This window comes from Camelus bactrianus, chromosome 21 (genome assembly GCF_048773025.1).
Source record: "Camelus bactrianus isolate YW-2024 breed Bactrian camel chromosome 21, ASM4877302v1, whole genome shotgun sequence".
Lineage (NCBI taxonomy): Eukaryota > Metazoa > Chordata > Mammalia > Artiodactyla > Camelidae > Camelus > Camelus bactrianus.
This window is the reverse complement of record NC_133559.1, coordinates 30,260,433-30,404,611: the sequence shown is the minus strand read 5'-3', so window position 1 is coordinate 30,404,611 and position 144,179 is coordinate 30,260,433. Positions and strand designations below refer to the sequence as shown.

General features: G+C 41.4%; 2 protein-coding genes and 1 long non-coding RNA gene across 11 annotated transcripts; all 3 read right to left on the bottom strand.

Annotated features, from left to right (window-relative positions):
* Positions 1-64,762: 64,762 nt before the first annotated feature.
* LOC141574401 (KH homology domain-containing protein 1-like) lies at positions 64,763-86,902 on the bottom strand. 9 transcript variants are annotated; one of them, XR_012501479.1, is made up of 7 exons: positions 86,783-86,901; positions 86,380-86,506; positions 79,772-83,683; positions 79,378-79,551; positions 74,439-74,493; positions 73,028-73,262; positions 68,656-68,693 (listed from the first exon to the last, which is right to left on the bottom strand). XR_012501479.1 is itself a non-coding variant. In XM_074349958.1 (6 exons), the coding sequence occupies exons 3-6, from the start codon at positions 79,479-79,481 to the stop codon at positions 68,660-68,662; spliced, it is 291 nt and encodes a 96-aa protein (XP_074206059.1). In that variant the 5' UTR covers positions 79,482-83,683; positions 86,380-86,506; positions 86,783-86,899; the 3' UTR covers positions 68,633-68,659. The 9 variants fall into 9 exon arrangements, 5 of the variants coding, with proteins under 5 accessions (XP_074206058.1, XP_074206059.1, XP_074206060.1 ...); XR_012501480.1 differs by having other exon boundaries at positions 68,657-68,693; positions 73,028-73,223; XM_074349958.1 differs by having other exon boundaries at positions 68,633-68,693; positions 73,028-73,125; positions 79,378-83,683; positions 86,783-86,899.
* Positions 86,903-90,309: 3,407 nt separating this feature from the next.
* Positions 90,310-101,695, bottom strand: LOC141574400 (uncharacterized). The gene is made up of 13 exons (XM_074349954.1): positions 101,608-101,695; positions 100,863-100,923; positions 100,717-100,752; positions 100,507-100,643; positions 100,295-100,389; positions 99,038-99,108; positions 98,524-98,677; positions 97,524-97,582; positions 96,521-96,653; positions 96,185-96,258; positions 94,369-94,522; positions 92,049-92,223; positions 90,310-90,464 (listed from the first exon to the last, which is right to left on the bottom strand). The coding sequence occupies exons 2-13, from the start codon at positions 100,893-100,895 to the stop codon at positions 90,425-90,427; spliced, it is 1,161 nt and encodes a 386-aa protein (XP_074206055.1). The 5' UTR covers positions 100,896-100,923; positions 101,608-101,695; the 3' UTR covers positions 90,310-90,424.
* Positions 101,696-103,101: 1,406 nt separating this feature from the next.
* On the bottom strand, positions 103,102-107,159 carry LOC141574323 (uncharacterized). Its single transcript, XR_012501223.1, has 4 exons — positions 107,046-107,159; positions 105,825-106,003; positions 105,307-105,379; positions 103,102-103,225 (listed from the first exon to the last, which is right to left on the bottom strand). It is a non-coding gene; the product is annotated as an uncharacterized LOC141574323 (long non-coding RNA).
* Between the last annotated feature and the right edge of the window lie 37,020 nt (positions 107,160-144,179).

Here is a 144,179-nt window from a genome sequence, read left to right as displayed (position 1 = left end):
ATTATTGATTGTGACGCACCAATTTTTACTTTATTACCAGTTTTTGCACGAAGACCACTCTGGTTATGCTTGTGGCCACTGGGCCATTGTCTTTGTCCCGTTTAAATATGTCACAGAATTTGAAGCTCCAGATTTATGTATCACTGTGGTTGATGGATAGAACTCCAAGTTTTCCTTTGTTTAAGGGAAACACATTCAAGCTGATATTCAAGTTCATATCCAAGCTCCCCAGGCGGTTTGGTTGCCAAGACTGTTCTAGAAATCTTGCAATCTCCATTCTGTGGCATTCAGCACTGCTGCTTTCAATCCTGGCTGGAAACCATAAAAATAATATTTCATTCATTATGCTGTAGAAGAGGTCCTTAGAGCTTCATACTTGAATGAAGGGGTGTTATGAAGATAGCACCATATTCCCAGACACAGCAAGGCACCAGACTGACAAACAGATAAATTATGACTTAGGGCATATTCAAGAAATGACAGCATTACTTTATAACCAAGGAATTAGGAGGTCTTGGTTACATCTTCTAAGTTACTGATTGAGAGGGAAATTATTCAAACTAGAAAGACTGGGAAGACAATTTAGTTCTTTCCTGAGCACTCTGAAAAAAAAAATGAGTTGATGTCTCTCATTAGAAGTCTACAAATCACAATGAACCAAAGGAATATTATCCCACTGGTTTACATTTCAGAAAACAGAGTTAGAATTGGAGAACTTGAAAGCAACACTGGTGAATATCCCCCAAATCACAAATGAATTCAAAGTACCCAACTGTTCAAATTCAGAGATGAATATAAACAAGATACGTTGACTTACACATTGCACACATGCATTGACATCATGTCACCCCTCTGCTGCACACATACCTGATTTGATTCCATTGAATGTATTAAATGACAGAGCTATGGGTAAAAGGACAATGGATAGAAGTAAAATGAGAATGCTCTGGTGCTTAATGAAATAAAAGAGACTTGCTAGGATAGGCTGTCTCCCAAGAGGGAGTCTCGGCCTTGGAGTTCTCTGTTGTCATCTTTGGCACTTCCAGTCTCTTGTTCCATTTTGAGGAATATTGGCTGCTAGACTGCTGGACTTCATCTCACTAAAGGAAGAAAGCTATTTCAAGGCAGGACAGAGACCTTATCCTATAACCAATGGTCACATTTTTTTTTTCACTTTTGTCTAAGCCAACCAACCAAACAAGAGTCTATTCAGAAGTTTTCTGGTCCTAAGTGAACTTTTGTTTCTGTCTTCATATCTAATGTAAACCACAAATTCTGGCCAATCAGTGATTCATAATCAGAGTGTTTTAGTCAGCTCAGATTGTCATAACAAAATATCACAGACTGCATTCCTTAAACAACAGAAATTTGTTTTCTCACACTTGTGGAGGCTGGAAAGTTCAATATCAAGGTGCTGGCCAGTTCAGTTCCTGGTGAGGGGCCTCCTCCCAGTTTGCATTTGGCCACCTTCTCACTGTCCTCACACGGCAGAAAGAATGAAAGAGGCAAAGAGAAGGAAAGGAAGAGAGAAATAAATATTCCTCTTCTCCTCAGGTCACTAATCTTACTGGATTCACCTTAATTACCTCCTAAAATCCTATTTCTAAATACACCTACATTGGAGGTAAAGGCTTCACCATATACATTTTTGAGGGGAAGGGGAGTGTATTCAGTCCATAGCATACAGGAAATCAGGAAATTACTTAACTCTAAGCCTTAATGCCTTTGCTTTGAACATCAGGATAACAATATCTTCTTCAAATGGTTGTTGTCCAGAATGAATGAGTTAAGATACTTTAACAATATGATAGTTGCACGATAAATCTAAGCTTTCCCCTACAACAAACCACCTGGTTAGAAGTTCACACTGTTCCTAGACCTGTGCTTTGCCACCATCCCTGCCTCTGCCCTCCTGCTGGGCTTGATCTTTGACTGGTGCCGAATCAGACCTCCGAATGTCCACACAAGTCCCCTGCTTGTGCCTAGAATTTTTTATCTGTTAACTAGTGTTCAGACATGCCCTTAAAACTCCTCAAATAGGCAAAATATATAGATATAGTGATGAGATGTGTAGATATTATATCGATGAAATCCCTTATCTCACCTATACAGAGATTCTATCTTTTGCCACCTATCCAGGGGCTGCTTCAAAAGGATCCCGCAGTCAGACTCGAGAAAGGCTAACTGATAATATTTTAAAAGAAAAAATAGGACTATATTTAATACTGGCAGTCTTTCTATTTATCTGGCCTTATCTTGCTTTTTATTTTCATCCTATTAACCTGCTGCTTCCTCCAAACCCGTAGGTAACAGTTCTCTATGACAAAGTAAAGAGAAATCCATTAATTGTTCTAAAGATGGCTTTTGGGAATTTTACAACTAATACTTTATTTGTGAAGAAACTCAGCTCAGCATATGAGCATTAAGCTACTTTATTTTTCCAAGAATTGCTGGACACCATTATTGTTGGTTCTTTCACCTTTTCTACCGAGATGATTGTGATTCCTGATTCAGCGATTGCTTTCCAGTCACTAAAGCATGAATGGTCACATCTAATCCTCACAAAAACCTACGGGAGTAACAACACACAGTGGGACAGTTGACCTGCCTAAGGTCACCTGGCTGGACAGTGGCAGAGCCAGAGTTTGGACCCAGGCAATCTGTGTTCTGAGGCCACACTTAATCACCATGCAGTATGACCTTGAGATGAAGCACAAAGTGGAGTCATGTAGCCAGTATGCGTGCAATTGTCCATAACCTTGGCTGTCTGTCCCTGGCATGGCAGGCCACTTGTCACATGTCATGTCAGCTCCTGAAGAATGGGCAGTTAATGCACCTATTTTATAGTCTTGCCGGAAAAAAGACTGCATCTGCTAGAAAAGGATTCTGAGAACACAGTCACCATCAGTCAGGCTTCTGCACCATGGATTAATCTGACCAAAAGCAGTAGATTACAAAATCCTCTCCCCAAATTCTTCACCTTCATGTTATTTCAAGATATAACTTTTTTCAAAGAAAAAAAGTCCTATAAAAGTGCCTCTAAGTCAAAAATATTCAAATAAGGATGTAATGTCTACATTGGGACTTTAAACTTACATGATATAAACAAAATGCAGAATTAGCCTATTTGCATTCATACAAGAAAATAAGAAATTTCCTTTCTTTTAGATCTTGCACAGATCGGCCACTAGAAAGATCTTAGATCCACCAGTGATTTCACTGATCTGCTAGAGAATTAAACCCTCTCAGGCTCAGAATGAGAGAAATGCTGCTTTGTATAAATGCAGGCAGATCTGGAAAAGGGGAAATGAGAGACAAGACACAAATGGTATCTTGATTCAGCTTTTTCAGAGTCTGTCTTACTCACACAGTGTTCCTCAGAGATCTGACATTTGCCTTCTTACTGAAAGAAATGCACACAATTGTAAAAGGAAAAAAACTGCCTTTAAATGTTCTTTTTAGGGAAAATATAGCAAGGAGATCTGAAGTCAGTTTTAAGTGTCTAGGTGGCATTTGAATTCATTAATATAATGTAAATTCCCGCTACTGTATGAAAGGTAGAGAAAAGCTTTATAATATAATGGAAAACATTTGAGTGCTGAAATCCTATGGTCTTCGTCAAATTTTAAGCTCCCTGAATCTAAGTTTTCCTATTTCTGAAATAGTTATTCCTCTCACAGGTTTCCTGTGAAAAGCAATGAAATATCATAAAATCATCACGTTCTGGGAGAGGTAGCAGGACACAGATTGACAGCAGGGACTTGGGAGATGGACGGTACTCAGACCTTACCTCACTCTCTTATTAGCTGTGTGAGTTAAGGGAAGTTACTTCACCACCATGGACCTATAAAGTAGAGTTGATAATAGTAGTGTCTACCACATAGAATTATTATGAGGATTTGATGAGTAACTAATTGTAAAGTGATTGGAACAGTGCCCCGATCACAGTAAGTAGCATGTAAAAATTGAAAAATAAATAGTGCGTTCATTATTAACATTCTGACATTCATTTCCTCTAATTCCAGACACAGTATCCGATTTTTGCTTTCAGTAATGTCACCACCTGTTTGAATACAGTCTTAACAATGCAGCCAGGTGAAGTGTTTCAACCGATTCTGCCTTAGAAGTGGGAATGTGACCCGAATTAGGCTAATCATGTACTCTGCCTGGAATTTGACTCATTAGCAGGTGCTACGCAAATTACATCTGCATTTATTCGCCACTCTGAGACAGACTTCTTTACCTTCTCGATAAATTTTATGAGCCAAATTCTAGCCTTTGAATAAATCAGCCCCATGTCCTTTATTTTCTTAAATCTGTTTCTGTGACTTCTAAACTCAAATTCCCCCAGCTGTGTACAGTGGGCACACAATTAAATTGGATTCATTGTTAAAATCAGAGTAATCATTCTAAACTGTTCTTCTAGGAGCATTTGTTGTGCTCATTTAAAGTAATGAGATTATTTAGTTCTAGGTCACCTCCATCATATCCATGGCAAGCAAAATGCTTACATACCTAATTATAATCTGGCAAGGCTGGAAGTGTTTATGACTGAAAAGGCACATCTCCTTGGTGACTAGCCATGGGACCTAAGAGACAAGGCTGGCCAATCTACGACCCAAGTTTGGCTCATCATTCCCTGTGAGTCTCAGAGGTGCATAGAACTAAAATAAGAAAAAAAAAATGTGAAGTTTGGAAAGCAGTAAAGCCATTGATACTTCATGTGCTCTTGGTTTTGCTAAGATGTCATTCTTCTTGCTAAAAAAGGAAACTCATCAGAGAATAAAATGCATTGGGTCTGTATAATTTGAGAATGGCTACTTGGACTTTGAAAATACACATATACAATGAAATAAATTTCTAATTGCTAACATTTCGAACCCTAAAACAAAGTAAATAACTTCATACTGAGAAGTTAGAGATCATGTGGTGAGCAATTTGGAGAGAAAAAATTGAGTCCTTTCTAGACTGGTTAAATCATTTATCAAAAATTATAAGCAAATCTATAGAGACAGAAAGTACATTAGTGATTGCCTAGGGCTGGGAGATGGTGGTATGGGAAGAGATTGCTGATCGGTACAAGGCTGCTCTGGGGGTGATGAAAATGTTCTAAAATTAGATTTTGATGATGGTTGCACAACTCTGTAAATATACTAACAATCATTGAATTCTGCACTTTAAACAGGTCAACCTTATGGGGCAAAAATTATTCCTCAATAAGATATTTTTAAAAATAATTTTCTGAATTCCCATATTTGGAGTGATTAGAAGTCTCTAGCTAGCCTGAATGAAAGTTAGCAGGTGTGGGTGAGGGATGTCTAGAACAAGGTGGAAAACATAAAGATTAGTAAAATGCATACAAATCAAGATCTGTGTTCAGATCCCCTGGGTCAGTACCAGGCAGCCTGATGGAAACCAGGGGCTGGATTACAAATGAGAAACCGGTCTGAGTTTGGAAGGAGACTGACATTGGGTGAAGCAGGAGCAAGTTCATCTCAACTTGTCCCCCTTAACGACTGGGTGTCGTGGTCTAGTGAACGTTTCTCAATGAGATATAGTCTGCCTCTCCTGTCTACCTGTCTGGTATAGAATCCAATAGCACCTTTAAGCCAAAGATTACCCAGAATTCTTAAGAACACCCTTCATAATGTTCTTATTTCCCCTATCACAGTCTTAGTAAATTTCCAGCAACTAACACATTCTGAGTGTGGCTACCAGGTGTGTATTTGGCTATCCAATGGATACATGAGTTTAACTGATAGAGTCTTTTCTTTCCTTCAAATTACTAAGTGTGCATGGTTAGCAGCTTTCATGATGAAGGACAAAGCCCCGCTGATTATTTACAAATCAAGTATTTGTTGCATACTGAAAGGAACCTAAGATGAAAAAAAGTGTGAGGATTTTTAAAAAATGATGTTCAAGAAGAGAACAGCTGGAATTAGAATGTTTAATTTTCTGTCACAGTTTTGTAAGTGATGCTTCTAGTCACCAGATTTTTTTTTTCAGAGCTGAAGGAGGATTCAAACATAGTCAACTCCAAAAGTTCTCAGCTGTCTTTTTTTTTTTTTTTCTGCTAGCATACTTGTGATTAATGGCACTTAACGCAACTCATGCTTGATGAAACATGTGCAGATAAGTTGCTGGGTACAGGCAATTCCTACCTTTTTGACTTGCAAGGAAGCATGACAAGTAGCAAGCAAAATGAGACTAATATAGAAATGTTCTAAATAAACATAGTGAAATGGGAACCACCAACAAAAGTTAACACCTATCGGTAAAAATTAATTTGAAATATCTCTCACAATTGATTGTTACACCTACAAATCACACACAAATATTACAAAAACACTTCAGAGAACCACCAAAATAGTGTCTTCTCACAGATTTAAAGATGAGGAGAAAGAAGAGTCAAGGGTTTTAGGCATTTTGCTCAAGTACTGTCAATCTAAATTAAAGTTGACTGTCCCCAAGATTAAGGGTATCTCTCACTGCACAATCCTCACCCTCTGTAGATCAGTGCAACCCTTAGACACATGCAAATTGAATATGCATATGAAATACCAATCAACTTGGGAATCGTGTCAAAATCCAGAATTTTACTTTGCATTGCAAGGTTTTACCTATATTTGAAAGCACCTCTATAATTTGCAAAGCACTTTACATAGGGTGATATCATTTCGTTACCATGACATCTATGAAAACAATGATGAATGCAGTTTTATAAAACAGGAACCATTATGCTTTATGTTGTACACTAAGTGATAGATCAGGAATTCAAATTAGGGATCTGTGGCCTTAAATCCTAGGTCCTTTACCCCTAAACACATTCTTCTTGGCAGAAACACATGTTCTATGAATGTTTCCTTCTGAAAACTAAGAGGGGGCTATAACAAGAACTTTTCCAAATGTCCTTTTGTTTCCTTTTTTTTTCATTCTATCAGAGATTTTTTTGACATATTTTCTATTTTTAAATATGAGACTGTTGTGCCTTTTGCCATCAGTCTACACCATGGACCCTTCCAAGGTAAAGTTGTATTTTCTCCTCTAGGTTATGTACATATTTCTCCACTGGTTTCAAATCTCTTCTATCATCAGCCCTTTAGTCATGGTACATTGAACACAGTATATTCCCATATTTTATCTCTAACTATTAATTTGCCTTTTAATCATATTTACTGTTTCCCTAGAACCTGTGTGAACTTCTTAGCCTCATCTTTGTACAAGAGTTATTAAAGAACTACTGGTACTCACAGTCCCAAATTTCCTACATTTGAATTTACACAGCAAAACATTTCTTTGCCCTTTTCAAGGACTTTTTAAAAAATAATAGATATTAAAAGTCTCCAAACTAAATTTTTGTGGGTTTTTTTTTTAATTTTGATATAAAGAAGTAACCTGGGGAAAAAAGAGAGGGAATACATTTTGAAGGATGGCTTGCTGAAATTACAATATACAATATTTAGTTACATGTTATTTTATTGGGATCCTGGAAAAATATAAAAGATTCACTACAACTGATTTCTCTGTGTGGTATTCTTAAAAATTCATAGCATCTATATTAGTTCAAAGACTTTCCTATTATTTTAGTAAAAAAAAATTTAGCCATCGTATTAACGATAAAACATGACTCTCTATCATGAATAATAATTTCTTTTTCTATTGTAAGAGTAAAAGACCACTGAGTGGAATAATAATCATTCAGGAAAACCCAAGGAGGTATAAAACATTTCTAGATTTGAGAACCATGTTTTCTTTCTGCTTAAATTTTTGGAAATAAAGTGAAACAAAATCTGCACCAGCCATTGTAATTGTGCCTGGTTGGCTGATCCAGACCTGTGTCTTTGAGTTATTTCTCTATGAACAGAGAGAAGGAGGGACACCTGAAAGAGGAGAAATGTAAGTGCCCCAGAGTGAGTGTCCACCGTGTAAGTATCCACTGGGTCATCCCACCATGTTACTGCTTTAAAATATGTGCCATGTCGGACGCTGGGTCAAGCTGTACCACCATATATAGCACTAACATAATCAAGGCAAACTGGCCTCCGATTTTGAGAAAGTCACTGCCAAATACTGAAGAAAGATCAGATAAATGCACTGCTGTTTTAGAGCAGGTGTGTCCTCCTTTCTTAGAACTAGCATATGAGGCTAAGATCACGTATTACTGACGAGGACTTCTCTGGCGATCTGGGCGTGTGTCCATTAGAGAATTCACACTGAGTCCAGTCTTGAGTAATCCCTGCGCTTACCTGGAGATGGAAGAAGGACCCACAAATTTGCAACACAAGAACAACTCCCTCCAAGAAGGGAGAATTCAGGTTCTAGGACAGTGATTCTCAACCTAGGCTGCACATTAGAATAACAAAGAAATTTTTTAAAACTGCAAAAGCTTAGGTCGCAATCCTGGACAAGCTAAATAGGATCGTCTGGGGAAGGAATCCAAAGCTTTAAAGCTTCTCAAATGATTTTAAAATCTACCAATTTTGGAGGCTGCTTTGGAGATGATCTAGGTGTCTATACAGTTAAAACATAAAAATAAATCCAAAGTAAACTAGCGACAGTGTTAAGATGCCTCCTTTCTAATCAAGGACTCTTTTTCTCCAGTGAGAATTATTGCAGTTTTAGAGGATGCACTTTAAATTACTATTTAGCAAATGACAACTGAAGGCGACAGGACTATATGTTTCAGTAAAGGAGGGGAAGTGAAGTCAAATTTAAAACCCCAAGGGGAGGAAGTCACCAGGATCAGTGAAAGTTTGTAGCCAGGGGAGGTGATGTCACATATTTACGTTATTATTTAATTGTATGTTAAACAGGATTTGTAAAATGAACTACAAATCCAAACACCCCCTCAGAGGCAGAGTGCTAAAAACTTTCATCTCAGGTTGACGTGGATTAGAGATTTGAAAGCCCACTTCTCCTCTTACCATGTCAAATTATAAAAGGAAAAATAAAATGCTGATTTGAGTCTCTAATGAAAGGTAACTGCGCTGTTAGTGGAAACATACTTTCGCTGCAAACGTGGATCCAATTACGGCGCAGCCGAGGGCCTGCGTCTTTCTACCTTGAGGTTTTGATGGCGAGATTGCTGTTTACGTTCATCTGGTTTTCATTTGAAAAATCCCATCTGTGCTGAGCCTGAAAGAATTGTAAAAATACTTAAGTTACAAGCATTTAAGTAAGGTGAACAGAATTTCCTGGGTTTACTTTGCTAAAATGATGTTTAAAGAAGATTTTGGGGATGTAGGCTGTGAGACCACTATAATATACCTGCTAAAACTAATTATGTATCTGAGATGAGACGCAAAACAGAACTTCAGCCCCGGAGGGGAGGGGGAAAAATATGCCAGCAGCGCGATGCACTTCTACTAAGTATGGACATTTTCAAAACTTAAACTAATTATGCAAAACTTTTTTATAATAGCATCTCTATCTGCCTTTTTCTATTATAATCCAGACACTTATTGCTACACACATAAAAGATGGAAATAATGGAGTGAAGAAGAGAATGTTTCCATATTTCAAAAGAACTAAATCTCAAATCAAATAAACCAGAAGGTTCTCCTTTTGTATATTCCTCATAAAGGATCAGGTTTGCTATGAGAAATCTTAGTTACTCTGGCATCAGCAAACGAAGTGTGTCTCAGAGAAAAGAGATCTGAGAGAAGTGGACACGTCAATGGTAAATGTGAATGAGTTAAGAGACATCTTGGGGCTAGACATTAAAGAGGTAAAAGAGAGTGTTTAGGTCAAGCTTGACATCTGAGCAAGTGCAACACAGTATGTTCCCCACTCCCATCCCACGTACATCATTCATATTAACAGAAGTAACTCAAGTTACTTATTTGAAATGATTACTTAGATACGTCTAAGGTGCCCATTCCAGAGTTCAAAGGAAGCACTAAGCAACCATCTGGACTTTCCCCCACTTTGGGTGATCATTCGTTGAGTGTTTAGATGAAGTTCAGAACAGACTTTGGTCCAAGAATCAGGATCTCTGTTTAGGTAACCGTATGCAGCTTTTCTAAATGCTTTACAAGCTCTGGGTCTATGAATGGCTACCTGCATATGCCTTTATAAACGTGTGAGTCCCAGCAAACCTCCTAAGACAGATCAAACTCATGCAATCTCTAATTCTTGCCTGGTTGTGCAGTGGAGAATGTACAAAAGATCCTCTCCTCATTTCTTATTTCTTCCTTTGTCACTGCTTCTGTGAAGGATTATTCTGGAAATTAAAACACACACATGTTACACACTAAAACTGCACTAAAAATACAGAGCCCAATCAAGGGCCTCTGCCAGCTGAGAGCCCCTCCATCAGAAGTAAGATTATCACTGATGTTTTTCTTCAGTGGCTGCTGCTCATGACCAGTCACAGCTAACTTGTATCACAGCCACCAGGTAAACTTCCCTAACCTCTTGATTCTGATAGATTCTCATGTGTGAATTTCTCCCTTATGTTTTTATAAAGATATGTGCATTTAAAATAAATCCGATTGCATGTTGGTCTGTTTCTCCTCCAGTACCTTAAGGTAGAACACAATCTCTTGATTCACCATAAGCAGGCATCGATAAATATTTTGTGAATAAATCAGGATGTGAATGAATATTTAAATTGCATTGATTACATTGATATATAATGTTTTATATCCATTTGCAAGAGCTTTGAGATCCTCAAATATCTAGTGGAATGTTCAAAATTTTTGTTCTTTCTTCTATAAGTTATTTTAGATCCAGCTTTAATGATTTTTTTAAATAGACTATTTTTAGAACAGTTCTAGGTTCACAGAGAAAATTCATTCATTTATCCATTCACTTACTGAAGGACAGCTTGGCTGCTTCCAAGTTTGGGCAGTTATGAATAAAACTGACATAAACATTTATTTATAGCAGATTTCTGTGTGAACATACGTTTTCAGCTTATTTGGGTAAATACCAAGGAGTACGATTGCTGGATCATATGGTAAGATTATGTTCAGTTTTGTTAAGAAATCACCAAAGTGTCTGCCAAAGTGGCCATACCATTTTGCACTGCCACTAATTCAATGCTGGCAATGCTAATGATGAATGAAAATTCCTGGTGCTCTAGATCCCCATTGGCACTTGGCGTTGGCAGTGTTCTAGATTTCAGCCATTCTTTTCTTTTTTCAGTTTATTTTTATTTTTATAATGTATCACCAGCATATTATCTGCAGTGACTCTAGGCGAACTAGTTAGAATTAGGACAAGATCGCTTGTTTAACTAGCAAGTCAAAATCAGAATACATATATACACATATATTCACTTTCTTATTCTTCTTCATTAAAGGTTACTACAAGATAATGAATATAGTTCCCTGTGCTGTAGAGAAGAAATCTGTTTATATGCACTACTGGGGCACTGCACTGCACACCAGAAATTGGCACACTGCAACTGAATGCACTTCAATGAAAGAAGGAAAGAAAGAAAGAAAGAAAGAAAGAAAGAAAGAAAGAAAGAAAGAAAGAAAGAAAGAAAGAAAGAAAGAAAGAAAGAAAGAAAGAAAGAAAGAAAGAAAGAAAGAAAGAAAGAAAGAAAGAAAGAAAGAAAAGAAAGAAGAAAGAAAGAAAGAAAGAAAGAAAGAAAGAAAGAGAAAGAAAGAAAGAGAGAAAGAAAAAGAAAGAAAGAGAGAAAGAAAAAGAAAGAAAGAAAGAGAGAAAGGAAGGAAGGAAGGAAGGAAGGAAGGAAGGAAGGAAGGAAGGAAGAAAAGCTAAAAAAAAAATAAAATCAGAATATGATGAATGTGGCCAAAGTAAAGCATTGCACAACTACCTGGTGAAACAGGAGGATAAGAGTCATTAATCTAGAGACATAGTTCAGCCATTCTGATTGTGGAATGGTATCTCATTGTTTCTTTAAATTCCTAACTCCTTGATGACATACAATGTTGTTCATACTTGCATATGCTTATTTGACAATCCATATATCTTCTTTGGTGATATTTCTGTTCAAGACTTTTGTCCATTTTTTGATCAAGTTGCTCATTTTCTTATCTTTGAATTATCTTTTTTTTAATTTGTAAGATTTATCAAGAAATTTGTTGCTTCAAACTTTCTACCATATTTTTAATCAATAAACTGTTCAAACCCAGTTCTCAGAGATGCTGATCGGTGGCACTTAAGTTTAACTTTCAGTTTAAATGTTTACATTCTATACCAGTTATCTTTTTCTAAACTCACATTTTATGGCCAAACATTGTTTAAATAACAGTCAAACTGAATTCTAATGATGGGCATCTTGCATTCTCATATGCTGGAGAAAGCAAGGCCTTGAGAAAAATGAATAAATACTTCAATAAAAGGCACTATAAAATGTTGTTTAATTTGCTTTTCAAAAAACTAAATAAATAGTAGTAAGGGTTTAATTCTAAGAGTGAGATTCTCAAAATGTGTAATAAAATTGAGTACCACAGAAACCCATGTTTTCCAGCTTGATTCCCAGAATTATAATTTCCCAAGAAATATCCAGAAAGTGAAAAACTGTGACAATGTTTGATACCTGTTTAGTCACAGTCTAAGATTTATATATGCTATTTCAGGTAATTTTAATAATGTAAACAAATATAGACAAGACAACTTACTTCACATTTGGCCACTTCGTATCCTTAGGTCCAACCCTTTCAGATTTCAAATCAAGCCCCTCCACTGTAAGCAAGGCCTTCTTGCCATGACTTGCTTTCTGGTACCACAGCTTCTTAGAGAAGGAAAATGTAATCCCCAGTTAGAAATGGACACACAATGTTCCAGTTATGTCCAGTTCCCCAATGGAAAAGACAGAAAATAGCAAATGTATTCCATTTATACAAAACAGATTTTCCATGTTGCTGCAAATGGCATTAAAAAAATGGGAAACCTGGATGGACCTAGAGATTCTCACATAAAGTGAAGTAAGTCCTATATAGAAAAAAAAAGAGAGAGAGAGAGAGACAGATATGAATTTTATTTACAAACCAGCAATGGATTCACAGACATAGAAGACAAACTGTGGTTGCCAGGGAGGAAAGGGGCAGGGAAGAGATAGATTGGGATTGACAGGTGCACCTTACTGTTTCTAGGGTGAATGGATGCTGGAGATCTACAGTGTGGCACAGGGAACTGTGTTCAGTTTCTTGTGGTGAGCTATAATGGAAAAGAATCTGAAAAAATATATATATATATATACATAAATGTATGTATATGTATGGCTGAATCACTTTGCTGCACACCTGAAACTAACATTGTCAATTGATTACACTTCAATAAACAATAAGAATTAAAAAAATAATGATCACTTTTTGATTTAAACAACCTAATCAAGGCTGATTGTTTCATAAGAATTAATACCTTGTATCTTTGCTACAGTGATTAAAAAGCTTTGGAATAAAAAACAAACAGAAACCTCCAGATTTTCCTCTATAGGAAGCATCTATTAAAACAAGACTCTGCTCAACCAGTTTGAGCACCCTGTAAATCTCAATAAGCCATGTGTCAAGGATTTCTAGAACCAAGTCCTGTCTTCCACCATGCAAAATCTAATTTTTTAAGAGAAGAAAAATATATATATATATATGGTACCTCCTGGTGCTTAGGAAATTCTTCAAATATTAAAGCAAACTTTATTAGTTAACACTGGGCGTACTGATATATTCAAGGAAGAGTTTTCAAGATACTGCTCAACTGTCACAATTTGTGTATTGCTTAAATTGACAGCCATCTTTTTTTTTTTTTTTTTTGGCTTCCTTTCTAGAGGAGATAGAATGAATTATGAAACATTGATCATGATGAAGACAAATGACTCCATCCTCTGGATAAGACTGAAGCCCAGAACCTCCAGTTCCTCAATGATGATACTGCTCGAGCAAGCTCTGTGTTTCATGAACTGTCTATGCATCCAGTTGATTTATCCCATAATCTTTTTGGAAGCAGATGTTTGCCTCACCTGCCAATCAATGATTATTTTACTGCGTGCTCAGTATGCTTGATGGAGTACATGGTACTTGTCCTCAAGGGCCTTATAACCTGTGATTGGTTGTCTTGATTAGCTTAACAGCTATCTAAACCAAGAACTCTCCTTGACTACGTGCCAGTCCCTACACTAAGCAGTTCTTAATCCCCTCAATATTCCTATGTGGTGGATGTGTTCATCGTCACTTTACAGGTGGGGAAATAAAAGCACAGAGTCCAAGTTCTCATTGTTCGTAATGCTGGAATGCAAGCCCCAGATGCCATGCTCCAAAAGCCAGTGCGACTCACTCCACGTACTTTCCTACGCTGGCTTCCTTTAAATTTCCAAAAGAGGCTTCCTCTTCACCTCTCCTTTTTTAGATGACATAGAATAGCTCTATTTTCATTTAAAATCCTTTATATTGATGACAGTGATCTTAGTGTATTTTTAGTCCATAATACCTTTAGAGGAAGCTAGGGGGAAAAAAAGAAAAAAGAAAATTATCAGGTAGTTAAAAATGCTCAATAAGTGGACAGGAGAAAATTCTGCTTGGTGGCAACGTCAGGAACCATAAATTTTTACAATGGAAATACACTCAAGAGTGAATAATGCCCATAACAAAAACTACAGCAGTAACAGAAGCCGTTTACTCTGTAAATGGTGTTCCCAACCAAGAAATGCATTTGGATAATGTTTTGGTCTCAGAGAATTAAAAATAATGCCTTTATGAAAATAGCCATATTGCACCTTGGTATCTTAGTTTTCATCAGATCACTGAAGGCATGAAGGCCAAGAAGCTGAGTAGAAATGCATGGGAGAAATAAAGATGCTAAGGAAGCCGTGTGTGGTAGTGATCATCCTAGGCTCTTTAGAGGAAGTCCTCTGGTCAAACACAATGCAGAAGGGCCGGTGCTCTTATGGTGGCTCAGTGAGGTGTATCGCATCAGAGAAAGTGACACTTTATCAAAACATATTGACTGACAATTCTGTAATTCATTTCCTCTTTTTAAAAGGGTAGTTATGTTTAAAAGTAAACAATTTAGCTATTGAATGAATATTTACTAAACACATTGTTCAATGGTTTGACAAGTGCTTTCATGGCTCTTACTATGTGCCAAGCGTTGTTCTAAATTCTTGGCAAGTATTATTTTATGCTCTCTATAGACTTTTAGTCCTAGTTACTTCTCCTACTTTCTTTCATCCTCAGAATAGGTACAATTATTATCCTATCCTTACAACAAAGCTAAAAAATCTTAGCCATGGCCAATGGGCAAGTAACAGAAATCCGGTCCTAAAACACACACTACTAACAATTATATAATGTGCCTCTCACTTTCTAAGTAAATTGTCTACATTGTCCAGCTCTGAAGAAGCAGTGTGGTAAAGAACATTCTTTTGTTATGGTAAAATAAAGGGAAAACAAAATATTTTCTAGCAATATTTTTTTTTAATTCAGATGAAAAATAATGTATTGGGTTATATATAAAATGTGTGTATCCCTAAAAATGTAACAACCTAAGATTCAGACCTAGTTGGCCAGACAAACGAATGTGAGAAAATCTGCACTGCCTTTAGCCATGGAAATGCTAATATCCAGGCACGTTTGAGATAATAAGAATAAGAATAATAATAATTAGAAAGCTAAATGGTATTTTACTTTGAACTTAAAATGTGTGCATTTTACAAAGCTCAGTATCTACACGTCTCCCACCCCTGTGGCATATTTATCACTGCAGATTTCAGAAGAAAGAAGCCTTGGTTGGTTAAACTATCTGCAGAACTGTGTCTGTTCTCCATTTTTCTAGCAATGTGGGTTGGGAACTGCAGTGAAGACTTGCAGAAGACAATCTAGCCAACACTGTGTGCCACTTGCTCCCTGCCCTGTCATTAAGTGTAGAGGGGCAGTTAGTGGCAGTTGCTTTACAAACCAGGGGAAGGAGGCATGGCAGAGGGGAACAGAGCATCATTTCCATATTATAAGAGATCACTACAGCAACTTTACAACTTAGCTGAGCCTTGTGACGGGTTTAGTTGTGCTTGACTAAAACCCTGTGTTTATGTTGAGACTCTCGAATAGGAAAACACATACTTATTTGTGTTATCAAATTAGCCAAAATTCTTGATTTTCACAGTATCTTTCCAGTTGAATCTGTCTACACAGATCACATAATTTGCTCACACATCAGATGGGTTATGATTAGCCCACCCTTCTCTTTGGAACTCCCAAATCTGTGGCTAATTTCCTCAGCCACAAAGAGGAGTTCATTTCTGAGAACAGCATCTTGTTTTATTTACACAAATAGGCACGTTCCTCACAAGAAGTTCCGTAACATTTGAAATGGGAAATGACCATTTTCTCACCCAATACTACTGTCAAAAATTATATTCAGAGGGCTGGGTTCCTAGGACAAGTGTTTTAAATAATGTATCGCACATGTGCATGCCATAAACAAAATATATATTTAAAGTACACAAATAACATGTTAGTTTTTTGTTTTCTTTCTTTTTGAAGCAGGAACAAGAAAAAGAAGCCACGTTTCAATCTGAGAGAACTCAGTGTCTCTTATTTGGAGAAAACAAGCCATTTGGCTGATCGTGTTTAATCAGATGATTCACGGATGAGGGCTGGTGTGTTTTCTACGTGGGGGCAGCAAGCTGTGTGGAAATGGGCCATCATCAAAAAGACTCTGGATGCAGTCTCTGTGTGGTCATTGTCGGGTCCTCTTGCTTGCTCTGTGGGGTAGACAATCAGACGTCTTTAAAGCACTCATCACCTCCTGTTTTCAGAATGTCCCTTGCCATCCTCCTCATTTGATAGTTGAGAGAGGACAGACCAGATTCTTGACATAAATGTGAAGCAAAAGTGTGCTCTTAAATATACCCTTTAAAGACATTCCAGCAGTAAATGCAATCACATTGTGGTAAAAATCTCCCTTCTCAACAGTTTCTAATTTATTTAATAGCAATTGGTATGCTCATCTTCTCCTTCCTTCCACCTCTCCACCTTGCCTCTGGAGTCCTGATTCTTTTCAAACCGCCTTGCCACAGAGAGGGAGACAGAAATTTTGGACTCATATAACAACTGAGGAAGATGGTGGGAAGGGCTCAGCTGTGAAATCTCTGAACGTTGTAATAGGAATCAGATGAGCAAGTGACATCACTATGGCTCAGTCACTGCCTTGGCAAAAATCTGTTCTCAATTTTTGAGTTGCCTAGAAGTAAAAATAATATTTAAGTAAAATGGGTTATAAAATCGGTATGTTAGTTTGTGCCATGTAAGTCAGTCATTTTATCATTTTAAATATCTAAAAACACTCATGTACATTAATGAGACACTGAGATTTAGAGCAGGGAACAGGACATTGGGACATCAAAATAAACAGAGAAGAGTTAATGCCCTCATCACTCATGTGCTTTTCAGGGTCATGGCCATGGCCAGCCCCTCATATAACCGTTTATTATGTGCCTTAAACATGGCATGTCTGCGGGGTGGGGCAGGATGCTTGGAACACGTTTTTTTTTTTTTTTTTTAATTTTTCTGTACCACTATCTTCAGTGAGTTACAAGGGATCTTCCATTCTTCATTAAAAAAAATTCTAATTGATTTCTTGGGTCAATCTCATAGTTTCTCTACATTGTTGAGCTACTAAGAGTGTACGCTAGTTGAATTCAATACTCACATCTCCAGCCTGGCTGTTAATGCCAGGTCTCCCTTAGCACCTAAGAATGTTTTGAAGCAGGCTCCTGGGTGAGGCTCCATATTGCAGACTTTCTCTAACCCCACCTGGCCCTAGGTTCCTATTTTCCAGTGTGATCGTTTACAGCCTCTTGGTGATGTGGTCGGCCTGCTCACTGGGTAGCCAGCCTTGTGGGTGAGTTAGCAGCCAGAGTGGTCACTGAGCCGCCTTCTGCAATGTGCACTGGGTGTCAGGGTACTCAGCAATTTTCTCCAAAACCAAATGTGGAAGCATTGTCAGCTTCACCGCTGGCCTCTCTCTGTGCTCAGGTATCTCCTTCCGGACCTATTTTGCCCAGATCAGGTAACTGCAGGAAAAATTAAACAAGTTTGCCATCTAAACTGATATCCAATATGAGATGGAGATAATACTCTTCTTATAGAAACCCTCCATGTTTGTAAGCAATTTCCTCGGCACTGCCTTCACTGGTTTGAGCTGCAATTAGCGTCCTCTTCCCTGGAGAGGTCAGAGGGAAAGCCTTAACACTCCTCAGCTCAGTACCTCACGTCTGCAGATTCCCTTTGTTTTTAGCCTTATAAAGTCTGAGAAGGAAGAGGATGGAGTGAGGGTTATGGCACGGAGCTTGTTCTTACCAACTTTGCAGGAGGCACCTGCCCTCATTTGGGTCTCCTTCTTTAGGCTATGAACTAGTTCATGTCCAATTGTCCTGGGCTGTCAGCCTTAGTCATCAATTTCAGGATATGTAGAAAGATATTCCTACAAGCTTAGCATCACTTGCCATGACTGCTCCTACAAGAGGAATCCCTTTCAATAAAAGAACCAGCTGAAAGTACTGCTGAACCTTGTAAGCAAAATACAGGTAGTACTGTTTTCATTTTGAGTTCTTTTATAAATAGAAAGTGAACACATGTGAGATTCTTCCTCACTCCATCATTCCTATCACCCCTTTCCCAGCTACTCTAAGTTAAAGAAAAGAATAATCCATTTATTAACTGTTTGAAATAGTTCCCATTCACCTTGAGTACCTAGAACAGTTCAAACATGAAGAAAGTTCACTTTATCCACGTGACACCTGGTATTCTGGAAACTCAATGAGTGTTTATCAAACCCCCTGCTGTGTAAATAATCAGAAGACTGAAAAATCTGGGCTTATCAATTTATTTACTTGAATACAATTAAGATAACAATAGTGAGAAGTAATACATAAGAATGAAAATAGAGCTATCCTTTCCTCCAAAGAGTTAAAAGCTTTGTCAAAGTTATGATGCTTATTATGGGATTTTTTTGAGATAAGTACTATTCATTTTCATATTTCATGGATTTGAAATTTGACAAATTGACGCACACAGTGGCTGATTCTGATGCTTATAAACTCAGCGGTTACAGGAGCCAAATCTAAGACTTGGGCTTTTGGAATTTCAGGGGAGGGAGGATAAGCTACATGCTGAAAGGAGGGTATCTTGATATCCTGTGGTGTCCGCTCTTGCTTAGGATCAGATTCCTGTATCCCAGAGAGACCTGGCACATTTGAGAACCACAAATTGCATGGAAATAATTGAGGATGGCTTACTGTGATCACTCACATCATATGCAAACCTTATGAGGCTGCTGAGCTATGTGAAATAGCACTGCTGCGTCCTAGCCACTGAAATTGTCTGTATGAATGGTTAGTTGGCTGTGTCACTCCAAACCTCAAATATGTGTAATGTTACATTCATTCAAGTCATATGTGATCAGAGCCCTTCAACGTAGCATAAAGTCACTGGGAAAGCGGAAGCTATGCGTAAATTCCACACTCCTCCCACCACAAACCATACTCAGGAACCCTTCACCTGTTAATGCAGAGTCATCTGACGAGAACACCTTGGCTTCCCCTGTCTTGCTGGAGAGGAGCGATACTGAGATGAGCCACGTCTCAAAACACAGAAGTAAGTTCTGACAAGACACATACTCATCTTCTGCCAGGATTATTTAGAGGACTTTTAAGACTTGGCTTCTCAAAAAAAAGCAGCTGAATGTACAACCTGTAAGAGAGCTGAAATGACTTCTGAACAAGGGAACAAGCTGCCTTTAAAGGTACAGGACTGTGTTCACATACACAAGGGTATTTATACAGACACATTCATGCACATACTGATACGTGTGATTTTTCTTCCTTTCTTTTTACTGCTGAAATACAATTTGGCCAATACTTTAAAAAATATTCTTTTCTTTGCTTTCAATTTTTTTCACTTCAGAACATAATGCTATCGAAAAGGAGCAAAATACACCACCTGAAATCTGCCTCTTTGCCATATTGATGACTTTAAGTTGATTCTTTTAAAAAAAAAAAAGCAGACATGAGAGAAACTCTGAAAACAGTAGAAATTATCCTATGGTAAGAAACATCTACACCTATAAGGATAAATTGAAATACTGCTTTTCCCTGCATTTCATGTTTCTAAAGTCCCCACATCCCATCTCCATTTTAGTAAAAATAAATGTCTTACATTTTTGCAGTGACGTCAGATGTCACACTGTGACAGGCAGCTTGCTGCCGCCTGACACAGAGAACTGTGTCCTTTTTTTGCTATTAGTTTTGGTTCTCCTGGTAAACTGAAATCCTGGGGAAGGACTTGCTCTGCACCGATGAAGCCGGTGTTCTATCCAGACTTGAACAAACTGTCTTCCTGGCTGGCACTGATGTCTTCAACTATCTCTGGAACTTGTCAAGGATGAGAAGGGTCAAGAATAGCTTTCCCATTTTAAGCGATGTGACTAAACAGCATAAAGTGTCCTGTTTCAGCAAGTCTGCATGAAGTTTATTCCTGTCATTGGTGCAATCAAATCAAATCTGTTCACCAGAAGTCAAATGTTTTAGCATCATTCTCCTTTATAAATTCAGGAATTAGAGAGGCATCTACTGGTCTCACCTTCCCAAGTGACTTTCCAAACAGGGCGCTCTCATGAATTGAATCATAGGTCAAAATTTTAACAAAAATTATTTACCTTCCCCATCACATTTGGGGAGAAGAGTTATTTTTTTTTTTATCTTCTGATTCTGAAGAGTGAAATAGAAGTAGAACTTCTGTTGGGCAAATTAGATAAATGGAGACTGTATGATATAAGTAAAACGAACTGATAATTTATTGTAATTCAACAGTTAATCAGCAAGTAGTTGTGGAAAATGTGCTACATGTTTAGGTTTTTTTTTTTTTTTAGAATAATAATGACAGATGATAACTTCTGCCAGAGAACTTTCAATTTGAAATAAAAGAAAATAAAAATGGACATTGAATGGATGACACAGCATTTTGGCATCAAAGTAAATGTACAGGACTTGAAGTTAGGACACAAGAGTCTCGATGTTGAATACTTCATTTATTAGCCTGATATTTTGGGGCAGCTCTCTTAGCCTTAGTTTTTCTGTCTGATAATTGAGGAAAATAATATCTATCTCACCCACTGATCATAATAATAACCTCTAAATTATATAAAGCTATGTACATGCAGGGTATAAACTTCTGAAATTATGGAGTCCAATAAAATTCCTGAACTGCTGAAATATAAACATGGCAGAAGAAGCAGTGAAGGCAGAGTCCTTCTGGGGGTCTTATAATGAGGACCTGAATCATGGGAAATGTGTACGAAGGTGACAGTGAGTTGAGGGGTATTTTACAAAGTGCTTCAATAATCTAAACACAGGGCACATCAATCCAAAGGAGGAAATGTGTTACCACGCACGGTTTCCCCAAGGCTAAGAGCAGTTTAGCACATACTGAAATGCTTGAAGGATGGGAGAGAGGATGGACTATGCTGAAATGCAATCTCTGGCTAGGCTGAATATAGGTTTAAAAAATCAGCAAGTGAGAGAATAAAAAATCAAGTGTTGAATAAAATGAAAATGAGGAAGATGATAGAGGTGAAGGGTCCAGAGAGCATTATGCTGAAAAGGGAGATGTCATAAAATATGGGGGAAAACTTTGAAAGCCTCAAATTAGCTTGGAGAGCAGAAAATAAAAATAATGATGACTAAAATCTTTGGGATTTCTAGAGGTTGTGTACGTGCATTAGATCTTTAAAGTGAGGGTGCTCATCACAGACATATGGTGGTCTTCTGTAACTGCTGAGTAATGAAACAGACTCCTGGGAAATCACTGCTCCCTTCATTCAAATGCTCATTTTTGTACATAGGAGATTTACAATCCATCTAGACAAAAGGTCCGAGATTCCTGGGAAGCCTCTTTGCAAAGGGAATTCTAAAGCCCGCCTTTTCTTCAAACAGTAAACAAAGGTATGAATGAGTTTTCTTTACATGTCTTCATTCAGGAAAACTCATCATGTTTCTTTGGAATGTAATAATAATTAAAAAAGAAAAAACCTTGCATCATCATTTTCTTTTTAAGGATTGAATGATGAGAGTGAGAAATATGGCTATTGTTAATTTTTAGACAATGAAGGTAAATTAATACTGAGCAATCTTGTAGATTTTCCAACATCTTCTGGTATGTTTAGTAGCAATTAAAGATCATATTTCCCCCTTCAGTACTTCTAATTTGTATTTGTGGTACAGAATTTAAATATAAATTCCATTCTTTCCTACATATACCACCTTTCAAGGCTGAAATCACATGATCCTTCCTTAAGTAAGTCAATTCCCAGTTCTGTAAAAGTCTGAAGGTGAAATTCACTACAAGTTCTGAAAGCACACTCTGCTTATTTAAAGGGTCATTGCCTCCCACGATGAACTAAACTCATGAGAATGGAGCTCTTATTTTTGCTTCCATTCCTTTCTCAATTGCATTGCAAAATATCTCCTTTGCACATAGACATTTATTTCATCTTTCAAGCGAAAATTAGTTCTTCTTTCTGAAGCCCCAGAGGTTTTAATGGATTCCTCACTTACAGTATTTGTGTTCCCTTGCATTTTAATTATTGTTGTCATTCTTAATAGATCCTAGTATAAACATTGCTCAAAATAGGAGTTATCCTCTGGGAGGAGTCAGTGGATTGACAGATAACCTATCCCCCAACACAAAACACCCACATACACTCACATCTCTCAGACTATAGCAGGGACACAAATGTGATGGTAACAAGAACTGGGCAGTCACCCACTAGGAGCCCTGATATGTGGATTAGGCCATTTATGCTAGGAACGGAGTCCTTGAACTTGATGAAAAGGTCTATGCAATGATTGCCAAAACTAGTTAGATATCAACATTACCAAGGAGCTTAAAAAACAGATGAATGGGTGGACTTACCTAGGCTCTGTCTTAGAAATCCTCTGCCTTATACTTCCCCAGGATTTAGTGCTTTAATTTGTGTCTTTAAGAATCCTTTAGTGATTCTTATGTAATCATCCTGAAATTAGCATCTGGAACAACTGGCTAGTCCAAAAACACCTGTCAAATTAATTAAGCCCTGAGATTTATGTAAGTTGAATTCAGGTATTTATACTTCTGCTATCAAACCTAGCCAACTAAAATTTTTTATAAGGGTTTAAGGCTCAAGTCCAATTTAATTTTTTTTTTTTTTTTGGCCTTCCTTTGCCTTGTTGCGTATGTCTCTACTTCAAAGACCATTTGGGGTGGGATAAATTCTTTGCAAGCAGAATTCTGGATACTGTATTAGAATTCAGGACATCCTGGCATAATGTAAATCCCTCAGTTGCACCCCCATATCCACAATACTTTTAATATTTACTACTTTGCAATGGTTTAACAAATAGAGTTAAAAATCAGTTTAGAATTTGAGGGCTAGCCATCAAAGTACTAAGGCCCACTTTTTATCAGGGATAAGTTGATTATGAGCTCATAATTCAGGCCATATTTAATGGCCTTGGAAGTCTTCAGACGGCTGTGGCTAAGTCTGTGAGTTTTTCATATCAAACCACTGGAGTTCGAAGAGCATCTTTCACTTGCTTGCAGTCATGCTGAAGCTGTGTTATCTCGCCAAGACTCTGTTCCTTCATCTGATAACTGGTGACAGCTACACTCTCTTCATCCTGTGGTTGTCATGAGGATCCCATGGCAGAATCCATGGAGTGTACTTAGCAGCGTCCGGAAAATGAGTACAAACTACCCACTAGTTAAGACTATTTTTACTATGATTATTATAATCCTCCTATTGCAAATTTAGTAATAGGTACCTTTAGCTGTTGGAGTCAAGCTGGTTTCTGTAGTTTTGTCCATCTCTCCCTGGTACCCTTGGCAAGCTATTCCTCAGTACTGTTGAACCCACCAAAGCGGATGCACTTACTAATTAGACCATTGCCTCCTACGGTGAAATAAGCTCTTGGGCACATATTTCTCACATGTCTCTCTTTCAATTCTATCTCTTTTTCAGCTGCACTGTAAAATGTCTCTTACCCATGAAATTCACAGGTACAAAATTACTATGAGAAGCCTGGAAGTTCTGACTGCAGTATCAGAGACTTGCCTTGGGAACATGGGGAAGTTATTTCATTTCCCTTATTCTTATTCCACTTAAAACTGAAAAAGAAATCTGTCCCAAACTTCAGCATTCTAATAGGGAAAAACAGCTGCACAGAATCAGTTAATTACAAATACCGAATGAGATGCCACTTTGAGATAAATTGATCAAAACCTTCAAGAAAAAAAAAAAAGGACTAAGGATAAGCATAATGACCCCAGACTTTTACCTCTCTCATTTGGCTAGTTTTAATCTCTGACTTCTTCATTGTAGTTGACTGAATAAATTGATCTCCTAGCTATGAGCACCGCATTCTGTACATCTCCAGCAGTACCTGTTTTCTGTGTGCCCCATAGCTGCTGCACTGTGCGTGGGGTTTTATCTGCACATATTTATGCCTTTGAAAAGGATCTCAGTATAAGCTGTTAAATGTTATTGAATTTGGTCAATATTCCATGATAGGTGGTAAGCGCAGCTTGGCTGAGTCACCTGGCAAGTCCCTGCAGTTAAGGATGTAATTTATAACACCTCCCAGAACAAAGGAGTAAAAATAAAGCAACACTTACATCTCCATTATATAATGTGTCTATGCATCTCAGTTGCTCTGGAGACTGAAGCTGCTGGGCCAGCTGGACAATTAAGAGAGTCTTAACATTTTCATAAATGGAATATCCTAAAAATTCCCTTCCTCCCACAGTGGCATAAGGAGAAAGAGTCTTTCTCCTGTTTAACCCAAGCATTACTTTAAACAGATATTTTATGCATTTGCCACTGTAATGTAATGTTAATCGTACATGCATCTTTTAGTCTTAAGTATAAAAGCTTTTTTTTTTTCAAACATGAAGCAAACCTCTCAAGATTGAAGCATAAACATTTTTATAGATCGGACATTTTATACAGGTGGGTGTTAGTGGTCTGCTCAGGACAATTGGCAGAATATAAGAGAACAAAAAGCAGGGAGTCTGAAAGTTGGTATTTTAGTAATCGGTGGCTTTTGGATGTGTGTGATGTGTCTGAAGGAGATTCTGTTGAAAGCATAAACTGCAGGACGAGGCTTCCAGAGTGGGGAATACCCAGAGTGAGTCCCAGAGTCCACTAGGTCCCTCCGGGTCACTCAGGTAAGTTGATGGTCTTCTCTTTAATATGAAAGGCATCGGAGAAAGATCAACTGAGAAAATAATATAGTGATATGATGATAATATCAATGACTAGCACTTACCAATTGATAATGATATGCAAGCACGGTTCCACTACTCCATTTTCTTCATGATATTTTAAATAAGCAAATATGATCTTTAAAACAATAAAAAAACACACTGAAGTCTTCAGAAGTAAGGCCGTACAAAGAGGCTTTAATAGTGGCAGGTCAAAGCGTCTGAAACGAACGGAGTCAATGACTTCTCTCTATTACATCTCGCCAAATAGACTCCGATACCCAGCATGACGCAGAAGACCCTTGGCATGATCTAGCCTGTGTCTCTCCCTCCAGTGTCTTTTCAAGTTTCTAATTGCCATCATCCAGTTTACAGTTCTTTGTTTTGATGATGACAGTTTTCTTACTGTGTGCAGTTCATCTTAGCACCGCCTGCTCCACTCGTCTACTTGCCAAAACCCACTTTGTCCTTTCTTCAAATATGGTGACAAATATTTGCTTTCTCTGTAAAAACCCCTTTCTACAGGACTTGGAGGAAGGTGAGGCTAGTGAGCTTTGACACTAGACAAAGTCAGGATTGAACTATAATTTTTCCTTTCTGACATCTTTATATTATGTTTTCCTTTACATTGAGATACAACTGGCATATAACATTGTGTAAATCTGAGGTGCGTGCCGTGTTGATTTGATACGTTTATATACTGCAATATGATCGCCACTGCAGTGTTAGCTAACACCTCCTTCATGTCATGTAATTATCACTCTTTTGCAGTGAGAAGAGTTAACAACAACTTTTAAGTATATTATACAGTATGTTTAACTATAATCATAATGCTGAGCACCTATTCATCTTGCAACTGCTTTAGAACTTATTCATCTTGTAACTGCAAGTATGCACCTTTTGACAAACATCTCCCCATTTCCCGCACCCTGCATCTCCTGGTAATCATTCCACTCTGTTACTATGAGTTCAGCTTTTGTAGATTCCACATATGAGATCATCTAGTATGTGTCTTTCTCTGTCTGACTTCTCTCACTTAGTATAATGCTCCCAAGTGTCATCCATGTTGTCGCAAATAGCAGGATTTCCTTTTTTTTCTGTGGCCACATAATATTTCATTACATATATATATATATATATATATATATATATATATATATATATATATATATGCCATTATTTGTACATATACACACACACACACATATAGATAAAGTATACGTACATATATATGTGAATTCTTTATCCATTCATCCTTTGACAGACAAGTTGTTTCCATATCGTTATGAATAATGCTGTAAAAATGGGAGTACAGACATATTTTTACTATTGTGTTTTCATTTCCTTTGGATATGTATCCAAAAATGGGATTGCTGGATCTTATGGTACTACTATTTTATAGATAATAATTTGAGGAAACTCCATACTGTTTTTCATAGTGGTTGGACCAACTTAAATTCCCTCCAACAGTGCAGAAGTGTTTCCTTTCTTCCACATCTCTGCCAGCATTTGTTTTCACTTGTCTTTTTGCTGATAATCCTTCTAACAGGTGTGAGATGGTATCTCACTTTGGTTTTGATTTTCATTTCCCTCATGATTAGCAAGGTTGAACATCTTTTAATGTACCTTTTTGGCATCTGCACATCTTCTTTGAAAAAAGTCTATTCAGTTTCCTCTACCATTTTTTAATCAGATTGTTTGATTTTTTTTGGTATTGAGGTTTATGAGCTTATTATATATTTTGGATATTAACTTCTTACCAGATATAATTTACAGATATTTTCCCCTCATTTCACAGGTTACCTTTTCCTTTCATTGATTGTTTCTTTTGCTGTGAGAAGTTTTTTAGTTTGATGTCATCTTACTTCTTGATTTTTCCTTTAGTTGCTTATGCTTTTGGTGTCATATTCAAACAATACTTGCCAAGACTATTATTGAGCAACATTTTCCCTTTGTTTTCCTCTGTGAATATTTATAGTTTCAGGTTGTATATTTAAGTCTTTAATCTATTTTGAGTTAATTTTTGTAAGTGTTATAAGGGTTCAGTTTTATTTCTCTGTATGTGGTTATCCAGTTTTCCCAGCACCATTTATTAAAGAGAATACCCTTTCCCTATTGAATATTCTTAGCTCCCTTTTCAAATATTAGGTGACCATATACGTGGAGCTTATTCACAGGCTTTCTATTCTGTTCCATTAGTCTGTGTATCTATTTTATGCCAGTACCATGCTGTTTAGATTACTTTAGCTTTGCAGTATAGTTTGAATTTGGGAAAAATGATGCCTCTAAGTTTGTTCCTCTTTCTCAGGATTACTTTGGCTATTTGGGATCTTGGCTCCATACAAACTTTCAGGTTTTTTTTCTATTTATGCAAGAAATATCATTGGAATTTGGATAGTGACTGTAATGATTTTATAGACAGTGTTGGGTAGGCTGGACATTTAAACAATATTAATTATTCTAATCAACAAACGTGGTTATCTTTCCATTTGTTTGCTTCCCCTTCAATTTCTTTAATCAAAGTCTTACAATTTTCATCATGCAGATCTTTCACGACCTTGGTTAAATTTATTTCTTAGTATTATGTTGTTTTTGATGCCATTGGAAATAGAATTATTTTCTTCATTTCTTTTTCATATATATTATTGTTTGTGTATAGAAATGAAATTGTTTCTGTCTGTTAACTTTATATCCTGCCACTGTAAGGAATTCATTGATTAATTCTAACAATATTTTTGGTTGAGTCTTAAGGATTTTCTAAGATCAGGTTATCTGCAAAGAAACATAATTTTACTTCCTTTTTGATTTAATATCTTTATTTTTGTCTGATTGCTTTAGCTAGGACTTTCAGTACTATGTTGAATAAGAGTAGTGATAATGGGCAACTTTGTCTTCTTCCTGATCTTAAAGGAAAAGCTTTACATCTTTCACTGTTGAATGTGATGTTAATGTGTGTTTGTCATATACGGTCATTATTATGTTAAGGTGTGTTCCTTCTATATCCAATTTGTTGAGAGATTTTATCATGAAAAGATGTATTTTGTCAAATGATTTTTTTGGCATATAATGAGATAATCAGATGACTTTCATTCTGTTAATGTTATGTATCACATTTCTTGATATGAGTATGTTGAACCATCCTTGCATCTCAGAGATAAATCCCACTTGTTCATGGTGAATGATCACTTTAATGGGCTGTTGAATTTGGTTTGCTAATATCTTGTTGAAAATGTTGCATCTACATTCAACAGGGATATTGCTCTACAGTTTTATTGTATTTTCCTTACCTAGCCTTGTAAAGTGAGTCTGAGGGTATTTCCTCCCTTTCAATTTTTGGGAAAGTTTTGAGAAAGACTGGTGTTAATTCTTCTTTAAATGTTTACTAGAATTTAAACATTTAAACCAGATGGTTCTGGGCATTTCTGTCTTGGGAGGATTTTGATTACTGAGTCAATCTCCTTTACTCATTATTGATCTGTTCAAATATTGAATTCCTTCATAACTCAGTCTTGACAAGTTGTATATTTCTAGAAATTTAACCATTTCTTTTAGGTTAGCCAATTTGTTGGCATTATAAATGGCCATATTTGTCTCTTATGATCCTATATATATTTTTGTGGTATCAGTCATAATGTCTCCTCTTTCATTTCTGATTTTATTATTTGAGTCCCCTCTCCCTTTTATTTACTTAGTCTAGCTAAAGGTTTGTCTTTTTTAAAATCTTTTAAAAAATTAGCTCTTAGTTTAATTAGTCTTTTCTATTGTTTTTTGGTCCTTATTTCACTTATTTCTACTCTGATATTTGCTATTTTCTTTCTTCTACAAACTTGGGCTCAGTTTGTTTTTCTTTTTCTAATTCCATGATGTGTACAGTTAGATGGTTTATTCAAGATCTTCCTTTTTTCTTAATATATGCTTTTATCTCTATAAGCTTCCCTCTAAGAACTTCATTTGCAGCATCCTATAGGTTTTGATACATTGTGTTTCCATTTTCATTTTTTGTAAGGTATTTTTATTTCCCTTTTGAGTTCTTCTTTGATCTATTGGTTGCTCAGGAGTGTGTAGTTTAGTAAAATTTCCAGCTTTCCTCTTGTTATTCATCTCTGGTTTCACTCCATTGTGGTTGGAAAAGATACTTGGTATGATTTCAGTTTTCTTAAGTTTGCTAAGACTTGTTTTGTCTATGACTGTCCCTGAGAATGTCTCATGTACACTTGAGAAGAATGTGTATTCTTCTGCTGTTAGGTGGAATAGTCTATATATGTCTATTAGGTCTAAAGTATGGTTTAAATCAACATTTCCTTGCTGATTTTCTATTTAGATGATCTATCCATTGCTGAATGTTGTGTATCAAAGTCCTCTACTATTATTGTATTGTTGTCTATTTCTCTCTTCATATCTGTAGGTATTTGATTAATATATTTAGGTGCTCCACAGTTGGCTGTGTATATTTACAAATTTTATACCTTCTTGATGAGATGATCCTTTTATCATTATATAATGATATTCTTTGTCTCTTGTTACTGTTTTTGGCTTTAGTAAGCTACTCCCTCTTTCTTCTGGGTTCTACTTGCATAGATTCCTTTTTCCTATCCCTTCACTTTGAGCATATGTATGCTCAAAGCTAAGTGAACTTCTTGTAGGTATCATACAGTGGGTCTTTTTTTTTTTTTTTTTTAAATCTGTCCAGTCACTCTGTGCCTTTTAGTTGGAGAATTCAAAATATATTCCATTTAGAGTTATTAATATATAAGGATTTAATAACACCATCTTACTGTTTTCTGGCTGTTTTTTTAGTTCCACTGTTTCTTTTATTCTCTCTTGCTGCCTAACTTTTTGAATTGGTGTTTATCTAAGGTGACATACTGTGATTCTTTTATTTTTTTGAGAACCTACTACTTGTTTGGCTTTGTGGTTACTATAAGGCTTACATCAAACATCTTATAAATGTAACAGTCCATTTCATGCTGACAGCAATTTAACTTTAATCACATAAGAAATTCTACTCTTTTATTTCTCCCCTTTTATGTCTTCAATGTCACAATTTACCTCTTTTTATAATATCTCTTCATTAAGAAATTATAATAGTTATAGTTATTTTATTAGTCTTTTCTTTAAATTATAATATAGTTATTTAGTTAACACATCATCATATTGCAGAATTAGGGTTTTCTGAACTTGATTATGTATGTTTGCCTTTCCATTGTGTTGTGTATTTTTGTATGTCTTCATGTTTCTAAGTAGCATCTTTTTATATCAGCCTGAATAACTCCCTCCAACATTTTTTTTGTAAGGCAGGTTTAGTGCAAACTCCTGCTTTTGTTCAGGAAAGTTTTTATCCTTCATTTCTGAAGAATAGCAATGCTGATAGCGTATTCTTGGTGGCCATTTTTTCCTTTCAGTACTTTGAGTACATCATGCCACTCTCTCTTGTCCTGTAAGTTGTCTACTGAGAAATCCACTGATAGCCCAGTGAAGGTTCCAATCTTTTTTCTCTTGCTGCCTTTAAGATTCTCTCTTTATCTGTGATTTTTGACACTTTCATTATAATGTGTCTTGGATAAAATGGTTTTGAATTGAAATAATTGGATGACCTATTAGCTTCATGAACTTGAATGTCCAAGTGTCTCCCCAGATTTCAGAAGTTCTTGGCCATTATTTCTTTAAATAAGCTTTCTACTCCCTTTTTTCTCCACTTCTCCTTCTGGAATTCCAATGAATCTGATATTGGTTCTTTTGAAGATATCTTATAGATCATATTGGCTTTCTTAGTTCTTTTTTATTCTTTTTTGTTTGTTATACTCTGATGGGGTTATTTCCAAGTTCCTTAAGCTTGCATGTCTTTTCTTGATCTTACAGTGCACCATGTCAGCTGTTAGTAACCTCTCTTTGTTTTTCTGGTTAACCCTACAGCTCAGTCTCCATTGCCAGTAGACCTTGGTTTGTTTCCTGCACGTACTCTCTGTCTGCTTGAGAGTGCTCTCACTGCCACCCTTAGGAGTGTACATAAGGAACCAGACAAGAGTGGGAGGAATTGTGGGTTTGGCACTCCCAGGACTGGCCCTGTTTCCCTGATCACTCACCATGCAAGGTGAAAACATTCACCCTCTCCCTTTTATTTTCTACAAAATTATATTAATACACATATTACACAATGATGTTTACATATCACTGAGCATTGTCTATACCCATTTAACCCTCAAAATATTGGAAAAGGATATTATATAAACAAATTTAAGGTAGATAATACTGTTTTCCCCATTTCACAGATGTGAACACTGATATTTGGATGTGATATGTAACTATCCAATTCTACACACTGGTAAGTGGTTGGCCAGGGTTGTGAAACCTACTCTCTCTAACTGCATATCCTCCACTTTTAAACAGAAGACTATATTGAACATATTTTAAGCCCCTGGCAGCCCCTGAAGAAAGGAGATGATTGAGAATGGCTCTCTGTTGCAGGTGGGAAAGCTAAGTGTGAATGCTGTGGACCCTCTTCCAGCCTAAGGAAAATGAGCTAGCTTTATTTGAAGAATTATGAAATCAGTTCTTATAGAGAAACTTAAGAGGTCAGACTCCCAAAGCTAATTCCCTTCTCCAAGGTTGTGCCCTCAGCTTTAGGCTCTTGCATTCCAGATTCCCTAGAACTGCTACCTCCCCTTAGGGAATCAGGAGACATTTAGCAGAAATCAATATTCACTTGTAACTGTCACTGACAAGGGAAGGTGGATTCTGGTTTCCCAATATTTCAGAGTAACTTGCTCTTGCAAAATTATTAGGTTTTTGTGACTTTCTGGCCAACCTGACTTCAAATAGAGTTATCTCAATAGACAATGAAAGTCCTCCAAGCTCACAAGACAAGGAAGACCTTAATTAAAATCAATGAGGAAAAAAAATCTGTGAAAACAATTAAGCGCTGCAGTTGACTCCTTATAATTTGGGGTCTGAAGGTCTTCTTGGGAAATTACTGAATCACTGGGATGATTTAATTTGGCTGCCTTGAATTAAGCTTTCGTGTACTAGAACTGGTCTCTCAGATATCCCATGATGTGCAATCCGGAGAAGCACTGCAGGAACAGTAAAAATCCTAAGAGAAAACAGCATTTAAAGAGTCATTTAGGTAGAGGAGTCAGCTGTCTTCTGGAATAGATTCTTTCAACTGACATATTATATGGGTTGTTTGTTCTAGAAAAAAACTGAGAAATAAATGAAAGGTTTAATAAAAATTTTATCATAAGGCCTGAGACTGACGTCTCAGACTTTTTCTAGAATTCAGTGTTTATTGAAATGAATAAATCAGTGAACAAAATAGATCAGGGGTGGCTATGTGATTCAATCCAGTTCCAAAATTAACAAATAAGCAAAAATCAGGCCTGAGGCTCTATGTTCAAATGATTAGAAAAATATAAATTCTCTCTCTTCTTTCTCTCTTTCTCTTTCTTTCTTTCTTTCTCTCTTTCTTTCTTTCTTTTTTCCTTTCTCTCTTTCCTATTTGTTTTGTTTCTTTTATTTCTTTATTTCCTTTTTTTTTTCTTTTGAACCAAGAAAATGTGAGCCTAAGTCTGCTTGGGTCACCATATGAAAACAGAAAAAGGAAATGGAGAGAAGCCAAAACTTGGTATCACTTGAACTCCTGGATCAAACTGATTCTGAAGCCTGCCCCTAAGCTTTTTAAGACTGTTACTCTTCTGCATAATGCAATTTAGATTTGGTTATCTCTTGTTTGTGAACAGAGAAGTAAATATTTGTGAGGAAATTTATTTTCTCTCATCTGACTTTAAATCAGGTGACATCATTCCATGAATGAATTGCACACCTTTGCTCAAGTTATATTAGTAGGAGATAATTAATTCTCACTTTTTGAGAAAGCGTCCCTGTGAGCAACATTGTTTTAACTCCTTAGAGAAAATATTTGATCTATCTGGAGAGTTTTCTAATTTACCTCACATTTGCATACGTACAACCATTGAATGGGGTTTTTAAAAAATTCAGCATTTGAATTTTATGTGTCTCTCTCTCTCTTCTGAAAGTCCGATTTAAGCAAATAGAGCATGATAAAACAAATAATAATCTGAGGTTCATAATTTTTATACAGGACTGATCTTATCCCAGTCAATTGACAGTAGCTGTGGGCAGTACTAAAGTGAATTCAGGATAGCAATGATGGACAAATGCATGAAGATCATTACACTGAAACAAAGTAAGTTTAAATAATTTAAAATATTATTATTAGATCAACAAGACCTAGTTTCTTTCATTTCTTAAACCTATGGACTGTTGTCAAGTAAGTTACTTTTGTACCACCATCAGAATGGACTGTTTGTTAAATAAATCCCTCCCCAAAATGTTTATTTAGGGGTAAAAAAGAGAAACAGCCAAACTAATGATATCCAGTTGTGTGAATTTTCACTGCCCTGGTGGAGTCAGTCTCGTGCAGACGTAAGTGCTTGGGAAACCCATGTCCAGACACTCTGGTTAATGGTGGACTTGCTCTGCAATTGTTTAACTCCCTTTGGCTCTTCTTTCCCCATCTATAATGGGTGACACATCCCCCACTGAGTCACTTTTGACTTTAAATTATAAAACCATGCCAAAGCTCTTTGCAAAAATAAAGTGTTCTGTATGTGATTCATAATCAAATAATGATGTTAACCTCTACAGAGTCTCCTAAAATAATTATGCTTATAAGACTCCAAATCAGTACAGCTGGCTTGAATTTCATTTTTAAACTCACATTAAGTTAGAAGTATTTGATCAAGTAAACCCAGCTTAAAAGCAACAGACAAGCTGCAGAGGAGATGGAGTACCTAGTTATAAAGAGAACAAGTTAAAAAGAGTCAGAATGTGGGTTTTTTTTTTTTTTTTGTAATTTGTATACATAAACACAGGTCATCTCCCAAAGCAGGGAAGTAATTCCTTGTTAGAGAGAGAGAGAGAGTTGGTAAAGCCAGATGGGGAACACCCTTTGGAAGGACAAGAACAATGGTCATTGTTTCCATTTATTGAGGGTATTTTCTGCACCAGAAACTAGCTAAGTTACGCGTATGCGTTTTCTTGATTGTTCCATATAACAACTTTAAATGTTGTGTATTTTTAAATTCCATATTTTATCAAAAAGGAAACTGAACTTTCAAGAGGTTAATTAGCTTTGCCAGAGTTACAAATTAGTTAGTGACAGAATAGGTAGTTATACCAAGCTCGGTGAGTTGCCAGAAATCACAATACATCACAAGAAGCACCGTATTCTTCATTTACTAGGTCTTCTGTACCTAAAAGCAACAATTTTGATCACACTCGAGATAAGTAACATAATCGAAGTATTTCATAGACTAACGTTTTCTTTTTCTTTTTTTGTGGGGGAGGGAGGTCATTCCACTAACCATCTTTCCTATAATGAAGAGAGAAAAATGACCATCAGAATCAGGAAAAAGGAAATTTTTTTCACAAATCCTAATTACACCAAAATGTGGTTGAAGACTGCTGTAAGGTTCCAAGGAAGCTCAAAAATAGTGAGTACTGATTGACTATAAGAGTCAGAACTTCCAACTGTCAGTGACAGAACCCCAATGTAATTAGCTAAAGCTAAATAATAAAAAGGTTGGGCAGATTTATTGGATGCTAAAACTGGTAACTCCAAGGGCAGGTACAGCTTCAGGCACAGCTGGAAGCCATAACCAGAATGATCACAAAGCCTTTCCCTTTCTTCCCAAGCACACCCACCCATCTTTCAGTCTGGCTTCCCTTCTCGTATGTCTCACCCTTTTGATGGGACTATGACTACCAACATTTTCGGGATCACAAAGGCAACTTAACAGGTGCAGTAGAATGAAGTTCATTTTCCCTTCTTGTAGCTATGGATCAATTTCAGATAAGGGGTATGAGCGACTAGCTTGGAACATGTGTCCAAACTATGGACCCATCAATGCCACCAATAGGTGGAGTCCGGGGAGGTACAGGCCCACCAACACGTGTTCTTTTCTGATATTAAATGAGAAGAAAGGATACGGAGAAGGCAAAGTGACAAACATTCATTATAGAAGCTGCTGTTTTCCTATGTGCCATACATAATATCCTGCTCTTCCTCACACGCAGCCAATGAGGTGGTATTATTAGCCTATTTCAGAAAAATCGAGGATCAGAGAGCTTAAGCATTTGGTCCATGTTAATATAATAAGTGTCATCTTCAACACATGCACATGCCCTAAGCCACAATCGAGCATGCCTTTGCGAAAGACTGATGTCCGCTTACTATCAAAGACTCACATTTGTTTCTTCCTCTTTGCCAAAGCTATGAAGATATGATAAGCTGTGCTGAATACCTAGAATTTGGGAAAATCCTCCATTTCCTTTAAGTATGACCTAAGATTTACAAAACTTTTTGCCTAGCCAGCCTAACTGTAAGGAGGTGGAAACTGGGTCTGCCTAGAGCTACATAAACTGCAATGGAAATCTCTTTGCTCCTTTATTATCACATAGGGAAAGTTTATACTGCTTAGCATTCCTGTTTCTACTTTCCTTATCATCCTGATTGAGGCTGATTAAATTAGACATATTGGCTTTTAAGCTTAAAAAAAAAAAGCAGCAGCAACTCATTTATAGGAAGGCAGAGATTAAAATAAAGGATATAGTGTAGATGTTTCTTCAAAACTTTTCTACCCCTCTTTGACCCAGGGATAAAGACATCATATGATATTAGATTAGCAAGCATAGGAACCCTCTGAAGTAGAAACAGTAAACATGATGGATTTAGTCCCCTGGCTATGGATGGTTCTCCAGATATTTATTGTAGGAAAGCAAAGAATAAAAGGGACAAGGTTCTGTCCCCCTAGAGAACTTCATTTTTACAGCTCCAGGCTATTTGACCCAGGGCAGGACTGGGTGAAGTTCCTCTTAATGCTTACTTCCCAACATGGAAGACAATGGAATATTTATTGTTCAGTTCTAAATTTCCTTATGTTTTTGTTGTGTTTTACATGTTGTCCTTTCAAATGTATTTGTTCTAAGTTTTCTTTAAAAACTGCCCTTTAGGCTCTAACACTCAGCATCTTTGGCTGATTTGTAAAGGGTGGGCATAATTATTAGGGCAAGATATTATAGGGCATATATTAAATTAGTCAAGTTTCAATAACAATTCCCATAGATGCTTATATGCAAGTTCTCCTATAAGTTCACAGAACCAAAGACAATACTGTAGGCAATACAGAATATTATTGTTAGGTTTACTAAGGGTGTAGGCAATGGATGACGTCTCCCTGACTTCTAAGATTATTTCATTTCAGGAGATTTAGTCAAGTCATCCCGACCAATGTATATTAAACTCTACTAAAAACTGAGCAGTGTTTTTGGAAGTCTGGGAGCCACTGGGGAAAGATATGTGACTGTCCAACTGCCATGTCCAAATGCCATTTGCATTCTATATCAACAATAACCTGTGGTGGGTAATAGTCACATTCTCATCCAACTGTGTCTCTAGAACCTGAAATTCCCAAAGGCATTTAAAGTTCTACAATTCCAAGCTGAGATATTTAGAAACACCACAACATCTTAATTTTGCAAAAGTATTATTTTTCAGACAAATTCAGAGTATGCAGTTTCTAGAAGGAGATCTTGTAGGACAGGAGGAATATCTACAGGTCTCGATGTACAACCATGTGACAGGTGGTTTAACACCCAGCTACCAGGTGGAATCCTAATCATGCCATTACTGACTGAGTAGCTCATTATCTGATGGTTTTGGTTTCCTTTGCTTCTGGGAGGCATGAACCCTTAAAGTGTTGCTCTCAGTACCTGCCATACTTCAGATGAGACCAAGGACTCAGCTGGGTAATGAATATGCTGAGAAATACTTTTTTTTTTCTAGTCTCCAAATACCAGGTATTAATTTAAAGGGATGGTATCATATTGGCCTTTATGCTTTCACAATTAATCTCAGAGTTAAGGACGCTGTGTAAAAAAAAAAGATTAAATTGCCTACATGAGGATTACACAAGGATTAGAATGAGTATTAATAGTTTCAGCTCCTCTTTTCACCAAAACCTTAGTAAGACCTTTTAGTATTCATCCTTGAAGGATTCCCTGCACTCGAATAAATTGTTGATTTGACAAGTACAATATCCTAGTCAAAAAATTATTAACATTCAGTAACTCTATGCCAATGGAAAAATTAAACCTCCAAATTTAATGATACATTAAAAATAAGGAAACAGTGTTTGCTTAAGAGGTTACACCACTTTCTTCTTGGAACCAATTTAGAATAATAAGAGAACAAAATCCACTTGAAAAATAGTTTCTTCTTATTTTTCTCATAAGATGTTATTTTTGAGTGCATTTATTTTATTATTTCCTTTTTTGTTTTGTTTTGTTTTTAAGTCTGTTCAATTGAAGTATGATTAAGATATTAAACCAAGTAGAGTATGAGTTAGTACCAGTAAATAAAAGAATGAAGATAGTCTTTAGAAAATAATTTAAAAGTTATTATAATTATCTGCTGATCTCACTTGCAAGCTATTGCAAAAACCTCAGGATGATACTGATGACTATCTGTCTATCCATCTATCTATCTATCTCTTAGGAACATTTAAATTTATTCCAGTTCTCATTGCCACTTGAAATATAATTGACAAATTTTTTTCTGAGAAATGGTACAGATACTGCGATGGGAAGGCAACAAGAGAAATAAACACAACAGGGTTTTTCTGAGGCTTTGTTAGCAGTATAAATCCTCCTGCTAAAATCTTGCTTGGAGACAGTCCCAGTCACCATACTTCAGGAAGTATCATCATTGTTGTCAAAGAAGTTTAGCCTACTTCAACCAAAACAAGGTCAGGCTTCAAATTCATATTATGGAAGAGAGAAAAAAAAAAAGATTGAGAGAAGTTAGCTTATTCTCACTGGATAAGTGAAGAATCCCTAATGATCTAACCTCAGTTTAAAATGTCACATCTAAGTTGATGAACATTCATTCAAACAGCATCCCACGCATAAAGTAATAGATCCACACAAAAGGGAACATAACCTTGAAGTTAGGGCTTTAGTCATTTTTTTTTTTTAATGAATGGTAAATGCTGTACTCCAAACCTCTCTGAATGGGAAGCAGAGATGTCAAAATGAGAGCTATTAAAATAGGATTTACTGAGCAAAGACACTAAAGGAAGAATAACTTTTGGAAGCTGCAGCGGCAATACTGGGGATGACTTTTGGATCAGTCATGAGAGATTAGAGTTGGCATGCACCTGTGCTCAACACCCGCCTAACTGGCCGGGTACCTTTACTGAGCAGAACCTTTCTTCTATGACTGTCAGCCTCCCAATCCCCACGTGGTCTCTTGTATCCAGAAGATGCTAACGAATGTGTATTTACTGATGAATGGGCTTAACTTTAAATGTATCACAGGACAATGTTTAGTGTTCAATTCAAGTGGAATGTCTAACAAATACCTGCTTTAAGATGTTTCATGAGTATTATTCTGATAAACTATCACAGTAGCAGTGTACAAGTTTGTAGAGTTTTCCCCTAGATTGCTTCATTTGAATCCACTACTGCTTTATAAAATAGGCAAGGGAGCTGTTTTTCATTCTGTTAGACAGAGGGGAGAAAAATGAGATTTTTAGGTCTTAAATAACTACCCCAATTTACATAGCTAGCCGAGGGCCAATAAGTAGCTTTGTGATGGAAGAGGAAGCAGACCAGAGCGCGTTGGTTATCAGTCTCTAAGTAGTGGGTTTGGTGCTAGAAATCCACGGTACAACTAATCCTCATAAAAGCGATGAAGGGAGCACTAAGAGAGCCAATTTTAATACTCAGTTAAGCAAGCAATTTAAAGATTTTACCGTCTTTCATTCATTCAGCCCCTCATTCATTTGTTTTCAGTAGTACAGTAAATTAAAGTGGAATTACCATCCAGTTCCAAAACTAGAATATTTCCCATCACATGACGTACTCTTTCCCTATCTCACATCCTCAAGATCTCATCTTCCCTAGAAATTACCACTGCATTGAAGTTTGTGTGATATACAAACATATATCATATGTTTATATATATATTGCAATATGCATTTATCATACACACATGCATATACACAGATAGATCTAAACTGAGCAAAATTTTAGAAAAACAATAAAATTCATTTTTCTTTAGTTTTTTAAAATTTTATTATTAGTCCAAATTTTGTTACTACAGTTTTTCCTTTTTTTTTTTTTTTTTTTATTGCAGTTTGTCTGTTTCCACTGATGTAAAAGATTCCATTATGGGGATATGTCACATTCTTTAAAAAATCTGTTTTTCCATTGAAAATCATTTATTGATTCATTATTATGACTATAAATACTATGAACTTTTCTGGAAATGCGTTGATGTACATGAGCTACAATTCATCTTGAGTGTGTACATAGCTCTGGACTTGGCAAGTCATAGGTTATGTGAATCTTCAACTGTGTAACACAATGCTGAATAGTTTTCTGAAGCAGCTGTACTGATTTGGCATTTTGACCAACAATGTTTAAAACAGCCCCTTGACTGTGGGTAATATCAGGCTTCTTAGCTTTCTTCAATCAAATGATTGTGGAATGGTTTCTCATCATGTCCTCAGCGTGCACTTTCTTGGTTACCAGAGATTGATATTTATTCATATGGCTATTAAATACGTGTTCAAGTCTACTATGGTTGACCTTTCCTTTATTGATATGTGGAAATCCTTTGTTGATTAAATGCGCTGCAAATATTTTCTCCAGGTTTTTAAGTTATCTTTTCCCATTTTTAAAGTCATCTTTTGATAAACCAAACTATTTAATTTTAATATAGTCTTTGTAGTTATGGCCCAGACTTTGTGTTTGCTTAAGAAATCCTTCCATATCTTGAGGTGGGAAAGATATTCATCTATCATTTTCACAGGCTTCAATCTTTTTTCTTTAGGTATTTAAATGTTAAATGCATCTGGTTTTGTGCATGAAGCGAGAGATGATTTTTAACACGGGCATAATGCATTTTTATCAACATTTGTTGAACATTTTCTTTTCTCAGTGATTTGTTATGCTACCTCTTTCATACAATTCTCATTATGAGTCTGCTTCTGAGCTCTCCTCTATTCAGTTGGTCAATATTTCCTCCTCTGCATAAACACTGCATCGTCTTAATTTCGGTTGCTTTGTCATAAGTCTTTGTGTCTGCCCCTCCTAAACTGGCTTTTTCAAAAACATCTTGGATCTACTTTCCAATTTGCAAGTTTGTACACATTTTCTAAAACATTCTTTTACTGTGAAGTATAACACACTTACAGAGGAGTGAATAAAATATGAATGAGCATCTGCATAAAATATTATAACACTAACACTAAGAAAGAACATGGCCTTCTCTCCAGAAGTCCCCCAAATGCCGCTTCTCAGCCACAATCTCCTTTTCCCTGAATGCAAACAACCTGCTGCTTTTACTGATAATCACTTACCTGCTGCACTTTATGCTTTTACTATTTGAGGCTGCACATCTTAGCGATACAGTTTACTTTTGATTGCTTTGTATATTGTATTAGTGGGAAAATAAAGTATTATTTTTTGTCTTGCTTCTTTCGAACAAGATTACGTTTTGAAAAAATTCAACCATGTTGTGACATATCGGTATTGTTCATTCATTTTTATTTCTACATGTTATTCCACTGCATGAATATATACCTCACTTAGTTAATCTTATGAAAGTGTGAATTGTTTTCAGGTTGAAACTATGAAGAATAGCATCTCCATGGATTGCTGTAAAAATCTTCTTGGATACACACACATATATTTCTCCAGATTTCTACTGGGACTGAAATTTATGAGTCATAATGGATGTATAACTTAAAGTTTAACAGATAAATGCTGAACTGAATAGACCGATTTGTACAGAAGAAGCATATAAAAGTTCTTGTTATTGTATATTTTCACCAACATGTGACAGTCAATTATTTTGTTTTGTTTTTGTTAATGATTTTAGCTATTCTAGTGGATGGGTAGTGGTAGACCATGGCTTAAATTTGCATTTTTATAATTACTAATAATATTGAGTTAATTTCTGTGTGATCTTTGGCAATATATTATTCCCATTGTAAATGGCTTTTTTTTCCATTTGGTCTCTATCTTATTCAGTGTAGAATTTTTTTTATATTTAAGATAAGTCTTTCTTGGTTAAATTTGTATCATATGTTGTATGTTTTGTGAGTGTGTGTTTACTCTTGCTTTAATAATCTACTAGTTGGATTATAATAACTTTATACAGATTTTATAAGTCCTCCTACTGTGTTTTCTTTAATCTTCTAGAGCATGTCCGTTATTAGCTCTTTGTATTTCCATATACTAGTTTCAGTGATCTTGTTGATTTACACACACACACACACACATATCCCCCTGTACATGACTAATGGGCTTTGATTACAACTACACTGAAACTATAAACAATCTGGGGGAAATACGAATCTGCATCGTTTATTCTTCTCACCTATGAATATGGTGTATTTTCTTTATTAATTTTTCCCAGTGTTTTTGAAAGTCTTCTGTGTATTGATCTTTGAATTACTTTACAATGATTTAATTTCAGAGAGAAACATTTTGAAGATTTATTTCTAGACATTTGTTATTTGAGATGTTACTGTAAATGGTATTTTTCAAATTTTATTTTTGGTTTTGTGTCAAGAATTTACAAAAAAATAGAATTCTGGTATATTGAATGTGTATTCATAGTTAAATAAACAAATAATAAATCTTTTGTTGATTTTGATTAGTATTATATTAAATTTTTATGGTAAAGTTAGGTGAACAGGTTTCTTTTGATGTTAAGTCTTTATATTCGTGAACATGAACTATGTTCTCTATATTTATTAGTTCACTCAAGTGACTTTCAATACAATTTCATAATTTTTACACATATCGTACACAGTTTCTATGGATTTTTGTTCAAAATGTTATACTTTTGTAAATGCTGAAATTGATCTCTTTTTGCAAATTGCATTCTTTAATTTTTTAGCTGAATATACATGTGTAGTTGATGTTTTAACATTAAATTTATATCCACGAAGATTTATAGATTTTATAGTTAAGGTATATACTAAAATATCTTTATATTTCTAAGATAGGTCAAATGTGGTTTTTATTTTCTGTTGAGTTTGGGCTGTCTATATTTTTAGGAGTTTTTTTTTTTTTCTCCTCAAATTTAAATGCCAGAAAACAGGACCTTAAATTTTCCTTTCTTATACTATGCTGCATCTTATTGGGTCTTGAATTATATTACTCACATGAAATAAACTGGAAAACATTCCACATGTTTCTCTTCTCTAAAAGAATTTTTGTGTTTATTATTCAAACTCATTTATGAATCGATCTATGCTATAAGGGATAATTTTAAAGATAATTCTACCGACTTCTGCAGTTACTTGTGATTTCTATTTCTTTTTGAGTTGTTCTTAGCAAGATATAAGCTTTCACTTTTATTGGCAGAAAATTTGAGAGAATTCTCTCATTTCTAAAAATATCTGTTTTCTCTGCTGTGATAGCCCCTTTTTTATTCATAATACTAGGGTTTTTTTTTGTCATTTTTTTCCTCAATTATGCCAGAGCTTTGTCTATTTTTCCTGGCATTTCAAAAATCTAACTTTTTTGACTATAGATTCTTTTTGTTTCCTAATTGAGTTTTGCTTTAATTCTTATTTTCTTCCTTGTACTCTGATTATTCTGTCATTCCTTTTCTAAATTCTTAAAAACTAATTCATTTATTTTCTCCCCTCTTATTTTCTAATGTAAACATTTAGGACAGAAAATTGCCCTTAGATTACTCCTTTGGCTATACTCTTCCCAGTTTTGATATGTACTTAATTTCTGCATATTAAAATAAAAATTACATTAGTTTCTTCTTGGACCCATGCATTCTTTTATCAATGTCATTTTCAAATTACAAAGATAGATAGATAGATAGAGTTTCTTTTTTTTTAATTTTATCTAAATTAATTGCATTGAGGTCAGAGAAAATTATTTAAAATGTGTTGCGAATCACTTTATATCCTAGTTCATAGTCAATGTAAGTATATGTTCAGTGTTCTTGTATCGGTCAGCTTTTGTTATAGTAACAAATATCCCTCCTTTTCCATGGCTTACAGCAACAACAAAACCATTTTCTATTAACTCATGTTATATTCAGAGCTGAGCATCAGCTCCAATTGTGTTAACTTCCTCTGGGCTCCTCTGTGCTCCACGAGTCTTCTTTTCCCAGAACCTGTGGTGAATAAGCAGCACCTGTCTGGGGCATACTGTCCTCATGGCAAAGAACAGAAACATTTGAGGCTAAACCATACCACATAAGCAAATTATTGATTTTTTCTCAGTTGTGTTGTGCCTGAATTGCTCACATTCTCTTGGACAAAGCAAGTCATTGACCAGTCTCAACACAGGGGCAGGGGCACACATCTGGTCTATCTGAAGATGTGACATAGTTGGGAATAATGATACTCTAACCAGTCGGGAACCGTATAATTGGAAATAATGGTAAAATCTGCCATAGTGGTTGAAAAGAACTTCTGTTCTAATTTTTCTTTGCAGAATTGGTATGTGTTCATTAGACCGTGCTTTTTAATTATACTGTTAAATCTCCAAATCTTTACTGATCGGTCTGCTTGATGTAGCAATAGCTTAAAGTTTACCAGGATGATAAAATGCATATGCTTGATAAAATAGCCTCTTATGTATGAAACAAAAATTACTATACCTATTGAAGAATTAAATAAATCCAGCATCACAATGGATATAGTGATGCAATTCTTATTTCTGGCTAAAAAGGGAAAATCTTGTCTGTTCAATTGTTTGTTTGAACAGTTTATTTTTGTGTAATTTTCTGTAAGTAGCTTTTTTCTTTTCTTAAGCCAAAAAAAAAAAAAAAACAGGAAGAATAAATAGAGTATTTAATTTCTGAACCTACTTCTACGTAGTTTAGCTCTCCAGACTGTTTTTGATGAAGTGTTTCAAAGTAGGAAAGATAAATTATTTGTTAAGTCAAAAAAAAGAAGACTTAAGTTTTTACACTTAGAAAAGATTAATGAGTCTTAGATGGTTAAAACATATTTTAATTTACATTAATATTTTGTCTGTTGTGGCTCAACTACACACAAAGATATAGATTATCTCCCAAAGGGTTAAATTCAAATATGCTTGTGAACCAAAGTTGAATATAAGAAAGTTAGGAGAGACTTAGCTTTTGCCTGTGACTCAGAACTGTGAAGTTCAGGCTACGTGAGTGAAAAGCTTGAATGCAAAGTAAAAGGTAACCAGTAAATTGACAAAAAAGATAGTTGATTGGATAGATTGGCGTTTCCTATACAAACTGCTTCAACAGACAGCTTCTCGTTGAAGGAGAACATGCTGCTGCTAGTAACAGCGGAAATTTACAGAACAAGGCAATACTATCCCAAAATAATTTTTTTTAATTAAGAATTCTGTGTGTGAGTATATATGAGCGTGTGTTAATAGTTTTGCCAATGTCAATAAAATATCTTGTGGTCCAATTATAAAGGCTAAGGCAAAGACAAGACTTTGCCTGTCCCCACTGAACTTCACAGCTCAAGTTAGACTGGGAAAAAAGTCATTCCCTGAGTCCTTTGTTAAACTGTGGCATACCACCTTGAGTGACGTGGGAAAACGATGGGCTTCAACTTACAGAAGTTTTCAGCCTGTATACTGTCTCCCCAGGCACGAACACAGGAGCTACCCTATACCAGTCTGAATCCTTTGCACTCAGCTATGTCCTGAACTATACAAGAAAAATAACTCAAAAAGTCCACTGCTTTGTTCTTTGATTTCTTCTGGCTGTATCCGAGAGATTTTCTTGTAACAAATTATCTCTTGACAATAAACTATTCTCAGCCTCCCACTTATTCTGCCTAACAAAGAATATGTTTCTTCATTCATCCATTCAATAAATTGTACTGTGAACACCTACTGCTCACCCAGAACTATGTTGGGCACTAGAGATACGTCCTGTACGAGATAGTCACCATTCCTGTTCTCATGGAGAACTTGAGGCTTTATCTTTTTTGAGAGATTAGGGGAAAAGTTATTTCAAACCTGAATTCCATTGCATGATATGATATAGTATAAAAATTTACAGAAATGACTGGTGGCTGAGAGCTAGTGTTTCTGTTTGCTTTCCTCTATCAAAAAGGGATGTTTTATGGAATAACTGGAGAGATATCAGGACACTGACCAAAGAGTGCTTTGCATGGTTGTACTGCCCCTACTTTTTTTATACTCTCACCCCAGAACTCAACAGCTCTTGTAGGAATCACTTAGTCATTATCCCTGTCCCAAACCATCTTTCACTGGCTCCTGGTACAGAACTGTATGACATGCCTCTCCATGACATCATTCCTCACATGAAGAACGTACAGTTGCCACCTCTCCCATCATGGCTTAACTCAACTTTACAAGACCCTTTCACCTGTCCCTCCCCAATCTCTTCTAATCAGGCAGTTTGTCACTCAGCAGTGGCATCTCTTTGCTCCAGCCAAGCAAGCTCTAGTTAGGCTCTCGCATCATCCCGTGAACTTTTGACTTTCTGCGAGCTCACTTCAGTTCCAACAGAACAGCTTTTCTTTTCTTTTTTCTCGCTGACCAAATGCATCCCAGAAAATGTATAGCGTAAAATCTTACTCTGTGGTTTTGAGAAAACAGAGGACTTCTTTAAGACTGGTCTTTCTTTCAAATTCAAACTGTCTTCCATGAACGGAGATTCTGTTTTCAAAATCTGTTTGAACCAGCTTAGCTCCTCTCTGTTTGAAACTGCAATTTATCTAAGACTTGGGTATGAATGGTAGACCTGAGCAAAAAGGGAAGGGTTTTCATAAGCACTGGATCAATAGAAAATGCATTTATGAAAGTTTGGATTTGTTTTCAGAAGCAGAGAATGGTGGAAGGCCTGATTTATGAGCTAAGGATGATGCGTGAGTTATGGGCAGTAGGAAAGGCAGTTTTAGGTATTTTTTTTTTCAAGATGACTCAGATCCAAAACCAGAGAAAAGAGAAGCCTGTCGTTCAGATCAAAATGAAGAGTTGCACTTGAGTTCAAAGACTGAAATTCTTTTATATGCTTTCTAATTGTATTACCCAATATTTTGATTTTTAATGTGAGATTAGTTCCATGGACAATGTGAATTGCAGTGCTCCAGAGTGATATATAAATTACAGTTAGATTGATTAAAATTGAAAGGAACCCTTGTGTGAAATAAGAGAGGATTTTACAAATAGAGATATCATTGCCAATGCTTTAAAAGATCAATTAAGGAAACTTGTTCCTTGTAGAAGTGGGGATAATATTTAATAATAATAGAAATTCTTGCATTTGAGAGTTTTAACAAGCATAGATAAAGCAATTATTATGCCAAAAATCCCTCCATTTAAATCAATAAATTGTCAGGTTACTCTGTTTTTTGACATACACCTGCTGTGAAAATATTAAGAATACATATCCAGCAAAACCAACAATAATTCACTAGTTTTTAGGTTTCTAAATCAAAATGGGGAAGAAAGGGGTCCTTGATACTTAGGATTTTAGGATCTGATTATGCCAGAAAGAAGGTAAAATTAAGGAATTTACCACCCAAATTCTGTTTTCTGGCAATAACTTTATTGGATTTGTTGAAGGGGAAAAAGGAGATTTCTCATTGGGTGAAGAAGAAGCAAATAAAACTCATTTCAAAGTGCATTTTTTCTAGTCTACAGGGAATGTCTGTGACATCGTCCATCTAATCAGTAGAAGCAAACGTATACTGTATGATCAATATTTATGCAACTTGAAAAAATACAGCTTGAGGAAAGAACCATTCATCAGTCTCTGGTCTAGTTCCTAATAAAAGTATCACATGAACCACCCTCCCAACAAGTGCCTCCTCCCATTTATGATGGGCCATCCTGGTTTACTGTGAAGTTGACCATAAAGATGATAGACTGTTGATGTGCTGTTTCACAAAGCATGTAACATTTACAGGAGGGAGACAGTGTTTTCCTCAAGTTTACACATGGAGTGTAGACTCTGCCCCAACCAGGGTTATTCATATTTTTTCTGATTATGGTTTCTAGAGAAGAGTGCCAAAATATTTTTCCATACTAATCACATGGCAATTAAATGTGATTCATCTAAGAGCAAAAAGGACACAGTCTGGGGCGTCAGGCCACCAGCTGGCAAGCTGGTATAAGAAGCAGAAAGAATGCAGGGTTTGGAGGGCTTGGTTCTGCCTTGTATTAGTTACGTGACCTCCAGAGACAATCACTTCTTAGACATCAGTTCTCTCATCTTTACAGTCAGGAAAATGAGAGACACTGTTTTTTAACACTCGAGAGTTCCTGTAAATCTGTGGATACACCTTGTATGTATGTTTCATTCTTTGTTTCAAACTGTCAGAACATCACAAAATGGAAAAGATTTCTGTTGCCCTCCAAGCATTTGGATTGCATTCATGATATCTTCCCATCTTCCCCCCAAATCTTGGTTACTCTGGCGTGGTCTCTGATCCATAGAGCTGCCTTTTCTTTCTCTGCTTCTTCTGCTTCATTCTCCTCACTCTCCTGCTTTGGTCTCTTGATTTCTGCTTGATTTAGTCATGTTGGGTTTTATTTAACAAAATTTCCTTGTGAAACTAGCAACATAATTCAAACACTGAAAATGGATGTAGACAGTACATTGGCCACACAGAGAATTATTTATCTTAGTTCAAAGTTTGGAATCATCACTTCCCCTTCTTGGTCCTTGGTGCCTCTTTCTTCACAAAATGAAGTCTGAGAGGGGGCATCCTGGGAACTGAATTCTTGACTGGTGTTCGGCTGTTGACTTACAACAACTACGTAATGTTTCTCCAACCCTGTGTTCTTCTGTAGGAGTTAAGTGACGTATGCTTGGTGTCTCTTTCAATCTGTTTTAGTTGAGGTAACTATCTTCCCTGTATATTTAAGGAAAAGAAAGATGAGACTGAAACAAGCTAAAAATTACAAGAGTACTTAATTCTGTGCCTGCACTATTGTATGCCTGTAGTATCAGCCTCTTTGAATCAAAGAAGTTTGCAATACCAATGAGACCTACCTTATACAGAAATGAAGATCTATTCAAAAGCCAGGGTCCTGCAGAGAATAGTTCTTGTGTTTGTCTGAACTATCCAACTCCCAATTCAAAACAATGCCTATTTGATGTCTTTCTCTATTAAAACTGTACACAGTTTTCCATAAATAATGTATTATCTACACTGTGGTATTTGAATGCCCAGAGTCCTGGCAAAAATACTCCAGGGAATCCAAAGTCAACATTAATATATCCCAATGGTGACAGTCACTTTCCCAAAGCAAATAAGATCTGAGAATTTGGAATTATTTTAGGGTTGTATGAAAACTGAAAAGTATGCAGATACAAACTACAAACAACATCAGACTTTGTAAACTCAACATAAAGCCTAACTTGACAATTGAGTAAATGTGCCAAGTGTTACATTATACTAAGTATTGGGAATTATTCTTGTAATGCACTATTGGCTTCAAGGTTTATTTTTCTTTAAGTGAGTATTTCAGATCATCGTCTTGTAAGCCAGGGCAGCACTCTTACTAGCTGATCAGCCAGCCCCTGGATACTGTTAGTCTCTAAAACATCAGTGCTGAAACATACATGTCCATAAATCACATTTGATCAAGCATAACAATTAGCACTGAGCCACATGGCTGAAGACTTAAAAGAAAAAGTATGAACCATAAAATTTGGGCAGTGAGATCAAAAGAAACTGGATACTCTTACACTTTTGAATCTTTTTTTTTTTCTTAAATGTATTGCTCATTACTAGTAGTGGAACCTCCTTCAGAGCACAGATTACAATAATGGACTAACAGCATTTCTTTAATCTTTACACAATATTTTGTAACATGTCTATTTAGTGATATTCAAAAGTGTTTTAAGAGTAGTATATTGCTCTAAACAAAACATAATGCAGAAGGCCATTCTAATTTGCAACAGCTTCAAGTTGGAGATGTTATGGTGGGGATGGGCCAGTTGAGACAAAGACGTGGACATTAACACATACCCTCCTGAGACTTGAAAAGACCCCAGTGATCCCTTCTTTTGGAAAATCACTAGGACTCTGTCCAGAGTAACTTTCAGACCACTGCATTTGAATTTTTTAATTTTAAAAACTACCTCAAGAGGAAGTGTTATTATCTTAGAGAGAGCAAACCCTGAGTGACATGGAGATTTGTCCAAATTCCCCTGCCAGCAATACTGAGTTTTCCAAACTCCAAATGTTTGCCCTTTGTTATGACACTACATTTCTCTGCAAGAGAAAGGAATAACTACAAGCTAATAAAACAGAGATCACTATAGAAAAGAGGTTAGTGTAGATGACTGTGGAATAGTCAAACGTAATTTGGTGTAATGATTACAGAAGCACCTACGAATGGTTTGGGACCTGGGAAATACTAACAATCAAGACCTTACAACCAAATCCAGAACAGCAGTTTTCTCTGAATCATTTAAAGTTAGGACAGGTGATGTTTCTGAGTTGGAAGCTGTCAGAGTATGAATAAATATGAAATTTTTCTAACATAAGAGTCAGATCTTCAAGTGCATGTTCTGGTCAATGGCACTGGCTTTATGCTAACCATGAACTTTTCTCCTTGTCACTCATGAGTCTACCCTTTATTCACTAACTATACACCCACATAACTTCCAGTTAATGAGTATTTTAAGGCCACCAATTTGTGAGAAGAAAAAAATCAGTATCTTTAATCATTCACACTTATATGGAAAATTCAATATAAGGGGAGGGTTTAAAAACTTTATTTCCATGTCCTTTAAAAAAAAAAAAAAAAGCAGTGTGGTATTTTGGTTTCAGAAGGTACAAAGAAAAAACAAATCAAACTTCTTAAGAAATAGACAATGTAAGGGCTTCATTATAAGCATGAGTTAGGGACCCTAACATCTTATTTAAGGGAAGAGAAAAAGTGAATATGAAGCCTTGACACTTCAGTTTTTGTCTCATGATGCTTATAGCAACACTCACATGTGTTGTTGTGAGTGAGACTAGCCAGAATATTTAAGATTATTTCAACTTCTTAGTTGTAAAGTACTTGCTAAGCGTCAAATAATTATATTTAAGTTTCTTCATTTGGCAAAATAACATCAGTAAAAATTTCTTTAGTGGGTAAGAATTAATTCAGTTACTTAACACATATTAATAAAAACCCAGTTGCGCACCAGGCATTGTGCCAGTAGCTTCAGGACCAAGAAAAACAAAGGACAACTTGCACCCCCAAAGTCCACTCGGATGAGGACAAACATCCCAAAACAATAAAAATAAAACATGACCAGATTAAAAGAAATAATTGTGTGGCTCACTTTGTGTTTTCCTTACTGTCTTTTTCAATCAGAAGAGACAGGTCATTCCTAGACTCTTGGAAGGAAACCAAGTCTCCCCCAGTAGCCGTGTTCTCAGGGAGTGGTAGAACCTGGAAGAGGAGTGGCTGTGCAGCAGAGGTGGAAAGGTTGGACCCTATTCTCCCCAAATCTCTCCATGCCCTTAGCACGACGCAGAGGAGGCTGGGAAGAGGGGTGTCACATGATGTGAGGAACCTTCCTAATGCCTTGTGTTCTCTTTCACCCCAGGAATTTTCCAGATCTCTTGGGGCAGGAAGCTTTCAAAATGACAGTGCTTGAATTTCTCATCCTCCTAGTAGGATGGATATTTAAGTGCAGAATTAAACTGGTCTAAAGAAAAAAACAAATGTTGTATCTTCTTTATACCTGAAGCTGAGATGCATATCTATAAAACAGAAAATTGTTCTTATTGGAAACTCTATGGAATAGAAAAACTAGTAAATAGGCCAATGAAGGAAGTCTCTCTGTGGAGGTGATGATTAACCTGAGAATCTGGTGCAGAAACAGTTGTATGGAGAACACCATTCAAGCAAACATTAAATTTATGAAGCTAAACTCATTACTTCTCCACCCATAAGGTGTCCCGTGGTCCCACATGAGTGATGTGATGGCATTACTCGCCAGTGTGGTGCAGTTTCTAAAAGATAAAAGGCATACTTTTGTGCTGGCTGTAAGGACCCTTGAGGACTTGCCCCTCCTGTCCCTCCATGTTCATGTATAGAAGCTCCTCACTCTCACTCTCCATCCCATCTACACTGAGATGATGATAAGAAAAGTTCCTGAACATACAATATTCTTTCCCTTTTCTACACCTTGGCAGGCTAAGATTCTCTTTGTCTCAGATGTCTCATTAATTCCTATTCTTTCTTAAGACTGAATAAAATATCCACTCTCCTTTAAAAGCCTTGAAATTCCTAACATAAATTGAGCTCTCTGCTACCTCATGTGACATGGACTCCCCATCTCTTATCCATTCATTCTACCACGTTGACTGTAGACATCTGTATTCTCCAATAGCCCCAAAATAGTTTGAGAGAAGGTGCATCTTTGTGTTGGCAGAATTGAGCCTAGAACCTGGCACTTTTCTAAAAATGAATATATTTAAACGAATCCATTCTTAAGAAAGACAGGGACAATGTTTATCTCCAACAAATGATCTAGACTCTGTCTGATGTAAACTGCCCAAACTTTGCATCAAATAAGAGCCTGGTCCTGATCCCAGGATGGATGCACAGTTCTCCCACTCTCTTAAAAGCAAGAGATGCCTCTCCTCTCACAGTCTAGGGTTCTGTACCTTCTGTTTGTAGCCTCTTCTTCTTCTTCCTCCACCATATGATCAAACTAAACTTTCATTGGTCTTGCCGTATGTACTAGGCTTTGTATGGAGTAGTTTACACCCAGTGGTGTGCTGGAGGCTGTTCACACAAGCTCCCTAGGGCCATTCATGCACGTCTTGTCCCAAATCCACATTCACTGGTTCTGCTTTAGTAGCATGAATTCAACCATGGAGGCGTTACTATGCCATGGAAATCAGCCAATGCTATGAAAAACAAATAAGCTGAAATGATAGAGATAGCAATAGATGGAGAGAGAGAGAGAGAGGAAAAGAATGAGAGAGAGAAAGCTTTAAACTAAGGCTACAGAAGTTAGAAAACTTGCTGAAGGCTGTGAAATGACAGAGCCAGAATTTAACCACAGGTGTGTCTGTTACCCTAACATCATGCAGATAGTCTCTCATCTCTCAAGTGTATGTCCTATAAATTTCCTCCTTCCCAGCCCCCTCTACTTTGAGCTGACAAACCACCCAATCTTAAATAATGCTAATTTGATGGAGGTCTATCCAGAGCGAGGGTTGAAGCCCACATGCTTTATTAAACAGATCAGAAGAAGGTAGAAGAAACTGCCAAGAAAGACTCCTTTCGTGGTCCCTTGCCCATAGCCTCTGACCAGATGGTGAGTCATCACTTGGTAATAATTCGAAGTACCACCCAAAGCAACGGTGCAGCCATACGTCCTTACCCCAGGATACTGTCCTCCTTCCTCTGTGAAGCTGGATGGCTTCCAAAGACTGATAGGTGCCAAAAAATTGGGTGGAGGTGGGGTTCTTACCTCTAGACCCAGGATTTGCCTGGTGGTGAATCACACTGGGGACATAAAGGTGGGTAGAAGCACAAAGTGATTTGGTATATAAACTGAGTCTCCTTTTCCTGTACCTTTTGACAAAAGAGAGTGCATGTATTTGATTGACTGTGTTATACAATTCATTTATCTTGAAAATGGACCCAAAACAGTAGCACTCTGGATGTGCCCTGAAGCCCCCGTGGCATTCATCAGAGCAGTGTGGCCGGAGAACCTGAGTGCAGGAGCCCACAAAGCTTCTAGCAGATCTCCTTTTAAAGCCTGCTGCACTCTCTGTGCGCTTCTAAATCAAGTCTTACAACAATGACTTAAGGCAGGAGGCAGGGAAATGCTTTACACTTTTAAGAATAAGAAGGAAAATACTCTGAGGTAAGTGGGCTCCTGATGCCCCCATGAGTCAGCAAAATTAGCCAAGAAAACAAATGGATTTCCTCTGCTACCTCCAGCGGAAACCTCTTTCTACCATGAAGAACGAGGATTTTATTGTAACCATTCAGAGGGACAGACTTGCAAAAGTAGGACACAGATGCCACCTTCTAACTTTCCAGTACTTCCCTCAAACATCAAATTTGAAAACTTTCAGAAGGAGTTCAAAGGAGAAAAAACATAAACTTTTTCATTTGGGGACGTTAAATGGGTATCATGAGGCTAAAATATGGACACAGTGATCTTTCTCTGGGATAAACATGATTCAGTAAGGTCCTTCCTTAAACAGAAAGACAGTAAGAAAATTTCCTGATACGTAGCTCCGGAAATTGAGATCCTGGTTCTCTACTTCTCCACGGGGATTTATAAAGTATCTCCATGTATTTTAAATAAGAAAAACACACAAATACTCTGTCGGCAAATCCTTTCTCATCTCATGTCAATATGCACCCCTCCCGTCCTCCTGTGCTGACAGGACCAATTTGCTGAAGGAGGGTTTAACATTACAAACACCCTTTCATCAGCTTAAAAAGTGAGGCGAGTCAATATTTACATCATGTTGCTGATCTTTAAAGTACATACTCTGTTTTCTGTCCCAATAAACAGCTGTCACTCTTGCCTACATCAGAGCTGAGCTGAGAAAGGGCTGACATGCTCATTGGTCCCTGCGTTCGGGGAACGATCTAATGTTTCAGGTCTCTCCTGTGGCAGCAGGTCGATTTCTTTCTCTCACTCCTTCATATTGGTTTCCAGTGACAGACCTTATAAAACTATTTAAGTCTGCTTAAAGGAAAAAAAAAACAAAAATCCACAAGCAGGCTGGGTTGATCTTTCACCAGAAAAGCATGCTTGAAGATAAGCAGGATATTTGTTATTTGTTTTGCAACGCAGTGTTCAGGATAAGCTTGTTAGCCTAAGACAGTGGATGAGCCTCTTTCTATGATTATCAGTGAGAAGGGATTATACCAATCTGGAACAATGAAAAGCCTTCATGTGTGCTTTCCCAGAGTCCATGACCACGGCACCCTTGTCTGCCGTCCTTCGGTCCATACATACTATCACTAGTTCCTGGATAAGTTTAAGTGGTTTACTCAGAGCACAGCTATCTCAGTGGAACTGTACTGATCATAGAGGAATCTCAAGATTTCTTTATTTGATTTTTCTTTGTTTGTTAGTTGTTGTTGGTTCAGGAACACAGAGGAGTCTAGAACAGAATCCAGTACTCCTTATTCTGGACCATTTGCTTCTCGCACTGCAGAAAGCCAACCTCAGAGACCTCAGAGGAGCTTGTTAAGGACATTAAAAAAACAAATGCGACATAAAGAGAGATAATTTGAGAAAAATAGAGATGTCCTGAAATACTTGAAGGGATGTTTATTTTACAAATATTTATTAAAAACTCTGAGATTAAGAACAAATGAGAGTAAGAACTCTCTCCCCAAATTCACGCAGCATCTCTGGAGACAAAATAAGAAAGTGTGACATCAAAGCAGGTGTTCCTTTCCTGTGTTTCGCTGCCTCCTTCAGGCTCTGCTATAAAGACGTGACCTATGAGCACTCAATGGATGTGATCCCGCAGAGGCTGGAGGGGAATCTGGCCACAATGCAGTAGATAAAGATGTGACCCCTGCACCAAATTTTGTGTTTGTGTGTGTGTGTATGTGTGTGCACGTGTGTGTGTGAGAAGGAGGAAGAGCCAGACTGAATTCCAGCTTGATTTCTTCTATTTCAAAAATTTGATGATGCCTTGCTTCTTAAGAAATCACTTTAACTCACTGACAAAACGCAATGATAGATTTATCTGGGCTGTTTGTCTAAAAGATGTTAAAATCTCAATTTGTGGTTATTAAGACCAGGTAAGTTTCAGAATTGGCAAGTGCAAATAAAAGAGAACTAAACAGAGTATAAGCAATGGTCAGCCCTTGATGTCCTCTGAAATCCATCTCTGAGCTCAGTACCCCAAGCTGAAGTGCACCCAGGGAGCATTTCCACAGGGCTGATGACTCAGCTCTTGCTATAGATTTAATGTCAGCAGGCATTTTTGAGTTATGAATGACACTGAAAGTCACTTCTTATGCCTTATCAATAGCAGTGCCCAACAACAAAGATGAAAAGCAAAATTCTACAAATAGATTTGTAGAAGTTAAAAATCCTCAACTGCAAGTGGGAAAATGTCCAAACCTTCAATTCTAAAGGACACTTCAGTAATTATGGAGATACATAGTCAATAATTAATTAGGCTACTGATTGATTATCAACCAGGTCAATTTCAGTCCTTGACCCCACAGTTTTCTAGGTATTTTGTCTTGTAAAATAGGACAATGTTTTGTTTTGTTTTGTTTTGTTTCCCTCCATGAACCCAGGATGCTGATGAGAATTTTTTTTTAAAGATCTTTCCACTGTTAATGGCAGCTTTGTTTTGTTTTACCTTGGCACAGTGTATTAGCCATTATGTGATGAGTTTTTATTATTATAGTTTCTAAAGTATGAGAGGAAATGAGGTAAATGATTAATGGCAGAGTAACTTAAAGCAAGATGGAATTATACAGAGCCATTGAAAAATAGATGGGAAACGCAGCTTCCCAAATGGAATTTGGTCCAGCTCCAAGGGTAACAGTCTTATCAAAGGTGCCACATGGTTTTATTCATGATCCCAGGCAGAAGGGACTCTAGGTAGTCAATCTTAGCAACTGCACAATACCTTGCAGCAACAGGAAGCTTCTCAGTCCTGGTGTGTGATCCATCATGTCTCAGAGGGAAGCCCTCTTTGCTCCAGGGCTAGCATCATTTTTATACATCAACTCCTCTTTATTTTGACTTTCTGAAGTTGGAGTTTAGTTCACTTCTATTTTGGAGAACTTCTTAGAGCTCAGCTGTATACACTTCAAAGAAGGATGGTTCTGTTCTGCTTTTTAAGGATGCAAAAGAAAGAGTTTGGTGGATTGGTGTTGGACACAGGACCAGAATATCTAAATTCTGTTATGGGATCACATTTATAGCATAAACAGTGATTGTTTCTTCATTTGAAATGCAACCCACTCTGCCCTCAGAAGATTATTCTGTTTTTAGGAAGATAAGTTGGCAAGTGTGTATGAGTGATTCCAGATGAAAGAGAGACAGCCCACTCAACTAGATAAATAGAGCTCATAACGCAATGTCCCACATCCTTAAATATCTGAGATTTAAGAGTACCAAACTCTTGCATTATTTTACTTCTAAGACTCAAGTGAATATTGTCTTCTATGACACCTAACAGCCTAACCCATCCCAGCTCACAGAGAGCTAACATACGAATACCTTATTTTTTACCTCCAGTGCTCACTGGTCCTGTTCCCACCAAACATCAAGCATGAATGCCACTTTTTTAAACAAACAGTACTAATAATTAAGCAAAAAATTGTTCAATGTTCTGCACACAAGCAATTCCTTGAGTCCTCACAAGAACAATATGCACTTGATTTTACTATTATCGTCATTTTTTTACAAATGCTGAAACTGAAATGCCATGGTAGTGTCTTGTCCATGTGGCTAGTCTAGGACTTGAATCCCACATTTTATTTGATATTATATTGCTTTTAGGAAAAGATTTTGGGGATTCTCACTAAAAACACACTGCTGAAAGCCTCAAATTTCCCTTAGCTAAGAATTCCCATAGCAACTCAAAGAATTTTGCAAGAACTGAGCTGCTGATTCTCTTACCTCAGCTCACCACCAAGATTAAATCTTTCAGAGGAAAAGCTAAAAAGAGAATAGTATTTTTCTACCCTGCTCTTCCCGCCTGCCTTCACCCCACCCTACTTCTTCCAAGCTGATCTTTAAGCAGCAAAACAAATGGGATCAAGCTGGATGTCCTCTCCTAGGAGAAATCCTTCAGGCCAGAGAGAAAGAGAATAAAGATTAACCATGTGCTATGGAGGCAAGTTCAATAGAGAGAGAAATGAAGTTAAAGCTCAACAAGGACGTAAACACCATATGCTTCCCAAGCAGCACACACAGACCAACATGGACACATGAAAGGAACCCAATGCTGGACCTGCTTCTCTAGAATGTTCTGATCATCTCTGTGAGAAGAGCTGACATTTTCTATCAGCTTTTCTCATTCGTATATGCTTTTAAATACATAACTTTGCAGCAGTGAGTATGTTCTTACCGTACAAAAAATGATATATATTATTTTCATAGTCTGAACTCTTGACAGTTCATGAACAGTTTACTCAATATTGCCTTTTAGTCTCACTTCACAGTGTATTGTCTGAACTCCTCATGAGGGAAAAGCCCAGATCAGAATTAGATGCCCTCTAGAGAAAGGCTGACTTTGCTGTGTGCCTGCAGCAGATGACTTATTTTTTCCATGAAACCATCGATGTGGCTTGGTAGTTACATGTCACCTCGTCTTTAAAGAGCCTAAGACAGAGATCATTTTCAAAGTCAGCCATCAAGTGTTGCTGGGCTGTGCCACAGGGGAGCAAGACTTGGATGGTCCTGGAAGAAAGAAGGCTTACAAGGGACCGGGGTGAGGAGAAAAAGCCCAGCAGACAGTTGTCACTCCACATCCCTTAAGGACACGCTGTCTGGCTGTGAATATGAATCCTTGACAAAGAAGAAATTCAATGCTGGAGGGAGGACCCAGAACTGCCGTAATTCACTGCTTCCAGTCTGCATAGAGAACTGTGTTATTGTACAGGTTGTTAAGTTGATACCTTAATTAGATGCATTGTGGCCAAGCTATAGCTGTCACAAGAGGCATAAATCTGGTCATCTTGACATGCTCTCAACTAGAGAATTTTGTTAGGGTAGTCTTGAATACAATTTTGATGTTAAAAAGAAGATCTGCAATACAAAGAATTACTTCACCAGTAAATAAATACTACAACTGTCCTCTTCCCTGCTGCCCAGGGAAGCGATTTTTAGAGAGAGTGAAGGATAATCAGATGTCAGCGTCTGAAGGAAATATATACAGCAGTATTTTTAAATGAGGCTCTCTCTCGGCTCAATTAACATCTAGTCCATATTTCGAGTCAGTATAGCAGATAAAGATTCAGTTAGGACTTCTGAAAATTCATTAAAATATAGGCTTTGAGGATTTATATACATATACATATATATATATATATGTATGTAAATTCTATCTAATAAGTTAAGTTTTCTTTGGAGTAAATGGTCCTCTGATTGTTTTTCTACCAAATACTTGTAATAACTGATTTGCTTGTATTAAGTCACAACTGCTTTGCTTTACAATTTTATTCTTAGCATCCACCATCAGTGTTACCTATCATAAATCTTCTCTGTCTCAATTGCAATTTTCAAGCTACTGTTCTTAAACAAGCATGCACACAGAACTATAGGCAACTAGTGTCTGATGTAAATAAAATGCATTTGATCTTCTGCTAGACGACTTTACTAAAAAACAAGTACAAGCACTTATGGTGCATATTACTATCAGTTTGCAATTCCAAAATTATTTTATAATCTTGATGGAAGCAAGGGCTTACAGGTGGAAGCCAGAGAGAATAATAAAACTTCTTTAGATCAAGAAAATTTAGGACACTCTGATTAAGACCTGAATGAAAATGTCCTAAACACAACAAGGTGCTCCTCACCCGACCTTTGAAGCTATTAACGTAGATAACTAAAAAATATTTTTGGAAGAATAAACCAGAAAATTATACTAGTGAGGCAAACTAAGCAACAGGGATGAAGGTGGAAAAGAAAACTTTTTTGGTATACCTTGTTATCCATTTAAATTTGAATTCACATGAATGCTTTATCTGGTTATAAATTAAGCATTTTAAATTGTTATTGGCAACATTTACATTATTTCTAGATTTGCAAACTATATCTTGGTAGGGATGAGATATATGACATTATCATTATTCATTGTATTTTTAAAGTTCATTTTTTGGCTTCTGTCTTAACAGAAGTATAGTAAGACTATTCTTCATTTGGAAAAGAAACAGAACCTAAGTTAGTGGAGAATGCAGATGTAAAGTTCAACATGATGGCCATGAGCTCTATGTGTGCAGGTGTTGAGCATTTGAGACACGGCTAGTCTGAACTGAGAAATGCTGAAAGTATATGTTTTATACTTTATACTATATACTGGATTCCAAAGACTTAGTACAAAATAAAGAATGCAAAGTATAATATTACTAATATATTTATTAATTAACATATTAAAATGATACTCTTTTATTATATTGGATTAAATAAAAATCTTACTAAAATTAATTTCATGTTTTTACTTTTTAACGTGATTACTAGAAAGCTAAAAATTACATATGTGGTTTCCATTCATGATTCACTTGATTTTTCTAAAGTGCTATTCTAGACAAGAATTCTAGACAACCCACAGCCTTTTTTTTTTTTAAGTAGAGTTATACTGGGACATTGCCACATGCATTTATTCACATACTCTATATGAGTGCATTTGCAATACAACAGCAGAATTCAATAATTGAGACATATGGCCTGTGAAGCCTAAAATATTTACTATCTGGCTCTTTCTAGAAAATGCTTGTGGACCATGTAGACTAGAAGCTTCTAAAGGTAACATAATTTGTAAATAATTTAATGTGCATACTTATTTTTGAAAAATGCAAAATATACTGAAAAAAATATGAAGGATTTTGGGGTAAGACTGTGTTACACAATAAAAATCTTCTTTAAAATATTTTTTTCCAGTTCTAATATTGCAATTTAAATCTGATACAGATGAGCCACCCAAAATATTGGCTGGATGAGTAAATATTCAACAACTTCCATTGCAAAGTTTTTTAAAGAATCAAGGTTAATGAAAAATATTAAAATATCATCTAAATGTCATTTCTGCTATATTCCATAGGACTATTTAAAAGAGTGCTTTGTAGAATACTTTTCTCAATCATAGTTAATATGTTTTAGTCAAACATGTTATATGATTAAAGAAGCTTGTTTTTCAAGTTTGTTTAACAAAGTTTCATGAGTTTACTGTAGGGTTTTTCAGAGCATTTAAAGTGTATTATAAATATCAAGAAAGAGGTACTTGTATAGAGTATGTTCCAAAATTATTTGATAACAAAACATTTTTTTTTCCTTACAGTGACTGTCATGGGACATGAGCACATACTATACAATGGTACCTATGATGGTCACTTTCACATCTCAACTTGGCTGCACCACAGTGTTCAGGTATTTGGTCAAATGTTATTCTGGATGTTTCTCTGAGAGATTTTAAGGGTGGCATTAACCTTTAAATGAGTAGAATTTGAATAAAGCAGATTGTTCTCTCTAAGTTGGAAGGGGTCATCCAGTCAGTTGAAAGCCTAATAGAACAAAGACTCACCTTCTCTGAGCAAGAAGGAATTCTGCCAGCAAATGTCCTTCAGACGTGAACTACAACATTGGCTCTTCCCTATGTCTTCATCCTGACAGCCTACTCTGCAGATTTTGGACATGCCAGCCTCCATAATTGCATAAACTAGTTCCTTAAAATCAATCAATCTATCTCTTTCTGTCTCTTTCTTCCTGTCTCTGTCTGTCTGCTTCTCTCTATATATAAATACATACATTTGTTGACCCAACCTACAAGTAACTGCTTAGGCCACAGCAGGGAAAGAAAATGCTCTCTTATACTAAATATATAAATATCAACAGCAACAAAGAACCTGAGATTTTCCCCTATTTTCAAGGTGACAAATTAGTCACAGTTTCATGGATGCTGACAGAAGACATGAGACTCCAGGATAAGAGACAAAAAAACTTTGTTACTCAAAACAATGGCAGTATCCAGAGTATCCACATTTTCTCCCACTGTTCCCTGAGCCCTACTTCTCTAGGATAAATTGCATACCCAGACACAAAACAAGCCAACAAACTTAAGAGGATAGAAATTGTTTCAAGAAACTTTGCAGACCACAATGACATGAAGCTTGAAATGAATCACAGAAAGAGAAAGAAAGAAAGTCAACCTGGAGCAACAGAGAGTACTCCCAGGGCCAGGCTGCAGGGGAGATGGGAGCAAATGACTGGCTCCCAAGGGGCAGCCCCCCTCCTCCCACCGCTGCTACTGCCGCTGCCATCCTCCTAGCCCCCTGACCGCACTGAGCCTGTGGTCTTACCAATGTGCACATAGAGGGAACACACCCCAATGTAATCAAAGCTATTTATGATAAACCTACAACCAGCATCATACTCTACAAGAAAAGCTGAAAGCCTGTCTGCTAAAATCTGGAACAAGACAACGATGCCCACTCTCAACACTTCTATTCAATATAGTATTGGCAGTCCTAGTACAGCAACTGGACAAGAAAAAGAAAGAAAAAGGATCCAAATTGGGAAAGAAGAGGTAAAACTGTCATTATATCTGGAGGACATGATACTACATACAGAAAACCCTAAAGGCACCACATAAAAAACAGCTAGAGCTGACAAAAGATTCAGCAAGGTAGCGGGATACAACAGCAACATACAGAAATCAGTGGCATTTCTTTACATGAAAGTACTAATCGCTTTTAAATCCGCATCCCCCAAAATAAAATACTCAGGAGTAAATCTGACCCAGGAAGTGAAAGGCTTCTATGCGGAGACCTACAAAACCCTGACTAAGGAAATTAAGGAGGACTTAGAGAAATGGAAGGACATCCCATGTTCTTGCATTGGAAGAATTAAGCATGTTCAAACGGCCATGCTGCCCAAGGCAGTCTACAGATTTAATGCAACCCCTATCTAATTACCCAGGATATTTTTCACAAAAATACATCAAATCATCCTAAAACTCATATGGAATCACCAAAGACCCAGAATTACCACAGCATTCCTGAAGACAAAGAACAATGCTGGAGGAATAACCCTCCAAGACTTCAAACAATACTACAGAGCTACAATTAAAACAGCATGGTATTGGTACAAAAACAGACCTACAGGATCAATGGAACAGGATAGAAAGTCCAGCAATAAACCGACGCACATACGGTCAATTGATCAGTGACAAAGGAGGCAAGAGTATACAATGGAGAAAAGATAGTCTCTTCAATAAATGCTGCTGGGAAAGCTGGACAGCTACCTGTAAAAGACTGAAACGAGAACATTCTCCAACATCATGTACAAAAATAAACTCAAAATGGATTAAAGACCTCAATGTGAGACCAGATACTATAAAACTCCTAGTGGAAAACACAGGCCCAACACTCACAGACATCCATTACAGCAATGCATTTTTTGAACCTGGAATATTGGAGATAAAAGCAAAAATAAACAGATGGGATCTAATTAAACTTCAAAGTTTTTGCAAAACTAAGGATGCCATCGACAAAACAAAAAGACAACCTACAGAATGGGAGAAAAATCTTTGCAAATGATGTGACTGACAGGAGACGAATTTCCAAAATATACAAACAGCTCATATACCTTCATAGCAAAAAAACAAGCAACCCAATCCAAAAATAGGCAGAAGACCTAAACAAGCAATTCTCCAATAAAGATATACAAATGGCCAACAGACACGTGAAAAAATGCTTAGCATCGCTAATCATCAGAGAAATGCAGATCAAAACTGCAATGCGTTATCACCTTACACCAGCCAGAATGGCCATCATTGAAAAGTGTACAGATGACAGATGCTGGAGGGGGTATGGAGAAAAGGGAACCCTCCCACACTGTTGGTGGGAGTGCAGACTGGTGCAGCCACTATGGAGGACAGTATGGAGGTTCCTTGAAAAACTGAAAATAGACCTACCATGTGATCCAACAATCCCACTCCTGGGTATATATCCAGAGAAAAATAAATTTCAAAAAACACATGCACCCCAATGCTCACAGCAGCACTCTTTACGACAGCCAAGACATGGAAACACCCCAAACGTCCATTGACAGATGACTGGAGAAAGAAGATGTGGTACATACATACATACATGTGGAACACTACTCAGCCACACAAAAACAAGAAAATAATGCCATTTGCAGCCATATGGATGGACCTGAAGATTGTCGTTCCAAGTGAAGTGGGCCAGAAAGAGAAAGAAAAATGCCATATGACATCATTTATATGAGGAATCTAAAAAGTAATAATAATAAGGCTGCAAATGGACTAGTAATCATTTTGATTTCTTGAGAATGTGTAAGCACATCTGACTGTCCTTTAGGATCGGATTCTTATTTCGTAGTTGGCTTTATTCCTTTGGTAACTATGTAAGTTTCAAAATGTAGTCTCTTCTTAGAATCGGTAAGTGGTACACATACGTAAACTAAAAGACAAAAAACGTGCAGTATACTGTGTATATGTCTCTACATGCAATAGAATGCGTATGTGCAGTCAGACTGTAGTAATTCGACCTAATAAAACTGGAAAAGGAGGGGAAAAAAGACAGACATATGGGTCAATGGAACAGAATACAGAGCCCAGAAAAAACCCCAAAACTTTTGGTCAATTAAGCTTTGAAAAAGGAGGCAAGAACATACAGTGGAGTAAAGACAGTCTCTTCAGCAAATGATGTAGGGAAAACTGGACAGCTGCAGGTAAATCAAGGAAGTTAGAATAGTCCCTCACACCCTACACAGAAATAAATGCAAAATGGCTTCAAGACTTAAACATAAGACAAGACACTGTATACCTCTTAGAAGAACACATAGGCAAAATATTATCTGACACACACATCAGCCAAGTTCTCCTAGGGCAGTCCACACAAGCAATAGAAACAAAAGCACAAAGAAACAAACAAATGGGACCAAACTGAATTTATCAGCTTTTGCACAGCAAAGGAAACCATAAGCAACACAAAACGACAACCTACCAGATGGGAGAAAATATTTGCAAAAGGTGAGACTGACAAGAGGTTAATTTCCAGAATACAGAAGCAGTTCACACAACTGAATAACCAAAAATCAACCCAATCCAAAAATGGGCAGAGGAGGAGCTAAAGAAGCAATTCTCCTATGAACACATACAAGTGGCCAGTAGTAGGCACATGAAAAGAGGCTCAATGCTGCTGTTCTTTTATCAAAGGAAACTAGTCAAAACTACAATGAGGTGTCACCTCACACCAGTCAGAATGGCCATTATCCAAAAGTCCACAAAGGAGAAATGCTGGATAGGCAGTGGAGAAAAGGGAAGCCTCCTGCACTGTTAGTGGGAATGTAGTTTCGTGCAGCCACTGTGGAAAACAGGACAGGAGGGAGATTCCCCAAAAGATGAAAAACACACTTGTCAAAAGCTTTTGATCTCAGGGGCAGGCCAACAAACTCCCAAAGGCCCAGGCCTCGCCCGTTATTCCACCCCAGGACGCCTTGTGCCCAGGACGGTCCGGGGCAGCCTCCGCTCCCAGGGCAGGTCCACCTGCGCGGGAAGGCCACAGCCTGAGGGCCAGCCGGGCGCCCTCCCATCTCCAGGAGCTGCTCCGACTTTCCCAAAGCCGCATATGAGCTGCAGCAGAGAAAGACGTAGCATTCAGTGATTACTAAAGTGGCGGGGAGGGGGCGCCGCAACCGGGGCAGCGGGCCTGGACCCGCCTCAGGGTCCTGACGGGCCACGCGGCCTGGGCCTCACCTCCGCACCCCTCCCTCCCTGTGTGCCTCCCCAGCTGCACAGCCCTGGCCTCACCCGCCGGCTCCTCGACCCGCGCGCGCCCACCAGCGCCCCCTTACCTGCTCGGCGTTGGCAGCAGAAGCGACAGCAAGCGGTCGCCGAGGCCCCAGGCCGCGTTCCTCCTCCGGGAGCCGGTCCAGGAGCACCCGGCTCCCGCCCAGCGTCCGCGCGCTCCGGGCGCGCTCCCGCGTCCTACGACGAAGGAGGCAAGAATATACAATGGAGAAGAGGCAGTCTCTTCAGCAAATGGTGCTGGGAAAACTGGACAGCTGCCTGTAAATCAATGAAGTTAGAATACTCCCTCACACCCTACACAGAAATAAACTGAAAATGACTTAAAGACAAACATGCAGACAAGACACTATACACCGCTTAGAAGAAAACAGGCAAAACATTACCCAACATACATCTCAGCAATGTTCTCCTAGGGCAGTCTACCCCAGCAATAGAAATAAAAGCACAAATAAACAAATGGGATTTAACTGAACTTACAAGCTTTTGCACAGTAAAGGAAACCATAAGCAAAACAAAACGCAACCTGCGGAATGGGAAAAAATATCTGTAAATGTTTGACTGACAAAGGCTTAATTTCCCAAATATATAAACAGCTCTTAAAATTTAATAACAAAGAACAAACAACCCAATCCAAAAATGTCAGAAGACCTAAACAAGAATTTCTCCAATGAAGACTAAAAATGGCCAATAGGCACTTGAAAAAAATGCTCAGTATCACTAATTATCAAAAGAAATGGAAATCAAAACTACAAAACACCAGTCAGAATGGCCATCACTCAAAAGTTCATGAATGATAAAAGCTGGAGAGGATGTGGAGAAAAGGGAACCCTCTTACCCCGCTGGTGGGAATGTAGTTTGGTGTAGCCATTATGGAAAACAGTATGGAAATTCCTGAAAAAACTGAAAATAGACTTACCCTATGATCCAGCAATCCCACTTTTGGACATATATCCAGAAGAAACTCTAATTCAAAGAGATACATGCACCCCAATGTTCATAGCAGCACTATTTACAATAACCAGGACATGGAAGCAACCAGCCATTAACATATCAATGGGTAAAGAAAATGTGGTATATATACACAATGGAATATTACTCAGGCATGAAAAGGAATGAAATAATGCCATTTATAGCAACATAGATGGACCTAGAGATTATCATACTAAGTGAATTAAATCAAAGAAAAATATCATATGACATCACTTATATGTGGAATCTAAAAGAATAACACAAATGAACTCATTTACAATACAGAAAGAGACTCACAGATGTAGAAAACAAACACGGTTATCAGGGGAAAGGTGGAGGGAGGGATAAACTGGCAGTTACACATAGGTGGTGTTACTAGACACAAGACAGTAATCTTAGGCACAGTGTTCTATCAGACAAATATTCTTATACTCAGAGGGTCGTGGATGTGGTAAATATTCAATAGACTTGTAAAACGCTGTTTTCTTAGGCTTCTTTAAGCTTGTCTATAACCACTGTTCTAAGACAAAATAGAGAATCCCTTTCACTATGCATGTAAAGTCTTGCTTCCATGTCAGAGATACATAAATACACATGGCTGTTGCTACCTGTTATGTGAAAGAAACTTTAAACTTTAGTCAGAGTGTTCTTGCACTCTGGAAAGGAAGCTATACTCAGTAAGTGAGGCATACAGTCAACTGATGAAAAGACCTGTAGAAGTAGTGTTTGCTGTGGAACTTAGACATTTGGCTGCACCTTGTATTCTAACAGTCCGTAGATGAGAAAGCCTGCCCAGATGCATGTAAACACTTGTTCCCATGTAGATAGATAGATAGATAGATAGATAGATAGATAGATAGATAGATAGACAGACAGACAGATAGACAGATACAGACAGATAATCACACTTCTTAAAAGATCTATAAAAGTAATTTTAGACACAGTGTTTTTTTTCAGTGACAGAAAGTTACACACAGTAAATGAGGCTAGGATTAAGTAGTGTAACAGACCTGTAGAGGTAGGTTTTCTCAGCCTACTTGGAAGCTGAGTCATATCAAAACTTTTTAACAGTGAATGGATGTAAAGGTCTTTCATAGTATATATAAAAATTCCTGTTGAAATGTTGATTATATATAGATGTTGTCTTGAGCCCCATGATAGAAATGTCAGACAGTGTTTTTTCACAGCTATATTGTACAGAAAGCGTCATGCACCTGTGAATTAAGAAATCTCTGGACACTCCTTTCCAAGACTTCTGTAAGCTTTGCTATACATAGTGTTCTAAGAAGCAGAGGATGAGAGCATCCTTCTCTCTGCATGAAAAGTCTGGTTTCCACATTAGGTATTATTAAGAGAGATACAGACATATAGCTTTTGTAACTAAACATATGAAAGAACATTTAGGCACAAGGTTCTTTCAGGGAGAAGCTGTACCCAGTAAGTGATGCATGTAGTTTTAACAGTGACTGGAGAGGAAAGTCTTCCTGTGTGAACGTAAAACAACAAGATAGACAGAAAACTTAGATACAACGTTCTTTTGGAGAAACACTGTTACACACAGTGAGTCATCCCCACGGTGAATCATTTAACATATTTATAGAATCTGATTTTACAGACGTCTCCAATCTTTGCTATATACAGTGTTCTTACAGACAATAGATGTGAGCCCCATCACTCTGCATGTGAAGTCTGTCTTTCATGCTACATATACATGCATACCTGCTGTAACTAACTATATGAAAGAAATTTTAGGCGCAGTGTTCTTTTAGTGAATGAATCAAATAACCAGCGAGTGATACACACAGTCAAGTGAGTGAAGGACCGGTGGCCGTAGGTCTTCTCTTGCTACATAGAGGCTTTGCTACACCTAGGTTGTTAAGCAGCCTTGGATGACAAAGCCCTTCATCTGCATGTAAAAAATTGTACCTGGATTAGATACATAGCCTTAGTGGGACTTTATGAAAGAAGTTTAGACACAGTGTACTTTCAGCAGAACAAGATACAGTGAGTGATGCTGGTAGTGACGTGTTTAACAGACTTGTCAAACTACTGCTTCCTGGGTTTCTTGGAAGCTGAGTCAGAGCCAGGTTTTAACCATGAAGATATGTAAGAGCCTCTCAGGAAAGTCTTGCTTGAATGTACCTTATACACACATGCTGTCACTAGCTACGCAGTAAAAATACAGGCACAGTGTCCTTTCAGAGAGATGCTGTTGTATCCAGAGTGTCTCGCATGCAGAGAGTATTTAAACAGATTTATAGAAGCTGTTTTCCTGGGTTTCTTCACACTGCTATTCTGTGTTCTAACAAAAAATAGGTGAGAGCACCTTCCAACCTGCATCTAAAATCTTACTCCCGTATTAGATATAAATAGCTGTCTTTAATGTCTACATGAAACAGATCTTAGGCAGAGTTTTCTTTCAGTGGAAGGAAGTCTGCCCAGTGAGTGAGGCACGTAGTCAGGTGAATAAAGGGCCTGTAGCAGTATTTCTTTCCTTGCTACAAATGAGCTTCCCTCTGCCCAGGGCTCTAACAACCCTGACATGAGAAAGCCTTTCCATCTGCATGTAAAGCCTTGCTATCATATTCAGTATAAGTATAGAGTTGCTAATAGTCCAGGAAAGTAGGTTTAGACAGTCTTCTTTCAGTGAAAAAAAGGACAAAAATGCGCAGGCTGACAGCGAGTGGTTTAACAGGCCTGTGGGATCACTGATGCCCACACTAACTGGGTGCTGGCTCGTGCCTAGAACTCAGCCACTGGGTGGATGGCAGGGACGTTCTGAGTCCGTGTAAACTCCCGTTCCCATGTTCCTTATCCTTAGAGGTCCTTACCTGCTGGCTTGCAGAAGTCCTAGGCACAGTGTCCTTCCAGAGAACTACTGTTAAATCCAGAGTCATGAGGTAGCGAAATCTTTTAACAGATTTAAATGCTGTTTTCTCAGGTTTCTTTAAGCGTCCCAATAGCCAGTGTCCTAAAAGGAAGTAGAGGAGGGAACCTTTCAGCCTGTATGCTGATGCATGTAGTTTTTCATATTTATACACTGATGTGTGCAAACTAACAAGCTTGTGTATATCTAATATGGGAACGAGCTTTTACACATACATGAGGAAGTTTTTCACTTGGGGGCTGGCTGAGCACAGTGAAGACATTTCTCTGTAGCAGGAAGAGCTCTGCTGCTCGAGGTCCTCTGTTCAGTTGAGCGTGCACATCACTCACTGGGTATAAGCTCCATTCACTGGAAGAGCACAGAGCCTACCATTTCCTTCATAGCGCTGCTAACAACAGCTGTCCATCTCTAACACGGAATCAGGACCTTACATGCAGAGCAAAAGCATTCATCTCTTGCCTGTAAGAAAATGGTTTATACCACAGTGGAAGAAGTATCAGCAATAAGCTTCTATGAATCTGTTAAATGATTTACTACATGAATGACTCTCTGTGTATAAAAATGTTTCTCGGAAAGAAAAGTGGGCCAATGATTTCTATTCTGTGCCTAGTAACAGCATCTCTCTATATGTAATACAAGGATAAAACATTTACGCACTTGGAAAGCTTTCACATACCTTCTCTCTTAAAACCAAGATGTGAATCATCTTTCAGGTAGCCCGGGAAACACTCGTTCTGTGGGTCTGATGCAGCGTTCACTGCCAGCTTCACTCACTGTGGGTACTTCCTGCCCCTGAAAACTCACAAAGTCAACACCCTCTTGCAAAGAGCAGTAACAAGAGCTGTACGTAACTAATAATGCAACAAGCTGTTACATGCCGGTGAAAGGGATTTCTTGTCCATGAGCTGTTAGAACACTGGGTGCAGGGAAGCGTCTAAGTAGCAAGAAAAGCACTACTTGCAGGTTCTTTATTCAATTGACTATGCGCATCACCCTCTGGGAATAACTTGTGCTCACTGGAAGAAATCTCTCCTAAAATGTCTTTCACACAGCTAGTAAAAACAACTATATACATGTACTATGGAAGCAAGATTCCCATACAGGCTGAAAGGTTGCCTCCTCTACTTCCTCTTAGGACACTGGCTGTAGGGAAGTAAAGAAACCTGAGAAAACAGCATTTAAATCTGTTAAAAGATTTGCTACCTCATGACTCTGGATTTAACAGCAGTTCTCTGGAAGGACACTGTGCCTAAGATTTCTGCAAGCCAGCAGGTAAGAGCCTCCATTTAGACACTGAGTCATACTGAGAGCCCTAATGGTGCATGGATGGTGAAGCCTTTCTGACTGCATGTCATACGGTTTCCACATTCTTTATGTATGCAAGTTCTTACTAGCTACGTGGAGGGCATCTTAAACTCAGGGTTCTTTCACAGAAATGTTGTTATGCCCAGAGAGTCGTACATAATAGTGAATCTTTTAACGGGTTTCTAGAAACTGTTTTCTCAAGTTTCTTCAAGCTTCACTATACCCAGGAAACATGTGAGACCCTTTCACTCTGTGTAAATTTTGCTTCCACATTAGAGTTTCTGAGCTCTTGCTCCTAGCTATATGAAAGGAACTTCAGACGCGCGTTCTTTCAGTGAACTGACATTATGCCCGAGGAGAGGTGCATGATGCCAACTGCATAAGGACCTGGATCAGCATTGCCTCTCCTGCTCCTCAAAAGCTTCCCTGTACCCCATGTCTGAGAGCCCACAGGTGAGAAAGTCTTCCCCTAGTGGAAATTCTTGCTCCCATATTAGGTACATACGGACTTGGTTAAAACTAAACTAAAGACATTTTAGACATAGTGCTCTTTCAGGAGAAAAAAGTCACCTACGGTGTGAGGCTCGTGGTGAACTGTTGAACAGACCTGCCAAAGTGCTGTTCCTCAGGCCACTTGGATGCTGAGTCACGCCGAGATGTTTAACACTGAATGGATGAGAAAGACTTTCCAAGTCCTCTCCCCATGTCCCCAACATACAGATGTTCTTACTGACTACGCGGTAGGAATCTGAAGCTCAGAGTTCTTTCACAGAAAAGTTGATAGATTCAGAGTCATGCATGTAGTAAAAATTTTAACTATTTTCTTAGGTTTCTTCAAGCTTTGTTATACCCAGTGTTCTGACAGGAAATACAAAGGACATTTTTTCACTTTGCATGCAAAGTCCTCCGTGTTAGAAGCTGTTGTCACTACCTATAGGAGAGAAATTGTAGACATAATGTTCTTACAATGAAAAAAGTCATGCTCAGTGAGGGATGTATGCAGTCCAATGAATACGGGACCTGTAATCTTTCTCTAATCAGAAGCCTAGTTACAGCCTGTGTTCTAAAGGCCATGGGTGAGAAAGCCTTTTTTCCGCATGTAAAAATTTGTTCCTATATCACACACATATAGACTTATTAGTACACTATGGAAGAAAGTTTAGACAATTCTGTCAGTCACAAAAAGTTAGACTGTGAATGAAGCTAGCAGTGCGTAGATTAACAGCCCTGGATGGTTCATTTTCTCTGGCTGCTTGGGTGCTTAGCCATACCTGATGTTTTTTCAGTGAATGGATGGGAAAGCCTTTTCCAGGGCATGTAAAATCCTGTTCTAGATTTTCAATATTTCGATGTTCTTGCTGGCTACATAATAGAAATCTTAAGCTCAGTTTTTTTCACAGAAATATTGTTATTTCCAGAGTTTAAAGCATGTAGTAAATAATTTAACAGGTGGAAAGAAGCTGTTTTCTCAGAATTCTGAAAGGCTCACCATGCCCAGTGCCCTTACAGGGAACAGATGAGACCAACTTCCGCACTGCATCGAAGCCTTGCTTTCATGGTGGGCAGAGCGCTGTTGTCACTAGCTGGGATGCAGGACATCTTAGACACAGTGTCTTTCAGGGGAAGAGCTGTACCCAGTGAGTGATGCACACGGCTAACTGAACGGAAGACCTGGGGCAGCAGGGCTCTTGCTCATGAGGAGTTTTGTTATAACGAGTGATTTCACACCCAATAAATGACAAAGCCAATCCCTCCTCATTTAAAAGAATATCCCCACATTAGATATATGGAGACTTTTGAATAGCACTAGGAAAGAATGTTTAGACACTGTTCTTTCCTTGAAAAAAGTTACATGCAGTGAGTGAAGCTAGTGGTGACTAGTGCAAGAGACATCTAGAACTGCTGATTCCCAGGCTACTTGGATGCTGGGTCACAGCCAGTGTTTTAAGAGTGAATGTTTAGCAAAGGCTTTCCTAGTGCTGTAATAGAGAACAAATCTGACTCTATATTGGATCTGTTCCTTTAATTTTAACCACTGTGCCCGCCCTGCTTTCCAGGCTTAGTCTTGCCAGCTCTGCACCTTTTGTGAAACAATGTTGCCTTTAGCCTGACATCTACAGGAGAGCCTATTCTAGGGGCTCTGACCTTTAAGGATGGTAGCTCTTCTGCATTTACATAGAGATAGCAAGTTGCAAACCAGAGAATAACCTTTGTTTTGTTGGAGGTTTACAAGGACAGCATGACCTGACCCACATGGATGGCTGAAAGAACAAAGAATGCCTGCAGCAAGAAGTTTGCAACAACCAACCACACCCCTTCCCCTGTTTTGTTCTGTTTTGTTTTTTGTATAAAATGAGCCTGCATTCTGACTGGAGCAGGATGGCTATCCAAGACAGTAGTCTGCCATCCTCTGGGTCTGCCGGTCTTTGCAAATAAAGTTGCTATTCCTTGCCCCAACACCTTGGCTGTCGTGTGGCAAGCAGAAGAAGTTCCGATTGGGTAACGGTTCCCTGTTTGTTGCAGCATCAACACAGCTGATGACAGTGGAGTCCCTTCTACCCTGATAGGGGCAGCAGTTAACTCTGATGGGAATAGACACATTTTACAGATATAAGTTTGCCCACAGGACCTCAGCCAGCATCTCTAAACAATGTTGAAACCACCAATACAGGGTCGCACATGGTATCACCTCAGACCAAGGGACCCACTTTATGTCAAAAAGAGCAGGAGTGGGCAACATGGCCAGGGGACCCACCGGGTCCGATCACATGATCTGGCACCAAGCAGCTGTCAGGCCCACACCTCCATGAATGATCCAGTGTTGGCCCAGGACAAGCTGCCCTCCCCCAGGAAGCTGTGTGTATTCACGTCAGTCACATGTACGTAGCGCTCCATCACCGACAGAACTCAGGGCAGAGGAGCAGAAAGGTGAAAGGAGGCCCTACCCTGACCGAGCAACCCACGTGAGGCCCTGGTGCTTCCTGTCCCTGCAGCCTTGGCTTCCCACCCTGGTTCACAAAGGTGAGAACACTTTTAGAAGGGCACATGGTGCTCCAGCTGCTGCCTGAGCCCTCTGGGAACTGCAGGTCAGCACCTGGACAGGGATGACTCACCACGAGGGCCGGGAGGAGGGAGACTCGGTGTCGACAGGGAGGGCAGGGAAGGGTGCGGTCTCGGGTTCTGCTTGGCCTTCTCTTGCTGCTCTCTGGCCCTGTGTTGGTTGCGTGGAAATGTACAGCAGGCAAGACCCAAGAAGGGGATGCTGACCTCTCTGGGATGAAGGTCAGGGTTATACATCCAGGCAAGACACTGAGACCAGCGGAGGTGCCAAATGAGGGTTAGGGGACCCTACAAAGGTCAGAACAGGAGGGGACGATGAGTCCATATATGGATAAGCCCTTCTAAGTTTATCCTAAGACATGAGGACCCCCCGGGGTGCTGGAGTTGTTGCTCCCAGTGCACACCTGGGAAGCAGATCTGAACGGTGCCTCCCAGACCACCATCCAGGATCCCGGAGCACATCCCTCAGCTACAGGCAGCACAGGTACCAGGCAGCAGCTCTCAGAGGCCAGTCAGAAGGATCACCTCCTCTGAGGATGGCGGCTCCGCCCAGGGTCCTGCTCCCTTCTGGAGCAGCCCCACCCCCAGTGACGGATGGATGTAGGGGGTTGAGGCTCGGCCTTCCTGCCCCAACTTAGGACAATTCCAGAAGGCCCTTCCAGCCTGAGAGCTTCATCCCTTCTCACACTGCTGCCGATCAGATGTTGATCCTGGGACCCACTGCAATACACGGGAGGCAAGATGGCCCGAGGTTCCCAATAGCCGCTCCCAGCTCAGTTCCACCAGAGATGACTAGTTTCTACGGCCCTGTCACCTAATTATATTCAGAAAAGGAGAGGGGGGATCTAAATTTGACATAGCTTGGCTTTTGCACTCCTCATTTCATGGCAGGAGGTTATAGAGCCAAAGGTTTGTAAGAACCATCCTCCCAGTGTCCCAGCTCCTTCCAGAGTGTATTAGAGACCAGAGCCTGAGGTCAGATGAACGTGACAACATTGATGGGGAACACACAGCTGCTGCCTTGAAGCCCCCTTTTGTGAGAGAAGAAACGACAGTGTGAATTCGCTCTAGCTCTGAGAATGAGAGGTCAAAACTGGTCCTGCTGTGGAAAATTCATTCAGAAACTAGTCAGCTTTCTTGTTTCTGGGTTGGGGGGAGGTAATTAGGTTTGTTCATTTATTTTTAATGGTGGGACTGGGGATTGAACCCAGCACACCATGCATGCTAAGCACATGCTCTGCCACTGGGCTATACCCGCCCCCGACTTGGAAACTAGTCAGAAATACAAAGGGCCAAGAAAAGCCAAGACAATGTTTGCAGAAGAAAAATAAGAAACAGAGCTTTTTCTACTAGATAGCAACATCTGTTTAAAGGTGCAGTAGTAATTAAGGCAGCGCGGTTCCAATGTAAGAAGAAAGAAACAGACCAACGAATGGAAGAACTGTAAAGTGGACTCATACATACGTGGAGACGATTTACAGCAGGGGTGGTGCTTCGGAGAAGTGGGGAAAGGATGATCCTGTGAATAAAGGATGCCAGGACCACTGAATACAGATCACTTAAAAAAGAAATGGAAACAAATGTGACGCTACCTCATACAAAAAATCAACTGCTGAGAGGGGGCCAAGGAAGCAGCTGTGTTTATGAAGAAGACAACATCAAGGATCTGACTGTGACGGTGGACACACAGACCTATGTAGGTGAGAAAATTGTGTAGACCCTAATTCACACACACACACACACACACACAGACACACACACACACACAAATGAGTGCAAATGAAACTAGGGAAGAAAGCCCATAGCAATGTCCTGGTTGTGATGGTTTACTACAGTTCCTCAAAATGTCACCATTATGTGAAACTGGGAGAAGTGAACAAAGAATCCTAGATTTTTATTATTATATTTTTTATTTATTACTTTATTTGGGGGGAGGCAATTACATTTTTATTTATTGATTTTTAATGGTGGTACTGAGGATTGAACCCAGGACCTCGTGCTTGCTAGGCACACATTCTTCCACGGAGTTATCCCCTCCCCCTCTGGACTATTTCTTAAAACTGCATGGGAAGCTGCAATTAACTCAATAAAATCTTCTATTAAATTCCAGGTACAGGCAGACCTTGGAAATACTGCAAGTTCAGTTCCAGACCATGCAATAAAGCAAATATTGCAATAAAGCAAGTCACACAAAGTTTTGGCTTCCCAGTGCATGTAAAAGTGACCCCTATACTTCACTGTAGTCTATAGATGTGCAAGAGAGTTGTCTAAAAAAACAACATTCACACCTTAATTTAACAGTATTTTCTGGTGGAAGGAGGGTAGAGCTTAGTGGTAGAGCTCGTACTTAGCATGCATGGATCCTGGGTTCCATCCCATGTCCCTCCACAAATAAACAAACAAACAAACAAATCTAATTCCCACCCCCAAAAAACTGCCAAAATAAATAAATAAAAATATTTTCTTGCTAAAAAATGCTGACCATCACCTGACAAGGCAGGATTACCACAAACCTGTAATTTGTAAACTAACACAGTATCTTTGAAGTGCAATAAAGGAAAGCACAATAAAACACCGTATGCCTGTAAAGTATATATTAAATGCAAAGGGCAAAACTACATGCGTGTGCCCCAGGAGACTGTTATAGACTGAGCTGTATCCTTCCCCAAAGTTCCTTTGTAGAAGCCCCACCCCCAGTGGGGCTGTACCTGGAGAGGGGGCCAAATTAAGGTTAAGTGAAGTCCTCAGGGTGGAGCCCTAATCTGATAGGACTGGTGTCCTTCTAGGATGAAACACCAGAAACTCTCCCTCCCCAACCCCTCCACCCCTCCTCCTCAGCTCATTTAAGGCCATTTGGACCCAGGGAGAAGGCAGCCATCTGCAGACCAAGGACAGAGGTCACTCCAGAAACCACCCACAGTGGTATCCTGGAACTTGAACTTCTAATCTCCAGAATCCTGAGAAAATAAATGTGGTATTCTGTTATTGTATCCTGAGATGACAAATACAGAAACCTACACAAGACTGTTCAGTGTCATATTCATTACACTAGCCTAAACCTGGAGAAAACCCAAAAGCCCATCAATATCAGGAAGGATAAATGATTTGTGATATAAATGTATATATACGAACATAAATACAGTGAAAGACTACAAAACAAGGAACACAAGACTGTAAACCAACTATACTTCAATTAAAAATAAAAAATAAAGGAAAAACGCCTACACAACAAGGAGACAAATGAAACACAACTACAGGCAACAAAATGGATCAATCTCATAAACCGTGCTGAATAAATAGTGCTGGACACAACATCATCCAATATGTATTTTTCTACTTTTTCAGAAATAAAGTAAAACTTACATATAACGTGCAGGAGCAAATGCTTAGATGATAAAACTACAAACAAAGACAAGGAAGTGATTACTATAAAAGATATTAGCATTTCTCTAACTGGTTTTAATGAAACTGTTACAATGTATTCGGTATTCACTACAATGATAAAGGGGCACATGGCATGGGACCCTGGACTCCAATCTCAGCTGCCTGTGTGACCGTGAGCAAGTTGCTTCGTTTTTCCATGTTTGAATTTCAAGGCCATAATCAGAGGATCTATTTCATGGGGCTGTTTTGAATATTGATAATATCACATATCTAAAGCTGAACAGGACCTGGTACTTAAGCTCTCAGATGATAGCAAATATTTTTTTAAATGTTCTAGCCACTTTTAGCATTTAAGAGAATCTATCAGATTTGTGATTTAGTTAAATTTTACAAGTTTAATTCAACATATACATTCATTTAAAAATTGGAGCAAATTACACTTGTAAAAGTGTTAAGCTTGGGATTATTAGGTATGAGAGTAGTATACAAGCATTTAATGTTTCTTCCTTAGAGAAATGTTGATTAATAGTCATAGATTAAGCAATCAGAGGTCAAGAAAAGTGTAAATAAGAGTATTCTTTGCAGTTTGGTACAGCCATTACGGAAAACAGTATGGCAATACCTAAAAAAGCTAAAAATATACTTACCATATGATAAAGCAATTCCACTCCTGGGCATTTTACCCAGAGGGAACCATAATTTGAAAAGACACATGAACCCCAATGTTCATAGTAGCACTATTTACAATAGCCAAATGTAAGCAATCTAAATGTCCATCAACAGATGACTGGATAAAGAAGTTGTGGTATATATATAATGGAATACTACTCAGCCATAAAAAATAAAATGCCATTTGCAGCAACATGGATGGACCTGGAGATCATCATTCTAAGTGAAGTCAGAAAGAGAAAGAAAAATGCCATATGATATCACTTATGTATTTAGTCTTAAAAAAAAAAAAAAAGACAAATGAAGTTATTTACAAAACAGAAACAGACTCACAGACATGGAAAACAAGCTTATGGTTACTGAGGGGAAAGGGGGTAGGAAGGGATAAATTGGGAGTTTGAGATTTACAGATACTGCTACTATATATAAAGTACATAAGCAAAGGTCCTACTATATAGCACAGGGAACTATATTTAATGTCTTGTAGTAAACTATAATAAAAAGAATATGAAAAAGAATATATGTTATGTATATGTATGACTGAAACATTATGCCGTACATCAGAAATTGACACAACATTGTAAACTGATTATACTTCAATTAAAAAAAAGAGAGAGTGAGTATTTTTTCTCTTCAGACAGAAGGAATCTCTCCAAAAGGCTCCCAGAGCCCCGCCCTGTGGGCCTCCTGTTACATATGTTCCACCTTCCAGAAGCTGGCCCCTCCTCCAGGGCCCTGGGTTTGCCTCCCTCTTGCTCTCACAGGGCTTGAGGGCCACTATCATCCCCATCTGCCTCTAGGTTGTGAGCCTCTCCCTCCCCCAGCATCACACCCAGACACCATCCCATCCTATTCTACAGGGGGAAATAAACTGGTCGTTGACTCAGTGCCCTCTCCATCACCAGCTATTTCTCTGTTCTCCACCTCTACAAAGATTACCCAGGTGTAACTATCCAGGAGCATCAACTTCACTTGCCAAACACAACCACTAGACATATTCCACACACGTTTCCATTTAAATTCTTCAATTCCCTCCAAACTGGCTTTGAAGAGCTCACAGCTGCAGCTGAATTGTTCCTGAAAAGCTAGCAGAGAGCGGGGGTACACCAACCAAGGAATAGTTGTTTCCCTTCACCTGCCTGGACTGCTGGGCTGCACTCCCCAAAACAGGCATCTCCCTCCCTGATGCTCCCCCTTCTTCCTGGTGGGGACCCAGGCAGGAAAGCCCAGCTGGATTCCAGAGCCAGGGTACTGGGGACTCCTCAGATTCCATCACCCCCTCCCAACACTGTGAGGAGATGGAACCAGTTTTTGAAATTGTTTTGTTTTGTTTTTTTCCTTTCTCCATCATAACCTGGAAAGAACACTGACCAAGATGAAACCAATGAGTTGTTCTCTCTCTTGCCTTGAGACCACTGGCATTCTCTATGGAGTGTGTGTCTCTCTAAGTAAGCTTGCTTTCACTTAAAACAAAAAAGACAAAATCAATAAAGATCATTTACTATAAAACCACTGAAACTTTCCTTAAAAGCTCAAGCTTGCAATAAATTGAAGGTAACAGAATTAAGGATGGTGGTCCCCACACCCATCGTCATCGCGTCTTTCATGGCGCCTTAGCCTCCTGGACTCCATCTAGCAGAAATGCCGTCCCTGTGGTGAGGTCCGCCACCAGCAGACATCTGGATAAGGGACTCAGCACCGGCCCCAGCCTTAAACCGAACGCCCGAGGCCCGCAAAGAATTTAGCACCCGTCTGCTCCGGGCTCTGGCTAAAATAAAAAGAAAGCAGCAAGTTGGGTGCAGGCCTTGAGGTGATGACCCTAGAGTGATGGTTTTCAAACTCTGGTGTGTATCAGAATTACCTGGAGGGCGTGTTAAAACACAGATTACTCGGTGCCACCCCTAGTTTCCTATTCCATGGGTCAGGATGGGAGCCAGAGTTTGCAGTTCTAACAAGCTCCCGGGTGATGCGGATTCCGCTGGTCTAGGTACTAAGCTTGGAAACCCGCTGTCCTGGTTATCTAAGTGGTAGGGCAGGTCCGCAAGAGACTCTGCGGAAGACATCCCCTAAAGACGCTGCTCCTAGGACCCTCGCCCCAGAGTGCACAGATGTGTTAGATTTTCACCTTTGGGTCTAGCCACAGACTCCTTCCCAAACTTATCATTCTCCCTGCTGGGGTGCCTGGACCCACACCCAGGGGTTTTTAAGAATTGGTGGCTGTTTTCGAAACTGTCCCAGGCCCCCAGACTAAAGAACTGGAATGAGCCTCAAAGATGCGGGGAACGAAATTCTCCTTCCCGGGCTCCTGGGTGGAGGAATCATTCTCTGCTGGGGCCCCTGAAACCCCTACCTCGGTTGTCGCGGATCCGAAGCTGGAAAGACATCGCCACGATGAGGAGCATTGTAAAACACTGGTAGAAGGGCGGTCCAATAATGAAGATCAGGACTCCGCATCCTGGGACCGCGCTCACCACGAGGAAGACCCGGAACCACTGGTGGAGCGCCATCAGTTCACCTTCCAGGCCTGCGGAGGGGAGGGGAGGGGTGCTGAACCTCGAGGCCCAGGGTCAGGAAGGGAAGGGGCCTTTGGGGCCGGAGTCCGCCCATACTGGCCCACGGAGGGTCCAGGATTCTGGGAAACTTCAGGGGCACGACAGAGCCCCACCCGTGAGGAGTGATGTGGGCGGAACCAGACCGGATGCGACCTGCGGGCATCCAAGGGCGCGGGCTTCCGGCTCACTCACCGAACAGCACGGGCAGCATCCACAGCTCCATGTAGAGGATCTCTGGGTTGTTACTTGCCTGTCGTCTCGAATCTATCTCAGACTTAGGGCGCGAGGAAGCCCCAGGCACCGGAGCAGTGCCGGGAGCAGCATCTGCCAGTCTCGGGGTGGAGGGAGGGATGGAGCTGGGGAAGGCGGCCTCCTACTGCCTGGCCCCACCCCTTCCACGTGCCCAGACCTGCATCCCCGGGGCCGCCACGTCCCAGCGCCTCTCCGAACCAGCGATCCCCGAGCAGGAACGCTGTCAGTCACCAACTCTGTGGGCTAAGGGGCCTGGAATACCCCCCAGGCCTGCTAGGCTGGAGTTTGCCAGGGTCTCTGGCCGGCTGCACAGATGGGGCTCCTTGGGTGCCAAGCGGAGGGAATCCGGGAATGGGAGCAGGGGATGAAGTGGGGCGGCGGAAGAACTTAACCCACGCGGGCTTGGAAGACTCCACCGTCCTCCATGTCTTCTAGAAGGCCCCTCTCTCCAGGCCAAGGTCTCCCCCAGCCCTAGGAACCACACCTGCTCACCTCGGGGGACCATGCAGCCACTCACGGAGCGGGCGGTGGGACCCTCAGCCCCAGCTGAGTGCCTGCCCCCACCATTCGAGACCTCTTTCCAGAAAACGCACGCTCCAACACCTGAAACAACTTGTTTGGAGAGAGGAAAACTTGCGTGATGTGATGAAAATGGTCCTTGACCTCTGATATTCCTCCCAAAAACCTATAATCCCACTCTAATCTTGGCGAAAACTTTACACGATTTCCACAAGGGGCATCCTGTGCGCCTCAAATCTGTTAAGGTCATCAAAACCTATAGAAGCCTGGGAAAATGTCACAACCAAGAGGAGCCTAAGGAGGTGGCAATGATGACAGGCAATGTGGGGGTCCTGGAACAGAAAAGGGATAGATGGTAACAATTAAGGAAATGGGAATAAGTGGGGACTGCTTCATAGTAATGTGTCACTGTTGGCTGTTGACTTTACAGATTATCAACAGTGTATGTAATACACTCTATAAAGGACGCAATGACAGCGGAAACTGCTAAGATACAATATGGAACTCTCCTATCTGCTCAATTTTTCTATTAATCTAACACTACTGTAAAAAGTTAAGATCTAGTAGTAAAATTAAATACAGTCGACCCTTTAACAACACGGGTTTGAACTGCACAGGCCCCCTTGGGCGTGGATTTTTTTAGTAGTAAGTACACTTGGGAGTTGGCTGACTCCACCTGCCTGGTGGCAGGCAGGGAGGAACCCGGTATACGGGGGGGGGGAGCTGTGAGTTATCAGTGGATTTTCCACTGTTTGGCGTGTCGGTTCTAATCCTGGTGGTGTTCAAGGGTCAACGGTGATTAGGAAATATTTACAAATGAAATGATACATCTAGACTTTGCCTCTGAACAATGTAAATGTAGGAAATAAAATACAAACTAGATTACTGGTTATTTTGAAGCTGAACAATAGATAGATTGGGTTCCTTACACTGTTTCTCTACCTCCTTTTGATCTGTTTTTTGTAACAGAAAGTTTAATAGAAAGGAATGAGTTAAATCTATATGCCCAGATATGGGAAAGGAAAAAAAAGAAGTCTGAGAGTATGTTATGAAAATTAGTTAGAAAAGGGAGTATCATTTGTCATCTTATCCTTCCATACTGTTTATATTTGTATGTGTGTGTTTAAAATACAACATTAACTAGATAACTTGGCACACTTCCTACAAAGGAAGAAAGTCTATTCGAACTACAATGACATTTTTAGTTAATCCTCCAATCTCAAGATATCTTTTTTAATTCCTTAAACAGAGTAATAGGCTTCTGTGTAATAGGCAGACCATAAATCCCGTGAGTTTCCCGCCTTCTGTTTTAGCAGTGTGGTTGGCTTACCTAGTACGTGCGGGGAACAGTGTGGAATGCACATTGACCGCATTAAAAAAAAAAATCACCTCTTGTTTCAGGAAAAGCTTTGTTTTAAATAAAATACATCCTTTTTAGATGCAATGGGAAAGTAAATCTCCTCCCTGCCAGTCTCCTAAACTGTGATCCATGAAGGTGATAATGAAATCTGGGGAAATACTTATTTTTATTTAAAAAATTTTTTAAAACAGGTACTGGAGATTGAACCCAGAACCTCATGCAAGCTAAGCACGTGCTCTACCACAGAGCTGTACCCTCTCCCCTCTGGGGAGATATTTTAATAAATGAAAAAGTCCAACAACGAGGGACATTTACAGAGAATAAAGCTGCCCAGGATGATGAACGTGCCAGGGAGTTCGGGCTGTTTTTTGTTGTTGGTCATTGATGTCATTCTTTTTGCTTTGATTTTGTCACAAATCATAAAAGAATACCGTGGTGACTGCTGCCTTCTGTGGAGCCAGGGGTTTAAGTAGCTTTTGTACCAGGAAGCCCTTGAACTAGCTGGAGCCCACGGGTTGAGACCCACCGCCATTCCCCAGGTGAAAATTCTTCCCATATGTGAGAAAAAGAGTTTGATAAATAACAATCTGAAGAGCAGGACATCAAGTCTGGAGCCATGCACTCCCTTCCAAAACAGGATTTACTCAACTTGCATCCCACAGGGCAGAGGAGGGGGGATGAGGAAATGAAATGTCCTTCAAAATCCTTCACTTGCTCTGGGGGGAGGGTACAGCTCAGCGGTAGAGCACGTGCTTAGCATGTATGAGGCCCTGGGTTCCATCCCCAGTACTTCCATTAAAAAAAAAAAATAAGTACACTTAATTACTTCCCCCAAAGAATTTTTAAAAAGATTTAATTTGCTCTATTCATGATCCTGTTGACCACTTTGTAATGTTTTGTTTTGTTTTGTTTTTACTTTTTTTTTTTTTTTGGTGGGGGGAGGTAATTAGGTTTATTTATTCATTCATTCATTATTTTTTTCAATGGCGTTACTGGGGATTGAAGCCAGGACCTCATGCATGCTAAGCATGTGCTCTACCACTTGAGTTATACCCTCCCCAGCTCCACTTTGTCATGTTTTTATTAACACATTAAAAAAAAGCACCATTATCAATGCCCTGAAGTAGAGATAAACTTTTCTTATAAATGTAACCCCTGTCTCAGGAATGAGAAAGAGAAGCAGTTTCCTTACCCCCCCATCCCCGACCTGCAGGATCTGTAACCAGGCTATGTCTGTGGGCTTGGCCATCAACCAGCCTCTCTTCTCAATCTACTGCTACAAAGAAGAGACAGGGCTGGACAATGGTCTCTCAGACAATTCAAGTCAATAAAGGGGCAGGGTATAGCTCAGTGGTAGAGTGCCTGCTTAGCATGCACGAGGTCCTGGGCTCAGTCCCCAGCACTGCCATTAAAAATAAATAAATAATCCCACTCCTGGGCATATATCCAGAGACAACTATAATTTGAAAAGACACATGCACCCCAGTGTTTGCAGCAGCACTGTTTACAACAGCCAAGACATGCAAACAACTTAAATACCTATTGACAGATGAATGGATAAAGATGTGGTATACATACATAATGGAATACTACTCAGCCATAAAAAAGTAAATAAAATAATGCCCTTTACAGCAACATGGTGGACCTGGAGATCATCATTCTAAGTGAAGTAAATCAGACAGAAAAAGAAAAATCCCGTATGATATCACTTTATATGTGGAATCAAAAAAAAAAGACACAAATGAACTTATTTAGAAAACAGAAAGACTCACAGACATAGGGAACAAACTTATGGTTACCAGGGGGGAAAGGGGACGGCAGTCACCATCAGTGCCGGCATGAAGGTTTCTGCAGTCAGCAGGTGGGGCAGGCGGAGGGCAGGCTTGCGGAGTCTACATCTTGTGTCTTCTGCAACCTGTGATCTGTCTTCTGATTCTCTGCTTTGCTACCAATTCATAATCATTCAAACAGGTCTGACATGTTTTAAAATATAAACATCAGAGTTGGTCATTCTAGAAAACGAGCCAGTGTAGACAAATCCTGTTTCCAATATCCTGAGAAAACTAGTGTTGATGCACACTTCTTCCCAGTGTGCTTAATTTTAAAGTAAGAATTTAAATTATGGGGGAGGAGGCTATAGCTTAGTGGTAGAGCGCATGCTAAGCATAAACGAGGCCCTGGAATCAGATCCCCAGTACTTCTGTTAAATAAATAAATAACCAACCTAATTACCTACCCCTGGACCCCCCACCCCCAATTTAAATTATGAAAAATTTCACACATTCAAAACAGTTGTATAACAAAGACTCATGTACCACCCCCTCCCACTTAAAAATGTTAGCATTTTCCATAGTTGCCTCACTTCTCTCTTCTTTAAAATAGATACCACTAAAGCATCTTTCCTTTCCCTCCCCACAGGGAGTCATTGTCCTGAAGTTGGTGTGTGTCTCCCATATATGTTCTGCTACTTTCTCCAGTGAATTTCCAGAAATATTCTTTGACAATTGTTTTAGAATAAATGGCATCTGATTTGCAGTTTTGTTCGTATAATTAGTTATGATGTGTTTGCTTTTTTTTTTTTTTAGACCCTGTACATGGAGAGTGTCAGTCATTTACATAAAGGGGATAATATTAATGCGCTGAATTCCCTCATTACATCATCTAGGCTCCAACAGTTATCTGAGAGGAGATAGTTTAACTAACTTTACTGGAGATTTTTATTTCTTCAATTTAATGTTAAAAATCAACATAATAACGCATACAAGTTGTAAAAAAAGTCTTGGGGTTATAAAGTAAGTCTCAGTCTCTTAACTAATTTTTTTTTCAACTGTTATGTATTGTGAATATCTTTTAGTTTAAATTGCTTTTCACCTTCTTTAAGGTGTCTTGTTTGTTTTGGGGGAGGGAGATAGTTAGATTTATTTATTTATCTTTTTTTGATCTAGACAGATACATACTGCACAGAAATCAGGCTGTTTCAGAAGGCGAGAGAAAAGCCATGAGATGTGGGGGTTGGGTGCTCAGGTTAAGGTAAGAGTAAATGTGCACTCCATAGACAGAGTGCAGAGTGCATGTGGTCTGGGAAGACGAGGGAGCGAGGGAGGGAGCGAGGCATGGTGTTGCCAGTTTTTATGGGTTCGGTAGCTTCACATGCCAACAAGTGGGGTATTTACCTTTTAATGGAGGCACTGGGGATTGAAGCCAGGACCCTGTGCATGCTGAGCACGCACTGTGCCACTGAGCTACACCCTCCCCCAAGGTGTCTTTTGATGAATAAAGTTCTTAATCTTAATATAGTCAGGTTCATCAGCCTTCATGGTAAGTGCACTCCTTGTCCTGCTTAAGAAATCCTTCCCCGCCCTGAAGGCTAGAGACATTCACTCTCCTTTCCACTAAGAATGCTGGCATTTCTATCTTAATGTTTAAATCCTTGAATCATCTGGGGTTAATTTTTTTAAATTAGGCATAATGTAGGGATATAATTTCATCTTTTTATAAATTGATAGTTTTGTGCTTGAGCCATTCTCTTAAAGCTACATCTCCAAATTGAGGCCTCTTCAAATCATCTCCCTGACATTTCTGAGACTCCTACATGGAGCATGAGTTAGCCACAAGGCTGGTTTGTGGCTGCTCAATCCCGCATGCTCAGTGCCCCGCCCACCCCACCCTGTTCTCCTTCTCAGGATGACAAGCTCCCACCTTCCCATCCCCTCCTCTCCCCTCCTCCGAGCGCTGGTGGGCCCAGCCTGCTCCAAGTTTACAGGGGTTTCCACTGCTTTGACTCATTTTCTCTGGCACCAGAACCCCTTGGCCTTGGGAATACTTGGGGAGAGGATGCTGTCGACTCTTCCCCTAGAAACAAGTGTAATCTGTCAATGCAAGGGGAAAATGTGATAGTTTTTACAGTATTTGATAAAATGTCATTAAAAGAAAACTTTGTGTTCCTACACTCAGTGACTTGACTGAAATTAATCCTATGGTTGATGGAGATACTTTCAAGGCCACTGTGCAGCACCGCAGGGGTTTGCATTCTACTCTGTTAATATTTTCCTGTAACAAAGGATAATAATGCTTGGGTTAGAAATTTATTTACAGTAACTTAACCCAACCTCATTAGTGTCATGGGACTATGAGAGCCTGATTGATTTAACATCTGATTCCCAGGTGAAGCAAAATTTCACTGAACTTTCATGAAATGATTTTTGGAGCAGCCTGAATCAGGAGTAGACAAGCATTGCAAGGCATGCAGGTTGTGTACTGCTTCGTTTACTACCATGCACCTGTGCGAAGCAGGATTTTCCTATTATGCTGAAAAAAAAACTAGATGTGGATCTGACTTAGCAATACCACACCTAACATTAAGCAGGTATGTGATAAAAAGACACAGAAGCACTGTTCTCATTAAAATAGGAGGGTTCTGCGTGCCTCTTGATAACCAAATATAAGATGCAAATTTAAAACGACTTACTTCAAAAAAAGGAAGCTAATGCATTTATTTTTCATGAGTGAAAGCATATGATGTGGTATATTACTTTGCAGGTTTTGGTATCTGAGGCTGACTCACCAACGCAGTGGGTAATTCAGTAAAGCAGGAACATGGGGAAGCAATCATTTATTTCAAAGAACATTAAGGTAGAAACATCACATGACTGGGCTTCAAGATGCTTACCTTCAATTGTCACACCAGGAATCCTTCATGTGTCCACTTCCATCATTAGCCAAGATCCAGGAGGTTCATGATGCACCCCAGTGTGTGTCACCTCTCAGCCATTTAACTTGCCTAATCGTCATGTTTTCTATTCAAAAAATAAATAAATTTCAGTACATAAAAATGAAGAGGAGCATTAACAAGTGATAATATATCCAACCTGACCAAAGAAACAAAAAGTACAAATGGAACAAACACAGTGTGTACCTCTTCCCAACTGCCAGCTTGTGTCACCTGGTGGCCCCACATGGAGCATCTCCTACAAGGCACTCTACTGGGAGGGTGTGTGTGTGTACGCACGTGTGTCAGCGTGGGGTGGCACGTTGACAAGAGAAGTCCAGCATTCAGAAAGCACACAGCTTACCCAGGCAGGGGCCAATCTTCAGACCTTCCCGGTTGAGCCTCTGCCCAGGGAGCTCCGCAGCTCACACTGGCTAGGGGAGGCTGGGTCACACGTGTCCCTCCATCCCCAGCCCACCTGGAAGCCAGAAAGAGGCCCAGGTCAGCCCATGGACCATTTTCAGCCCTGCCCCACCGTGGCCTGTCCAAATGCCACAGGGCCACGTCACGCATCTGGCTGGCAAGCGTTCCTTGAGCCAGAGCAACTGTCCCCTCTTCTCCGCGTTTGCCCCCTGCCTGGCGCCCCTCTATAGCTGCCCTCCTGCTCCCCCATCCTCTCAGCGCCATCTCGCCTCCTCCTCCCCGTAGTGTCCCAGCGTTTTCCTGCCTTTGGTGAGATGGGGCCATTTCTCTCAAGGGTCGTTTTAAATGTTCAGGTTTTTAAATTTTTATTTTATTGAAGTATAGTCAGTTTACAATGTGTCAATTTCTGGTGTACAGCACAACGCTTCAGTCATACATGAACATATGTGTATTCATTTTCATGTCCTTTCTCACCATGAGCTACTACAAGATACTATGGTTCCCTGTGCTGTGTAGTATAAACTTGTTGCTCTATATTTACCAGTCACTATCTGCAAATCTCGAACTCCCAGTGCATCCCTTCCCACCCCGTTCCCCTCTGGTAACCATAAGTTTGTTTTCTATTTTTAATTTCTTTTAGATTCCACATGAGTGTTGTCATATGTTTTTCTTTCCTTCTGGCTTACTTAGAATGACGTTTTTCAGGGCCATCCATGTTGCTGCAAATGGCATATTATTTTTTATGGCTGAGTAGTATTCCATTGTATACATATGACATGGCTTCTGTATCCAGTCATCTGTTGGTGGACATTTAAGCTGTTTCCATGTCTTGGCTATTGTAAATAGTGCTATGAACATTGGGGTGCAGGTGTCTTTCTGTACTAAGGTTCCCTTTGGATATATGCCCAGGAGTGGGATTATTGTATCATATAGTAAGTATATTTTTAGTTTTTTGAGGAATCTCCATACCATTTTCCATAATTGCTGTACCAAACTACATTCCCACCAACAGTGTACAAGGGTTCACTGTTTTCCACACCCTCTCCAGCATTTACCATTTGAATATTCATGCTTTAATTTTTTTATTGCAGCAGCGACATGTAAGATAATGAAGTGGCATCCTGGTGGCTGGGGGATGAGCCTGTGTGTGTGTCCCCGTGCATGTGTGTATGTTCCTGTATGTGTGTACTTGTCCCTGTGTGTGCATGTGTGCCCTCCATGTGCCTGCATGGGGGTGGGGAGTGGGGCTGGAGCCTGTGTGTATGACTGAGTGACATCTCAGGCACGTGGGCCTGGAGGGGTGTGCGAGGCTGTGATGCTGGGCTGAGAGGCTGTGACCTGACCAAGGCCACACAGCCCGTGGGGGCTCAGGGCCCCACCCTTGCTTCCAGGCCTGTCACCAATCAGCTGGGGTGTTCCCTGCCGTGACACAGGGCTTGGAGTCCTGACCCTAAGGACCCCACAACTTCCCTCAGGAGAAGGGGTCTCTGGGGCAGGGGGAGAGGCTGGGCTTGGCATGGGGAGGGGGGAACAGGGAATCCAAGGGGGTGAGCATGGCTCTGGAGTTTGGGGGTGACCAGCAGCAGTGAGGTGAGGGGAGTAGGAAGGGCCTCCTCACCAGGACTGGGTCCGTCACCCCGGCCAGGGAAGCTGCTCTTCTGCACAAGGGCCAATTTAGAAAAACGTGGAAAACCAAGTCTTAGGCTCTATGGTAGGTAAGTCCCATTCCAGACGGAAATAGCAAGATGTGACCCCGTAACAAGTGGTGAGCGCACATGAGCCATCGCCCTGCCCAGAAAGGAATTCCCCCGAGAGCCAGAGATCACCCCACAACCACCCAGGGGCCTGGGAGGCCTGGAGCGATGGCCCTGCTGGGGTCCCACTTCCCAGGAAGATGGGGAGAAGGGCCCCTGGTCATACAGTTTAGGCCCAAGGAGGGGAAGAGACCTGCCCAGGTCACCCAGCCCCAGAGGGCACTCGGGTGGGACCCAAGCCTTCGGGCTTGTCACAGGCCCCCTTCTTAGGACAGGGGCACTTGCCTGCCTGGGAAAGAAGCATCGGGAAAGTGAATAACCCTGCAGACAGGGCCAAGTCGGCTGGCTGGCTGAGCCTCTGTTTCCCTTCTGTGGAACGGGAATGGGAAGGTGCCTGCTCACAGGGTCTCTGTGAAGCTAGAGATGGTGCCACTGTGGTGCTGGGGAGAGCCCTCCTGGTCCTCCTTACCTGGGAAATGGCCGGAGGGCCCTAGGCGTGGCTCTCAGCCCCGTCCTGAGAACCAGTGGTGCCTGTCTAGCTGAGCGGGCTGCTGGTCCCTGCGGCCCTAACAGTGGCAGATGCAGGGCTTGGTGAAGGATGGGCCAACTCCCCTTCCCAGTCACCCTGGCCCATCGTCCCCCACCACGCACCCTGGGCTGGCTCCCTCTTTCCTTCCTGCCTCCTCTTCTCTCTGCTTCCCCCTACTTGGTGTCCCTCTCTTGTCACCTCCTGTCCCTCTTTAGGACTTGACCCCCACTTTTCTCTCACTCACACACAGTCTCTCCCTGCATGTGTCTTTCTCTGACTCTCCCCTAGGCCGTCAGGCCCTGAGCTCAGGTCTAGCCCTGTCCAGGGCCACAGGGCCACATCTCTCCCAGCCCTCCCACCCTCACAGTGATGTTCCAACCCCAGCCCTGCTCACAGTGGAGGATCCCGGTTACAGAGCTACTCCTGCTGGCATTTACTGCTGCATCGCTGTTCCCCCCACTTCCCGGGCAGCACAGCAGTCTCACCTTGACCTGTCTGTGGCCCAGCCTGGACCCCAGAGCTGCTGCAGGGCTGGCTGCCTCCCCCACCTGGAAGGAGGGAGGGCCCCGTGGGCTCCAGGGACAGCTAGCGCAGAGTGGAGTGGACTCTTTTTATACCCAACACCTCCCTGGCAGTGGTGGCGCCCCACCCACTGACCCTGCCCCACCCACCTCAGAGTCAGGAGGCTGTGGGAGGATGAAGGGCGCTCATGGGGCCCACTGAGAGCACTGCCGCCCTCAGCCCCCCTCAGGGTCTGCCTGGAGCTGGGGCTGCCGGGCAGCTGACACGGGGCGGGGGCATGGGCCTGGTCAGTGCAGGGCCTCTCGCTGGACGCCCATGGCCCCCTCCTGCACCTCATCCGTTCCTCACCATGAGACACGGCCACTTCATTCTGGTCATCTAGCTCACGACCGGACACCCCTGTGACTGACAGGCCCCACATGCCCAGTGAGTGTTTACAGACTGAAGCAGCACAGCCATCACTAGATCTAGACACAGGCTGTACCCACTACCCAGGAGGAGCCCCGGGGCCCCTGCGGTCACTGCTGCCCTGAAGGGGTAACCTTGCGTCTGCCCTGTCATCTTAGTTCCTGCTGGTTTGTGAGTTGTGTGCCTGTGAATCACTGCGTGCCCTCAAGAGAGTGTGACCACTGGTCCTCCAGGAAGCAGACACTGACACAGAGAGAACTGTGACAATTTCATTAGGGGTGACAATAGGAGAGAACAGCGGAGGGGGCAGGATGGAGCAGGGAAACATTCGGGCCGTAATGCACCTCCGACATCTCTACGCACATCATTGTCACAGCTCAGGGGCCCCTTCAGTTGCCAAACTGACTGTGCTGTAAGGCAAAAAGAGTTATTTATTTTAGTAGGATCTTATTTTTTCTTGATTTTGTCTTCTCTAATGTATGTATGGCCTCTGACGGACACTGTAATCTGTGTGTGCATCTCTGTGTCTATACAGAATGAAAATAATTGTTTTCACATCTCAGACACAGATCTCAAAATGTGCACATTCTCACTGTTGTATTTCCTTCTTTAACTAGTAGGACCTAAGATTTAATAGAAGAAAGGGGCCTTTCGCCTTATCTTTAAAGCAGAGAATGGTAAGCTCTGGGCCTGAGCTCTTATATCTTCAGTTTAATTTAATGGACTTCCTGAGGTCTCTTTTGATGATTCTGTGTGCAGACACTTTCTTTTAAACCATGAGAATGCTGAGTGAGAAGTATGTCCCAGTCATTTTGCAAAACAATGTGTTTGCTTGACCCAACCCTCCTCACAATGATGTCAGGGACCAGCATTACCCCCCGGCTCACAGACAAGAATGCTGAGACCCTGTGGGGGCCCCACTGAGTCTTGGTGTTAGGGGATGAACTGCAAGAACTCAAAGAATCAGAAGTTGGATCTTGTGACATAAATGTGGAGATGCCAAGCTGACAGTGGGCATGGTGACAGGAGGGAGCAGGGGTGTGGGGACAGGGGTCCTACAGGGGGTCTCCTGATCACCCCCGACTTCCCCCAAAGAACCTGCCTCATGCTGAAGGGCAAGGCACCTGCTCAGCTGATCTAAATCCTGCCTGCACTTTTCAAATCACTGGGGCAAAAGAAAACTTCAGCCACACAAAATACCCTGAAAAAAACAAGCTAAATTTCAGTTTCTCTGATACCCAGAGATTTCATCCAGACCCAGAACTTTCAGAAACTCAAGAGAACAATCATCTTTACATGAGGTTGTGAACTGAGGGCTTTCTAGAGGGACTGGGTTCTGAAGGGGATACGTGCATGGCTGCACTGAGTCCCCTGCACACACACGTGGCTCTGAGTGGACCTCACGCTGCATTCACATGGCCCACCTGAACTGCCCACTGCCCGCCCTGCCGGGAGTGACCTTCCAGATCCATCTGAGTGAACCCAACAAACGCCCACTGGGCAGTCCCTCAATTTCTTTCTTCCCCTCCACACCCTCCTATTCACTCCTGTGTGGCTCACGTGTCCCTCTTCTGCACTCTGAGGCCCTGCACGGGCACATCTGCTATGGTGACAAGCTGTCTGTTGTGAATGTCTCTCTCCCTCACTCGCTCCCTCACCCCTCGAGGCAACCCCGTGAGCCCCTGAAGTTAGGGCTGTGCTTCACCCCTCACAGAGCACATCACATGGTCCATGCAAGAGGCACATCTGCCAAACTGGGACTTCAAATTCACTTGATATTCTGTCAAAAGTCTCTTCTGTTCTACACAAGAGACACCTGCTTCCCAGGTCAGGACGGGGAAATGACACAGTCCATCACATGTGTGTGCTGGGAAGCTAGACATATGTCACAATGTCCCAAGTCAGATTTCCTCAGGCATCGCAAGGCCCTGGAGTGCCATCTCCCCTTCTGCAAAGACTCGACAAGGGAACAGAAGCACATGCTCTCATCTTACCGACTGCTGTAACTGGTGGTGGTGGGGGTGGTGGTGGCTGAGACCAAATTGGCCACAACAGAGGTGGGGGTGGCGGTGACGAGTACCCTCTGAGTAATGATGCTGGGTGTCCCATCGGGCAAGACACACCAAATGATCCTGCCCAAGAACCGGGACATCGGGACTCCACAGTGACCTGCAGAACAGGAGAGGGAGCTGTGTTCGATGATAGACAAAAGGAACAACACCTACAGAACTTGAAACTCAATGCAGCAGCTGTCAGCACCGGGCACCCTCCCGTCCATCGGGTGCCCAGACAGCAGCACAGGGCCACACACTCGACCTTGGGGATAAAACACTGTTGCCACACGACGCCGCCGGTGTCTGTAAGTGGAGGAAGGCGAGAGTCCTGCCTGAGATGATGCACAGAGGTTCCAACAAATTGATAAAGTAGGACCTCCCAAACAGGAAGCCTCTCTGTGCAGGACAACCCACCCTGACACCTTCCCCAGCTCCACAGAAGCATGGTCTGCATGAACCAGAAACAGAGAAAGAAAGGAAATGAAGGCCTGGTTTCCCACACATAGAATCAGAGCCGCACCTGGGTGCTTGCTCTGTCTGCAGGACCCTGCCAGACCCTCTCTACTCCCTGCTCACAAAGGGCCCTCCTCTGCCATGCAGGAGCTGCCCCTGGGCGCAATGAGCTCTGAGGAGCTGGGCATCCCGCAGTCCTGTGGGGGAGCTGGCAAAGTGATTCTGAGGGGACAAGGCTGTCCTCAGAAGGGAGTCAGTCTCCGCTACAATCATCCTTATTCTCAGGAATGTCTGGATTTTAATTTCGCTAGGAAAAGCACACTACGTTTGCCCTATGGGAAAGGGAAGGGGGAAGTCTCAATCCTGCAAATAACACCAACGGGATTTTAGCTCATGTGGAAAATCCCACGGTGTGTGATGAGACAGAGAAGCAGCTCTGACAGCTTCCAGGGCAGAACCGACCCAGCGCGGGATGGAGAACATGATGCCAGGACTGTGGTGCAAATTGGTCCTGCGGGGAAGTAGGCATTTTCACTGTGGGCTCTTTCCCTGCCAGCCTCTATTCCCTACTACAAATGCACCATCTCAGAGAATCAGGCTTTTCTGCCCAAGAATACAACTGGAGGCAGCGGGGAAGGCACCTTTACCTCCCCAGAAGAGACAATGATGGGCTGTGATATTTACCACACTCAGGAAGACTCAAAGTTGCACAAACCACACGGTGTAAGGCTGGAGGGGTGGCTTTACTCAGTTTTCAGTTACAAGTAATTCAATGGGCATTCTACAGAGGAGAATCCCCCAGCCTGAATCAGGAAACCATTCAAGAATGACAACATGAACCGGTCTCAGTGACCCAGGAGCAATCACAAGAGAAGGAGGTAAAAAAGAGTTAGCCGAGCCAGGAGAAGTCAGTATGGAGCAAGGGCTCACCATTCTTATGCTATTTTAAGAAACACACAGTTAAAGCCTGAGGTACTCAGCCCTCATGCAGTCCCTCGCTGATGCCTTTTGCAAGCAACACTCAAGGTGACTGGCTGAGAGGAAAAGCCAATGGACCCTGGGCAAGAGATTGAATTTGAAAACAAAAAGACATGCCAGACCCGTAACAGAACACACAGTATGCAGACGAGGCCAGAAGAGGCTGCTGCAAAAACAAAAAGAATACATATCCCAGAAAGAATTCCACCCAGCACGATCTCCCAAATTATCAGGGCCTGTGTGGTCGCCTAGACGGGCGGGAGCTACCAGGGAACACCGCAGCTGCACGAGGTTCTGCATCGGAAAAAAAACCACACAAAATATGGAGGATTAGGCTTTTCAGAGTTAACAATACTCCAGCAAAAAAACTTTGAGCCTTCTTTCCACGTATGACAATTGCTCTCATTACACCGAGTGGGAGACAGGTCTCAGGACCCTTGACTGGAGAGACCACAGGCCACGGGATCGGGTGTTTCTTCCATAACTGATCATCGGCTGTGGAAGGTCAGGGCTACCCTCGCTGCAGACAGCGACAGGGGCGGGCTTCTCCTCCAGGGAGCCCGGGACATGGTGTCTGTTGAAGGCCCGTGTGCAGAACCGACACGTCTGCCCTCCGTCAGAGGACCCTCTTTCCCTCTACAAGAGCCACCTCCCTCCCCAGGGCAGGACGGGGAAGACGCGGCCCATCAAGTGCGTCTGCTAAGGGACCAGAGGGACACGGCCGTGAGCCCAGTCAGGGCCGCCCGTGCACCGGGAAGCCCCGGAGAGCGATCTGCCCTTCTTCTGCAGTGAATCAAGGAAGAAACAAAGGACTCTGCTTTCCTCTTACCGGGCGGGACAGCTAGCGGGGACTGGTCAGGCTGCACAGGACACGAAGGGGGAACAGGTGCAGGTGCCCAGATGGGCGACGACGGGCCGCTCACGGGGCAGGCCACGCAGGCTGGTCCTCGGAAAGGTTGGGGCCCTCCGGCCCACGGGGTGATCTGCGGGACAGAAGGGAGACCTGGGTTGGATGACAGACAAAAAGGGCCCAAACAGGCAAGAGCCGAAAACCAACGCAGCAGCGGTCGGCACCGGGCACCCTCCACTCAACCGGGTGCCCAGAGAGCAGCACTGCGCCACACGCTCCGCCCAGCCCTCTGGGGCCTGCCTGCAGCCTGGGCCACACACGAGGAAATGGGGACATGACCCTGAGGCCGTACGTCGACACAGCTGTCTCCAAGTGGAGGAAGCCAAGGGTCCTCCTGCCCGAGAGGCTGCACACAGAGCTTCCAGCACACGGGCAAACTAGCGCCTTCCCAACAGCCAGCCGCTCTGCTCTGGGCGGGCGGGACGGCCCTCCCCGCCACCTTCCCCAGCTCCACGCAAGCTTGCCCAGCGCAGACCAGGAACACGGAGACGGGACGGACGTGAAGAGCTCATTCTCCACACGAGCAAGCAGAGCCGCACCTGGGCCGCCGCTCTGCCTGCAGGGCTCTGCCTGCAGGGCTCCGCCTGCAGGACCCTGCCGGGCCCTCGCTGCCCCCTCCTCACAAAGGGCCCTCCTCCGCCCCGCAGGGGCTGCCCCTGGGCGCAAAGAGCCCTGGGGAGCTGGGCATCCCGGAGTCCTGCGGCGGAGCTGGCCAAGGGCTCCTGAGGGGACAAGGCTGTCCTCAGAAGGGAGTCAGGCTCCGCTACAATCATCCCTATCCTCAGGGACGTCTGGATTTCACGTTCGCTACGGAACGCACCCTACCTGCGTGCTACGGGAGGAGAGTGACGTGGGGAGTCTCAACCCCACATCTGACACCAAAGGGACTGTACCAGCTCGTGCGCAAGACCCCACGGTGTGCCATGAGACCGACGAGCAGCTCTGACAGCTTCCAGGGCAGGCCCGACCCGGCGCAGGGTGGGGGACAAACACAACGTACGCACTCTGGTGCGCATCGGAATTCCCCCGCAGGGAAGGAGGCATTTCCACTGCGGGCTCTTTCCCTTCCAGCCTCTATTCCCTACTACAAGCGCACCATCTCCGAGAGCCAGGCTTCTCTGCCCAGAGTACAACTGGAGGCAGCGGCCAAGACACACTTACCTCCCGAGAAAAGACAGTGACGGGCTGTGACGTTTACCACACCCAGGAAGACTCAAAGTTGCACGAAGCACACCGTACAAAGCTGGAGGGAGGGCTTTGCCCCCTTTCCAGTTACCAGGATCTGAATGGACATTCTAAACAGGAGAATCACCTGGCCTGAGCCGGGAAACCAGTCAAAAGAACGACGACACAGAAATCCGTCTCAGTGACCCAGGAGCAACCCCAGGTGCAGGAGGTCAGGAAGGAGTCAGCCGAGCCAGGAGAAGTCAGTGTGGAGCGAGGGCTCACCCTCCTCACGCTGTTTCGAGAAACCCACAGTCAAAGTCTGCGGGCCCCGGCTCCTAAGCACTCCCTCATGGCTCCTGCAGGCACCAGCCAAGGCGACGGGCTCCCGGGAGAAGCAGCCCACTGGCTCCTGGGCAAGAGTTTTGAGTCTGAAAAAGGCAGCGACACGCCACGCCAGACCCGTCACAGGACACACAAACTGCAGACGAGGCCAGGAACGGCTGCCGGGAAAACGGGAAGATCACCTTTCCCAGGACGAGGTCCAACAGAGCATGACCACGCCACTTACCTGGGCCTCCGGGGCCGCCGCAGGTGGGAGAGCGCTGCCGGGCCACACCGGAGCCGGGCCAGGTCCCACGTCGGCTAAACACCACAGAAAAGGATGGAGGATTAGGCTTTCCTGCGAAGACACTGCTGAAGCGAAACAAAACCTTTGCGCCTTCCTTCCTTCCTTCCTTCCCCGTATCACACTCGTTTCTTGGAGGAACTGGATACTGACCCCAGGAACTCCTGCATGCTAAGCCCGTATTCTCTCTACTGCTGAGCTACATACACCCTTCCCCCCAGAGCACACTAGTTTCTAGGCACAGAGAACAAGAAATGCCAGCCACGTTCACTAACTTACCCAGTGTATAATAAGCTCCGTGTGCTCCACCATCTGAGGTCAGTGTGTTATGATCTGTCAGCTCCTGCGGAGCCATTCCTACAGCCCCACTAGCGTATTCCGGTTTTCTGATTTCGGGCTCAGCCGCCCCTTCCTAGGAACACAAAACAAGATAAAACAAGAACCGAACTTCAGAAACCATCATGTGCATACGCTTGGTCAGTCAGTCAGTCAGTCAGGTAGACAAGAGTTATTTACCGAAGCTATCAGAACATAAGCCCTATCCTGGGAGAAGCTGGCGGTACAAATAAAAGGCAGATTCTCCTCTCTGTTCTGCCAGAGGCACAGGATCCATGAAAACAAGTCAGCACAGAAAAGTTTCAACAGCTCTGCAACTGAGGTGAACGGGTACAGTAACGCCACAAAGGACAGGAGAGTCCGCTGCACGTGGACAGCTCAGGGAACGCTGGGAAGACCGCACTGTTTCGTAAAAGAGAGAGCCAGCGCAGAGAGGGGATGTGGAGGGGCTTTGGGGAAGGGCAGCCTGAGTAAAAGGAGCAGGTGGGAAACAGCGTAAGGCATTAAGGAAACTAGACCACTGTTACTGGCGGTGGAATGGGAAGACAAAACATGCTGCCTTGAAAATGAAACGTCACTTAATTAATTTCAAGTGAGGACGGCTAAAACAAGAACCAACTCCAAGATACACCTAACTTTCCCAGGGATGAATTTCTTTTCAATATCCTCTAATGAACTGTAAGGGAAAGACCCTGAAAAAAAGAATGCCCATACAGACACTGGTTTCACTAGGTGAGTCTGGAAAATGAACACAAGTGCATTATCCAGTCCTACGGCATTAAGCACAGAATCACATCCTAAATTGTAAGTTCAAAACATAAGTCAGAAATTCTCATCAGCAGGTGCAAACGTGAAAATGCACACTCACACCAACCCCCGGCTTATGTCTCAGAATCCCCTGGTACTTATATAGCCACGCAAGGACATGAACAACAAGAGACAGTACCTCATCCCAGCAAGATTCTCTTCCTCCCTCTTCTGGAAAGTGCTGCACTGACACACCATCTGTAAAATGTAGTTACAGGTACATTAATGAGAATATTCACGAATGTATATTAAAACCACCATGTGCGTCTATCTCCGTTCGTGGATGTGTCAAAACAAAAGTGGCAGAAGAGACTTTCAAAGAGTTAGAGCATTTTCTGAAAAAAAGGCTTAAGTCACGGTTGGGATATATTTCAAACCAAGCAGTAAGAGGAAAACACGTAGAAAGAATGGATATGGAAGTTGGGTTTGCGCACTATGTGTTTCTAACATTTGAAGTTTGCTCTTGTTTTGGTTTTTTCTTTTCTTCTGTTTTTAAATGGAGGTACCGGGAATGAGCACACGGAATTCGGCATGCTAAGCAAGCATTCTATTTACCACTAACCTATGTCCTTCCCCGAGTCAACTAGCTTCTCGGCACAGATAAAATAAAATACAAAACAGTCTTTCACGGTTCACTGCCTTACAAAACATGTTAGTTTGCTGAAGCGCAAAAGATCTTTGAGGCCTTCTTCCCCGTATCACACTAAGTCTCACATCAGACCGAGTGGGAGACAGGTCTCAGGACCCTTGACTGAAGAGACCACAGGCCCCGGGTTCGGGTGTTTCTTCCATAACCGATCATCGGCTGTGGAAGGTCAGGGCTACCCTCGCTGCAGACAGTGACAGGGGCGGGCTTGTCCTCCAGGGAGCCCGGGACGTGGTGTCTGTTGAAGGCCCGTGTGCAGAACCGACACGTCTGCCCTCCGTCAGAGGACCCTCTTTCCCTCTACAAGAGCCACCTCCCTCCCCAGGGCAGGACGGGGAAGACGCGGTCCATCAAGTGCGTCTGCTAAGGGACCAGAGGGACACGGCCGTGAGCCCAGTCAGGGCCGCCCGTGCACCGGGAAGCCCCGGAGAGCGATCTGCCCTTCTTCTGCAGTGACTCAAGGAAGAAACAGAGGACTATGCTTTCCTCTTACCGAGCGGAGCAGCTGGCGGTAGGGGGCAAGGCTGCACAGGGCACCAAGTGGGACCAGGTGCAGGTGTCCAGCTCGGCGACGACGGGCCACACCCGGGACAGGCCACGCAGGCTGGTTCTCGGAAAGGTTGGGGCCCTCCGGCCCACGGGGTGACCTGCGGGACAGAAGGGAGGGCTGGGTTGGATGACAGACAAAAGCGCCAACACCGACAGGAGCCGAAACCCAACGCAGCAGTCTTCGGCACCGTTCACCCTCCCCTGTACTGGGTGCCCAATTGGCAGCTACCCTGCATCCACTCCTTCAGCCCTGGGCCTGCCTGCAGCCTGGGCTGCTCAGGAGGCTTTGGGGATAAAATAATGTCAGCAAACTTCACTGTGATGCCTGGGCATACTTATCCCCTAATTCCCAATCCACAGGCAAAGCCAGGAATGGTTTGTTCAAAAGGAAAATGCTAGTTCCAGAGATTATTCAATACAAAATGACCACTGGAACACAACTGAGTAAAATTACTTACTTTGGTTTCCTCTGCCTCCTTTGCCGGAAAGGCTGTGCCATTCCTAACAGGGGTGCCACCCGGCCCTGAAGCTGTAAAGGGAGAGCAGCGCTGAAGGCGGATTCTATCTGAAGTTGCCGTGTGGGGGAAGCACGAGCCGAGCCCTCCGTGCCCTCCTCCAGGAGCTCTCACTCCCGCCCGTGCCCCGGGCTCTTCACAGAGGCCGCAGGTCTCCCTCACACCTCAGTTGACCACGAGGACGAGGGGAGACTGGACCCCTGTCCCATGACGAGGACACCACAGGGCCTTGATTCAGGTGTTTTCATAGCTAATCACCCTGGATGGGGTCTCAAGGCTCAGATCCCTGTCAACCAACACTTACACAGTGGACTCACAGCACACTTCAGGGCAAATCAGTCTGTATGCAGATTATACATTAAAGTAAGAAGGGTCTTTCGTAGGAAGAGTATCAACAACCCCTGACTGTGAGCTCAACCTCTTCCTCCTCAGCCTGTCTGTAAACTGTTAAAAGCCTTCTCTCTGACAGCGCATGTCTTGTATAAGTGACCAGATGTCACGTAAACATTTATGAAAGAAGTGGCCTCAATGACTCATGTTGTAATAATCAGCAAAAGAATGGTGAGTTACATGGAGTAGCTGGTGGGAGACTTTAGAGTTACACGTTAACTCTGGGAGAGGGAGGCTACGTAGTCATGTCACTTACTACCTGGCTACTCTAGGTCACTGTGCAAGCTTTTTTATAAGAACGAAGGGACCTGCAAAATTAGTGAAGAAATGCCTGCTGCCTTAAAGCAGATCTTGAATAGAATATTTATCCACCAAGGCAAATGAAGAAAAATGTTTTTCTCGTTATGACATACTGCCTTCATTCTAAAACGTCATCCATGTTATTTTCCTGAAATGAGAAGAAAATTCAGCCTTCAAAACCGTGTCCAGGCGGGAAGAGAGGGCTGACGCTCATGTCTTCTAGTGCACAGAAACCAGCCATGCCAGCCACGCCAGGCATCCAAGAGACTTGGGGGTGGCCCGCAGTCCCTGGAGGGGCGTGAGCTCCACCGCTCACAGGGGACAGAGCCCTGCTGGCTGGTGGCATGTAAAGAAAACAGCATCTTGTCACCCAGCTGTGAACCTGTTCCCCACAGTGAGTGTGTGGTGTGGTGTCCAGGAAACCCGACAACTACCCATGGGGACAAGCAGCCCACTGGGCGGCTCCTGCTGCAGAAATGGAGCTGCCGCACTTCACAGTGCGCTCCTTACCTCTCAGGGGAGGGTGCAGCCTGTACGGTCCTCCTGGGGTGGGCTCCTGCCTCATGTATTCCTCTGCCTGCCTCCATCTGCAGATTGCATCCAATCTTAAAGATAAAGAATGGCTTCAATACAAATTACACCACCAATTCCTCTACTAGGCACAAAACAACCAGTCCTTAAAAATCTCAAAACACCCGTAAAAATGTGTCAAAATTCTGTACCTCTGTTTCAGGTGGGCAACTTCCCTTCTCAGCTCAGAGGAGTTTTCCCTTCTCAGCTCAGAGGAGTTTTCCCTTCTCAGGTCAGAGTTTTCCCTTCTCAATTCAGAGATTTCCCTCTCCAGCTCCTGAGCCCTGAGCTGTGGGAGAAAAACATCCACGTTCAGTTGTGGCCGACTGTGCACAAATGTAAGGAAGGAAACAAATTCTTACCGAGCTGTCTTGGGCCTTCTTCTCGGCAAGAGTGACCTGAAAAAGTCAACACATCAAGAAACACCCCATGGCAAGGGGTTCTCAGGGCCACAATAACTGTCTGCATCAGGTGCTGAGGACTCTGTGTCAGGAGGAAGGCAGGTTACCTGGTGTCTCCAAGTGATCTCTGCTTCCCGCATTTGCCCGTGACATTCTTCAAGTCTTATCCTATGAGTTACAAATTGTTCCATCAGAGAAGACACAATGCTGGGTATGCTGTTAAATAACCTGCCCCAGTCCAGGTTATCTGCACTGCACACTCACACACATCATCTCACCGCTCAAGACACACTGCACACGGCTGCAGAAGCACGGCAGGTGCAAAGCTGTCGCTGCAGCCACTCCTCCCGTCACTGTTACTGAACGCCTGCCCGGTTCTGCGCTGACACAACTCCCCCTCCCGTTCTCAGCATTTCCCTCACGTGTCCTGTGCTGAGCGTCTTTCATCAGAGCTTGATTCTTCCTTTCCTTACATCCTGACCCTACTTCTTACCCCTGGGTCTCCCCAGCAGCACGGGAATGTGTGTTGGTCCTACTGACGCTACACTAAACTGCTATCCTCAGGGAGACAACGGTTTATAGCACCTTCAGAAACATCTCTGTGAACCGTCTCTCCTCTCAGTCTGGCCAGCACTGGGGACCAGGAAATTCTTAGTAACTTAATACTTTTTAAAGTTAAACGTTTAACTTAACATGTGTAAAACTTAACACTTTTCCTCCTGTGTGAAGCCATGTATACAAATGTCTTTTGTTTGGGTCGGTTTATGATATTGTGTCTAAACATTTTAGAAAAGTTTTCAAAAAATCCAACAGGTGTTTTCAAAGCCGCATGTGCGGAGGAGCTGAACTCACTTGTACCATCTTCTCTCCTCTTCAGCCAATTCTGCCTTCTCCTTCGCTGCCAACAGCTGCTGCTTTCCCACTAGCTCACTTCCGTTCATGTCCACCTTCCTGAGAGGGGAAAGAAACTCTGAAATTCTGCCAGTTTCCCTCCCAGAAACTGGAAGGGAAGAATTCCATGTTCCTTTCGCCCTTCCCCATAAATGCTCAGGCTGATAAACACACAGGAAAGAATTAAAGTACCCCCACTAATAAATATGAAATAACTACACTCAGGCCTCTGGCAAGTGTTTGGTATCTGGGCTTCCCTTCAGCGTCCCCACCCCTACTCATTTGTGCATAAAGTAAACACACAGGAAAAGCCCACGTGAGGTGTGCTCTGCGCCCCCTCCCCCCACCAGGCTCAGGCTCCTGTGCCTGGGACAGCGCCAGCTCACTGTGTTTCAACGTGGGAATCAGGGTCTGACCAACTCACCACAACCAAACACATTAGGGTAAAGCAAGCCTTCATGACTTGTTTGATTTCTTCCACAGAGAGCCCAGATTTCAGTCAAAACCTGGAGCAAAACCTGATCCTTTAGGAAATATAAGGAAATGTTTGTTTTTGAAAGCGGGTTAATGGGTGTGATGTCCATGACCTCTCCCTGAGAATGACAGGAAACTCTGGACAAATTATGAAATCCATGATCAAATGTAACAAATTGCTAACAATCCAGAAAGGGACATGAGGCCAAGATGGAGAAGAAGAAAGCCCAGGACTGGGCCCACCTTCCCCGGGGTTCACCCGGTAACTGCAGAGGAAACCACTGAGATGCAGAGCAGCCCGGCAGCCGGTGCCCCCTACGCACGGGCACCGCAGTCAGGCAGCTGGAGCTCATGGTCCGTCAGCGAAGGTGATCCCTAGAAAGACCCCCAGGACTTAGCTGGGATCCGTGAGAGCTACATGCCAGAAACAAAGGTGGACAGGAGACACACGGGCCTCACGAGGGCTGGCTGCACTGACTGATCTCAGCTGCTAACCGGGTTAACAGGATGTAGCGCTGCTGGCGCCCTGACCACCTGCCAGCTGTAATGCCCACCTTCTCTGCAGCAAGTTAACCTCACACGAGGCCTCAAGCTTTCTCTATTTTCTACCCAATGTCTAGAGTTTATTAAAAATGATAGACACATGGCAGGTCATGACACTTTGATGTGGTTGAAACCTAAGGACAATAGAAATGGACCTAGAGGGATCCAGATAATGAAGTGACTAAATCTGGTCCAAGAACCCGCTAAAATCTCAAACTAAATACAAACAAGACTCTGGTAACCAGTTAGAATGAACAGAAGCAGCAGATAACAGAAATCAAGGTTGAAAAATAAATGCACATCTGTACTGATCGAATATGGTAACGAAAATATGGTAGTAAGTATTCTGAAACATATTACAATATCCACATAACTCCACACATTCATTCACACATTGTCATAATTAACACGGGAATGTCTTACCCTTCAGTGTCCATAGTTCCCTGTCCACTGATTTCATCAAGGACGCATACTTTCTTCACCTGCCTTTGGAAACCGTCTTCCTCACGTTCTTTCAGAGATCCCGATGCAGCATGGTGGTCTTGCATTTTCTTTTTACCCTCTATAAACATAAAACAACTGGCTTTGTGTGTGCACGTGTGCACTCAAGAGCTTGGCCGTGCTGGGGAGTGGAGAAAGGAGAGAATTCTGAAGGCAGGAATCCCCTTTTTACCTTCCCAGTGCAAATTCATTGCTATTACAGGCATGTTTCATTTTATTGCCCTCCCTGGTAGTGCATATTTTTAAACAATTGAAGATTTGTAACAACCCTGAGTACGGCAATTCCATTGGTGACATTTTTTTCTGGCAGCATTTGCTCATTTCTTATCTCTGTGTCACATTTTGGTAGTTTCTGAAATATTTCGTTCTTTATCATTTTAATTAAAACAGGCATGACTTTCCTTTAAGGCAAAGCCTAATCCAGCGGAAGTTCCTAATTCTCAGCAATTCTATAAACCCTGAGAGAGGTGAAGAGGCTTCAGAAGAAAAGTGTGAAGCCAGCAGGGGTTGGCCCATGAAGTTTAAGGCAAGATTCCATCTCCACTGCATACCTGTGCAAGGTAAGTTGGGAAGAGCTGACCCAGAGGCTGCTGCAAGTGCTCCAGGAGATGAAGCTAAGACAGCTAATGAAGGTGGCTGCACTAAACAACAGGTTTTCAATGCAGAGAAGTGCACAGGGAGGCCACCCAGCACCATCACAGCTGGAGAGAAGTCAGCGCTTGGCATCAAGGCTTCAATGGAAAGGCTGAATTTCCCGTTAGCGGCTAACGAAACCAATATTCATTTAACATTATGAAAATCCTATGTCCCATGAGAATCAAGTGAAATCTACTCTGTGCTCTATAAATAGAACAAAGCCTGAATGACAGCACATCTATTTACAACATGAATATTTTAGCCCATTGTTGAGACCTACTGCTCAGAAAACAAAACAAAACAACACACACACACAAAAAATTTCTTTCAAAATATTACTGCTCATGGACAATGCACAAGTCATCCAGGAGCTCTGATGGAGATGCATGAGATGAATGCTGTTTCCATGCTTAACACGACATCCATTCTGCAGCCCATGGATCAGGAGTAATTATGACTTTCAAGTCTTATTATTTAAGAAATACATTTTGGAAGGCTTTAGCTGCCATAGACAGTGACACCACTGATGGGTCTGGGCAAATGAATGGAAAATTTTCTGGAAAGGATTCACCATTTTACATGCCATTAAGAACATTCGTTATTCATGGGAAGAAGTCAAAATATCAACATGAACTGGGGTTTGGAAGGAATTGATTCCAATCCTGATGTGTGACTTTGAGGGGCTCAAGACTTCAGTGCAGGATGGAGCTGCAGATGTGCTGAAAATAGCAGAACTAGAGTTACAAGTGGAGCCTGAAGATATGACTGATTGGCTGCAACCTCATGATAAAATGTGCATGAATGAGGAGCTGCTTCTTATGGACAAGCAAAGAAATTGGTTTCTTGAGATGGAATCTACTGGTGAAAATGCTGTGAAGAAGGTTGAAATAACAAAGGACTTAGAAGAGCGTATGAACTTAGCTGATAAATTACCACAGGGATTGAGAGGACTGACTCCAATTTGGAAAGAAGTTCTACTGTGTGTAAAATGTGTCAAATTGCCTGCGACAGAGGACTTGTTCCTGAAAGGAAGAGAGAATCCTGTCACAAACTTCACTGTGGTCTTATGTTAAGAAATTGCAAAAGCCACACCGATCTTCAGCAACTGCCACAATGACCAGTCAGCAGCCACCAACATTAATTCAAAACCATCCACCAAAATGACTGTAACTCAATAAAAAAAAAAAGTTAAAAAAAAAGACCATCCACCAACAAAAAGATTACACCTCACTAAAGGCTCCAATGATGGCTAGCAGTTTTTAGTAATAAAGAGTATTTTCATTAAGTTATGAACATTGGGGTTTTTAGACACAGTGGTATTGCTCACTTAATAGACTACAGTATAGTGTAAACTTAACTGTTATTTGCACTGGAAAACAAAAAAAAAACCAATAAATTATTTGACTCTCTTAATTATATTTATTTTATTCTAGGGGTCTAGATCTGAAGCCACAACATCTCCCAGGAAGCCTGTATGTAAGGTTTTCTTCCCAACAAGCAACATACCTTCCAGGCTGCAGTCTCCAGTTGTCACAGCTCGCTGCATCGAACCCTCAGATCTGGTCTTCGAAACACCTGGCTGTAAGATAGATATGAGAAGACATTCAAGAAGTACTGATCTACAGCAATGTGAACATACTTAACACGAGAGGAATCGTACGCTTGGAATCAGCTAAGACAGGCCATCTGCTTTCCGTGCGTTACAGCACAATTAAACTCTGACACACTGATGCTCGGTTCTCTGAGCTAAGCATCTCTGGGGGTGAGTAACATTCCTTACTCTCTTCTTGCTGCTGAGCTGAACGTCCTTCTGCACATGCATTTCTTCAGGTTTCACTGTGGCTTCACAGACGTGAGATTTATTAAGGGCAATTTCAACCTAAAACATTCTCATTGATGACTAAATTCCCAAGAAAAATAATTTGAATAGATATCAACATATAATCTTCTAAAACATGAGATTGTTGTTCCTTGTGAAAGCTAATGTGTACAGTGGAAATCCTGCTGCAACTGGAGGCATTTACCTCAAATTCCTGAAGTGTTCATTGAAACAGTACCTTTCAAGTTCTCTGGAGATGTTCCTTTTTCCAGTATCTTCACACAGGACACAAATAAAGTATGTACTAAGATTTCAATGAAAACTCAGGGTGATATGCTTAAAAAGTGTAACTTTTTTTTTCCCAAAAACAAAGTATTTTGTTAACTGCAAAACAAACAATGGAAAATAAATATATTAGCCCTGGTGCATGTCCAAAGACTTTGGAGAGCATTCTCTCCAGAAGATATTAAGGCAGTGAAATGATTCTGAACATACACATTTTACAAAGAAAGGAAAGCAAGTGTTATACGTTCCCTTACACATGCTTGAAAGCATCTGGGACTTTCCCTGAATTTTGGTTTGGGGCTGAAGACATTGCTCCATTTTAGAGTTTACAGCAGACAGTGCCTCTTCCTTCAAGTTCTAGCACTGGGCGTCCTAGCAGCTCGTTCTGACCCCCTGCTTCTTGCATTTCCTTCTTCAGCTGGTCCTCTTCCACTGCTAGCCTGCCAATCTCTTCCAGAAAGTCTTGGATTGTTCTGATGGGCAGTTGCTTCTCTTCAACCCTTTTGGAATCCTGTCCCTTCTCAGCCAGTATCCACAACTACCCCTAAGTTTCCTGTGATGGAAGCTGATCCAGGTTGAGCCAAGGACAAATGTCAAGCCCATAAAGAAATGCAGAAAAAAGAGACCTCCAGGCGCAGATATTTCCTCGCCTCCACAGGATTCCTCCTCACTGGACAATGGAGGGCATGACTGGATGACAGGGGGAAGCAAGGGTGGGAAACTGCTCATGTCAAAGAGCTCACAAATGAGTGTCCCTGGTAAAATATAAACAAAGTTTACCCAAATTCACATGGAAAGTTCTCTGTTTAACATCAACAGGGCAAGGAGCTGTGCACCTAGTCTAGTAACTTCCTTCACCTCTCAGGTATTTCCTGGCATCTTCTGTGTATCTTGGAGGGCAGTGTGAGTGGTGAGAAAACTCTCTAAGTTGTGAAAATAAGACATATTTCCTAGTCTCTGAAATAGGAAAAGTCACGAAGGTTTTAGTCCATAAAATTTTGGGTCATTGTTCACAGAGAGGTTCCGCTCCTGGGCTCTCACACTCTGCTGTGGCCAAAAGCAGGAGAAGCGGGAGCGCACACCTCGCCCAGGGCACAAAAAGCCTCAGAAGCCCGGCTATGGTCAATGTGGCAGCTCTTACCAAGTGTGGACTCTTGGCATTCTGGTCCCTCACTGCCTGCAGCTTAGCTCGAGCAATCTGAACGTCATTCAAATGTTCATTCACCCTCTCAATGGTTTTCAAGTTCTCCTTCAAGGAAACATTGAATTAGTAACAATTACTCATTACTTTCATTTCTGTTTTCAGAATGTAATCTAACAAGAGAAGAGGTTCATACCTTAAACTTCAGTGCTTTCTCAGAGGGCATCTTCTTTTGCCTGATGGTCTCCTCTAAGCATTTCATTGCATTGTTGGTCTATGCAAAAATGTAATGAAGGAAACAGAATTACAAATACTAATTACACTGCTAGCTGAACCTGTCTTGTGTGTGACCCCTTCCACTAATACAGAAAGTGGTGCTTTACATCTACGACACTTGCTTTATTTTTTTTACTGAAATATAATCAGTTACAATGTGTCAATTTTCTGGTGTACAGCATGTTTCAGTCACACATATATATATACACCTATGTTTGTCTTCACATTCTTTTTCATTATAGATTACAAGACATCAAGTAGAGTTCCCTGTGCTCTACAGAAGAAATTTGTTTTTTGTTTTTTGTTTTTTTTTTTTTTTTTTTTGGTTTTACTTTTTTTATCTAGGACACTTGCTTTGAACCTAGACCTCTTATGGAACATATGGAACAGGACAGTAGGATAAAGGAAAAGAGAGCCAAATAACTGAACTACCAGAGGGGGGAGGAACTGAAGGTGAAATCACAAAAAAAAAAAAAAAAAGCAAAAGGACCAGGATACCTTCTGCACACAAGCAGATATATTTTCTGCAAGTTCTCTCTTTTCGTTCTCCAAATTCTTGATCTGCTCAGTCATCTGCTTTAAAGTAACTAAAAGGAGATAAAGCAATTTCTCATATTGGCAAGAAAACCCAGTAGAATAGAATTATCATGATTTATTAACAGTAGAGACATATCTGGCTGGCACTATGAGTATAATTAAATTTTTAGCTTTACTACTGTGCCTAAAGGAAGCAAATCTTAGTGGCATTCTAAATGTGAGATCATTGAGATTCCTAGTTTAATTTTTTTCAAAGATGCAGAAACACAATAAAAAGTCTTCCCCTAAATTCCCTCCCAGCTATAAGCACCATTCTTAGAAAATTCATTCAAATACTTCTGACATCACCAGAGATGAAAAAGAAAAACCAAGCATCCTGTCCCCTTAACATTCTCCCCTCCAAATACTAAGGTAAGTAAACATGCCCCTGCTTTAAAAAAAAATAGAACTCTTATCCCACGCAGGTTCACCCCACAGCCAGGCCCTATCTGCAGCACCACAGAAGGCAAGTTCAAAACGTCGCCTTGACTGGGCCTGCACAGGCTTCCAGTGTCTTCCTGCTGCCTGGCAGATCGTCTTTCATGAAAACCATGCTGGGGGCCCTGAAGGACAAGGTCACTGGAATTAAAAGCTTTGGTACCATGTGGGCTTCCCCACCTAGTCACTGGAGGACCTGGATAACACACAGGCCCTAAATGACAAGCTTTTCCGTCACCAGGATGAGAATGTTACCATCACTGCTTCAGGAAAGCAGTACATGTGAAACAGCCAGTCACAGGCGACTCCACGTGTGAAGCTCTAGAACGCAGCCCTCAGAACCAGACTCCTCTCTCGGGCATCTAAGTCCCTCATCTGACCACACAGCACACACGCGTCTTCTCTCTGCCCAGTGGGGATGCTCTGATGCTGAGATCCCTCTTCTCAGCACCAGCCCTTCTGCATCAACTGTCACCAACAGCAGCCCTTGAGGGCCTACTGAGCACCAGGCAGCCACCCTGCCCACCACGCATAGCCCCACTAAGTCAGCAGAGTCTGTGAAGCCTGCACAGAAAGCATCATCCTCAGGCTGAATCACCTCCATTAAGTCCCCACTGCCATGAATGGCTCCCTTCACGTCTAAGTCACAGCCCATGGTTTCCCCTCTGCTGTGACACACACTGCCTGGCTACATCTGCATCCCTCCCTCAGCCTGGAGGGTCCTGACAGGCTCAAGTAGTGTTTCAGCATCTTTACTTTTCACCAAGAGCCAGCTCATGTAAGGGACTCACTCCGAACATTAGACTTCTCATCACCTGCTTCCTAAATGTTGCTATGCAAAATTAAACTCATCCTAGTCTCCATACTCCTGTGACCCTCCTGGCCTCTTAGCTCAATAGATGCCAACTTCCTCTACGATGTCATTTAGACACCATCGCAGGAGTAAAATTTTCAAGAGTTGAGAAGTCAGTTAGACATCAGAAGTCATTGTGTTTACTCTTAGTTGAATTAAAATCCATATCGAATCCTTGTATTGAGAAAATATTACAAAGGAAACTAAACCCTAATATCTTACCTTGAGATGCAGGAGGCTTTACCTAGGAGAGGAAGAAACAATAAATCTGAAGTCAAAACATATAATTAGTAAATCTATAATTTCTAATAAACTATCAAAACAGTAATCATTGAAATCACAATTATCATTTTGGTTCAGCATAACAGTATGATTAAAAATCAGGAAAAATCAGAATTTCCTACTTAAGGCATGGTCTTTCACTCACCATTTCTGATAGCACAATGGTAAATAACTTATTTTAGAACAAAAGATCTGTTTACATTCTATTAAATAATCACCACTCTATTCAATTTTCATAATGCATATTCATATTTAACAACACTGAACTATATTATTTTCATAATATGTTGTTGTAATGCATCATTTATCTAATTTTTTTTTTTTTGTCAAACCAAACATCCACACTTAAGTCCAGAACCTGGATTGTTGTATAATCTTCAAAAGAGAGAGAGAGACAGAGAGGAGAAAACTAAAAGAAAAAGGCAAAATCTTTATACTAAGGTTAAGATGCACCCCTTTCATTCACTGAAAGGTTTTCTGAAATCTTTTACAGAGTTGACTGTTGAATTGATAAGCAATTGTAACATATGAGGTCATAAGATTTGTCAAGACCACTAAAAACAAATGGACATCAGATGAGAATGAAAGTGAGCAATGGCTGTAATAAAAGCACATGCAGCAGCAGGACGGACAGCGACCATTTTCAAGAAGCGAACGTGCTTCTTGACTCAGACACAAGTCATCATCTGAGGAGTAATAACTCAGTAAAACCCAGGCAGGTCTCCACTGTAATACCATGTAGACACATTTCCCTGACCCTTAACACATATTTTCTTCATTCAAAACTTTAAGTGATGATCAGAGACTGAGGCCAGCCCCTAACCTTGCCAAGATATTGGAGCATCATCACAGTGTTGAAGCTCCAGTGGCACTAATGTGGCAATAGAAGAATGCATACATGGAGGGCAAACAGAAAACCACAGATGTTCCCTTAACTTCACACTTGCTCAGGAACACTGAGCTTCCCTGTCCCCTGTCACCCAACACACAGGCAGGGGCAGGTGGAGAGATAGATGGGCTCACCAAATACTTAACCTTCCTGTTTTGTTATTGAAGAGAAGATTTTATGAATTGCCATTGTCTCATTGAGAATATACTGTTGTCTTGCTCAATGAGTTCTTACTATAAAGATTTTGCAACAAATTTCCATTTCAAAACTAATTTCTGTTCAAGTTAGTAATCTAAAAGGAAACAAAGAAAAGACTCCTGGATTCTGGCCCAGGCAGGCAAATAAAATGTCCAGTGACTATAAAAATTCCTGTTAGGTGTGATTAAAAGGACACTGTCAGGTACTTTAGTAATACTCACAGAACGGATGGTCCTCCAGACAAACAAGAGGAAACTGGAAACATCCCAGGCAACAACAAGAAGAAGAAGCTTCCACAGAAGTTCATAAACATCAGACCCAGGATGGATAAGGAGAATCAGAGTGTGGAGGATCTGAAAAGATATTGGAGATAATGAGGAACCTCAAAGACATTAGCAGTGTATCTGTCACAGGGAATCATCTTTAGAAACCCTCAACCACATCCTCAAATAGCTCCACCGAGAGGCGAGAAGGGACACTTGAGTTCAAAGGAGCTCTTGGGAGTGTGGACATGTTTACTGCCTTCATTTGGTAATAGTTTCACTGCTGCACACATACGTCAAATACCTGATAAACAAAATGTTAGAGATTTGACTTTGCTGACAGGCACATTGCAAATATTTTTAAAATAGTTAACAGAACTTAACTTATGAATGTAGAAGCCAACTTGAAAGTGAAAATAAACAAACACAAACCTACATGGCATGGGACACCTCCATCTTCTATTGGATGTTCATGAAGTACCTGGACAAACCCCTATGTAGTGTCCCCAAAAATACACCCAACATGTATGGGGAAAGAGCAATGAAGGTATGTGTTAAAATACAGAGAGATGTACAGAGATGTATTTCTACATTTATAGACTGGACATGAGTGAGAAAGCAGACCAGCTCTTAGAATAATGTCAAAATTACTATTCCAGCAAAAATTAATGATATATTTTAGCCCAACTATCTAAAAACCATGGAGGTTTTCTTCAATATTCACTTTGGTTCTGAACCAGAGCACGTAATGTCAGACTTCTGAAATAAAAAAGGATTTGTATAATAAGAGTTTTAATCATATTGTACAAGATTACTCAAAGAATGAAGTTATATAAAAAGAGAACTCAAAATAATCAGTACAAATAATTTACATGCATATTTCACAGTACTGTACCTACATCCATTAACAGCCACCAAGAAAATTAATTTGTATTTCTGGAATGTACAGTCACCAAAACAAAAGTCAAACACATAGTTTTGTAAAAACTAGATTTATAAGTATTATAGGAGGGAATAAATGCGCAATGTAATTTGTACTTATCTAGATACCAAGTTTCAGTCTTGTGCAAATAAAGTCTCTCTAGAAAGCAGCCTCTGAATCAGTAACACTGTCATTGTCAGCTCTCACAGTTGGGGTCAGTAAAATGTGTGCTGGTGGAAAACGTGCACCGTCTTTGCATAGCTGCCGTCTGAGAGAGCAGTGGGTCTCAGCACAAAGAAGAGACACGCAGATCAAAGGCACAAAAACAAACACCATCTAGTTGCTAACTGGTAAAACCCCCTCCACCGTGGGCATGCTTGTTACACACGGCACTGTCTGAGCGCTGACGTCAGCAGCTGCCTCCTACCTAGAGTCTATCCACCAGGGCCGATGGACTCAGGTTCTGTCAGCGGCCATGAGCAATGGTGGAGAAGGACAAGTTAGTTTATCCAAATGCTCAAAGATGCGGTAGGGAAAGAGGGCTGACTAACCTGTGAGAACTCAGCCTCATTCCCTTTGAGGGAAAAAATCCAAACAAAGATGACCTATAAATGCCCTACTTAGTAGGCTCAAAAGAAACAGAACAGACTCTTCTTTGGGTGGAGTGTTCATGTGGCGTTGATTCTGCTTCAGTGCAAAGATTGTTCCTGACACTCGGTTTTTCCAGGTCTGTAAGAATCTGGTGGAAGCCTATCACAACAAACCCACTTAAATCCATGAGGTGTTCTCAGTCTTTCTTTTTTAGGGTGTGGAGGTGATTTTTCCTGACACAGTAAAAATTTTACAGCATGTATCTGAATTTTCTTTATATTTGGACAATTCTAAGGACATGAAGGACACTTTCTGCTTTGGGGAAATCAACATTCTTCACAAGGACACGTCACTAAAAAAAAAAAAAAAGACAACTCGTCCACTTCCTGGTCACATCCCTCCTGAGTATTTCCTCATTATAAACATCACAGCAGGTTGCAGCCACTGATTTTCACATCAGCTCAGTTCTCAGGGCTCCCCCATCAACCTAGCTGGACACAGAGTCCCTGGGGGCAGCCTCCAAGATGAAAAGGAAAGTGGTAACTAAGAATTTGCTAGAAGTCCAATAAAAATAAAAGCAAAAATAAACAAATGGGACCTAATTAAACTTAGAAGCTTTTGCATAGCAATGGAAACCATAAGCAAAACAAAAAGACAACCTACAGAATGGGAGAAAATCTTTGCAAAAGATGAAACTGATGAGGGCTTAATTGCCAGAATATATAAACAGCTCATACAACTAAATAAGAAAAAAAAACCTCAATCCAAAAATGGGCAGAAGACCTAAAAAAGCAACTGTCCAGTGAAGACATACAAATGGCTAATAGGCACATGAAAAAATGCTCATTATCACTAATTATCAGAGAAATGCAAATCAAAACTACAATGAGGTATCACCTCACACCAGTCAGAATGGCCACCATTCAAAAGTCCACAAATGACAAATGTTGGAGAGGCTGTGTAGAAAAGGGAACTCTCCTACACCGCTGGTGGGAATGCAGGTTGGTGCAGCCACTGTGCAAAACAGTTTGGAGATTCCTCAAAAGACTAGGAATAGACTTACCATATAACATAATAATCGCACTCCTGGGCATATGTCCAGAAGGAACCCCACTTCAAAAAGACACCTGCACCCCAATGTTCATAGCAGCACTATTTACAATAGCCAAGACATGGAAACAGCCTAAATGTCCATCAACAGATGACTGGATATAGAAGAGGTGGTATATTTATACAATGCAATACTATTCGGCCATAAAAAAACAATACAATGCTATTTGCAGCAACATGGATGTCCCTAGAGAATGTCATTCTAAGTGAAGTAAGCCAAAAAGAGAAAGAAAAATACCTTGAGATTGCTCATATGTGGAATCCAAACAAACAAACAAAAAAGAGCATAAATACAAAACAGAAACAGACTCACAGACATAGAATACAAACTTGTGGTTGCCAAGGGGCTGGGGGGTGGGAAGGGACAGACTGGGAGTTTGAAATTTGTAGATACCGACAGGCATATGCAGAATAGATAAACAAGATTATACTGTATAGCACAGGGAAATATATACAAGATCTGGTGGTAGTTCACAGAGAAAAAAAATTGTGATAATGAATATATGTATGTTCATATATAACTGAAAAACTGTGCTCTACACTAGAATTTGACACAATATTGTAAAATGACTATAACTCAATAAAAAATGTAAAAAAAAAAAGCAGCTGTGGTATATTTCATACAATGGACTACTACTCAGCCATAAAAATGGTAAAATGATGCCATTTGCAGTAACAGGGAATGGATGGACCTGGAGAATGTCATTCTAAGTGAAGTAGTCAGAAAGCAAAAGAAAAATACCATATGATATCACTTATATGTGGAATAAAAAAAAAAAAAAGACAAACATTTACAAAACGGAAACAGACTTACAGCATAGAAAACAAACTTATGGATACCAGAGGAGAAGGGAGTGGGAAGAGAAAAATTGGAAGTTTGAGATTCATGGATACTAATCTATATAAAGTAGACAACAACTAGTTTACACTGTACAGCACAGGGAACTCTATTTAATATCTTGTAGTAATTTATGGTAAAAAAAAATATGGAAATGAATATATGCATTTTCCCATATGACTGAAGCATTCTGTTGTACACAAGAAATGGACAACATGGTAAACTGACTATACTTCAATAAAAATATTTTAAAATTTATAGGGCTATTGAGTATTTTTGTTACATTAAAATTTCTGAAAAGAATACACTTCAAAGAAAACAAAGTTGCTGTAAGTTAACAAACCAGAAAGCACAGAGCACAGATGACATTTCCCTGTTTAACAGACCAGCACCAATCTAGTGCTGAGACCCCACTGCTCCCAGGACTGCCAGACGTCACCACCAGGAAGGGCGCACGCACAGAAGAGCGCACCGCACGGGGACGGCACCAGAACACGTGCAACTTGAAGCAGGATCCTGACAAGCTTTCCAGGAGCCAGTCTCACTATGACTTCTAGTAAATAGGAGTTTCTCGCTTTTTAAAAAACTGCTTTAGTGAGATATAATTCCCCCGTTCCCCCATTTGAGGCATACAACTCAATGGCTTTTAGGATGTTCACACTTCCTTCTTTGATGCAATAAAGTAACTATTTCAGGTTTCATCCTGTCAACCTGCTGTTTGGTCCAAGAGGTCCTGACAGGACTCAGATCTTGAGGACGCCGGTGGCCAGGGCCGCTCTAGGCTGCTCAAGAAACCTGTCCTGAGAGCCTCGGGCTTCACCAACGATGCGTTCCCAACAAGGACCCCATGAGAAAGCAGCTAGTTAACCGCAGTGTGAAAGAGCCCAGGAAAAAGGAGGACACCTGATGCCCAATGTTTACTCACATTTGAATTTTCATATCCAGTACACCCCAGCATGTGGGACCAGAACATCCTCATCACCTCCATGTCCTGGTCCTCTCAGGGCCTTGAGGTCCCCAGGCAGGAGGAGGGGAGGGGAGGGGAGGGGAGGGTTGGGAAGGGGAGGGGAGGGGGTGGGGAATGGGGTGGGGAGGGAGTGTGACAGGTAGAGGGGTTGGGCACTTGAGAGGAGAAGAAGGGGGGTCACAGAAAGGATGAGGGCCAATCAAGTTCTTGAGGGGAGGAAGGAGGGTTCAGTCAGGTCAGGAGGTCAGCAGGTCAGGAAAACAAACAGCAGGCAAGCCGACTCTCAGGAGCAGCTGGAGGGGACGAGACGCCTCCCTCCAAGCCTTCTCCTGTCTGAAAGCTGCCTTAGCAACGCCAGTGCTTTATGACCTCTCTTGACCAATCACCTGCCTTTGCCCCTGGCACCTCACAGTGGACATTTTGGGTGACCTCACTTTTACAATGCGCCCCGCCTAACTGATCCCCCACCACCAACTGCCAGCCAACCCTGGGTCCTCTCTGAAAACTTTTCTGACCATATGATTTCTGGTCCTGCACAACCGATGTCCACTGCCCTCTACTTCCGGGCTGCTCCCTCCTCCTTTTCCAAATTCCCAGGATTTCCCTTGGGCAGTGGCTGAAAAACATATTAGGTAGACAATGACAGAACCAAGAGGAATCAAATATACAGGCAGGGTGGGAGGTCCTCACTCCCCTTCGCTCAGCACTGCACACAAAGTGCAGAGAGAACGTCCACAAGACGGAGAAGATCTTAACAGCACACCATCTTAATCACATCGCCACACCCATGTGGCTGTCCTTATCTGTAGTACACCTGTAGGTGACACATTAATTTTAAGTATGTATGTCACATGCATAAAAATAAGCCCTATGGTTTTTGCCAAAAATATATAAAATTATAAAAAATAATTATATATTGTCACACCCCCTACACTGCCCTTGGGTGATTCACTTACACCCAGGTTCAAGGAGGCAGAAACTACCTGGGTGGGACGGAAGCAAAGTTGTGCTTTGGGGCAGTACTGGCTGTGAGGGGGCCTGAGAAACCCTTTTGGGGCGGTGGGAAGACTTGGTGTCTAGATATGGGGGGTGGTTGTGCTCACTCAATCAAGAAATACTGAGCATATGGGGCCTGCCAGTCTCAAGAGTCGGAGAGACCCTCGTGTCTGTCCCCGTGAAGTGGTCAACTGCTGACAGTGAGGAAGGGATGAGGTGCCTGCAGTGGCCACCAGAGTCCAGTGAGAGGGCCCCGCACTTATCCAGGCTTTGGGCCCCAGCCCTGCCAGCTGCCCCCAGGAGCCCCAATTCCAGGCAAACTCTGAGGGGGGCCGAGGGCAGCAGCTCGCTCCTAAGTCTCAGGAGCTCCCACAGTCTGCCCAGTGCTCTAAGTGAGAAAAGGGCAGGGGGGCAGTCAGTGGTTTGGGACGCTCTGCCATTGACAAAGAGGAGTTGGGTGAAAATACCTGGCTCCTTACACGTCCCTCAATCCAATCCCCCAGGAGCCCCTTAAGCCCACAGGGCCCTCCCTCCTTCCAGCTGGGGCAAGTGGCCAGCTCTGCAGCAGCTCTGGGGCCCAGGCTGGGCCAACTGGTCAAGGGCCACCAACAGGTCAAGGTATGACTGTGCTGCCCAGGAAGAGGGGGGACAGCAGTGAAGCAGTAAGTACCAGCAGGAGCAGCCTCTGTAACCGGGCTCCTCCACTGTGAGCAGGGCCGGGGCCAAAATGTGGCAGTGAGGGTGGGAGGGCTGGGAGAGGTGCGGCCCTATGGCCCTGGACAGGGCTGGACCAGAGCCCAGGGCCTGAGGGCCTGGGGGGAGAGACAGAGAGAGACAGGCAGGGAGAGAGACAGTGCATGACAGAGAGAGGTGGGAGTCAAGTCCTAGAGAGTGACAGACAGTGACAGAGGGGAACAGGGTAGGGAGAGCAGATAAAAGACAAGGCAAGAAGGAAAGAGGGAGCCAGCCCACAGTGCATGGTGGGTGACAAAGGGCCAGGGTGGCCTGACTCTGGGAAGGGACCCAGAGTGGAGGGGGCAGAAAAGGCAGGAATCCTGGCATCACAGTCTCTCCCACGCTAAGGCTCTCACCTCCCTGGAGCTGAGCTCCCCAGGGGTCACTGTACTTGCAAAGACTGGTACATCCCATTTTTCTTGGGACTGCTGGTACCAGCCTCTGTGTCTGTCCCTGTCAGGGCTGACATCCAGGAGAATGGGCTGCCCCTGGGGAGGAAACTCCAGAGCCTGCCCTGTGGGGAGTTGACCCCGACTCCTCACAGACCCAGTGGGGCTGCATTTCCAACAGCACTGCTGGGCCTTCCTGGTCCCACAGCCAGGCTTCAGGTGCTATGCTGGCTCCAGGATCCCCTGGCCTAGAGGGACTGAGTCCCATCCAGGGTGAGCAGGCTTCAGGGACCCTGGGTCTTCTCCTACTGTCAACCAGAATTCCTTCCAACTCTCAGGAGTCGGGACCCCCATAAATCAATTAACATCAGGTCAAAGGTATTGAGGTCTCAAACTAAGCAATAAAATGTGCCATCTGACCAAATTCAAAGTGCAGTGTTCCAACTACACAACATTCTCGATAATCCATTTTATGGATGAGAAGACAGAAGGGATGTGAATCACCTAAGGGTCTCGGGGCTGGCAAGCACTGTAACTTTACCCTGAACCAAGGTCTACCTTGAAAAGGGATCCACCTGGAGCCCATCCTGTGACCTGCTCCCTGAGGTTCTGAGGAAGACTGCTGGCTTTTCCTTGGGAAATTCCTCTTGCAATGACATTAAGTCATGCATCAGTCAGGATAAAAGGTGAGGATGTGTTCACGAGGGATCCTGACTCTTAACGGCAAGTCAACTTTGTCTCAGGAAATGGGTCTTCTATTATTAATTCAGGCACCAAGGTAAATAAGAGTAAAAACATAAAATCCATCATACATGTAAGTATTTAATTTAAAATATAAATAACTTAATGAACTATATAAATGGATGCACTGCATTGGTCCATGACAAACAGGACATTACGTACATTCATTACAAAGAAGTGCTGTCATGGGTGGGGATGTGGTGACAAGAGCAGGGTCATTTTTAGCAGGGAAGGGGGTCCTACAGCTCTCAGTACAGGGTGGGTAAGTTCACAGTGCTTCTCCTCATGACCAAACTCTCAACACACACACACATGCAAACACACATCACACACATGCACACACACACACACAAAGGCAAATAAATGCACATAGATCCTAAAATGACCATCTTACCTTCTGATCAGAAAAAAAGACAAAGATATGTGCTCACACCACCTAACAACACACTGAGCACACACACAGTCCCATAATAACTTCTTAATACTTCAGTTCTATGAGCCTCTGAAGTTCCCCTCACTTGTGCTCACCATCATCTAACAGAAAGAAATCATACAATATGATATCAATACAATCAACATACAGTTCTTCTAGGAACTTATATTATTGCAAGTGTCAGAAGAATATACAATTCACAATTTCAGATGGAATTTTTGGCTCAGTAGTTTTCATGGTTAAATGCTTCCACTGACTACACAAAATTATTGGCTCTACTTTTCTTGTTCTGTGCTTTCTATGCCAACTAAAATTTCCCTATACATCTATTTTGGATTTCAGTCAGTGGCCTGATAGTGCATTTTGTAGGTAAGGTAAAGTGTGATTTTGTTCCTATAGATCGCTATCTATCGATGAGCATTTTATTCTTTTAGTATTAAGTAGAACAACTGACTTCCAATCTACAGCTTTTCCTGTAACTGGAGAAACAATAAAGCTTATACTGACGTCACTCACCAATACACTACCAGACTCACAGCTTGTCCTGACCTCACTCTGACCTCCTCTAGTAAGTGTCCAGAAAAATCAAGCCCACACACGTGTGGATGTGACTCTGTAGGGCCAGCACTCCCACCTTCTCCATGTACTTAACTCTCAGTTGTCACTACTTTCCTATTATTTGACCTAAAAGTTGCCCTCCTCCTACCCTTACCCTGAGCATCTCAAGAGTAACCTAAAAACTAAACTCTTCACATGGCACAAACTGTAATCGCATTACTAGTAGCCATAAGGTTAGCCTATGAATGAATTTAAAAGGATTAGAATGAACATATGATAATTACTTTAAACAAAAACATTTTGACTCATAAAACTATAATTAACTTCATAATTATCAAATGGCACTAGTCTACATTACTATCCCTTTTGCATTTACAGTACCCTATATGGCCACTAATAAATAAATTACACTTAACATCCCCATTACTATGCTCAGATAGCACAATATCATCATTTTTCATTACAGCCGCTGTCACCACACTCAGCACCCATTCTACGTGAGCTGGCATAACACCTGCCATCAGTGCTCCCCGCCTGTGCGGCTGCACCGGGACCGTCACTAACAGCTGTGGGATCCAGCGCCTGCGGTACTGATTATGTACAAAATCTTAACCTTCTTCAAGGCTAAAACTCATTATTCCAAACATTATAGTAATACAATTAACATGATTATCAAAAATTATATCCTCTGGATTAACACTAAACCTTATGGCCTATTAACCAGACTTATCAGCTTATTGTTCCTGAATCAACTGACACAGCCTCTACTTTTCACTAGCCTCCTCTCTGTTAGTGCCTCCACTTGCATCAACAACGTCTCTTCTTCCACCAGCATACATAGCCAGCCGATTTCATCCATCCCAGCAATCATTAACCCCCAAAACTGTATCATCACAAGTACCCTTACTACAAACATCCTTAGACTTTCACACTTCACAACTGACCACATTCTAGAGTTTTAATCAAAACAACATGAGTCAAAACCCTAATTATTTACTACCCACTGAGAAAATCAGACAAGATGATTAAATTCAGGACTCTGTTTCTTACTGTATGTACTCCTTGGATCACTTCCACTTGTCACTGCACTAATTTTTACCCAGAATCTTGTAGGTTCCTTAACACTTTATAATAATTCAACACTAAACTCAGGCAGCATCCATTTCCTAATCTGGTGTTTCCCTATGACTGACACGTGTAAGAACATTTACAGTAAGCAGACCCTTTAGGACCTGCTCCTTTGGTTCCCAAGGGCATAACTGGAGTTTGCATTCCTGGACCCAGAGCACCTGCAGTCATGCTGCTCACACGAGGCAGCTGGGGCACATCACACATTATAATATTCAATCCCTTGGAAAACCAGATGGTATATCCTGTCCTTATACTATCTTTATGAGGAATGATCATAACAAGCCCCATCTGTCTGTGCCGAACAGCCGTACAGCCACTCCCTGCAGGGCTCCCCACCAGCCACACACAGCAGGAGCTGTGGGCATCTGTGCTCAGACAGCATGGTGTCACAGCGGTGCTCCAGCCCTGACAACCACCCATGCCTTACGTCATGGTCTGAACCACGTGTCAGGAACCCAGGCACAGGGTTCAGCACCGGGATGAGGAGCCCCCTCATCTGGGGTGAAAACCAGCGAGCTTGCTGGGGCGCTGTAAGACACAGAGCCACTGCTCTTGAAGAGCCTGTGCAGAGACCCGCTGACTCCCCGTCACGGCAGGGACACAGCAGGCTGAACACTGCCTGGGGCTCCAGCCGGCTGGCAGGGTTGGCTCAGGGGGACCCCCCAGACACCCCCAGGCTCCTGCTCCTGCCCTCCGTGTTCTGGTGCTGCTCCCCACTCAGGTGGAGGCCTCCACTGACAGTGAGAGTGCACACCGTGGGAGAAAGTGGTGCTGGCCTGGGTGTGGCCCTGCCTCTGAAAAGACGGCCGGCAGTCACGGCCAGCTAGTGTCCCCGCACACACTCTGCAGGGAACAGCACCAGCACCGGGGCAGGGCCTGCCATCCCCAGAACTCACTTTCCTGTGCACGCCTGACGGGGTGGGGCCAGCTCAGTGGTGCGGCCCCAATCTCTCTGGCCCCGACCCACCCTCTAGCCAAGGTGTGCACACTGGGGAAAAGGTAAAACCAGTACAGAAGGGCCACTGCAAGCCCTCAGGCCTCAGCCACAACCCAAACCAAAACAGAGACTGCCATCATACCCAGGAGAACCCCACTCCCACAGAGATCCTGCTCCAGCCCCATGGGACCCTGTGCCACCCCTGATAGGGCTAGAACAGTCACTGAGCAGAGGAGAAGCCCCTGCTTCAACCTGGAACTGGCTCCAGTCCCTCTGACTCCAGGCCTGCCGCCCCACTGCAGCGGCTGCCAGCACGTCCCGGGGGAAGAGGGCAGCCCAGGATCACTTCAGGTCCAGCTGTTCCCAGCAAGCCCGCTGGGCACAGAAGACTGCACAGGAGTGCTCTCACACAAGGACACCTGTCATTATGGGGTAGGTACCTGTTTCACCTAATTTCACAGAAATACAGAAAGTTAAAATGAGACAAGAACACGCTTTAAATGAAAGAATAACAAAACAAACATAATGAAAAGAAATAAATAATTTACCTGAAAAAGAGGTCAAAGCAATAGCAACAAGAATGATAACTGAAGTGGGAAAAAGAACAGATGAGCACAGGGAGAATTTTCAAAAAGAACTAGAAAATATAAAAAAGAACCAATCAGAGCAGAACTGCAGGTAGTACAGAAGATTAGGCAATGCAGATGATCCATTAGCAATCCGGAAGACAGAATGAAAAACACCCAATCAAAAAAGCAAGAAGAAAAGGCCTGCTACATGAGTTTAAGGCACTTCTGAGACAGCATCAAGCATAGTAAGACTCACATTACAGGGGCCCCTGAAGGGAGAGAGAGAAAGGCTGAGAAAACATTGGATAAAATTAAGGCTGAAAACTTCCCTAATCTGAAGAAGGAAACGAATATCCAGGCACAGGAATCAGAGAGTCTCAAACAGGATCAACTGAGACAGACTCACATCAAGACATATCATCATTCAAAAAGCAAAATTTAAAGACAATGATAGAATTCCAAAGGCAGCAAGAAAAAAGGAAAGTGTCACAGAAAAGGAAATCCCTCATGAGTCTATCAGCTGTCTTTACTGCACATATTTTTTAAATTTACATATATGCACTGTTCATTGTCTCTAAGAATGTTTAGAGCTTTAGCTTTTTAAACTTATGTAGTTATTAAAGGAATAAAACCAAACACAATAAAAATTCAAAAAGATACACGCATCCCACTATTAACAGCAACACTATTTACAATTGCCAAGACATGAAAGCATCCCAAGTACACATCAACAGATGAATGGATAAAGGAGATTCACCATATGTAGGTAATGGAATAAAATTCACCCATAAGAGAGAAGTGTATTTTTCTTTTTTGGCCTTCATTCATTTTTAACTTCAAAACCCAGAATTTTAGAACTGGCATAAACATTTCCATTGCATCAAAACAAACAAAATACCTAGAAATAAACTTAATCAAGGAGGTTACGTATATTCTGAAAACTGTAAAACACCGATGAAGGAAATTGAAGATGATACAAAGAAATGGAAAGATATCTTATGCTCTTGGATTGGAAGCAACAACATTATCAAAATGGCCATCTACCCAAAGAAATCTACAGATCCAATGCAACCCCTATCAACACTCATGGCATTTTTCACAGAACGAGAACAAACAATTCCAAAATTTATGTGGAACAATAAAAGACCTCTAATAGCCAAAACAATCTAGTATATGTCTTTTTTTTTTTCTTTCCTGCTTTTTTCTTTTTTGTTGTTTTTTCTTGTGGTTTGATGACTAGAGAAGTTCCTTTAACATATGCTGTAAAGCTGGTTTGGAGGTGCTGAATTCTTTTAGCTTTTGTCTATCTGTGAAGCTTTTGATTTCTGCATCAAGTCTGAACATGAGCCTTTCTGGATAGAGTATTCTTCATTGTACATTTTTCTCTTCTTATCACTTTAAATATGTCGTGCTGCTCCTTTCTGGTCTGTAGACTTTCTGCTGAGAAATCAGCTGATAACCTTATGTAAGTTCCCTTGTGTGTTCTTTTGTTGCTTTTCTCTTGCTGATTTTAACATCTTCTCCTTATTCTTAATTTTTGCCAATTTGACGACTATGTACCTTCTTAGTGTGTTCCTCCTTGTGTTGATCCAGGACTTGGGTGACTGTTTCCTTTCCCAAGCTGGGAAAGTTTTTGGTTATTATCTCACCAAAATTTACCTCAGGTCCTTTCTCTCTCTCCTCTTTCAGGGACCCCTATAATGTGAATACTAGTGTGCTCCATGTCCCAGGGTTCTCTTAAACTGTCTTCATTCTTTTTCATTTTTTTTCTGTTCTGCAGTAGTGATTTCCACTAATTTGTCTTCTAGCTCACATCAGTTCTGCTTCATTTAGTCTATTCTTGGTTCCTTCTAGTGTGTTAGATCATTAAAGTCATTTCAGTGATTTTATTCTTCAACCGTTTGGGTATTCTATTTTCCAACTTTCGGCTAAAAATTTTGCTCTGTGCATCTGTACTCCTCCTCAGTTCTCTAAACATCTTCACCATCATCACTTTAAAACTTTCTCAGAAAAATTGCCTGTCTCCTCATCACTGATTTCTTCTTCTGGGATTTTATATTTGTGCCTTGGCATGGGAGATATTGTCTGCTGCCTCATTCTGTCATTCTGTATGTATTTTTAGGTAGTTTAGTTACATTTCTTGACCTTGAAGAAGCAGCGTTCTGTGGCAGATGTCCTATGTGTCCCAGTAGTATGCTCCTCTCTTGTCACCCAAGGGCCAAGGTACAGCCAGTCCCAGTGTGGAATCTGGCTTGTGTGTGGATTCCTTCCACAGGTTTTGGGATTGTTGTTTCCTTCTTTCTGGTATCTGCTCCCTAGTGGATGAGGCTGGACCTAGAGGCTTATGCAGGTTTCCTGGCTGGAGAAGCCAGTGCCTGCCCACTGCTGGGTGAAGCTTGGTCCTGGACCTCTGGTGGGTAGAGCCCTGTTCAGAAGCCTTTGTGGTTCAGGAAGCCTGCTGATGGGTGGGGCTGTGTTCCCACCCTGTATGTCATTTGGCCTGAGGCTTCCCTACAGGCTGTTGGGTGCAGCTGGTCTTGGTTCTAATGATCCAATCAAGATGTCAGCCTCCAGGAAAGCTCGTGTAGATGAACACTCCCACAATGTCTTCTACCAGCTTTTATGTCCCCTGGGTGAGCCACAGATGTCCTCTGTGTCCCCAGGAGACCTTCCAAAGCCAACAGGCAGGTCTGGCCCAGGTTCCTATGAAATCACTACCTCTGCCCTTGAACCTGACACACATGAGATTGTGTGTATGCTTCCCAAGAGAATGAAGTCTGTTTCCCTCCAGTCCTGTGTAGCTCCTAGAGCTAAGCCCCACTGGCCTTCAAAACCAGATGTCCTGGGGTCTCCTCCATCTCCCAATGATGGAATCCTGAGCTGCAGAACCTGACTTGGGGTTTAGAACTCAGTCCGGTGGAAGGGTCTCTGTGATTTATTCTTCAGCTTCTGGTTCACAGACCCTGAGGGGTATGGGGCCTGATTATATCATGAGAATGCCTCTCACACCTTCCTGCTGTGGCTCCCTTTTTATATTTCCAGTTGAAGATCTTTTTTGCTAGGTTCCAGTCTTTTATTTGATGTTTGTTTAGCAGTCAGTTGTTTCATTGCAGTTGTGAGGAGAGGTCATGGAGGCCAATCAGCTGTTTTTCAACAGAGTCATTGCAGGCCAGAAGGAACAGTCACGATATATTTAAATTACTTAAAAGGAAAAACCTAGAACTGAGGCTACCTACTCAGCAAAGATTAATCACAATTGAAAGACAGTTAAAGAGCTTCTCAGATGAGCAAAAACTAAGAGTTCTTCAATCCTAAACTGACCTTACAAGATGTATTAAAAGGTTTGCTTTATGTAAAACAGAGTAAGAAATAAGAACTTGTGTGAAGGGGAAAATCCCACTTTAAGGGCAAAATCAAAAATTGTAAAAACAACTATAATTACAGTAAACACTTACATGAACCATATGAAGATGTAAAAAATGAAATCAAAAACAAAAAAAAAGGGTGGGGGAGTAAAACAGGAGATCATTTAGAATTTATATGACCTTAAATGACAATCACTTTAAGACAATCAGATATTGTAATGGAGCAAAGTATATGAACTTCTTGGTAACCATAAATCAAAAACCTACATTAGATGTGCAAAAACAAACTAGAGAAACACAAATGTAACAATAAAGAAAATCAACTAACCATAAGAGAAGAATATGAAGGAAGAAAGACAGAGAAGGACTACAAAAACACTTGGCAAAGCAGAAAGATAGAAGATTAACATATACAAATAAGTCTGCATTTCTTTACATTAACAATGAAATGGTAGGAAAAGAAAGTAAAAAAAAAAAATCACATCCAAAACAATAAAATACTTAGGAAAAAATTTGGCCAAGCAGGTGAAAGACTTATACATGAAGAACTACAAAACATTGATTAAAGAAATGAAAGATGGCTTAAAGAAATGGAAAGAGATCCTATATTCTTGGATTGGAAGAATTAATATTAAAATGGCCATACTGTCCAAGGCAATCTACAGGTTTAACGCAATCCCTATCAGGTTACCCAGGACATTTTTCACAGAACTAGAGCAAATAATCCTAAAATTTATATGGAATCATAAAAGATGCAGAATTGCCAAAGCATTACTGAAGAAAAAGAATAAAGCTAGAGGAATGATCCTCCAAACTTCAGAAAATACTGCAGAGCTACAGTAATCAGAACAGTGTGGTGTTGGATCAATGGAACAGAATAAAGAGCCCAGAAATAAACACACAGACCTACAGTTCATCTTCGGCAAAGGAGGCAAGATACACAGTGGAGAAAAGGCAGTCTCTTCAGCAAGTGGTGTTGGGAAAACTGGATAGCAGCATGTAAATGAATGAAGTTAGGACACTCCCTCACACCATACATAAAAAATAAATTCAAAATGGCTTCAAGATTGAAATATAAGACATAACACCATAAAACTCCTAGAATAGAACACAGGCAAAACTTTCTCTGACATAAATTATAGCAATGTGTTCTTAGGTCAGTCTCCCAAGGTACGAAATAAAAGCACAAATAAACAGATGGGACCTAATCAAACTTGTAAGTTTTTTCACAACAAAGCAAACCATCAAACCATAAAGAAAATGAAAAGACAAATTATGAAACTGAAGAAAATATTTGCAAACAATGTGACCAAAAATGGCTTAATTTCCAAAATACACAAACAGCACATAAAACTCAGTAACAACAACAAAACAGATGACTCAAACCCCAAAATAGGCTGAAGACCTAAATAGTCATTTCCCAAAGAAAACTACAAATGGCCAACAGGCGTATGAAAAGATGCTGAACATTGCTAATTATCAGAGAAATTCACATCAAAACTACAATGAGATATCACTTCACACCAGTCAGAATGGCCATCATTAAAATGTCTACAAATAACAAATGCTGGAGATACTGGGAAAAGGGAATTCTCCTACACTGCTGGTGGTACTGCAAATTGGTACAACTATTATGAAAAACAGCATGGAACTTCCTTAAAAAACTAAAAGTAGAGCTAACATGTGATCCAACAATCCCATTCTTGGACTTATCCAGAGAAAAAGCACTAAATTAAAAGGATATATGCATCCCAATGTTCAACATTATTTACAGCAGCCAAGTCAGGGAAGCAACCTACATGTCCCTTGTCAGGTAAATGGATAAAGAAGAACTGTTTTACATATACATACATTTTATACACAAACACACTAGAATAGTATACTCAGCCATAAAAAAAAGAATGAAATGATACTATTTGCAGCAACATGCATGGACGTAGAGATTACACTAAGTAAGTTGGTTACAGAAAGATAAATACCACATTATATCATTTATATGTGGAATTTAAAACATGCCACAAGTGAACTTATTTACAAAACAGAACAGACTCAGAGACAAAAAAAAAAAAACTTATGATTACCAGGTGGAAAGCAAGAAGGAAGATACATTAGATGTTTGGGATGAGCAGATACAAACAACAATAGATACAAACTACTACATATAAAATAAATAAAAAACAAGGTCTTTCTGTATAGCACAGGAAAACCTTTTCAATATCCTGTAATAAACCACAGTGAAAAAGAATATGAAAAGGAATATATATGTATAATATATATAACTAAAGAACTATGCTGTACATATTCAAATGAAGTATAATTAAGCCATTATGTAAACATAACAGAATAATAGTAGACTATACTGGAAAATGCAATACTAGTCAAGATTCAAAAATAACTAAATTATCCCATTAGCAGAAAAGCAATGATAAAATAATGATTAAGTAGGATAAATGTAAAAAGGCATTTAATAAACTTCATCAATCAGTCATGAAAATAACTCTTAGCAAAACTGTAAAAGAAAGCAACTTCCATGACAAAGTGAAAATAATCAAAACAGTCTGGCGTTGGCTTGGAAACAGACACGTGTATCAATGGAACAGAATACAGCTCATCAATAAACCCGTGCATATATCATCAATAATTTACAAGGGAGTCAAAAATATACAATGGGGAAAACACAGTTTCTTCACTAAGTGGTGTGGGGAAACCTGTATAGCTACGTGCAAAAGAATGAAAATGGACCCCTATCTTATTAGCATACCCCAAATTCAACTCAAAATGCATGAAGGACTTGAATGTAAGATCTGAAACCATAAAACTACTATAAGAAATCATAGGCAGTAAGCTCCCTGACATCAATCTTGGTGATGAGCTTTTGGATTTGACACCAAAAGCAAAGGAAACAAAACTAAAGATAAGCATGTGCGATTGTATCAAACTAAAAAGCTCCTGCACAGCAAAGGAAATTAAAAAACATGAAAAATTACCTTACTGAACGGGAGAAGAGAAATGCAAACAATACAACCGAAAAGGGGCTGATATACAAAATATATTAAAAAGCTCCTACAACTCAGTAACAACAAAAAAAAAAAAAACCCAATCTGATTAAAACATGAAAAGGATCAATATCACTAGTCATCAGGGAAACAAATCAATACCACAACAAGGTATCACCTCCCATGTGTTAGGATGGCTGTTATCAAAAAGACAAGATGTAACAAGTGTTGGCAAGACATGGAGAAAAGGGACCCTGTGACTGTTGGGAATATAAATTAGTGGAGCCACAATATAACCACATGGAAGTTTCCCAAAATATTAAGCATAGGGCTACAATATGACCCAGCAATTCCATTCTTATTTCTCTGAAAGAAATGAAAACACTAATTTGAGAGGAGATCTGCAGGCCCATCTTCACTGCAGCATTAATTGCAACAATCAAGATGCAGAAACAACTGAAGTGTCCATCAGTGGATGAAATGGATGAAGAAAATCTGGTATGCCTGTATATATCTAACAAAACACTATTGAGTCATTAGAAAGAATGAAATCTTGCTATTTGCATCAATGTGGATTGACCCTGAGGGCATTATGCTAAATGAAATAAATTAGACAGAGAAACATGCATGGTTTCACTTACAGGTGGGAACTAAGACAAAACCAAAAACAAGCTCACAGATACAGAGAACAGACTGGTGGTTGCCAGGTGTGGGGAGGAGGAGGGGGGCAATACTGGTGAACGCGGCCAAAAGACATAAACTTCCATTTACAAAATAAATAACATGGGGTCATGACATATACACTGTGGTGAATGTAAGTAATAATACCACATAAAATATTTGATATTACTAAGGGAGTAGAATCTTATCACAAGGAAAAAATGTGTAAATATATATAATGATGGAAGTTCAGTAAATTCACTGTGGTAATCACTTCACAATATATATACAAATCAATTACATGTTGTTTACCAGAACCTAATATAAAGTTGTATGTCTATTATATCTCAATAAAAACAAACAAACCAAACTGCTATGTAATTTGTAAAAGGATATATTTGGGATAATTTGAACATTTAGCAACATTAGTAGTAACAATAACAACAGCAGCAGCAGCAACAACAGTAATAATTATGGTAACCTTGGGTACATCCTTTGGTGATCATTGTGCTAAGAGCTTAATTCACATTATCTCACTTATAAGACAATCAATTGTAAAAAGATCTGTTCCACAGGTAATTTTACAAAGAATGAAACTGTGGCTTGGAGAAGTTAAGCAATTTTTCCCAAGACAGCAAGAGGCAGAGCCAGGACTCAGACCTGTCTTGGAACGAAAACAAAAGTGCACAGACCTTCATCCTACTAGACTACATCTTACTACTTAATCAGTTCTGATTCCAGCCACTTCAAGTCTCTGAACTTCAATTTTCATTTACATATAAAACTTAGGATATGAAAACCTGCATTGCTTATCCTGCAAAGCTGTACTGAGGAAGAACGGGGTTAATGATGCTTTGAAAACTGTAATAAGATGAATAAAAACCAGGAAGACAGGCAGTAGTCACAGCGTGGTGGCAGCACCAGCCACAGCAGCCTGGTAAGAGCATCAGCACAGGGTAGCTCTGGTCTCCACACAAGATAAAAATTAGACACTCCATTGTTCTTAGATATTTTTATTTAGCAGGAAGATGCCTAAGTGAAACTTAAATAAAGTACAGCACATGCAGAATCAGCTCATTAACTGTTGAGGGTTTGATGTGTGTGTTTTGTTTTGCTACATAGAAGAGGGCTGCTATTACTAACTCTGAGCAACTCTCTATAAAATGTGGTTCTGTAACAAAAATATACTTTGGGTCTTATTCTTGCTATTTCCGGAGTGGGTGAGGACGGTGGGGGTGGCAGGGGGTGGGCTTACTCTACAGCACAGTAAGGTATGTCCACTCTAACACCCCATCCTGATGAGTCAGCACAAGCACTTTAGGATGAGCAACGTGGGAATAAAGAGAAGGCATCCTACATGAGATGTTAAGTTTCAGAGTCCAGGTGCCCAAGTACCGAAATCACACTCAGCAGTCCAAGAAAATGCAAACAGCACAGGAGAGAAACATAAAAAGACAGCAAGTTCTCGCCTTTTGTTCAGAAACAAAAGTGACAATTCCATTCTGCTTTACAGAAACCTGAAACCGTGCAGGCAGGTCCTGCAGGAGGCTGCAATTACCCCAGGTCACTTCAGTTATAGTTACTCCTCCCCCTGCGGTAGAAGATCTCTAGTAAAGATTGCCATCTTTATTTCTTTACCAACAGAAATTCCATTAACAGTATTGTTCAAATTCTCTGGGAAGAAATAGACTGAAAACTGGCTTTTTGCTGGACAGAAATGCAAAGCAAGGTGCAGAGGAAGGAAACAGAACAATGAATCTAACATGATTGAGCGTGATGAGTCCAGTAATGTTTAGAATCCAGACAGGAAGAAACACACTCGGAACACCACGAACCATAAAGAAAACAAAAAGGAAAGAAAGCAACTTCCTGAATCTGATTATCTAAGTGAACTGATAATGGAATAGAAAAGAACAAATCTGACTCCATGTTAGATCTGTTCCTTTGACTTAACCCTGCACGGTTTATTAGGCTTCCTCTTGCTGGCTCTGAACCTTTATAAAATGTTGCCAATAGCCTGAAATGTATAGGAGAGCCTATTCTCAAGGTTCTGACCTTTAAGGATATTAACATGTTTCCATTTATATAAAGATAGTAAGTTGCAATATAGAAAATAACATTTGTTTCATTGGAGGTTTACAGAAACACCACAATCTGACCCACAGGGACAGCTGCAAGAACACAGGATTCCAAGAACAAAGAATTCCTACACCAAAAAGTTTGCAAGAACCAAGAATTCCCCCTCTTCTTTTTAGTATAAAAGGAGCCTGAATTCTGACTTGCAGAAGATGGTTCTCCAGGACATCAGTCTACCATCTTCTGGGTCAGCCAACTTTCCAAATAAAGTCACTATTCCTTGCCCCAACACCTTGTCTTCTGAGTTATTGGCCTGTTGTGCACTGAGCAGAATGAGTTTGGACTCAGTAACAATAACAAATGATATAATTAATGAGCAAATATTGAAAGAGTTTTCCCTGTAACTGGAACCAGATGCCAGCTTTCACCCCTTCTATTCAATATGTACTGAAGACAGTCAGGATGATAATGCAATAACAACAACAATAAAATAGGCATAAAGATCAAATTTTAAGCAAGAAAACAGTTATTTATGTGCATGGCATTATCATATGCATGGAAAATCCACCACAATCCAAAGACATTTATAATTAATGAATTAAAGCATGGTTATTGGATTGAGGATCAGTATAAAATCAAGCAAATTTTTCTGTCTGTAAGCAAGAAACAAAATAAAATTAACCTGCAAACAGCAGACCAGGAAATGAGTATCCACAGGAGAAAAGAATCAATAAAAGATTAACTTGCACAACATTAAAAAATAATGCTTCAGGCCTTGTTGCACCTGGTCTGCCCTCTCCTCAGGGGCCGTGAGTCCTCCCCAGCCAGGCTGGGTCCAGCCCAGGCTGCAGGGCACTGTGCACAGGCCGGGCAGGGGCCCAATATCGGCCTCCCTGTATAGCTGGCACTCGCACGATACTGGCCCTAGTCAGATGTCCAGCGCCTCTGAGCCCAGGGGCTCTGGGTAATAGAAATTTTAAAAATAAGTCTTCAGATCAGTATAAGAAAAGCACAAAGAACCAACAGGAAAGTGAGCAGACCATACGAGGAAAAATAAGCCCAAGAGGCCTGACAGAACTCCTGAAAGTTAACTCTCCTGATGCAGGGCCAGGTGAGAGGATCCCAGCAGGGCCCCAGGACAAGATGCCAGGAGGCAGGACCACCAGGGAGGTGACAGCACCCCCTGCTGTGGGGGAGGGTCCCAGGCCCAGGACTTCCAGTGGGGGCTCCAGGTCTTCTGCCTCATTCTTGGCCCCCACTGCACTGCCAAGCATAGCCCCAAGTCACCACCCCCAAGCTGGGGAGGATTCTGATTGGCCAGGTCAGAAAAAGTCATACAAAATGTGACTGTCACATGAGAGTCGCACAGGACACACTATCATACTGTCACACAAGAGATAAGACTCAACTGTCATCACAGTACTTCCTAAAGAAGAAAGCTTAATTTCATCCTCCAACCAGGCAACATGTTACAAAATGTTCAAATGAATGAGTATCAGAACAGAGAGCCCACAAATGAACCCACAAACTTTTGGTCAAGTGATCTTCGACAAAGGAGGCAAGAATATACAATGGAATAAAGACAGTCTCTTCAGCAAATGGTGTTGGGAAAACTGGACAGAAGCATGTAAATCAATGAAGCTAGAACACTCCCTTACACCACACACAAAAAATAAACTCAAAATGGATCAAAGACTTAAACATAAGACAAGATACAATAAACCTTCTAGAAGAAAATATAGGCAAAACATTGTCTCACATACATCTCAAAAATATTCTCCTCAGGCAGTCTACCCAAGAAATAGAAATAAAAGCAAGAATAAACAAATGGGACCTAATTAGATGTACAAACTTCTGCACAGCAAAGGAAACCATGAACAAAACAAAATGACAACCTACAGAATGGGAGAAAATTTTTGGAGAAGATGAAACTGACAAAGACTTGATCACCAGAATATATAAACAGCTCATATGACTTAAGAAAAAACCAAACAACCCAATCCAAAATTGGGCAAAGACTTAAACAATCAATTCTCCAAGGAAGAAATATAAATGATCAACAGATACATGAAAAAATGCTCATTATCACTAATTATCAGAGAAGTGCAAATCAAAACTACAATGATATCACCTCACACCAGCCAGAATGGCCATCATTCAAAAGTCCACAAATGACAAATGCTGGAGAGGCTGTGGAGAAAAGGGAACTCTCCTACACTGCTGGTGCAGCCACTGTGGAAAACAGTATGGAGATTCCTCAAAAGACTAGGAATACACTTACCATATGACCCAATAATCCCGCTCCTGGGCATATAAACAGAAGGAACCCTACTTCAAAAAGACACCTGCACCCCTATGTTCATAGCAGCACTATTTACAATAGCCAAGACATGGAAACAGCCTAAATGTCCAGCGACAGATGACTGGATAAAGAAGATGCGGTTTATTTCTACAATATGGAATACTATTCAGCCATAAAACATGACAACATAACACCATTTGCAGCAACGTGGCTGCTCCTGGAGAATGTCATTCTAAGTGAACTGAGCCAGAAAAAGAAAGAAAAATACCATATGAGATCACTCATATGTGAAATCCGGGGAAAAAAACATACATACAAAACAGAAACAGACTCACAGACATAGAATACAAACTTGTGGTTGTCAAAGGGGAGAGGGGTGGGTAGGGACAGACTGGGAGTTTGAAATTTGTAGATACTGAGGCATATGTAGAATAGATTAAACAAGGTTATACTGTATAGCACAGGGAAAGAAATACAAGATCTTGTGGTAGCTCACAGCGAAAAAGAATGTGACAATGAATATTATGTATGTTCGTGTATAACTGAAAAATCGTGCTGTACACTGGAAATTGACGCTGTAAACTGACTATAACTGAATGAAAAAATTGTTTAAAAATAAAGTGTTCCATTCAGAGCTATGGTTACGTGCTGATCTTTCAGGGACAGAGACTAGGTTGGAACCTAAATGTACAGACTGGGAGAGAAAGGGGTTTCAACTACTCTGACCACTTCCTGTTGAATGAAAGAGAGGCCAAGCTCTCACATTTCAAAAGTGCTCAGTTGGTGAGAAGACCCACCGCAGGGCAGGAGAAGGGAAGGAACCTCCTTAACAAAGGTCCCAGATGAGAAAACGGCCCAGTGACACTCACTCAGCCCCAGAGGGCCTTCAACCTGAATGAGAACGTGGGGAACCCGGGCAGAAGTAGGCACCAACCCTTCTCTCACCTGCGCAAGGTGGAGGCAGCTCTCAGCACCCCTCCCTCACCACACAGCTCTCCAGCCTTTCTCACTGAATCACAAGGGAATTGGGTGGAAAGGATTTCAGCCCCATGTGTTGGTGCCATGGGCGGGGCTGGGATGCCCCCTCCATCCAAGTGGAGGGCAATGATGTTCTGGAATCAGCTGCTCCAAGTGCCCCGTGTGGGTGTTTCCTGGCACCACAATCTGGAGGGGAGGACCTGACAAATTCTGTCTGTCAACAACCCAAATGCTTACCGAGTCTTTTATTAGTCAGCATAGTAACATTTATAGTAAAGGGCTGAGCCCAGACACAGCAGAAGCCAACCTCTGTGCTACCTCGTGAGATCTGCCCAGGCCACAGCGTTAGATGTAATTTACCCTGATAAATTCCCTCTCCATTAAGTGTGAGCTCACACTTGACCCTTAGCAACTTCAGCAACCTCCCATTTAGGTTCCTGGGGAAGGTTCTCACATACAACATCCATGGCTTATGACAGTGACCCCAAAGCATCCCGAATGTTAGAGGCATGTACACGTAAAATACACTTCTTGGGGAGAGGTTTTTCTATTAAAATAGCTGCTCCATGTGATGGATAAAGGCAATGTCTGAACATGTCCTGCCACACACAGGATGCAAATCAACATTCGGACAGGCTCAACTTGTGTTTATCTTTGTTCATGGTCCCTGCTTCTTTTTGTAGTCTTGTAAATTTACTTTCCCTCAGGTGTTCTGTACTCTTCCTACTCAAATTAGTAATTTCTGCTCTCTGTGTTATTTAATCTACTTAGAAAATGGAATAGTACCAAGGTAGATTGGCAATCTGTTAAGAGTCAATGAAGGCAAACTTTCAGGTAGGTTCCTAACAAAGATGTGTGTGTTATAATAAAAGCCCATACTGACAAGTCCTATGAATGATTTGCATTTACTACTGGGGTTTTTTTTAACTCATATAGCTAAGTGCTATAACTCATACAACATTTGCATTTTCCCCAAATGCATTTTTGTTTACTAACCCTACAGTTGATACCCTTACGATTTAATTCATCAAAAGCAATCACTTAAGCATTGTACGCAGGCATGTTTGTGGCCTGCATTCTCACAGGCTGCCAAGCATGACACAAACATGAGACTAAGTTCATCAGGAAATGAGTGTGCACGTGACCCAGGGCCACACCAACTCACCTACTGCCCTGCACCAGCAACTACAGCAGAAGGCGCCATAAAATCTACAAAATTCTTCTGCCAGCTCTGAGCTGACAACAGTACTTACAGGTTCCAGGGGCCTCGTGCCAGCCAGGGGAGCACAAACACGTGGTGCTGCTGCACCAGCCAGGGGCGGGGTCCAGCCAACGTCCCAGCTGTTTGGGACGGATTGTACACTTGGACATTTCTGGCCAGTCCTCTCACCACTGAGAAAAGAAAAGCCATCACATATTTCGTATGTCTACTTACACATGTCAAGCTATCACTTCCCCTGAGCTTCTGCTCTGTAGTAGGAGAAATACTGACTTCCTTAAACTTTGAATTATCTACAAACAAAAGCAGGTGAAAACTCTCCAAATCCACACTTAGCCAAACTTAGCCAACTAGGGCCTTGGTCTCTACAGAAGCTAAGTTGGTGCCAATAAAAACAAGGGAGTAAAAGTAGTAGCACTGGGTTGGCCACAAAAGGACAAGGGGCAAGAGCGAGAAACTGGAAAAGCAGCTTCAGTTTTCCAGCACAGGTCATGGAGAGACAGACAAGAGGATTCCATCATCTCTGCCTCTAAATGAGAACTGACAACACCGAGGACGCCCATCTAATCCAGGCAGCTAGGTTAGCTGGTTTCAATCATTCATTTCTTCTCATTCAACAGACACTGAATGTGTTCTGTGATTCAAAGAAAAGGCAACATAAGGAGAAATCAAAGATACACTCAGTTCTCAATTAACTGCCCCAATAGGGACTTAGAAAGACATGCAAATTAAACCCATGTGTTAACCCCAAACTCCAGTTTAGCCAATAACATCATTTTTCTAGACCACTAATATTCTACCAAAAGAAGTCATCCATACTTGCTTTCTTTTAGCCATCAGCACGTATATTTTTAAGCCAAAAGAATATTTAGAGGTATGCACCAAAAGCCTTGAGAAATGTGCTATTAAGTAACATGACCAACAGATTACAACTGACACTGAAAGCCAGTGATGAAACACTGCTTCACACAAATTTATCAAGCAGAAAGCAAAGCTCATGAACTTGTCAGTGACAGAGAATACTGATAACTGTATACACACTTATAAATCCTGAAGTTATCACTTCAGAAGAATGTCATTATACATTTTTATTTCAATTTTATTTACTAACAATTGGTGGAGGTTGGGAGGTAAACTATGTGTAATTATTACATTTTTATTCCATTATTATGAATTTCCCAAATTTTCTTTATACTTTAAACTTTACACTATTCTAAAAAGCAAAATGCAGAATTTTTCTGCCTTCTTATTTCCATGTCCTTCCAGTGTCTGGTGTACGCCCTCCATCACCCTCAGGATAAATGGGAACCACTGTAATGGTGTATGGGGATAGGTATCCGGCTGCAGATTCCTCAGAATGGCATAATTGGTATTCCCAGGGATTGGCACCTAAAGATTTAATAAAATGTAAAATACTTGATTTAAAAACCTTATACAAGAAGTAACACTTTGAACAATAAAATACTCAAAATATTAACTCAAGACCAAGTCAAGAAGCAGGTTCTATAATATTGGGACCTAAGGATGTGCCCCCATACAAACTATTGTAAAAGTTCATGAAGAATTCTCCGCACATGCCCTCTCTCCTTCTTGAAAACTCCCTGGTATGATTCGATTCCCCCAGTCCCAATCCTCCAGAAGCCCCCATCACCCAGGCTTCAAAGGCACCAACCGACTACCCTCCATCAGGTTCTACTGAAGGAACATGAACTCCTTCAACTCTGTGGTGAACTGGTTAACTCTTGATCTCCACTTTGCAATCTACAGTTGAAACTAACATTCACTTTTCCCTGTAGGAAATCATGACCAGCTCCTCTGGACCACCCACTGTTGGTGCACAGAAGAGCTTGTACTGAGGAGGATTTCACTCCCAGCAAATGGTCAAAGTGCTGGTTGAAGGGTCATGCACTGAGTTTCCTCATGGTATTCAAAGACTCTGAAATGCACAGAAAGCACATCACGCGTGACCCTAACAACCCAGCACACACGAAGCCCAGGTTTACTGAGGGGTCCTGGGAACCCTAGAACACAGGACCCCTGTAGTAGGCACCCCACAAATACCCATTGAAGTAGTGAATAAAGGAAAAAATGTCTGTGATCATTGGGTACATGTCTCATCCCTCCACAAGGAAGGTATTTTGGCCTCAGAGCATAGTTTGTCTGTGTTATCCTAGAAGGTAATAAACACCCTTCTCTCCAAGACCAGAGACAGGTAACTCCAGTAAGGATATTAAAAACAATTAAGATCTTTGGAGGGAGGGTATAGCTCAGGGGTAGAGTCTATGCTTAGTGTGCACGAGGTCCTGGGTTCAGTCCCCAGTACCTCCATTAAAAAATAAATAAATAAAACCTAATTGCCCCCCACCTCCAAAAGAGACAAAAAATCAAAAAAAAAAAAATGAAGAGCATTATTAACAAGCATTCTAAAAGTTTAGTAAAACTCTGTCACTCCAGTGTTTCCAGCAGAATATGTGATTCCATCCCCATAATGGTTACTAAAAAAGCCACAGGAGTCCAAGTTCACTTACTGGTGTTGCCTCTTCCTGTCATCTGACCTCCTTCCCCATCAGGATACAGGGAGGACAGGGTGATGGTGTGAGGAACACTGGGCTTCAGCTTCTGCAAGACCACAATGTTCTGTCGTAAGCCTATCCTGGTCTAGAGTAAAACAGGGATAATAAGTGTTAGCTTTGCCCTCTCCAACTCACACACCTGTTAGAAAAAGCTCCTTCTATGTTTGAGACCTTTGTCAAGATCTGGAAACACACCCCACCATGAAAGTTTAAAATATATCTTAGGGTATCATTTTAAATGTAAACTATGCCCCTTAAATCATAAAAATGATTTTAAGCCTTAAACTGATGATCTTAGATAGATATTTAAACTGGCAAGCGACCAGCACTGCAAAATTTCATCCAAAACATGTTTCACAGTTCTCTTCTCCAAAAAGGCATTAGTCCTAAGTGAGCTGCAAAGGACCTTGAAAAGACAGCAAAGATCTGCATAATAGTAGAGGCCATTCAGTATTATTCTCACCTTTTTACAGATGGTTTTTACTTCCTTTAGAAACACATTAAAATAATTCAGCAAAAGACCTAAAGCTTTTTGGTTTCCCGCCTGCCTCCATAACTGCTCCCTGACCAGCATTAGCTGTGTAGACTATATGACAGGAGCCCTGCCAGGCCACACTCAGGCAGGGATTCCCAGTCCTCTCCCTGACTCCAGCCTGCTGGAATGAAGCATTTTCAATATTGTCCGATTACGGAGTTTGAAGGTTTTTGTTTTTGTTTTACTTTAATTCACTGCTTAAAAGCGATCTAGCTATCCTGTTGAAAAAAAATCTGGATGCTTTATTAACAGTCTACTGAATTCAGTTGTTTATGCCATACTAATTAAAATCACATAAAAAGGCAGAATGCCCGCAGTGGGTACACATGCGGAGGGCTGGATGCACTAGCACAGTCCAGATGTTTCCCACTGATCACCGTCCACTCGAACAGGCTGAGTTTCAGAGATAACCTCAGTGGATCACTGGACTCATCCTCACAACAAGCGAGTTGAGCTACAGTGGCTAATTTGGACAAATTTAATAAATTTGGGAGTTTGAGATTTGCAAATGTTAAAAATAGATTAAAAAATGATTTTTTTCTGTAGGGCACAGGGGACTATATTCAATACCCTGTAGTAACCTTTAATGGAAAAGAATATGAAAATCAATGTATGTATATATATGCGCTGGGACATGCTGTACACCAGACACTTACACACTGTAACTGACTATACTTCAATTAAAAAAAAGTAACTCGAAAAAAATTAGTGTGTGAGGTTATGAGAGCAAAGCTTCGACATATCTGTTACTTAACAAATCTGAGTGTCCACTTAGTAGAACTAGCCTCATGAGGAAGCAGAAGGCTGTGTACCTACTTCTCCCATCCAACTCTCCAAAATCATCCCAGCACCAGGGAGTTGTCACTTTATTTCTTGGAGTAGCATTAAAATGCAAATATGCCAAAGAATAACAAATCTTAAGGAAGTATCAGCTAACATGCTACACGGGATAAGTTTATGAAATGCCTTCTAATTATGACAAACAGCTGAAAGACAGTAAGAGAGACTCAAGGCAGCAGTTGGAGGGTCAGTATCACCAGTAACAGAAATGCTAAGCTTTGCCTAAATCTGGCCTGACAAGAGGCAAAAGTTGTGTTTCTGCCATTAAAACATCAATCCATCAAATGTGTCTTCTTTTATATAAAAGCCAGCTGATCACTGTTGGTCATTAGTTTATTACTGATAACCTATAAGGCAGATTCTCAATCCAAGTATATCATACTACCTAAGTCTAGTTCTATGGAAACCACAACAGGGCAACTCACAAGTCACACTGGGGACAGGAGGTCTCTGATTCAGCTAAATCCACTTACTGTGCAGTACAGAGACCTGTAACCACTGCCAGCATCAACCTCTGCTACATCTCCAACATGGTAACAGGTATGATGCGTTTGCTGGAGCTCAGCAAGTCAGATGATCAAAAGTGAATAACTCACTTCTCTCTCTAAGGCTAACTGAGGAAATATGACAGCCTCCAAAACATCAACAAAATGCTAGCCCTCTCATCAAAAGAGGTATTTGGAATAAATCAGAAAGCATCACCCTACCTGTGTAAAAATCCTGGTGTTTCCTGACCCCAGGGTAACAGGTGCGGTTCTAGTCACATGTTTCCTAAAGGCAAAGCTGGAGAAGGTTCAAGGACAGACAACTAAAGCAAGCAAGGTAAAATGGACAAGGCTCTGTTAAACAGGGAAGGCTGGGAAGATAAAAGAAGATGAGCTTCCAAAAGTGGGAAAAACATGACAAAGAGAAGATCTGGGAGTCAAGGAAATGCATTACCAAGTCTGACAATAAAACACTGACCTCCAGGTTCTGCCTATTCTGGCTTCCTGGGAAAACACTGAATACTCTGCAAAGTACACCCTAAACCTAGAACAGAGGAAAACTAATAGAGGGACAGTGGCTCAGAGGCAGCATCCAAGAATGGTATGTACATGCCCAGTCACAATCCAAGTGGTCTCCGGGGACACCCCTGCACTTCAGCAACACAGACCCTGATCTCACCCGCCTCCCTATGCGGCATCTCTCCTAACAGTATGAGACACACTGTAGGATGACCTGACATGTGGTGACTCTCACCCTCCCCCCAGGCTGCACTCCAGTCTTCTCCTGGGGCAAGGCCAGGTACGGGGTTATCCCCTGGGGTTACAGAACAAGACTGGGTAGGTCTGCCTGGCTCAGCGCCACCCCCACCCAGGTGCCCTGCACACCTCAGGGTAGAAGAGAGCAGCCTGTGGATGTTCAACCTCACAGAGCAAGGCCGGGATGGAGTGCGGAGAGGCTCCCACAGAGCCTGCCATTGGGCTCTGACTTTTCCTCAGGATGGAGGTTGGTCCAGGTTCTTCCGGTGGATTCTGTGGATTCCATGGTGTTAGCATTAGCCAGAGATTCTGGGAGTTATGAGCAGGACAGACATGTGAATCCATAGGATGATGATCCTGTGATTGATGGATCAAAGGGGGACTCACAACACAGGGTTCAGTGGGTGCTCAGAAGGTGCTTCTCTGTCCTATTCACTTTACAGTATTTTTGAAATCTTTACTAGATGGATGATGCCTAAAGTTTCTTTAAGACGTTAAATTACACGTGTTACATGCCCTAGGCAACTTACAAATCCAGAACAGCCACATACAAGGCACTGTTGGTAATAACCAGTCACCCCGTCCTGACTTCTAAGGGGAGTGGGCTTGGCCCCCAGGGGCTAAGGCACCAGGCGCAGCTCAGCCCAAAGGTGCCTTAAGATTTAATCTAAGTCCCATCCTTCCTGCTACACCTGGTCAGGCATGAAGTGACAGGAGGGAAACACTTCTGAAGAACTACCAGGTGAGGTGTTTTCACTCCAAAAATGAAACCAGGAAGGCTTCACAGAAACAGCCCAATACAAACCCAGTCTGCTTCTTCCCCACCTCCCCTGAGGCCTTGAGGCCAGTGCGCACGGGACAGAGGCCAAGGGAGCTGGAGCAGAAGAGCCCACGTGGCCCCCAGCTCACCCTGCTCTGGGCTGGATGAGGGTGACAGGGGCAAAACCACAAGGCAGGAAGAGCTAGGTTACAGAATGACCACTCTGGGGTCCAAGAAAACCTCCCCTGACTTGACCTCAGCTGAGGACAACCTGTGCTCTGTTTCTGCATACGCGCTCCACAGGGTCTTTGATATGGCAGCTCGGGGACCTCAGAGGGGGACAAGTTCCCCTGTTCCGCCAGCTGTCACACCTGAGTGATGACCTTGAATGGTGATGGCCCTCTGCAATGTGGGGGATCAAGCCACCACTGCGAGGGCCACAGAGCAGGAATGGAAGAAGAACCAGGGTTCTCCCACATTCTGTCCCAGCCTCACTAGGAGATAACAGTCCTGCTGAGACCACTTTGTCTGGGACTTTCTGTGACCTGAGGCCAAACACATTCTGATGTGAATAGAAAAAAAGGAAAAAAAGCCAAAAACCACCTCCAGGCTCCATATCCCTCGATAAGAAGTGTCCACTCGCTCAGCAAACACTGCACCCAGGTCCCCGGGCCGGCACCTCACCCTGACCCAGACACACGACACTGCAGCCAGGGGCCCTGGGGACAATGGCTACAGATCCAGCTCAGCCAGACCCCACACAGAACTGACCCTCCTCCTGGTTTGGACCCTCTTCCGAGGGGCTGGCCTCATGGGGCTGGTGCCGCGAAGAAGCAAGTGCACATACCATGCTCCGCAAGGGTACGTGGCACAGAGTAAGAGCTCAGGCAATGCCAGGCACACTGGCAGAAGTGGGGACCAGACACCCATATGTAAGTGAGTAAACCCTGTTTACACTAGCCGGCAACTGGGAGATAGGGAGGTGGACTGATGGAGTCCACTCATTGAGGAAGTGTCATTTGGGGTATGACCCTCTATGTCCCGGGAGCACACACGGGCTGGCAAGGCCCTTGCAAAGGGCCTGACACCGAGCCTCCCTGGTGGCAGCTCAGGGAATGGCCCAGAGAGAGCCCCCGGGGAGCCTGCTCTAAAGGAGGCCCCCCACTCCAGCAAGGTGCAGATGCCACAGGGCGAACAGCCCCTCTCTCCCTGGCCCCTGGGGGTCCTCCTAGATAGCCCTCTGCTAAGCTGCTTCAGGGAAAGGGGACCACACTGTGCATCCTGTTTTACAACATGCTTCCTCCACTTAGCACAACAGCATTAAATAGTTACACATCCAGTACAAAGATGGAAGTTCATCTTTTTTCAAAATGCTGTATCATAATGAATTTATCCAATCTCCAATTATTGCTAGTTAATATTACTCTAAAACAAATATTTTACTCTAAAACAAAGCTGAAGAGAACACCCGTTTAGCTAATTTCTTGTAAATTCATATTTCCTTAGGATACGTTCCCAGAAGTGGAATTGCTGGGACTACTTATAATGCAAAAGAAGATACATTTTTTTAAACTGAGTGCCTGTTGTGACTCTTTTAATAAAGTATCACTAGAGGAACAAGCCAGTGGATGAACTGAAGACTCAGAGGTGATGTTTGCTTGCTTTAAAGAGCTGCAGAACCCCTGCTGCCCTGGGTACTGGTTTCCTTTCCAGACTGGACACCCTGCCCCACCTTCAGAGGCTGTGCAGTGATGGCCCTACATCCTTCAGATTTACTTTGTAAGCTTCCCTTAAAGGCAGGTACCATTCCTGGCTCCAAAGAAATGCCATGTTCCTCAGGGGAAATTTAATCCTGGGAGAGGGGTGGGGTCCTGACTTCCTGAGCCACTAGCAGCCCACCTCCAAGCCAAGAGTGGGCCCTCCACAGCCAGATCCGAAAAGTGGGCCAGGCTGTCCCTCCAGAGACGTCACCGTGCAGCTGTCCTGGAAGGTCGGACGGCACAGGCCACAGAAGCTGTCTTAATTGGACTGGTGAGCTCAACTCCTTGGAGACCCTCCAAGGAAGACACAGCCTTCAAAAACAAACACAGTCCACCCCAGCATGGAAAACCGTCAGCACCGAATCTGGAGACGTGTTCCCTGAGTCACCCAACTGAAGCTCCTCATGGGAAGTGTAGGAACAGCCAAAAATGGGCACCCTCAGGACAGGGGTCTGAGAGTGAGAGACCCCTCAAGCGGCTTCCTGACTGACGCTCTTATCACAGGTGAGGCCAGTGCACAAACCACACAGAAAAAAGAGCTGGCTCTGCACGTGGACTCCACTGCCTTTTCCAGGAGAGCCACACCGATTCAAAACCTGTCATTTATTGCTGCTGTTGAGCCCTAGAAAGGGCTCGTGCAGTAAACGTAACTGCCCTTCTAACAGCAGGTGCAGGAGTTACAGATGAGTCTGCACCCTGCACCACCACTATCCAACCCCGAGGCCCCACAGCTTAGCTCCCAAGAACCAGAGCATTTGTCATGAATAAACATTTAAATCACCCAGATCAAGCTTTGTGACCAAAGACAATAGCACCTACTACTTGAAAAGTTGACTATCAGCTGGGAAGACGGTTATTGAATAAATACAACTTATACGTAAACCTGTGGTTGATCAGAATGATCCTTTTTTTAACTTTTTTTATTGATTTATAATCATTTTGCAGTGTTGTGTCAAATTTCAGTGTACAGCACAATTTTTCAGTTACTCATGAACATACATATAATTCATTATTACATTTTTTTCTCTGAGCTACCACAAGATCTTGTATGCATTTCCCTGTGCTGTACAGTATAATCTTGTTTATCTATTCTACGTTTTGAAATATGTCTATCCCTTCCCACCCCCTGAGAATGAT

Coding starts and splice junctions, on each gene's coding strand:
- LOC141574401 (XM_074349955.1), bottom strand. CDS start 79,481: ATGCGGAGTCCTGATCTTCATTATTGGACCGCCCTTCTACCAGTGTTT. Junction 74,494..79,377: donor TCGGATCCGCGACAACCGAG/GTAGGGGTTTCA, acceptor CTTTATTCACAG/GATCATCCTTTCCCCACTTC. Junction 71,277..73,027: donor CCCTCCTCCCGGCCCTCGTG/GTGAGTCATCCC, acceptor TCTATTATGTAG/CCAGCAAGAACATCGAAATA.
- LOC141574400 (XM_074349954.1), bottom strand. CDS start 100,895: ATGCGGGAAGCAGAGATCACTTGGAGACACCAG. Junction 96,654..97,523: donor GAGAATCTTGCTGGGATGAG/GTACTGTCTCTT, acceptor TTGTGTTCCTAG/GAAGGGGCGGCTGAGCCCGA. Junction 90,465..92,048: donor ACCACCAGTTACAGCAGTCG/GTAAGATGAGAG, acceptor TTTGCCTTACAG/CACAGTCAGTTTGGCAACTG.